Here is a 144,179-nt window from a genome sequence, read left to right as displayed (position 1 = left end):
ATTGGCTACAGTAGAAGAATCTTGGACTTTTCTATAGACTAAAAGAACTTTTCTGTGCATAGTTAACACTAACTGTATTTCTAATTAAGTCATATATTATCTTTTGTCCATGTGATCTGGCTTATGTTGGCCTTACTAAATGAGCCATAATGTTGTGCTTGGCAGAACACAAAATCAGCATTTTTACCAAGAAGTTACAAACACCTCTGGTGGCTGACTGTGTAGAGCACAAGCATACTTTTGCAGATCTTTATTGGACAAATTCTCTTCATTGCGGGGATATGGTTTCTTTTTTAAATTACCATTATCAGCAATGGATATTTTTTCTAGATACCATCTCACTTAAGGGTTTACATTCAGACAACTTCCAACAAGGCATTGATCTGTGCAGTCTGGGTAAACAAGCATCAGGGTAACTTGCCTGATGCGGTGGTTACTACCCTTAACTATTAAGCCTTATGTTTCACCTTTGATGCAACTCCAACATTACTCTCATCAATGGCAGGGGGTGGCAGGAAATTCATATCAAACAGTTACCAACAAGGGCCCTGAACTTGGTGGTCAGTGAAACGATAAATAATGGGAAAATAAGTGTGGGAGCTTGCTGGGCAGACTGGATGGACCGTTTTCTCTTTTTCTGCCGTCATTTCTATGTTTCTATGTTAAATGAATGCATTGACTGGAATACACTTAGATAAACTTGATGATTTTAAGTAAAGAAGCATATCCCTTAGTGTTATTGCAATGCATTTACATTGGTGGGGCATTTAAAAAAATGTATTTGATTGTCTAATCAGCTTTTTTCACATTTTAAGATTTTGTTATTTGCAGAGGAATCACCAGAGTTATGGCACTGAGTTAAAAGAGTCTGTTCACTTCAGTTCTTTAGACCCAGAACGATTGAACTGTTGCGGTTCTGGCTGCGAGCGCCGCGACCAGACCCTTACCTCCGTGTTCCTGGACCTGTTCCCGCTTTCATTGGCCTAGTTCCTGGCCTGTTCGGCGGCGTCCCTGTGAGGGCCGCGCCGCCGGGAAGCCTTCCATGGAGGCCCTGTCTCTAGGCGCGCACGCGCGCCACTTGGGCGCTTTTCTAGGCCATTTCCCGCCACTGGTGACTCCGCCCAATTCCTGACGTCAGATGCCGCGGCCTTGATAAGCTGGCCGGGGCCACCCAGTCTTTGCCTTGCAATGGGCTTACCTACCGGATCCCTGTTGCACTGTGCCCCGGAGCGACCTGCCTTGCTATTCGCTCCGTTCCTGCTACAGTACCTGCCTGGTTCCTGTTTACCTGCTACAGTACCTGCCTGGTTCCAGAACCCGAGCCCCGTTACAGTACTGAACTACTGTCCTAGTCTGGTTCCAGTTCCCAGTCCTGATCCACCACCACCTAAGTCCCAGCGGCCGGGCCCCTACGGGCTCCTCCCGGGGGAGTACCAGCTTCCAGGGTGAAGAGCACCTTTATGTCCAGCCTGAACATCTGCCTCCCGGCCTGCCAGTTACTAGAGACATTGCCCATCTTTTCCCAGTCTCCTGCAGGTTGGCCCAAGGGTCCACTAAACTGAGACTCCCGTAACATAAACAGTTCAACTAAATTAAGTGAGATATCAGAGACTACAGTACAGACCCTAGACATTCCCCTGATGCAGAACCTCAAAACCCAAATTTATGTTGGGACATTAATATGTGAAGATAAGTAAAGTTGTCATGCTAATTAAAATTTGAAAGCTAATATGTATATGTAGAAGAGTCACTTAGTGGTTTTGCAAATTAAAGCAACTTTCACTTAAAAAAACTTTTTCCAAAAAATGGACCAATGATTATAACTGCTACGATCCAAACACGCAAAATTTAAAGTGCCTGGATCTGGCTTATGAATGTCCTTTTATAACACAAAACAAGTTTGGTATGATTAGTAAGGTGTTTTTATCTGCCATCATGTTCTCTGTTTCTATGGTTTTTAGCCATAGAAATGACTTTGAATATTGCCCTCTAATAGTATAAATTGATGTGAAAACTGTCAACAGAAGCCTTGGAATTAATAGCTGTACGTGAATATTTTAGTGAATTTGGCAAGAATAAGCAATGAACATTGACAACAGGACATTAAAATCAATGTTCATTGAATATAACAGCAAGTAAATTTCTTTTTCATATCACAGAGCAAATAAAAACAATCCAGTAATGATTTTAAAACTGCAGTGAGGTCATCAGACGTAGCCAGCAGATTGCAAGAAGCTGCCAGAAGGAACAGAGCCGTTGCTTCATCAAATATTTGCAGTTTAGACTGAAGCAATGACCTGTTTGACATGGAAAGCATTTTTCTTGAAGATCAGGAAATAAAGACATATGATGGCATATCCCAGTCCATAAAAACAGTCAAAGAACTTGTTGCCAGCACAAATGTTGAGGAAGTGTAAAGAGAACTATCAATTGAATTGGAGGAAATGAAATTCTTAATGGAACGATTTGGTGAGTTTGTCGAGCACAGTTCACTGCACTCAGAGAGACATCTAAATATTTGAGCACATATCTTGGCATGGTTGAGATATTTAACATTTTAGTAGAGCATAGCATCATGGAAACTTTGACAACCATCTGTCATCACTGTGGAAGATGATTCCCTTTTTCTTAACATTTGACCACTAGAACTATGATTATTATTAGCAATAATTTATCTCATAGATGTGCATATGGTTTCTGAAACTGAACCAGTGGTAAATATCGAATATCAGGCTGGAAATTTTGGCATGAAAAGCTTGGCTGAAACTTTCTGTCATAAGCTTGAATAGATAATAAATCATTCATCAAGAAATGGCGGTGGTATCACTGAAATAAGTGCAAAAATAGAAGCTGTTCTTTGATGGCATCTAAAATATCATATGAATTGTTATATGAACATTGAGTTAGAAGAGTTTTGTAATGTTATCAGCAATGCCACAGCAGATTTATCTGCCAAACACAAGGAGTGGATAATAATGAAAGAGAAGTTCAACAGTTTATGAATCCCATCAAAACCCAATTGATTTATTTTATTTTATTTATTTAAAAAAATGTGTTACCTGCCCTTCCATAGTTCAGAGCAGGGTACAACAAACACTCATAAAATAAAAGCTCATATAGAACCATCGATATGACATCAAAACATACAGCTTCATAACAGATCTTTATAAATGAACTGAAAGAAGTGACTCTTCAAAGTCTATTTGAACAACTTTGTGTCCCTTATAGATCTTAGTTCAGCTAGTAAGGAGTTCCATAGGGTAGGACCTGCAGTTGAGAAAGTGCATTCATGAGTCTCATCCAGGTGTGCATATTTGATATACACTTAGAGGAAGAAAGACATTGTCATATTTATTGTAGCATCCCTCAAAGTTTGTTTAAATATGCTACATATCCAGCAAGTTAAGTATCAATTGCAATTCATTTCTGATGCAATATTTGAAAAATCAAACAAAGACCCTCTTATCTGTCAAACAAATTTGAACACATTCAAGAGCATGATAGCTGCTGTTGCAAACGTGGACCCTTGGGCCAAGACGAGGTTTTGCTACCTGCAGGGAGGAGCTCTGAAGGTCCTCGTCATTAGTAGACTGACCTGGCTGAAGCCCAACAGGAACTTCACTAATACCAGCCCATATTCCCCGCAGGTTGAGCCCTTTAGGTGTCGGGGCTGGCTGGACTTAGGTGTGGGCTTCTGGATGGGGAAGATCCGATGAAGGCTAGAGGCCAGCAAGAAGAGCCGTCAGTTCAAGTCAAGGTTGACTAGGTGGCAGGCGGAGTCAAAGACATGACAGAAGTAGGGGCAGGTGGCAAGAAGCAGAGTCAGAGACAGGGGCAAGTGGCAGATGAGCAAAGTCCAGAAGAGGTCGAGGTCAGGTAAGAGTCAATCCAGAAAGAAGGCGAAGTCAAGAGCAATCCAAGGTCCAAGCCAAAGAGACGATTCAAGGGAGCAAAGGGCAGGAGAGACGAGAGGGAGCGACAGCAAAGAAACAAGAACCAGGAGTCAGGAACCAAGAACAAGTAACCAACTACTCATAGGGAGTGTGACCTGTTGCTGAGGTGTCTAGGGCTGGACTGGGCTGGCCTTAAATAGGAAGGCCCAATGACATCAGCGGAGGGTGTCACGAAGGATTTCCTGCCACGAGCCCTTTAAATACAGTCGATTCACACGCATGGGCGACTAGGGACACTCGCTCAGCCGAACGGCGCCCTAGCCCTTGCGGCGGCCTGCCACATCTTGGATCTTGTGGCTGTCTTGGCAACTACGGTCCTCCCTCTGCCCAGTGTCCGAGGTAAGAGTGGCTGTTTGTGGGGCAAGCCTGCAGCCAGCTGAGTGCAACAGTAGTCCCTTTAGGGATGTGCATTCATTTTGAACGAATGCGCAATCCGCAACATATAGGTCCCTATTCGTTGCATTCATGGGGTTCTGAAACGTATGGTAAACCCCCATGAATGCAACATATCACTAACAAATAAAACCCCTACCCTCCTGACCCCCCCAAGACTTGCCAAAAGTCCCTGGTGGTCCAGTGGGGGTCCTGGAGTGATCTCCTGCACTCGGGCCGTCGGCTGCCGGTATTCAAAATGGCACCGATAGCCTTTGCCCTTATTATGTCACAGGGGCTACCGGTGCCATTGGTCGGCCCCTGTCATATGGTAGGAGCACAAGATGGCACCAGCCATCCATTGCTTCCACCATGTGACAGGGGCCGACCAATGGCACCGGTAGCCCCTGTGACATAGTAAGGGCAAAGGCTATCGGCGCCATTTTGAATACCGGCAGCCAATGGCCTGAGTGCAGGAGAATGCTCCAGGACCCCCGCTGGACCACCAGGGACTTTTTTTCCAAGTCTTGGGAGGGTCAGGAGGTTGGTGGGTTGAGGTTAATTAAATTTAAAAGGTTGGGATGGGTTTTTTTTTTTATTTTAATGGGAAACAAATACCATACATAACTAAAGAACGAATCGGGGTCCCCCAAAAACGGATGTAACGGATTTGGGTCCTGACAAATACGAATACCGAATCGAATGTATCCGTCCCTGCTGCACATCTCTAACTCCCTCCTCTAAGCCCTTCCGCAGGGGGCCGGGGTTTCTTGAGATGGGATGCTTGGAATGCATTTAAGAGGTTCTTGTCCATGATCTCTGAGGCAGGTTCCCAAGTATTCTCCTCTGGGCTGTACCCCTCCCAGGAGATTAAGTATTCCCACCTCTTATTTTGTCATTGAACATCCAGGACTTCCCTTACTTGGTAAACCAGGCCCTCCTCAGTGGATACTTCCAGGGGCTCTGGAACCCTCCAGGTTGGCCATGACAGAACTAAGGGCTTGAGGAGAGAAACGTGAAATACATTATGGATCTTCAATGAAGTGAGTAGACATAATTGATAGATAATGGCCCTATTTGCTGGACAATAGGAAAAGGCCCAATGTAATGAGGTGCGAGTCTCATGGAAGGTACCTTGAGATGGATATGGGGGATTCTTAACCAGACCTTGTCTCCAGGCTTGAACTGTGGGGCAGGTCACCAGTGGATGTCTGCTGCCCTCTTTGCTCTTAGGGTGGCCCTCCGGATCATTGCCTCTGTTCGAGCCCACAGCTCCTGAAGTTTATACACTGTTAATTGAGCCGCTGGAGAAGAGACAGACAATGAAAGCAGTAGCAGAGAGACCAGTTTTCTCCCGTATACAATCAGAAATGGAGAGGATCATGTGGTGGTGTTAATATGAGAATTATGGGAAAACTCCGCCCAAGGCAGAAGGGTAGTCCAGTTGTCCAAGCGTTCATTGACAAATGCTCTCAGGAAGGTTCTAAGTGTGCAGTTTGACCATTCTTCCTGACATAAGAACATAAGATAAGATATGCTATACTGGGTCAGACCAAGTGTCCATCTAGTCTAGTATCCTGTTTCCAACAGTGGCCAGACCAAGTCACAAGTACCTGGCAAGTACCTAAACATTAAATAAATCACAAGCTGCTATTGCTTATTAATTACTATAATAGCAGTTTATGGATTTTTCCTCTAGGAGCTTATCCAAACCTTTTTTAAACCCAGTTACACAAACTGCTGTAACCACATCCTCTGAAAATGAATTCCAGAGCTTAATTATGCGCTGAGTGACAAAGAATTTTCTTCAATTCATTTTAAATAAGCTACTTGCTAACTTCATGGAGGGCCCCCTAATCCTTCTGAGAGAGTAAATAACCAATTTACATTAATCTATTCAAGTTCTTTCATAATTTTGTAGACTTCTATAATATCCCGGCTCAGTCGTCTCTTCTCCAAACTGAACAGCCCTAACTTCCTTAACTTTACCTCATAGGGCAGCCATTCCATTAACTTATCATTTTGGTCGCCCTTCTCTGCACTTTCTCCAGTGCAACTATATCTTTTTTGAGATGCGGCGACCAGAATTGTACACAGTATTCAAGATGTGGTCTCACCATGGAGCGATACAGAGGCATTATAACATCCATCATTTTATTTGCCATTCCCTTCTTACTAATTGCTAAATTTCTGTTTGCTTTTTTGATTGACACAGCACATTGAGCCGACGATTTCATTGTATTATCCACTTTGACGCCTAGATCTCTTTCCTAGGTCTTAACTCCTAAGATAGAACCTAACATTGTATAAGTACAGGAAGGGTTATTTTTCCCTATATGCATCACTTTGTACTTGTCCACATTAAATTTCATCTGCTATATGGAAGCCCACTCTTCCAGTCTCGCAAGGTCATCTTGCAATCCATCACAATCCGCTTGAGATTTAATTACTCTGCATAATTTAGTGTCATCCGCAAATTTGATCACCTCGCTCGTCATACCCCTCTCCAGATCATTTATAAATATATTAAAAAGCACCGCTCCAAGTACAGATCCCTGAGGCACTCCACTGTTCACCTTTTTCCAGTGTGAAAATGGATCATTTAATCCTACTCTCTGTTTCCTGTCTTTTAAACAACCTGCAATCCACAAAAGGACATCGCCTCATATCCCATGACTTTTTAGTTTTCTTAGAAGCCTCTATTGTGGGACTTTGTCGAATGCCTTCTGAAAATTCAAATATACCACATGTACTGGTTCACCTTTGTCCACATGTTTATTCACTCCTTCAAAAAAATGTAAGTGATTTGTGAGGCAAGACTTCCCTTGGGTAAATCCATGTTGTCTGTGTCCCATCAAACCATGTCTATCCAAATATTTTATGATTTCATTCTTTATAACAGTTTTCACGATTTTTCCCGGCACTGAAATCAAGCTCACCGGTCTATAATTTCCCAGATCACCCCGGATTTCTTTTTAAATATAGGGGTTACATTGGCTGTCTTCCAATCTTCAGGTACATTGGATGATTTTAATGATAGGTTACAAATTAATTAAAATATGTCTGATATTTCATTTTTTAGTTCTATCAGAACCCTGGGGTGTATACCATCCAGTCCAGGTGAATTACTACTCTTCAGTTTGTCAATCAAGCCTACTACATCTTCCAGGTTCACCGTGATTTGGTTCAGTTGATCTGAATCATCACCCATGAAAACCTTCTCTAGAATGGGTATCTCTCCAACATCCTCTTCAGTAAACACCGAAGCAAAAAAATCATTTAATATTTCCATGATGACCTTATCTTCTCTAAGTGCTCCTTTAACCCCTTGATCATCCAACAGTCCAACTGACTCCTTCACAGGCTTTGGGGTAGATTTTATAACATGCTTGCATGGCCTACATGTGCGCGTGCTACCTGCCACATGCACATGTACGCCCAATTTTATAACATGCGTGCATTTTTCAATGATTTTTTTAACCCAAAAATATTTTTTGAAAAACATTTTCATGCTATATCCATATTGAACAAGATTGTAGCTTACTTATTTGAAACTTCTCATATTAAAACTTCCAAAATGTGAGATGAAACAAACCTAAATATATTCAAACTTGTAATCAAATTTGAAAACGTATATATCTTCTTTGACAGTTGAAATTCCAAATTGGCAACCTTCAAGAAATGACTTGAAAACTGGACACACTTTAATCTGCTTCAATCGCCCATTGATCTGCTTCAAACACCCGATGCTGACAGCGTTTCACCCACCCAGGGCTGCATCAGGAAAACAGTCCAGATAACACAATGCATAGAATCAAACTTTCTAAGATGCGAAGTATATGTTACAGCGGAAATTGCCCGCAGCCAGCCGAGCGCAACAGCTTCTAGGTGTGTGCACTAGGCATGTGCATTAGTTTCAATACTGAAAAATGAAATGAATAGGGGCTAATTTGTTTCTTTCTGGGGACCCTGAAACAAATTAAGAGGGTCCCTTGTTTTAAATGAATCTTATTCATTTCATTTGTTTGAAACATAATGATTTCTATAATCCATTATAGTCAATGGACTCATAGAAATCATAAGAAAGCAACAGGTGCATGTGTACAGTTACAAATTGATTCAGTGTAGAGAAAACATTCATCAGAGAAAAGGAGGATGTACATGTTGTCAAGAAGTTGAGAGGAATGACGTATCACAGAGAAGCAATTTGCCAGTCTGACCTATTGCTGTGGTCGGGGTACAGTGACGCTGATCATGAAGACTTAGCATGTCAGAGATTTGCTCTGCAGTGCTTCTCAAGACATTGTCTGTGTGAAAGCATAGCTCTGAGCTCTCTCTGAGTTCCCTGCTGCAGCATATTTTATAGTCTCACTGTGCCAGCAGCAGTCAGTCACACAAGAGAGGAAGGCAGTGAGGGCGCTGCGTCACAATATCTGTGACCCATAGCAGATTGCTGCTGCTTCACTTGCAGTTGCTGTTCTGTTTTTCCTTTCTGGTGATTGACGCCTTAGGTACATTTTAGATTGGTCATTTATTCTCTGTTTTCCTGGCAGCAGGCACAGTGTGGGCAGTGGGCACTAGGCAGTGGGCATTAGTGAACAGTGAGAGCAGGGCAAAAAGTGCAGCATAACAGGTTGTGTTGTGAAGCCTGTCTGTGTCAGAGAAGTAGTGCAGAGCAGTGTGACACTCACTGCAGCAGTTTCTATGTGTTCTCCACTCAACAGAGTGATACTGGCGCAGGCTGGGCATTACACTACCACTGCAAAATATTAAATCATTGTTGCAGTCTTCATATCCCCAATGACATAAAAACAATCATGTCAGGCATAGGGAAAGGTAGAGCAGATGAAGAAATGTAAATATGTCCAAAATTTGCCAGGTTGGCACTGGCACTGGCACTGACAGCAAGAACCCAAAGCATAGAGTTGCACTTAAACTGAAGAGGGATTTCTTCTGGGCTACTAAAGCAACAGGAGCCAGCTCTATGCCAAAGAAACTGGCATATGGAGCTGATGATGTGCCACTGCAGAGTGCAGTTGACAGTCGGTGTGTTTCTAATCTGTTTTCAACAAGAGGAAAAAGTGAAGGCAGATGATACAGTGAAAGCCATATTTTCCTCCACTGATACTTCACTTTCAATGCATATCCAGCATGGCTCTCTGCTTCTACAGCAGGGGAGAAGAAAAAAAAAAAAAAAAACCAACAAGAGCTGTACAACATAGTCTAGGTAAAACAAATAAGCATGGGTGTAGCTTGCTTATCGCGGCGGTTACTGCCCCTACTACCCCTAACTAATCAAGCTAGATATTTCACTTGCATGCAGCTCCATCACTGCTCTCTACATTAATGGTGGGGGTGGAAGGGGAATAGAACAAGGAGCTAAGAGTAACAGATAAGAATGAGAGAAAAAATGTGTGAGGCTTGCTGGGCAGACTGGATGGGCCATTCGGTCTTCTTCTGCCGTCATTTCTATGTTTCTATATGTTTCTATGATTCCATTGAATAGTCATTACTTGGTTTGTCTGAATTAGAAGATATTAAAACTGTACTGGAAGAAAAAAATCTGGGAGACGTATATAATAGTGTGTTAGCATCATCATCCAGTTCATTGATGGGGGAGGCAGGACAAAATGTGGATAGGGCAGCACAGGTAGAGAGTACAGCTAATGCCCCTGGCATTATTCCTCAGAATCCACCTTCTACCTCAGCTCCAGTGCCAGCATCCTCTGCTAAGGATGTAGAGAAGGGATCGTGGAAGACATCCTTGATCTGGAGACATTTCCATTAAGGGATGACCCACGCTTTGCAAAGTGCAAGTACTATGCAAAGGACATAAGTCGTGAAAAACAAATGGGGTACTTAGCTAACACTGGCATGCATTATTACCGACAGAAGCAGCACTCCTTAGTACTGGCACCTGGGGAGGGTGGAAGTGGTAGTAGTAGCTTGGGGACTGCTTCTTCCAGTCAGGAGAAAGTGGCAGAAAAGAGGAACAATGTTCCTCAAGGTGATCCCATGCCCTCGATCCCTTCCAGCAGTCAGGTGATAGGCCAGCAGCCCCCCTGCTAAGCATCAGAAGTGACAACCTATGATGGATTGGGTGGGTTTCAATAGCAATGTCTAGGGGCAGGAGACAAGCAGCAGCCAAAGTTATGACAAGAAGCATTGCTGAAATGATTGCCCTTGATAGCCAGTGCCTGCAGCTAGTAGAGAATGAGGGCTTTCTGTGTTGCACAAAGCTGGCATTCCCACATTATAAAGTCTCCTCCAGGACTACCTTTAGTAGAGCAGACATCCCCAGTCTGTACAGTGTCGTAGTTGCATCCAGATGCTGGCTAAGGCAGATCTAGATGCTGGCTAAGACAGAGGGGAGTAGCATGCATTTCATCACTGACATCTGGACCTCAATGAACGCTATGCATTTCTATTTCTCTCTGACTGCACACTAGTGGGATCTGACCAAAGCAGGTAGGGATGTGCAGCAGGGTCAGATTCATCTGATTTGGTATTCGAATTCGTCAGGACCCAAATCCATTGCATCCATTTTCGGGGGACCCCGATTTGTCCATTAGTTACATATGGTATTCGTTTCCCATTAAAGTTGAAAAACCCCCCATCCCAACCCTTTAAATTTAATTAACTACAACCCCCCCCCCCCACCCTCCTGACCCCCCCAAGACTGCTCCTACCATGTGATAGGGGTCAACCAATGGCACCGGTAGCCCCTGTGATATAGTAAGGGCAAAGGCTATTGGCGCCATTTTGAATACTGGCAGCCGAGGGCCCGAGTGCAGGAGAATGCTCCAGGACCCCTGCTGGACCACCAGGGACTTTTGGCAAGTCTTGGGGGGGATGGGGGGGTCAGGAGGGTGGAGATTTTATTTGTTAATGATACGTTACATTCGTGGGGTTTCACCATACTTTTCGGGACCCCATGAATGCAACGAATAGGGACCTATACATTGCGGATTGCGCATTCGTTCAAAACGAATGCACATCCCTAGAAGCAGGAGCAGGCAGCAGCTCTAGCAAGGATGAAGGAACAGAGTGTCAGTGGGCTTTGCTGCACACTCAGTCAATGGATAAGTCCCATACCTCTGCAAATATTATATCAGCCATAAGACAGATGCTGGACGATTGGCAGCTTGACATGAACGCTAGAAATTCAATTGCTGGTTTCTTTTTGACAGATAATGACACTAATATTGTAAAGGATCTACAAGATGGGGACTTAGAAGGAATCTGATGTTTTACATGCAACTGGTTGTTAAGGATGCCATAGGACTGAGGTCTACAAGCTATCAGAATGAATTCTTGGCAGAGCCTTTAGATAAGTGCATGAAATTTGCAGGGCACTTCCATAAAAGTGTAAAGGCAGGGCAGCTTCTCCGGGAAAAGCAAGAAGGAATCAATCACCTCATTAAAGATACTGGCACCCGTTAAAGCTGGAGAAGTTAGTGGAGCAGCAGATACCCATTCATATTCTGTTTCTGGAGATAGGGATAGGTATGAATTGTCCCCTGGGGCATAATGATTGGGCAGTGATGAGGGAGCTGGTAGATATCCTGAAGCCCTTCAAGGATGCCACAGAGGACATGAGTTTTGGAGGTGACACTTTGGCTAATGGAAAAGTTACAGGGTTACCAGCAGGATATCAGAATGAAAACAGAGGTGTTGCAGTTTGTGAATTGCTTGCAGCATCAGGTACAGGAGAGGCTGATATTTCTGCTGGAAAACAACATATAAAAGTTTGCTATACTGCTTGATCCTTGGGTGAAAAGGAATGTTGCCCTGGAGTCTGAGTGTTTCACACAAATGAAGCAGATACTCAAATGGTTGGTATGCCAGGAGGAACACCAAAGTCATGGGCAGAGTAAGGATGTAGCACAAGAGGGAACAATGGCCATGTCAGAGAGTAGTGTAAGCAGGAGCAGCATCCAGACAGCACATCCTACCCCACCACAATATGCCACATTGCCCCCAAAGAAACATCTTTCCTAACACAGGCTAGAGTGAAAGCAGCTGACTGGAAAGGATCTCTGCTCCCCCAAACAAAGGAGAGCGCTGTGCAAAGGTTTGTGACTCACTATCTAATAGAGGTCATACAGTGCTTGCATATTGGGCATATAAGTCCTCAGTCTGGCCAGACCTAGCCAAAGTGGAATAGTGGTATTTATCCTGCCCATCAACCAGTGTCCCCAGGAGATATAGAAAGCCCTCATTGCTCCAGGTTGTCATCACAATTAATGGAAATGCTGGTATTTTTAAAATGCAATCTCGCTTTGCTTGGATTTCCAGAATTCTCATGTGAGTGGCAAGATGATTAAGAACACCTTGAAGGCTTTGTTGGCCTCTGTCTGCCACTAGCACCTGCCATGACCCTCACATACTAACCTAGGGCTCTTATTGATTTTACCGCTCTTCTTGTCTGCCATATTCCTAGTGCCAGCATAAAGGACCTGCTGCCTGTTGTCTCTCTGCCATACCCCTAGTATCAGCATAGAGGACTTGCTGCTTCATATCTCTCTGCCATCTCTCTAGTATCTCACACAAATGAAGCAGATGCTGGAATGGTTGGTGTGCCCAGAGGAACAGCAGAGACATGGTGTTGAATGGCACCCTTGCTCAACTTGATTGCTGGTGAAGATTCTGACATGTTACTACAAAGCAGGCAGTGCAATATGGAAATGCAAATATAACCTTTACTGCTGAAGAAGGAAACCTTTCTGAAACACTGCAATGTCAGGTTGAAGTTAAGGGTTGCACTGAGGAAAGCTAATTCATTTCATTCTGGAGGTCCTGAAAAAAATCAGGGATCCCCCAAATGTAATGAACCTTATTTGTTCATTTCATTTTAAACAAATGCATCGGGCATAGGCCACGGTCAAATGAAATGAATTAGCCTTACTCATCATGTTTTGTACTTTCGTTTTAAAGGAATGCACATCCGTAGTCTACAGTCCATTGCTAAATCATTGTCAATTTATGATTGAATTTTTCAGATAGACATTGTTTTTGATGGATACGATAACAATTTGTCAATCAAGAAGGGTGAAAGGCTTAAAACAGCAAGTGCTATTCCTTTCATTGAGTTGAGAATCACTTTTCTATCTGTTCTACTGCCAATTCAGTAGAACCATTGCATCTCCTCTAACCAGTACCACAACAAATCTCAGCTAAAAAAAATTCCTGTGCAAAATGTAGCTTTGCAATGTGCAGTGTTTCATCCAATCACACTTGTCACTTGTGCTAAGTGGTGAATGGTTAGAACCTACAATATTTTAAAGAAAATCTCTTTAGTATGCTGAGATCAGTTTTCTAGTGGCCCCCTCCAGTGAAAGAAGTTAAATGTATGAGTGTTTTAGCCTTCTCCTTTTTCAATCCACCCTTATGGAAATCACGCTCTACAAAGATTTCTCTAACTAAAGATTATTTACTATTTAGGCATCTAGTAAACACAAGGTTATTTTGTCAAGGCTTTCAGAATCAGTTCTTGAATGTTGATTTTTATTTTATCTTTGATTGAGATTTGCTACATTTTTAACTGCTCCCTGAGTTATTTTAGTGTTCTTAAATAGAAATGCTTACAGTTGATTTTATGTCACAGAGTTTGAGTTATATTATAGTTTTAAAATATTGTTAGGTTTTGACTATGTTTTACATTTTTGCTGCTTATTGTTTTTATACTATTTTCTGGATTGTTGTATCTTGATTTGGGCACCTTGGTGAAAAGGTGTATCACAAATTAAGTTGTTATTTTATGTTAATTTATGTTATTTTCAGCTTGTACAACTGACAGCTGGGATATATCCTTCACATCAAAGACAGCAACAAGCAGGAATATTGAGTGGGCTCATTGGTCCTTATCTGCTAGTATCTACAATGTTATTATATGGTTGGCTAACCTTCTCTGACTCATGGGCTTCTGGTCTGTCAAAACCAACTCCATGAATAGCAATATATGATGGCAGTGTGCAAATCCGAAGCTCCAGATACCAACCCTCTGCAGTCAGGATTCTCTCCATGTAAGTTCTGCCCCCTTTACTAAAGCTAAATGTTTTAATGCCAATTCTCCATTCTATAGACAGGAACAGAGACGCTGTCATGTGACTTCCAGGGCTCCCATTGTCAGAGGTTCTGAATATTGCTTCCACCGCAAACTCTGCCAGCCTGAGAAGCAAGATTTAGGATCTCACAGTGAAGACAGGTCTTCTTGCACAATGGCAGCGCTACCACTGAGCCCTTGGGGCAACACAATAGAATTAGCATCTCTAATTTCATCAAATTAGAAAATGTTAAATGCGAATTCTCTGATGATGATTAATGTATTATACTAAAATCTGTAAAAACATGCTATTACAGTATAATCAAGGAACATATGATTCAGCATGCTAAAGCAGATATACATATAGCACATACACTTCTTTATATGTTTTCCACTATGCAGTCCAATTCATTAAATATGTGCTTCATCTATAAATTCCTAATGAAAAATTTTCACAGTGGCATGAACATGTGAAGTGATTCAAGAATTCTTGAATTCAACCCCATGTGCTGTTTGTAAAATTGACTTCCCACCTAATCCAAATCCGTATCTGTTGATCTGATTTGACAATACAGAGCTCTCTAGGAGACTGATTGGCTTTGCAGAAATAGTGCCATGGAAAGCTTTAAAGGTCTTCTATTACAGTATGTAGCAAGAACAGCACAATTATCTCAGATACTTTCCCTGATCATTTTTATTTTGTCAGAACAGGACAAAAAAAATAGACATTCCTAAGCTTTTTCATTTGATACAAAGCATTAATTTTAAAGTAATATCCAATCATTAAACCTGCAAACATCAACTTTTGCACCTATAGTTCTTTGTCTTCTCTCCCACTCTCTTTTTCCTGCTCTCCTTTTCAGGTTCAGACAAAAAAAAGAAATCCATTCCGTTATCCATTCCGAAGAATCTTGGCATGAAAGGACATATTTGCAGATAAATAAATTGGTGTTATTGTATCATTATGCTAGCGTGGCATTTTATATCCATTTTATCTAGACCTTTAAAAATTGAATTGAATAAATAAATACATTTTAAAAAGGTGATATCATCAATAATTTGAATTACCTTTCCTCAAACATAGCTCTACTACTGCATTCGGTAACTTTGCTGAGAAATGATTGGCTTCAGCTGGATGAAGCTAGTGTGAGGAAAAGATGAATCTGGTCTAAGATGAGACAGAGGTCGAATCAAAGGGGGCAACAGGACTCTGGAGAGTCCTGACTGATCCTGTCCCAAGTTCTAACACCACATCCCCTTTCTTTATAGAAAAAAAATCCAAAATCAATAAGGCCTCAGTGTGAACTTATCTTTATCTTGCTAGGCTGTTTACTCTTCTCAGGAATAACTGAAATTTTGCACTCCGTTAGAGATGGCTAACCTCTGGTCAGAGGAGGGAGCACCTCGTATGCTAAATCTTCATTTCAACCACTTGAAATATCTCTCTGGCTAGAGTAGAAGCAGGCAATTACTGGAAAAAGCAAGATGGGCTGCTCCCCAAATTGACAGAACTATTAACAAAGATTTTTTAGATTTTTCACATGTATGTGTCTTCCACAAAGTAATGAAAGTGCAAGGGAATCTCTCTTCATGCAGCTGTCAACACAACCTAATGTTAACTATTTTTATCTGCAGTGAGACAGGCATTCAACTAAATCTCCCTATGCCCAGGAATAACAAGTCTAATCCACATAAATCTTTGAATTCTGCAGCTCTGAGTGATGCCTATTTCAAAATTCTCTTCAGTTCAGTCTGGACATTCGAGAAGTTTTTTCTCTGGACCTGTGCTAGACTGGATTCAGATCGTTTCTTGTCTGTTATTACAGGCCTATCAGGATCAGTTCCAGAACATAGGGGGCACGATTTATTAATCTGGTTTTCTCCCATTCTTTGTACATGTGAAAATGTATGATAAATCAAGTCCAGGGATGTACCTATCCTTCAATTTTCTGCCTCCTTTGATATCACTAAGGTTGCCTTATCTTTCAGCAAGCCTTTATATTGCAAGACCTGCTAGCGGAAGGGCACTCACTTGCTTCTTCCTGCTCTCTGGCTCTTTGTTTAACCCACAGTACCATGAAGGAAGATATTGTCTCTCCAGGGAAGGGGAGAGATTAAAGCTCTGTCTACTGTACTGGAGGGGGAGGTTACTGTGTGTGGAACAAGTGATGAGAATGCTGCCAGGAGAAGGGATGGGTTCATGGACGTGCATGCTAGGGTAGAGGTGTTTGCAGTGGGGATGAAAGAGCTGAGTTGTAGCATTGAGAGTGTTGTCTGTTAAAGGGATTTTTCCCTCCTCATCTCCTTGTCATAAGGTAGACAGTATAAATCACACATTTACAGTAATTTGACAGAGGCTATGATGTGAAGGCTTCTGCTATGAGCCCTGGAGCTGGACTGAGGCCACCACTCCTTTCACATAGACGACCTTTACAAATTCCTTCCAGCCTGAGCTGGATTTGACCCAAGTACCTCGAGATTAAAGGCTGGGACAATTCTCTTGAGTCATCTAGCTCCCACACTACCACCACTGCTGTCTGTCAGGATTATGGAAATACCATGTGAAGTTTTGCTGTTCCTCAGTCTGAAGCAATGTAAGACGTGCAGGTAGCACAACAGAAACATAGCGTGAACATGCTAGATAGCAAAATACAAAGAACATGTTAGCAACGTGTCAAGACAGGTCATGGACAAGGAAGCCCAAATACACCTCAAGAGCTTTTGCCATCATGTTCCACAGGTGTATCATCTTTTAGCTTTGCACAGCAGTAATTAAAGTGTATGGAAGGGGCTATAATAGATTGAGCAGTAACAGTAAATCAACTATATTGAAGGGGCTTAGCTAGGTTGTTAGGCAAAGTACACAGCAGATGCACTCAACATTTTAATTATTTTAAGTATTTTTAACTATGTGTGCGCATTTTTGTTCTCTTATATTTTAGTTTTATTTTAGCTGATGTGTGTTATGATATTGATTGTACATTATTTTCAGCAATTCTTAATCGGGAAGAATGATTCAGAATTGTCTTTTAAATGAATAAATCAATAACATTCACATGTGTCAAGAAATGGCTCTTTTGGCACTTTTTAATTTCAGATATATTTTAAGGTACATTTTGAATAAACACAAAAATCCCAAATGATTAATTTTTAGCTTTCATTTTTCAAATTCAAAAAGATGTTTTCTCTCTTTTTTTGCACAGTCTCAAAAACATGCAATCCCCATGTGGTTTTTTTTTTTTATGTCCTCAGCCATGTAAAAGGAAAAAAAAAACTTCCCCACCCCCAAACCTACAGAGTTAGATGGTCCACTAAAGAATTCACTTGTGAATTGCTCTGCTCGACTCAAAAATCTGAGGCTCAGGCCTGCGCTGAGCTTAAACCATGTAAAATGTCTGAATTTAGGGGACATGAAACTGTTGCCGTGGATTCCTTTATCCATCGGCAAATGGAAAGCAAAGCAGCACCAAGCAAGTTACTTTCGATGTTTCTTCTAATGAGAGATCCAGTGGTGATGAAGCTACAGGCAGTTTTTTGGGCATGGATTCAGACTATCGGCAAGATCGTCACCCAGGGAGGAACACGAGCAGGGGTTACCCTGAGCAGGCTCCGGACACCCTCCGGAGCTTTTCATCGGCTTTTATGCTAACTAGAGCGTGGACATTTGGAGTGAATTCAGTGAAAGCTGTCAGACCGACCCACTGCAGATTTCAGGGAAGGAGAGTTTTTATTTTATACTAGCGGTTCCCGGCCACGCGATGCAGTGGCAGAGTCAGGTTCTTTACCCTCCCTCCCCCTTCCCCTTGCTCATTTACCTCAGTCACTCATCCTCCTCCCCCTTGGTCACTCACCCCGCCCCCCTTCCCTCCCCTGTCCCCACTCCAACTCTCTCCCCTCACACTCACCTCTCCCCTCATTCTCCCTCCCCTCACTGTCACCTCCCCCGCCTACTGCCTACCCTTCAGATCAGAAAACCTTTGTCTTTCTATTTCTGTGGGAACCCCCCAGCCCCCCCCAAAAAGACCCCCAATCCCAACCCTTTAAATCAAATAATAACCCCCCACCCTCCTGCCCCCTCCCAAGACCTGGGAAATTAAAATTGTTGGTGCTACATGTGGTCTGGCCCTGGGCGTCTGTGCGCGTTATGTAGCCAAATAGGGGAGTGCCTAACCAAATTTGCACTTCCAAATTTGTTTTGTGGTCTGGGGAGGGCTATTTTGGTGCGTTCCCGAGATCGTGCAAGTTTAGTGTATGTATTTGTGTGTGAACTTCCCCCTTCCCCCAAAAAACAACCCAATGAGAAAAGTTCTCTTAAACTAACCACCCCACACTCTCCTGCCCCCCCCAACCCTGCGAAAAACAGTAGCCCCCCCGCCCCCCCCCCCCAGAGTTGCTGAATGAATGAAACCTGCCCCCCCCTCGTGACCCCTCCCCAAGATGTTCGCAATAAATTCATTACCACCCCCCACCCTCCAGACCCCCCAAGACCTGATAAAAATATCAGTCGGTGGAGCGGGCGTTCAGGAGCGGTCCGGGAGCGATGTATTGGCGTTGGTCCGTCGGCTGCGAGCACTGAAACGGGTTCCGACGGCCCTTTGCCCTTACTATGTCAGTGGGGTGGAGCAATGGCAGTGGTAGGTCCTCTGACATAGTAAGGGCAAAGGTCCGCCGGCTGCCAGTCCTGAAAATGGCGCCGAGGGGCCCTCGCCCTTACTATGTCACATGGGCTACTGCCGCCATTGGTGTCCCCGAGTGGCATAGTAAGGGAAAGGGCCATCGGCGCCATGTTGATTGCTGGCAGCCGACGGCCGTAGTGCAGGAGATGTGTCCCGGACCGGTCCTGGCCCCCAGCTGGAGCCTCCCAGACTTCTGTCAGGTTTTGTGTGTGTTGTGAGGGCCTGGGAAGTAAATAAATTTGGCATGTGTGTGGGGGGTGTGAGGAGGGTGGTGGGTGTATTTTATCTGTAAAGGAAATAGTTATCTTCCGGCGAAAAAAGTGCACGAATGTGTTAAAATGGAAGTGAAACGTGGACCTGGACTGGCAAAATGATTAGTGTAGCGTGTGTTAGTGTAAGGTGTAACAGATGGCACTTCCGTCCAGCAGATGTCGCTGTTTTTACCTGTCACAGGTGTGACATATCTGTACTTTACCTGTCACAGGTGTGACATATCTGTAATGTAAGTAAAGAAGAACCTTCCTGTATGCGAAATGAAGGTTGTGTCCAAATTTGAAAGCAATCGGTTCAGTGGTTTCTGAGATTAGCGATTTTGTCCAAACTATTTAACATTTTTATTTATGTAGATTTATTTATTTACAGGTTCTTATATACCGCCCATATCGGAGCTCCGCGCTGGGTGGTTTACAGTATCATAACACAACAAGCAGTGCACAAAAAAACAGCAACAGATTAGCAAAACATAGGACACGTGCTTATCTAATTTTTATTGTTATTAATGTATTTTATATTGTTTTACAGATCAATTTTTCTTTTCTTATGTTTGTGAACCATTGTGACGGCCTGTGCTATATGATGGTATAAAAAAAAGCATATAAATAAATAAAATAAACATAATGCAAAAGGCAGCATACAATAAACAAAAAACAAGAAAGCTCAGCAATCATGTAAATTTGGTATAATTTCTTCAGACCTCTTTAATAAATGCAAGATTGAAAAGGGTTCTTTTATACACAATCTACTTCTGTGTCATAAACTGTAGTCGTTTTGGGAGAATGTTTTATCTATAATTCATAAAATAATAAATATGTCCTTCTTTCGTTGTTCAGTTCCTCTATTTTTTTTCTCTGTCACCAAGGGATATTTGAAGTTTATTTATGTGGCATTGTTAATGGCTTTTTTTTGTTTTGTTTTTTTAAATTTTGGATCCAGACTGAATCACTTTCTATTTCACTTTGACTTCAGCTTATGGGAGAATGGTTATATATAGAGAGATTAGATATTTTATGTATGCAACAACCTGTGGCTCAAGATTATATACAAGCATGGGTGAGCTTTTATAATCTCTTGTCAATCACTGTAAAAGATAATTTAAAACTGCTAGGATCTACTACTCATTGGTGTTAATCCAATGCACTGCTGGTCAATTTGTGTGTATGTTAAAACTCCTTTGAGAGACATTGCATATTGTTACTTATATTGGTTTCATGTATTCTGTCTGACCCAGTATGGCAATTCTTATCGTCTTATGACTTTCCATTCTCACTAGATTTAAAAAACCAGGCAAAATATTTCACATTCCTGTTCTTTTAGTTTTTACTATTAACTAACCTATTCTTTTTGCTCATTATACTCTGCTAAACGTCGGTTAAAGATTGGCTAGGAATTTTTACACTTTTACACTTTCAAAATTATGTTATAAATTATTTATCAATACTTGAAGTTAGCAAGTAGGACATTTAAAGCAAATAGGAGAAAATTATTTTTTACTCAAAGCACCATTAAACTCTGGAATTCATTGCTGGAGAATGTGGTTAAGGCAATTAGTGTAGCTGGGTTTCAAAAAGGTTTCTGGAGGAGAAGTTCATAAACTGTTATAAACCAGGTGGACTTGAGGAAAGCCACTATTTATTGCTAAGCATTACCAATATGGAATCCATTTACTGTTTGGATTCTTGTCAGGTACTTGCGCCCTGGATTGGCCACTGTTGGAGACAGGATACTGGGCATGATGTACCCTTGGTCTGACCCAGTATGGCAATTCTTATCGTCTTATGAATTTCCATTCTCACTAAAATTATTCGTTCCTAGATTTAAAAAAACAAAAACCAGGCAAAATATTTCACATTCCTGTTCTTTTAGTTTTTACTATTAACTAACCTATTCTTTTCTTCTAGTCACTCAAACATTTTTTTAAAAATTGTCCTTGAAGTCTTAGTCAGAAACATTTCACACTCATTCATAGAAGTGTTTCAATAAGCATTCCCACATATTTAAATATCGATGAGGTGTTCTCAGTCATTGGACAGAGCAAAGGTACTGTGCTTCTGCTCTCCTCTTCTCACAACTGTTGTTTCTAAACTGTTTTCCTGCCCCTTTACAGTAAAAAAACACTGCTCTCCATGACATCACTATGAAAAATAGTTCTTGACCAGCTTTGGAATCCCTTTTAATATCTTTAAGATCAGTAGCTCAACGCTGAACCAGATGACAGGCAGGACAGAAGAAACATGTCGGGCAACAGCAGATAGCAGCAGTAGCAAGCAACCAAGATCCCAAGTCATCCAAATAGGGGACAGGAGGCGAATTCTATGCTTTTATTCTGGGGCCAAAATGGCTCAGTATAACCAGAAGAGAGGCAGGGCATCAGAAGCAGTGTGGGTATTATAGCAAGAATGACAAATGCAACAACAATGACCACAGCTTCGTGTGTCCAGTAAGCCATTGAATCTGCATCCATGACTTTGATGGACTCTCCAAGATACTGCATGACTGCAATTTGTGCAAGGTTCCTCTTTGCTGACTGGAGAATATTGGCCTCAGTTGCCAACTGCTGAAGCTAGGTCCTGTAGCAGAAAAGGCCATTGTGTGATGGCTGTGGGCAGGGGTGGCAGATAAAAGTTGATTTACTAAGATTCAACTTAAATCTATAACTCAGAAGTCAATCAGCTATCGCACCAAACCTCTGTTCAATCCCTACAAATCAGTTACTCTATTTTGCTTAATTGGGCAGAAAATCTGGATGTCATCAGCAAAGAAATGGACATTCAGTCCCAAAACCCACAGAATCTTTCATAGTGGGGTTATTTAGATGTTAAACAAATACGGGGAAAGGTTGAAACCCTTTATAAACCTATACCATATCCCTACTGAATTATCTCTTCTTCCAAAGTATACAGTCTGTGTCAAGAGCTGAGGACAGTCTTGGCCTTGGCCTTCATGGCCTTTTATTTTGCCTGAGATTGAGAACATGTAGAGTATGATGAGGGTTAATGCCCTGGCACCTCACCACTTAGGAGATGAATCTGTGTGCGGACCAAACTAGGAGAATTGAACCTCCCTTTTTAAAAAATAAATAATGCACCTAAAACAGAAACTGAAAAAAATGGGATGTGTTCATACCCTTGCACTGATGGCAGAGCTCCATGGAGCCAGAAACAGATAAATAATGCAGCCACCACCGGATTCTCCATATTTTGCAAGTTAAAGTGGCAGTCTAAGGCCTAAGGCAATGCAGATTTACAAGACCTTTGATCCTTGTTTTCCCTGTATTCTTCAATACCTTTCAATTGCTAAAAGGTTGAAGGCAGACAATTTTGTTGATTGGGGTAGCTGTAGGGGTCCTTCAGTTACTTTGGGCTGCAATACTGGTCCTGTATATAGCTACAGCATAGCTTGTATTAAGTTGTGATTTGAAGTGAATTTAGAACCTGGCAAAAGTCACGCTTGTAATAAAATAGATAGGCAACAGATTTCTTGTAAAAGTGAACTAAAGACAAGGGAATAAGGGAAGCAACATTTTTTTTTTAAATTTAACTCATGCCTTTTTATTGTTAGTGCAAGGCAAGCTACAATTAAGTATTTCCCTGCTTCAGGGGGTTTACAATCTACATTTGTACCTGAAAAAGTAGAGGATGAAGTGACGCGCTCAAGGTTACAAAGCGGGTCAACAGGATTTGAAATCTGACTTCTCCAGTTCTTTGCCTGCTGCTATAAGCACTTCGGTTACTACTCCATAAACAGCCATGGGTGTCATGTACTAAAGAGGAAAGTTTTAGTAGCGCTCCTAAATATTATCTCAAAACTTTTACTCAGGTTCAACCAGTTTAGTGATTTGCATCCATAAACTTACAAGACCTTTGTTTAAAATAAGCCTTTCCAGACCCCAACTGAATCTCAATTCCACGACAACCATAGTCAGACATTCCGAGAACATTGAAAATAATTGCTCTTTCTGTTAAATTCCTTTTAGCCTTTCCTTCTTCACCCAGTTTTGAACATCCTTGTTTTATTGTAACGTCATAGTTTCTCTTCACCAGTTACTGTTTTATTTTATTTTCATTTTACACCCCCTGTTAAATGTAAACCAGCCTGATGTGATTCCTATCTTGAATGCCGGTATAGAAAAACACTAAATAAATAAATAAATAGATAAATAAATAAATAAATACATACATATTTATCTGTTTCTTCACAGCCTTTTGCCTTTAGAAAAGTCATTCCTTGAAAAATGAGCACAGAATTGTGGCTGCCATGTAGGTCCATGTGGATATGTAGAATTAAGAGTCAAGAAACAAGTTGCAGGTGCGATTCAAGATTTTAACTTTAATCTTGAAGGCTGCTAACGGCCTTGCCCCTTGTTGTTGCACTGCCATATTGAAAATTTGTTGCCCAATCCGAGCTGTTTGCTTTTCTTCTAAGAACTTGCTTTATGTTCTTTCACTTAAGTAAATTCGTTTTGGCAAGTCCAGGGAACGTATCTTTCGAAGTGCAGTTCTTGATCTAGGACTATGTGGAAAGAAAGTTTGCTGACTCCAACATACTGATTGAAGGAGGGCCCCAAAGGCTATAATAGTTTGAAAGAGGAGCTGTTGAGGATCATTTTTGCTCACTTCAGGAGTACAGTCCTTTGTATACCTCTTGTTTACTTGCAGGGCAGCTTCTGTATATGATGGGAAGTTTGCTCTCACATTCAGACCGATGCAATAACGGCTTGCAAAACGGGCACTCTTGATTGAGCACCCGCTCCCTTAATGTGCACCGATCCACCTCTCCGGGGCACCCAATGCAAAATGCAAATGGGCTACCACGGTAAAAAGGAGAGGTGGCTGGCAGCTGGATAGGAAAATGGATGTTCAAGTGAGCATCCCTTTTTCTAACCTGACCACTATCACCCTTTTTTTTTCTTTAAATTTTTTTTTTCGGGACATTCTAATTTTTTAGTTCCTCCTACTTAATATCGCCATCGTGCGAAGGTAATAGCGCTCATCACATACAAATGCATGTTGAAGTGGCTATTATCTATTCCCCCTGATGCAAAAAAAATGAAATGTGTGCCCGCCACGCTCATTTTTACTCGCCAAAATTAATGCCTGCCCCAAGCAGACGTTAATTATGGAGGAGCCCAAAAAGTGTACAGTATTTTCTGCTTTTCTGTATACTTTTTGGGCATGCTAATCTCCTTTTTGCATCAGGGGTTATGGTTGAGTCGTGCACTGCAACCAGCACATGGTATTGCATCGGCCTGATTGTGTGACTCTATTGTGATGGTGTAGCAGGAGGTAGGGAGATGAAAGATTGCACCAACACTATTGCAGAGCTATGGGAGTGGGTAGAGGTGAGGTTCTGCAGTTTCTTTTCAGGAGTAGAGCAGCAGGTGAGAAGAGAGGGAAGGTCAGGGTCTCATAATGTGACCAGCAGATCTTACTCATACTGCATTGCTATAAATGGAACATGCATAAGGTCTTGCAGTAAACTCAGAAGGACCTCAAAAGCACTTTGAGGAAAAATACAGGAAAATCATCTTCCAGTGCAAAGTGGAGCATTTGAAAGAGAAGAAAAAGTGCAGCTCCTTTTTCAAGATCATTCCTAACAGATCTGCGAGACAAGAATAGAGTTCTCACGGGCAAGAAATTGGATGTCATGAATATTATTACAACTCCTACAGGGACTCTCTTCCCCCAAGCATTCCAATACAGTCCAGGCTGAGAGGTTCCTGGAGGGAATCACCAAGGCCATCCTACAGGTGGAATGCGGGAGTTGATTGGCCCAGACTTGCTGGAGATTTATGAAGCAATGGCAGAAGTAGATAGCATGCCATGGATCTTAAGAAAGGGACTATTCATGCTCTTGCAAAGAGATATGTCCTAAAACACTGTCATACCTCATCTCTCCTCTCAATATGCCCTACAGGATCCTGGCAATGGTAATGTCAGGTTGAGGACTTCCCTGTAGATTACAGGTCAACTCCAGTTTAGAGTATAAGCAGGGATAGAGTCAGAGGTATTTAAACAGAATCAGAAGAGCAACCTGACTTACATTTCTGCAGGCTATGACTATATATCATAGGGATAATGCAAACACAGTCAAAAGGTGAGTCTGGCTCAGTTAATCTAGTTATATCTGTAATCCCCCTTCACAGAGCGGCACCTTCAGGCACTGCAGGGCTGGAAAAAAACAGATCGCAGCCCTGGGATCAGGGTTCAATATGTGGAGAATTACAAAGCTATCAGGCCCAGGGGGAATCACACACCAAAAATAGCAGTCCATACCAATACTGTATTCCAAAACATGAGAAAATAAATTATTCAGAGTCCCAGAATACAAGTTAAAAAAGATTGAACTATTTGCTTTTTTTTTTTCTAACAGCACAAAGACAGTAGACAGCTTTGACGGCGAGGGGGTAGTGGTGGGGAAGAGGGATTTGATTCAGATGACATCCAATACGGGCCCTGACTTTTATCATCTGGGGTACTGATACGCAGACAAAAAGGAAAAAGCATAGGACTGCTTCAACGGCCAAATCCATAAGCAATGCACATCAAGCAGCACCGTCTGAATTTTGAAGAAGGCTCATCACCCAGTAAAAGAGAAACATGGGCATAAACTACACAGCATGGCAGACACTACCATAAAAGAGATACAGCTTCTTAATCAGTTGACCAAAATTCACAGTGGTTATTCATTCTTCTCTCAAGCAGCTTGAGCCACCAGTTAGCAGAATTTTACAAAAATTCCCCTCAGGACCTTATCCTTGCTTAAGGCCCAAAATGACAGGCAGTGAAATTTTTCATCTTCCTCTTTTTCAATACTGCAGCAGATTTATCCAGAACAAGGAATGACGTCCCGGGATTATGAGACAGTTCCCTCCAATGATCTGTTCACTGTGCCAGGTAGATTCAGTAGATCTCTCTAGCAGATTAAGAAAGCCCCAAAGACATGTAACACATTGTTGAGCTTACTACCCGTGGGTGGTTCACTCACCCCAAAGCTGCGCTGCCCTGGCCGAGTCTGTGCTGGGCTGTCTCTTGCGAACCGAGCTGCCATCATTGCTGCCATTTCTCCGCGGCAGGAGAGATACTGCCACTCCTGATGTCGGCTGGATGGCGCCTCCTCCATCCATGCGGAGGGGGAACGCCACCATCGCTAACATGCTTCTTCACAGCCTGGGACGTCAACTTCTTCCTTGCTGCTGGTGTCTTCTTAGGTGCGCATGCGCACCTCTCTTTGCAATTTAAAGGGAACGTGATGGGAAATGCTCCATGGCCCTTTTTGATGATGTCATGCCTGCAGCCCTATTAAAGGGCTTCTCTTCCAGTCCCTGGTTGCCTTTGCAGTGGAACACTAGTGCCATCAATGTCTTCTGTTCTTTGTTCCCCGTGTTCCTGGTCTCTTGTTCTTGTTCCTGGTTTGGTGTTCCTGTCTTCATTACCTGAGGTCTAAGTCTGGTGTTCCTGTTTTTGTCTTCTGAGTTCTTCAGTCTGCAGCCTGAGTCCTCGGCAGGTTCTAGTCTTCGGAGCCCTCATCCTTGCTTTTAAAATCTGAGTTGCTGAGTCTTGTTCCTGAGTTCCTGGTTCCAGAGTTCCTGTTACTAGTCTTCGGAGAGCTTATTCCAGTCAGAGGAAACCTTGTGTTCAGTCTTCACTTGGTCTCTTGTTTTGTCTGAATTCCTTGTTTTCAGCTGGTTCCAAGTCCTGAGTCTGTGCCGCCATTGACATGGCCAGCTACCAGCCCATGGGCTGTGTAGGGAGCGCTACATCGCAGGGCTCTCCCTGAGCTTCGTCTTGTCAAGAGTTTACAGATTTTTCAACCTTGATTTATCTACATCTCAGAGTCTAGTGCAAGCCTTCATCATGCCATGTCTTATGTCCTCAGCCTTTGTCCGTCCTGATGCACAAGCCGTTCCTAAGCGACAGGTCTGAAAGAGCTATTGAGTAGTCAGAGATCTACACCAGAGACCAGCATTGCATTGCTGGGTCTCACTCCTGTGCGTGTAGGGTCAGTGGAGGATCCAGTGTTCCAAGTCTGCAAGTGTTCCAATTCTCCAAGCTTCTGTCTAGCCTGTGCTCGGTTGCACTTGTCTACTCATGGTGCGTACCTTGGCGCCTTGCCCTGGGGTTGTGCCTTGGCCCAAGGGCTCATGCTCACATCCGCTCCTGGGCATCATCCGCGCTCACAACAAACATGGGGGATGCTTTCCCTGAGCTCCATACAATACATCTTACTCTCACCAAATTCTTCTCAAAATCCTAATAACTCCTCCCAACTGATGTGGAAGATTCATATATTCCCTTCCTTAAACCCATCCCCTTTGGGGGAAGAGTCTAACTATCCATCACTCATTTACTCACACCTCCCTGTGCCTCCCATTACTGGAAAGTTCTATCAATAGCACATAGTCTATTGGCCTAATAGGGGCCATATATCAATTTTCTATGTACTTGACACAGACAAATTTTACAATCTTTTAAACAAGACTTCCACAATACTCTTTTACTTACAGGAACTGATATCTAGGAATGAGCACTCATGGGGTTCTCCATGTTAAGTGAGAACATAAGAACATGCCATACTGGGTCAGACCAAGGGTCCATCAAGCCCAGCATCCTGTTTTTAACAGTGGCCAATCCAGGCCATAAGAACCTGGCAAGTACCTGGCTGAAATGGCTCAACTCATTTCAGCCCTCAGGTTGCCAGAACACTATAGTGTTCCCAGAAATCTCTTTTGAATCCCTGAGGGCTTATAGGATCTGCAGGAGTAGGGCCATGTATCAGACTAACAGATATCTAAGCCTGCTTCTAATTAAGCTACACTGTGTTTCTATATGCAAGGCACCAGCCTCTAACTGGGCATACCCTAGCTTGAGACCTCCCAGAATACAACCTAGTATACAAAAGACTGCTATAGTCATGAGCCTGGACCAAGAGAAGATATGTACCATATATCCCTTGGCTTCATGAACAAGGTGCTTTATGGGTTCAGGATAGCAGAGTTGTTCTGTAGATATGTCAAGGTGATGTATGCTGTCATTTTTAGTTGTGTAATGGATAATGGCTAGAAACAGATTTCTTACTAATACTATTATCTCTATAGTACTACTTAAATCAATTACAAAGTTTTAACTTTAATACATACCACCATCCACTCTAACAACTTTGGCTGGTAGGTGTAGCACTACAACCATACAAGCCACAGAGATCATTAAGATCTCAAAACAAAGGATATCTAGCGGTGCAGAATATCCATCTAACTAAAATAAGATACCGTTTTTTCTCCATAGCAGGCCCTATTCTATGGAACTCTCTACCGGAGTCTCTACATCTGACTCCAGAAACAAAGAATTTAAAATGTGAACTAAAAACGGTTAATTAAAAATGCCTATAACCTGACTTAGAACTATCTGCACTCAGAGCAAGTTCCTACAAGAACAATTTCATTAAGAACATATCACCTTATAATCCTCCATCTTTTACTAGAACATCCCTTTAGATCCATATCACCCCTGATTACATAAGCCAATGTATGTGCCGTTCTGCAATATCTATGTTATTTATTCACATTAAGTCAATGCACATGGCGATCTATAATATGGATGTCATGTTGTAAACCGTTGTAATCTTCATTTGGAACGATGGTATATCAAATAGCTAGATAAATAAACATGTACAGAACTGACTATCAGATCAAGGGTCAGACTAGGTCTGATTAGGGGTCTTACCTCTTCTGTTCGTGTTGTAGAACTGTTTTCAGAAAACATCTGTTGGCATACAGGAATCAAAGAGGTCACAGCCTTAGCTACTAAAGGAAGAGAGCAAGTGAAGTGCATGCTCTAAGTGGATGATGTCATCATCTTCTGCATAGACCAGGTCTTGGTGAGGATGCCATTAGATGTATGTAAAGACATTTGGAAGATATTCAGGATCAAGAGTGAACTGCAGTAAGTTGGAGATTTATGCTGTTTGGTGAGTGGGATCCAACTTCTATCTCATTCCCCTTCTCCATTAGGACTAGCCTGATCAATTAAGCTTTCTTTATGCTACAGTTTGCAATGCAGGCATGCAGCTGCCAGAGCCATGAGCAGGGCACTCTTTTTCATTTGGAATTCCAAGAAAGATCATGAAATGTACAGTTATATTCAAGAAGCCGCTAAAAGAAAGGGATAAAAAGAGTCCTTGATGTAGCTACCATGCTTTGAAGCTTCTTTGTTGGTAACTGCATTAGAATAACCCTGAAAGGGTTAATTGGGATATCTCATGTCTCAGTTCTTCCTCTTCCCAATCTGGAAAAAATTGAGCTGGGACATGTGGCAGAATTTATTTTCCTATAATTGGACTGCACCCCTGTACTTCAAGGAAGTAGAGCTCATTGAGAAGGCATTGAGATTAAAACATGTCATGCTAGCTCTAGGATACTAGAGATGTGAATCGGAACCGGAATCGGTTCGGATTCCAGTTCTGATTCACATGTGGGTTTTTTTCCATCGGGCCCGATCACGGTTTTCTTTATCAGCTGCGCCCGAGCTGATAAACAAAAAACCCACCCCGACCCTTTAAAACTAATCCCTTTGCTTCCCCCACCCTCCCGACCCCCCAGTGGTCCAGTGGAGGTCCTGGGAGTGATCTCCCGCTCTCGGGCCATCGGCTGCCACTAATAAAAATGGCGCCGATGGCCTTTGCCCTTACCATGTGACAGGGTATCCGCGCCATTTTTAAAGATGGCACCGGCCATCCAGTGCTCCCTCCATATGATAGGGGCCAGCCAATGGCATGGATACCCTGTCACATGGTAAGGGCAAAGGGCCATCGGCGCCATTTTGATTAGTGGCAGCCGACGGCCCGGGAGCGGGAGATCACTCCCGGGACCCCCACTGGACCACCAGGTACCTGTAAAATGTTTTTTGGGGGGTCGGGAGGGTGGGGGAAGCAAAGGGATTCGTTTTAAAGGGTTGGGATGGGTTTAGGGGTTATTTTTGTGTGCTGTTTTTCCCGCCCTCCCCAAAACGATAAGAGAACCCCCACAATCAATATCGTGGGGTTTTCCTATTATTTCGGGGGAGCCCCTGATTTCTGACGATTTTGAAAATATCGATGATATTTTCAATCGTCCGAAGCCCGATTCACATCCCTATAGGATACCAAGAAACATCTACAAACTGATCTATGCAAAGTACACTATGGAATCTGTCAGTAACCTACTGGAAGCCATATGTATTAGGGATGTGAATCGTTTTTTGACGATTTAAAATATCGTCAGATATATTTTAAATCATCAAAAATCGTTAGAGGCGCGATACAATAGGAATTCCCCCGATTTATCGTCAAAAATCGTAAATCGGGGGAGGGGGGAGGGGAAGGGGGAGGGCGGAAAAACCGGCACACTAAAACAACCCTAAAACCCACCCCGACCCTTTAAAATAAATCCCCCACCCTCCCGAACCCCCCCAAAATGTTTTAAATTACCTGGGGTCCAGTGGGGGGGTCCCGGTGTGATCTTCTACTCTCGGGCCACGGCTGCTTTAATAGAAATGGCGCCGGCGCCATTTTGGTTCCTGTCCCCCGACGTCATGAGCGCTGGAGATCGCTCCCGGACCCCCGCTGGACCCCCAGGGACTTTTGGCCAGCTTGGGGGGGGCCTCCTGACCCCCACAAGACTTGCCAAAAGTCCAGCGGGGGTCCAGGAGCGACCTCCTGCACTCGTTGCCGTATTGCAAAATGGCGCCGGCCGTATGGCCGTATTGCAAAATGGCGCCGGCTGTCATATTGATCCTTGTAATATTTCAACTTTTTAAATCAATGAAGTTTCTGCTGCTTGTTTTCCTGTTCCACAGTAGCACAGCTGCAACTGTTGTAGGGAGACTGGGAGTATCCCAGAAGATTCCAGAGACTTATGCTGGGTAGGTTGGCTTTGGTTTCTTTCAGCTGCACACCCTCCGAATAGAATTTATAGTGCAGCTTTATATTTATACTTTTAAAAACTGATTGACTCCCAAGCTCCACCACATCCCATCAGCTGAGCCTGGGGTATTGCTGAGACAAATATATAGCTCTTCATTATTGCAGGTCTAACTGTGAGAACATTCCCTCTAGCTGAGTCAAACAGAATGCATGTGTTTTCTGTGACTGCTGCGGTATTTGCAAAGTGAACCAGCTCTGACCTCACAGTTCCTTTAGTAAACAGAGCCGCTAGTAGCTTATGAAAAGTAAATGAGCAAAGTAGCACTTGCTCTTTGACAAATGATCTTGAGTAGCGGTGGAGAGAACATATATCTTCTGTGCACAACAGGTCAACTGATACTTCTTACATTCACAGATTTTCACATTAACAGATTTGTGTAAAGTATTGCACTGTTTTATTGACTATGGTTTACTTTGGTATATGGAAAAATTACTTAAAAAAAACCTTTACTTTGGTTTTGGTATTATGTTGTACCTGCCAGTCCACTAGACAGCTATTCATTTTAGAAGATGACTATTTGACATGACTATAGTATGGTGATGCATAAATGCATTGTAACCCCACTGTATATGAGTATCAGGCAAAAGATGGATACTAAGGTGTAATTTTCAAAAGCATTTCCAAGCTTAAAACTGGATTTTACACGTATAAATGCACTTTACATGTGTAAGTGGGCTTGTGAAAATTGCTACAATATATCCCATTGAATCATCAACAGATTTTACCTGTGTAAGTGCACTTTTAGGTGCACAAATGGGCTTTTGAAAATTGCTACAATAGTATGTTACATTTACATGTGTAACTCCTTTAAAATTACCTCCTAAGTGGAAAGAAACAATTGCATGATACAAGTTACATATTAGGGATCTAAAAAACTCAAATTATATATTATTAGAAATGTAGCCCTACCAGAGGGGTAGTCTAGACTCCCTCTGAGAATAGACTTCTGAGGGGAGAATGCTCATTTTATAGGCAGTTAACAGTACATCCAACACCCTTTACCTGTGAGCCAATGAAAACACCAAAGTAAAACTGCAGCTTGTACTAGTTTAAGAACCAGGGCTACAGTAAAATAAACTTGCTTACCTGTAATAAGTGTTGTCTGCAGACAACAGAACAAATCAAATCAGCCATACACAAGGATAACATTCTCCAATAGTGTCAAGATGGAAAAGCTCTTGCAGAGCTCAGAAAGCAGAGTTGCTTAACTATAACAGTTGTTCTCAGAGAACAGCAGAGGTCAGTACTCACACATGGGTGACATCATCCAATGGAACCCAGCCCAGAAAACATGCCAAGGTTTCTAGAACTTTGGCCGTGCCTCATTGAGCATGCCCATACATGTCCACACGGGTGCCTTTTAATCTTGTATTTTAGCAGAAAAAAAACACAGAAACCAACTTCATAGGGAGATGGGCGGGTTTCATTAGGATTTACAACCTGCTGTCTTCTTAGAACACCTGTTCCAGGTAAGTAACTTCTTTCTCCAAGAACAAACAGGATAACAGTCCTCACATGTGGGGAATCCCTAGCTATGGGCTGTGCCCAATGAAAAAAGAGAGAAACCAATAAGAAGCATCAATAAGCATCAATAGGCACAACAATATTTAGTGGCAATAAGCTTTTTTTTTCCCCATTATATACTTAAACTATGAGATGCAGCCTGGAACAAAAATAATGGACCCTAGGAGGGAAAGGAATTGAGTTCTATACCACAAACAAATTCCACAAGACAGATTGACCAAAACTACTGTTGCGTTGGTCATCCCTGTCCAAGCAATTGTGAGATGTGAATGTGTAGAAAACTCCACATTGCAGCCATGCAGAAAGAACTCCACATTGCAGGTGAGACACGGACACTGACCTTGACATGGTCACCAAATTCAAGCCCACCTGGGCATAACAGAAGATGCAATCTGCTAGCCAATTAGATAAATTCTGTTTGGCAATGGCTATCCCTAAGTTGCTGGTATCAAAAGAAACAAAAAGTTAGATGGGGCTTCAGTCAGCTTAAGGTAGAAGGCCAAGGCTCTCTTGCATTCCAAACCATTCAGTACTTGTTCATCTTGGTGGACGTATGGTCTGGGAAAGAATGTTGAAAAGATGATTAACAGGTTAAGATGGAATTCTAACACTACTTTAGGCAAGAAAATTGGATAGGTGAGTAAGAGCACCCTATCATGAAAAAACTTGGCATAAGGTAGATAAGTTACTAGAGCCTGAAGCTTACCGACTCTGCACACTGAAGTGACTGCCACCGAAAATATGACCTTCCAAGTCAGATACTTCAGGTCATATGAGTACATTGGCTCAAAAGGAGTTTTCATCAGCTAGGCAGAAACAAGTAGAGGTCCCAAGACAGAGCAGGTCTGATGGAAAGCTTCAGATGAAGCAGGCCCCACATAAACTCGACAACTAAAGACTATACAAAGATGAGTTTACCTTCTACATGGCACCAATTGCTCACAAGTGTACTCTGAGTTGGTCTTTTGAACATAATCAAGCAGTTTTTGTGTGGAGCAGGGAAAGGATTGATGTGAATCTGCTGTGATCTCCATGAGGAGATAGCAATCTGTTGTCAAAGATCTGTAGAGAAAGCTGGGAGTTAGCAATCTGTCAGAAAGCTCTGTTGTTAAAGCTGGTATTAGCAATCTGTAGTTATTTAGAATAGTTGTAGGTGGATCCTTGGACCAGTGGCAGGTGACCACGCCCTTGGGGGAAATCCCGAGAGGGACCACTGGTCAGGCTTAGTGTAGAAGACAGACACACACTAGTTCTTTTATTAGACAATATGGTCAACCACCAGAGGTGACAGTAGTGAGCTGGAAACGCCCAGCTGGGCTGTAGTCCCTCAGGTATTGGAACAGCGATCCCAGGGTGGCTGAGCTGTAGAGAAACTAAGACAGTGAATAGGCAGTATATGCAGAGCTCTGGAACAAGTCCTTGATGGTAACACTCACACAATAGTCTCTTAAAGCAGCCCAGGAGTTGGAATGCATTAGGCCCTCGAGGAACAAGTACCTGGTTCCAGGGAACACTCTGAGAGATAGATACAACTCACTGATGTTAATCAACAAAGACTTCTTAGAAGCAATATATCAAACCACCAAAGGTTGCAGTAGTGAGCTGGAAGCACCCGGCTGAGCTGTAGTCCCTCAGGTATTGGAACAGCAATCCCAGGGTAGCTGAGCTGTAGAGAAACAAAGACAGTGAGTAGGCAGTATATGCAGAGTTCTGGAACAAGTCCTTAATGGTAACACTCACACAATAGTCTCTTAAGGCAGCCCAGGAGATGGTATACATTAGGCCCTTGAGGAGCGAGTACCTATACCCAGGGAAAGCTCCGAGAGATAGATGGAAACTCACAATGTTGTAAGCAGCGATGACTTCTTAGAAGAAGTGGTATTCAGGAGCAAGTCCGGGACATGGACCCTCGAAGAGCGAGTACCGGTTCCGGACTGTGACCTGCAAAGAAAAAGAGAGAGCGAGGCCCCAGAGGAGCGGGTACCTCTAGTGAAGTCTGAGGAGGTAGAGTAGCTAGGGTTGCAGAGAGCGAATCCCATCCGCAGCAACCAGGAGGAAGCTAGGTAACCAATCCCTTGCTAACTCGTCTTGTTAGCGAAAACTGAGACCTTAAATATCTGGAGCTGGTGACGTCATCTCAGGGGGATGCCCCTGAGGTTCGTGCCAACACTAGTACATCAGTCGGGCCGCGCGCGCGTGCCCTTAGGCATCTGGTCAACGTGGCGGCTTGCAGCGTCAAGTTGGTCCGGGAACGTCAGAGGAGGACAGCCTGGAGACACTGCAGCAGCTAGTCTTCCATCAACCCCGAAGGGAGTCACCAACGAGGTAAGGTGGGAGGAGCAGAGACGTCGGACAGCGACGGACACAACAGTACCCCCCTTCAAAGGGTGATCTCCTCTTCGGTACCAGGTTCAAGTTTGAAAGATGCGCGAGATGGAGTCGACGAAGCATCACTTATCCATGATAATGGTCTGAGGCTCCCAAGTAAGTACTTTGGGGCCGAACCCTTCCCATCTTAGAAAGTATTCAAAAATCTTGCCTCTGTTATGAACATCCAGTATCTTGATTTTGATCTCAAGTCTTCTTCTGCATAGATGACAGGTGGATCTTGAAATTTTGAAGACAATTCGCTGAGTATGAGCGGTTTCAGATGAAACGTAGAATGCGTTATGGAAATTGACTTTGTAGTAGCTTCAGACAGCAGGTGACTATGCCAAAACGATGAAGGACTGGGAATGGACCCATGGAGCGAGGAACAATCCAAAAGGAGAGTAGATGAATCAGAGGTGCTTGGTTGACAACCAGACCTTGTCTCCTGGCTTGAAGACTGAAGCCTGCGCAAGGAGCACATAGTAGTACTTCTTAGCATGGTCACTCGCTTAAATGAGCATGTCCTTGATCTGAAGCCACAGTCTATGGAATTCATCAGCAGTGGTTAAGCTGCTGGGGACGTCACTGAAACTTCAGTGGAAGTGGCGATGTTGAGAACGTCCAAAAACCACTTCAAAGATGACAGTCCAGTACATATAGCTGGATGAGAATTGATGATATTGCCAGCGGATACGGACTGGGTAGTTACCAAGAGTATCTTCTTCAGGTCTTAATATGTGCTGTGGCTCATCATGCACATCCTCCAAATGGAAAAGAGCATAACAGAGATACTCTAAGGTATAGGATCCGTGAATACGGTTTGATGTTGTGCGCCTTCGAGCCACGGTGAACGTTGAAGGCTTATGAATATCAGCAGCAATGGAAAGGGCTGCTGGGGACGTCACAGTGTTCTTCAATAGAAGTGGCGGTGTTGAGAAACGTCCAAAGCCCACTTCAAGTTGGCGAGAGGACTCTTCAGATATTCCACTAGAGATTGAGGAGTAAAGTTGCCTCCTTTCCCTGAGTCCACCAGGGCAGGAGTCTGAACTGAACCCGGTCTGCAGGTCAAAGAGACTGGGAGAGAATGCGGAAGAGAAGACGCGGTAAGGCCCAAGAACAGTCCTCCTGCAGGACTTAGGCCCGTCCGTTTCCCGGACGAATAGTGCATGTAGAGACATCATGGCCAGGCTGACTGCAATACATGCAGAGGCCACGCTTCTTCTGAAATCTTCTCTCTTTAGAAGTCAAATGTCCATGACCAAGTTGCATCAGTTCATCTTTATCAGTAGCAGAAATTACTGGAACCTTTTGAGGTGCAGGTATAGAGTTAGCCTGATTCAACCCAGATAACATCCTGGGCCAGAGTTCTTCACCTTGTCCCGGAGCCGGTGATCGATCCGAGTAGCCAAGGCTACTAATTCGTCCAGCGAGTCAGGTGTTTCACGAGCAGCCAGCTCATCTTTTAAACGGGTATCCAGGCCTCTACAAAAGAGAGTCTTCAGACATTTGGGGTCCCAGCAAAGTTCTGCCACAAGAGTTTTAAATTCTATGGCAAATTCAGCCAATGATCTGTTGCCTTGCTTCAAATCCACCAAAGCAAAACCGGCTACAGAATTTCAAGCAGGGTCATCAAAAACGGATTTAAATAAGTCCATAAATCCTTCTATGTCCTGCAGAAAAGGGTCCTTGTGCTCCCACAAAGTAGATGCCCAAGACAAGGCTCTACCATCCAAGTAAGAAAGGATGTAGGTAGTCTTGGAGAGAGCAGTAGGAAATAAAGATGGTTGTAAGGTAAAGTGCATGCAGCAATGGTTTAAAAAGCCCCGAGTCTTCTGTATTTCTCCAGAGAAGCGGATCAGAGCTGCCAGTGGTACAGCAGTCTTTAAAGTTACCTCCTGTAACTGACTTTCATGGTTAGAACTTTCTGTGTGTGTAGCTGATGAAAAGCTGAAGCAACAAGCGTCCTGTTCCGCAATGCGCTGAGCCAGGCCCGGTATAGCCTGCAAAGCATTGAGTTGTGCTGGATCCATGTAGTTACCCAAACTCTGGAGTCAAGCTGAAACCCAGGAGTCAAGCCGGATCCTTGAAGTTAAGCGGAACCCAGGATGCAAGCCGGATCCATGGAGTTAACCGGAAACTTGGACACAAGCCGGATCCATGTAGTTAGCCGGAACCTTGGACACAAGCTGGTTCTATGGAGTTAGCAATCTGATGTGAATCTGCTGTGATCTCCATGAGGAGATAGCAATCTGTTGTCAAAGCTCTGTAGAGAAAGCTGGGAGTTAGCAATCTGTCAGAAAGCTCTGTTAAAGCTGGTATTAGCAATCTGTAGTTATTTAGAATAGTTGTGGGTGGATCCTTGGACCAGTGGCAGGTGACCATGCCCTTGGGGGAAATCCTGAGAGGAACCACTGGTCAGGCTTAGTGTAGAAGATAGACACACACTAGTTCTTTTATTAGACAATATGGTAAACCACCAGAGGTGGCAGTAGTGAGCTGGAAGCGCCCGGCTGGGCTGTAGTCCCTCAGGTATTGGAACAGTGATCCCAGGGTGGCTGAGCTGTAGAGAAACAAAGACAGTGAGTAGGCAGTATATGCAGAGTTCTGGAACAAGTCCTTGATGGTAACACTCACACAATAGTCTCTTAAAGCAGCCCAGGAGTTGGAATGCATTAGGCCCTCAAGAAGCGAGTACCTGGTTCCAGGGAATGCTCTGAGAGATAGATACAACTCACTGATGTTAAGCAACAGACTTCTTAGAAGCAATATATCAAACCACCAAAGGTGGCAGTAGTGAGTTGGAAGCGCCCAGCTGGGCTGTAGTCCCTCAGGTATTGGAACAGCGATCCCAGGGTGGCTGAGCTGTAGAGAAACTAAGACAGTGAGTAGGCAGTATATGCAGAGTTCTGGAACAAGTCCTTAATGGTAACACTCACACAATAGTCTCTTAAGGCAGCCCAGGAGATGGTATACATTAGGCCCTGAGGAGCGAGTACCTTTACCCAGGGAAAGCTCCGAGAGATAGATGGAAACTCACAATGTTGTAAGCAGCGATGACTTCTTAGCAGAAGTGGTATCCAGGAGCAAGTCCGGGACGTGGGCCCTTGAGGAGCGAGTACCAGTTCCGGACTGCGACCTGCAAAGAAAAAGAGAGAGTGAGGCCCCGGAGGAGCGGGTACCTCTAGTGAAGTCCGAGGAGGCAGAGTAGCTAGGGTTGCGGAGAGCGAATCCCATCCGCAGCAACCAGGAGGAAGCTAGGTAACCAATCCCTTGCTAACTCGTCTTGTTAGCGAAAACTGAGACCTGAAATATCTGGAGCTAGTGATGTCATCTCAGGGGGACGCCCCTGAGGTTCGCACCAACACTGGTACATCAGTCGGGCCGCGTGCACGCGCCCCTTAGGCATCTGGTAAACATGGTGGCTTGCAGCATCGAGCCGGTCCGGGAACACCGGAGGAGGATGGCCTGGAGACGCCGCAGCAGCTAGCCTTCCATCAACCCTGAAGGGAGTCGCTAACGAGGTAAGGTGGGCGGAGCAGAGACGTTGGACAGCGACGGACACAACAAGGATCTAGGATTTTATGCTCACATTATAAAGCATACCTCCTCCACTTAAATCCATAGGATCTAAAGAACTCGAGATACATCTTCAGATACATCAAGGTTGCCGGCTAACCTCTCAACATCTAGGTGGTTCTAGGAAATTATATAATAGAACTTCTCCCAGGCAAACAAAGGCCCTTTGTGCAAAGCCCCTCTACATGAGCTCTCTAGCTCAGGTTGGACGCATCTGTTGTAAAGACAATTTGTGTCTGAGAATTTTGGAAGGGATACCCCTGACCAGATTGGAATTGTCCCACCACCAGGACAGAAAGTCCTTGAGCAATTGTATGACATGGATGCTATCTCATAAATCCTGAATAACCTGCAGCCATTGTAACATGAGGGTCCATTGGGCTTTTCTAATATAAAGGCGTGCCAAGAGTTAATGTGGAATTAATGCCATGAGGTCCAACAGTCTCAACATGTCCCATGCTGATGTCTGCTGATTCATCCGGATTCATTCAGCTGTGGACATATGGGTGATAGTCCATTATTGTGGAAGGAAGGCTTTTACCTGAGTCATGTCTAGCAGAACTCTGATAAACTCCAATTGAGGTAATGGGCTTAGATGAGACTTGGGGTAGTTGACAATGGGTTCTAGTAAATCTAGCACCTAGATGGTTATGCACATTGATTCTGCTGCTCGCGCCTGAGAAATGCTCTTGACTAGCCAATCATCCAGACAGGGAAACATATGAACCCCCAGCTTGTGCAGGTACACTGCCACCATGGCAAGGCATTAGGTGGGGTTGACGTTAGCCAATGACAGCACATGATACTGGAGATGATGGTCTCCCATGACAAATCTGACATATTTCCTATGAACAAGGACTATCTCTGTATGGGTGTAAGCATCTTTTAGATCAAGAGAGCATAGCCAGTTCCCTTTTTGTAGAAAGAGAATTAAGGTGCCTATTTAAATCCCTCTTGAACTTTCCTCCCTTTATAAACTTATTCAAAACCCTTAGGTGTACAATGGGAGGGAGTGCCCCTGTTTTCTTTGGAATTAGGAAGTACATGGAGTAGAATCCCCGCCCCCTTTCTCGGTGGAAAAGGTTTGACCACATTGGCCTGGAAGAGGGAGAAGAGCTCCTTTTGTAGCAGCTCCTGATGAAGTGAGTGACCCCAGTTGGGAGTCTGGTGGCCGATTTGGCAGAATCCCAATAGATTTAATCTGTACCTTCTGCCGATGCTGAGGACCCATGCATCTGAAGTTATATTGGGCCACCAGTTTACGTAAAACCGCAGCCTACCTCTGACAGAAATGCCATCCTTCTTGGGTACTTATATACTGTATATTCTCTGAACCAGGTGGTGACTGGGTTTCTGTCTGGGGCTTAGCGGCCCATTGTTACTGCACAAAGGGACATAGGGCCTATTGATGGTGGGACCGAGTGGGCTACAGATAGCATCTCCTTGGTCAGAGGAAATGATTCCTCTATGCGACCACTTTCTTTACCCTATCTCCAAAAAGATTCTCTCCTGTGCACAACCCATCAGCCAATTGTTCCTGGACTTCTGAATGGAGATTTGGGACTGAGGCCCGCAGCGAGGCGGGCACCAGTCCCCACAGCAGAGACTGTCAATGCTATCTAAAAACAAAGGGGTACCGACGGTAGTGATGGGGGCATCGACTGCACGAGGGTACCGAGGAAATCAAAGGACCTGAACTCGACAGGGGCCCTGGTGGCAATGGAAACCATGGAAGTCCCTGTCCCACTAGCGCTAATAACCAGGCAGAGTGTCACAGAGGGACACTTGCAGGCTATGTGTGGCTAACTGAAACATAGGGAAAGGGAAGGCCGCAGTCAGTTGGCAGGCCAGGGAGGTGACAGGACCCGACCAAAAAAACAGGGCATAGTACTCACCGAGTGTCGAATAAACGTACGCAAAGGGAGACCCGTGCAGGGAAAAGTGTTTGTGAAGTAAAAGTTTAAGTGTTTCTGTGAAAAAATGTTATAATTTCTCACAGAGCTCCTAACCGCTATGCTTACTGCAGAGTGGAAAAAAGAAGACTGAGGGAGACACCTGTGGTTCACAGGGATAATTGCAGGCTGAGCATGCTCAGTGCACTCAGTTTGCCAGTGTCAGTCAAAGCTTTGTAGAAACTTTGACAGAAAAGTTTTCCGTACAGGGCTCCATCCTGTGATGTCACCCATATGTGAGGACTACCATCCTGCTTGTCCTGTGAAAACCAGGTTTACACATGTAAATATTTTTGAAAATCAGGTCCTAACTTTGTTAAAATGGGGGAATATCTCAAGGAGTTGTTAACAGGCTGGGAAAATCTAGGGGAAGTAGAATAACAATGAGCAATACTAAAAGAAGATATGATAAGGGTTATTAACCTTTTTCTTCAGAAAGTAAAGGAAAGGTTTTCTAAAGAAGTCGCTATAAAGGTAAGGGAGGAAAGGTTAGAGTTCATCAACTATGAGATCACAAAAAGAGGAAGACAGGTGACAATATCTGGAAAAGCTGACAGAAGCTGGAAAAGTAGTCAGGAATGCAAAAATTCAAATGGAAGAAAAAATAGCAAATATAGTAAAACAGGGCAAGGAATCCCATTGTGCGCAAGGACACAAGTAGTTACGTACACATTTCTTGGTCAGGCCCTGACATGCCCATGCCCCACCCACACTCCACCCCTTTTTTGGATCTTTTCACTTATGCACGCAGCGGGAGATATGCGCGTCCATGAGTGGTTTATAAAATCCGCTCGGTGCACTCCGGCCCAACTTATGCGCGTATCTCCCAGTTTTAGTGCATGGAGGGCTTTTAAAAATTCACCTTTTAGGCTGCAAAAACCAAAGGAAGAAATACAGTATGGGGTGAAATTGTTAGCTCAAAAGAGTGAGATCTGGGGGTGATCATATCTGATGATCTTATGGTGGCCAAACAACTGGATAAAGCAACAGCAAAAGCCAAAAAGATGCTTGGCTACCTAGTGAAAGAAATAGAAAAAGGAAGGTGATATTGCCCCTGTATAGATCCCTGGTGAGACCTCATTAGGAATATTGTGTACAATTCTTGAGACCTCACCTTCCAAGGATATTATCCAGTTGGAGTCGGTCCAGAGGATGGATACTACAATGGTCAATTGTCTTCTTTTTAAAGCATATGTGATAGACTCAAAGGCAAGATAGGAGAGATATGAAGGAGACATTCAAATATCAAGAGTTTCCATGCACAGCTGAACCTCTTTACACAAAAGGAGGTTCATGTTCAAAATCTTGAGAGGTCTAGAACGGGTAGATGTGAATCGGTTATTTACTCTTTCAGGTAATAGAAAGACTAGGGGGCACTCCATGAAGTTAGCATGGGGCACATTTAAAACTAATCGGAGAAAGTTCTTTTTTACTCAACGCACAATTAAACTCTGGAATTTGTTGCCAGAGGATGTGGTTAGTGCAGTTAGTATAGCTGTGTTTAAAAAAGGATTGGATAAGTTCTTGGAGGAGAAGTCCATTACCTGCTATTAATTAAGTTGACTTAGAAAATAGCCAATGCTATTACTAGCAATGGTAACATGGAATAGACTTAGTTTTTGGGTACTTGCCAGGTTCTTATGGCCTGGATTGGCCACTGTTGGAAACAGGATGCTGGGCTTGATGGACCCTTGGTTTGACCCAGTATGGCATGTTCTTATGTTCTTAGAATGAGCGGTCATGGGATGAGGGTGAAGGAGGGGGGGGGGGGGGTAGAATCAGCAGTAATCTTAAGAAATATTTCTTTACAAAGAGGGAAGTTGATGCATGAAATGACCTCCCAAAGGAGGTGATGGCAACAAAAATGGTATTTGAATTTAATAAAGCATGGGATAAATACAGCACATCTCCTCATTCCCAAGAAATCTTGGTGGTCAAGACCAATCCTGAATTTAAGAAGCTTGAACAAGAATATACCCTGGGAGCAATTCAAATGAATTCCCTCCACATAATCCTTCCCTTCATTCAGAATGGGAGTGGATCTGTGTTCTAGCACTAAAGAAGGCTTATGTTCACATCCCCATCCACCCCTCCAATTGGCAATACCTACATTTTGTAGTAGCTTGTTCTCATATAATTGCGATGGAGAAGGTACAGAGAAGGGCTACCAAAATGATAAAGGGAATGGAACAGCTCCCCTATGAGGAAAGACTAAAGAGGTTAGGACTTTTCAGCTTGGAGAAGAGACGGCTGAGGGGGGATATGATAGAGATGTTTAAAATCATTAGAGGTCTAGAACGGGTAGATGTGAATCGGTTATTTACTCTTTCGGATAATAGAAAGACTAGGGGGCACTCCATGAAGTTAGCATGTGGCACATTTAAAACTAATCGGAGAAAGTTCTTTTTCACTCAACGCACAATTAAACTCTGCAATTTGTTGCCAGAGGATGTGGTTAGTGCAATTAGTATAGCTGTGTTTAAAAAAGGATTGGATAAGTTCTTGGAGGAGAAGTCCATTACCTGCTATTAATTAAGTTGACTTAGATAATAACCACCACTATTACTAGCAACGGTAGCATGTAATAGACTTAGTTCTTGGGTACTTGCCAGGCTCTTATGGCCTAGATTGGCCACTTTTGGAAACAGGATGCTGGGCTTGATGGACCCTTGGTCTGACCCAGTATGACATGTTCTTATGTTCTTATGCGGTCAGTGCTTTCAGGAAATTCAGCGAATCCCTTGCCCTAAGCTACTTTTTGTTCTCATTTACCTGTGTGGCCATTGGCCAATAGCAAAGACAGCCTGCAGCAGCTTTGGACCCTGATTGCAGCAGCTATGGGGCCAATAAGAAAGAGAAGAGCTGCAGAGCAGGGGACTGCCTCATTGTGGTGGGGCCAATCCTGGAGGTAGGAAGCAGCCCAAGTCTACTATTGTGTGCAGTCAGAGCATTGCAGGAAGAAACACAGCAAGGGGAGGAAGGCAGGACCTTGCTTCAGCTTGAAATAAGGTCCCACCTTCTACCCCGTGCAAAACGCTGCAGCAGATGCATCGGGACCTGGCAGTGCCGGACCTTAAGAAAGCTGCGATGCCTACACCCATGCGGAGCAGAGGGGGAAGAGGCTGCTGTTCCTGCGAGTGAAGTGAGGCAGGCAGGCAAGAGCAACATTAGTTGCTCTCTGTTAGGATTCCTGGTGTATGAGTCTGAACTGCTGAAGGTTAGTGACAGTCACAATGTCTACCGAGTCTGGGGCTTGGGGAGGGGTTCAGGGCCTGATTCAGAGGTACTGCAGGGGACTCAGGGAAGGAAAGGAGATTGAGGCTCACCATTCACTCAGCTTGAAAGTCACTGACAGCTGGGGATTGGGAGGGGAGAGGTGGAAAGGATTCAACTGCTGGGGACTATGGGGGGGGGGGGGGGAGAGGGGAGAGAGGGACTCAATTGCTTGGGACTGAGGGGGTGAAGGACTTGACTGCGGGAGACGAGGGTTAGGGACTCGCCTCCTGGGGACCGAGGGGAGAAGGGGCGAGGGACTTGACTGCTGGGGCCTGGGAAGGGATGAGCTGCAGTTGCTGTGGGCTCTGCTTCTCTGAGAATGAAAGTGGGAAGAATTTTCATTTTCAGTCATTTTTGGGAAATGTGCATCTCTGAATATTTCTATTATGTACAGTACAGTAAAATGCATTGGTTTTTATTTCTCCGGCATTACACTACTGGCAGAGTCTGGCCAGTGTTCTATTTCCAATACATGGTCAGTTCTGGATTTGGTTAGGGTCTGGCTGTGTTCTGCATGTAGGAGCAGGCTGAGGTATTCTGCTAGCAGGTAGTTTCTGTGTCAGAATCAATAGCAGACATCTTGTTCTGTTTTCCAAGCTTCACTTCCTAGTATAAGGGCGTATTATGTTCTAGAGCAGTGAGGATGTGAGCCTGCCAGAGAGCGCTTGTATGTGAGGGAGCACGCCTGTGAGCCTTAAAGTGCTCAGTTGTGTGAGAATTAACATTAGAGAGAGAGTGTGTGTGTGTGTGTGTGTTTATACGTTTATGGTATCTCTATTCTGTATTCGGTGAGGGTCTGTGTTTTGCATGACCAAGGTGAGGTATTTTGCTAGCTTATAGTTTCTGTATACTGATCTAGAGTAGCCTTGCTTGTTTTGTTTTCCTAAGAGGAGGTGTATTGGTGATTTAGGGCCTGGTGTAATATTTTCATGGTTGCCTTTTTCTTAGGTAGGATTGACTGCTGGCAGTTAGTGCTGTTTGGATACAAGAGGCATACTATATTGTTAGTGTAATTCAGTTTACTCATGGCTTTCTGAGGGCCAAGACCACACACAGCACCTATTACAATAGGCCTAAGACCATATAGATTCCAAGTGTCTTTTTATACTTTTTTTTTTTACAAGGTTTTCTCATTGACACAATACCAGTGCCTGTAAATATAATATACATGTTGTGATATTTTTAGCTCAGAAGGCAGTACTATGAATGTCATTTTTTCATATAAACTCTGTTCTTAGGAAAGGGCAAAGGAGGAGCTGGAGAAGGGGAGGATTGAGGATGATATTGGGAAGAGGGGAGGAAAGGACCTAGAGTTTTTTTGTGTGTGGGATTAAGAATTATAACATAAATGAAATAAAAGAAAGCTAAATAAGTATTTTGGGTTGCTTCTTGCATTTGCAAACCCTTATAATACTGAGTCTTTCCAGATTTATACCACAGACACACTACCAGCAAAATTTCAGTTTGGCCTTCAGTCTCGCTTCTTGGGACACTAAATATCACTCTTCGGGATGAAGGGGCAGGGATGGGGGTAGTGGGGACAGGGAAAGTTAGGCGATTATATCAGGAAGGGAAGGTGGGAAAAGTTAGGCAATTATGGCAGAGGAGGGGGGAGGAAAAATAATATGATTAGGCTAGGGAGAGGGTGAGGATGTTGTGCATTTACTGAATCCCTTGCTTAGAATGGCAGCGCACGCCACTGTTATCATCACTACAAAGTGATTCCCTTTGGCCTCAGTTGTAGGATGTCATCACTAAATTCCTAGCTGAAGTAGCAGCAGGCCTCTGCCAGCAGAGCATCTAGGTCTTCCCTTGACTGATAAATAGCTTGCGACAGCAAATGCCCAAGAAGGAGTTTTAACGTCCCTGGAGAAATCAATAAGTCTTGTACAGTTGTTGGGCTTCCTTGTGAATTGAGAAACACTCAGATTCCAACCCAAAACATTTTATTGAGATATGGATAGATTCTCTGCAGGATAGAACTTTCCTTCCTTCAGATCGAGCACAACCTCCCCAGGCATTGGTTTACAGAATATTGAACACAGAACAATAAACTGCCAGCAAAGTAGGGGTTGTTCTTGGTTACATGGCAGCAGGAATCAACATAGTATTGCTGACTCCCCTGCAGCCTGCACATGTGTCACCGATAGTGGGGCCTTCAGTTGCAATAAGACTAGCTTACTCAGCCTCTAACAACCAACGCAGAGATTTCAAAAGAAATGAAGCAAGAATAGAGTTGAGGGCTGGATATGTTCATTTTACAGGAAGGAGGACCACTGCATCAAGCTCAAGTAACCTTAGTTACTTAGATGCCTCCACAAAAGGGTTGAGGCCCCCTCCCCACCCGAGCTCATGGTCATTCCTGGCGAAAATTTCAAATCAAGTTCCTTGAGTTGAGGGTAATAAGGTACACTTGCCTCCTTCAAGGGAAGGACGTTCTCATCTAGACAATCAAGTAGCTTTGTTCTATATAAACAAAGAAGCACACGATCTTGGATGCTGTGCCAAGAAGAGGTAAAAAGATGGGAGAGGGTATGCAGTCATTAAGCTGTACTGCAAGCAATCTACCTTCCTTGAAGCTCGCATGTTGGCAAATCGCCTCAGCAATATCTTTCATCGACACAAATGCTCCCTTCAGCAATCGCTGGGAAATTTCCAGCAAATTAACTTATGTATGTCAGAATAAAACAGAAAGGTTTTGCTCATTTCTTTCAGCAAACTTTGATCCACTCAGGACACCTTTCTGCTAGACTGGAATACAGTTCTCATAGATGCTTTTCCACTGAATCTGCTGGACAAAGTACGAAGGACCAGGCCTATCTGATCCTTATAGCTTCAGCATGGCTTAAAAAAGTCTGATTTGCTTATCTAGTACAGCTCTCCAGTCATCTTCAGATACCTCTTCGATCAGACCCATGCTTGTTAACTCAAGAGGGACGTCTATTTCATCCAAATCTTCCCTTTCTCAACTTGACAGCCTGGATGTTGGAGTTAGTGCTAAAAGGAAAAAACACAACTTATCCTTACCTAAAGCATAGAAGATAGTGTCCACCAGCAAACTTAACTAAGATAGCTTATGGTTTCAAATGGAAAAGATTTTCCATATGTTGTCAACACAATTTGGCTCCATTCACATGGTGATCCAAAACAGTTATTAAATTATCTGCTCTCATCTTCTGAATCTGGCCATAGGCTTACCCTGTTTGAAGATCTCCACTCATCCATTAGCGTCAAAATTTATGAAAGGCTTGTGAACATATCAAGGCAGCTGTTGTAAAACTTCACGTTCTATGAGATCTAAATGCAATCCTGGCACAACTGATAAAGCCGCCCTTTGAACCACTGGCAACAGCTTCATTCAAATTTCTAACACAGAAAGTAATAGTGCTGGGAGTTGTAACCTTAACTTCAGGCTTTAGTTCATTCTCTGCCTTATATGCAATTTTTGTTTTCACAATACAGTGGTCCTTTGCACCCACCTCAAGTTTATGCCAAAAGGCTGTGCCATTATTCCATATTACTCAAGCCATTGTGCTACCTCCATTCTTCCCGAAGCCCTTCATACCTTGGCCTATAAACAGGTCTTGGCTTACTACAAGGGAAGTTAGAGCCATGGTTGCATCAGTGGCTCATCTGCAAATTGGGTGGCATCTGCAAAGCTGCAATGTAGTCATCAGTACATATCTTTACATTCCCATTACGGCCTGGACACTATCTCAAAAAAACAGCTAGCAAAGTCAGACAAGCAGTTTTGCATAGCCTGTTCACTAGAAGACTACTCTCCTTAGGGCCCAGGTTGCTTATTTATTTAAGTTTTTTAAGTTTTTTTATATACCAACATTCAGGACGATAGTCCCATCATGCTGGTTCACAAGAAACAGGGGTGTAATAATAATAAAAAAAAAACTTTACAATTTGAACAATAGTGCAGAAAAAGCAGTTACATATAACAAGGAAATCAATAACTTGGAGTGAGAAGGAAAATGAAGATCAGATAATTATATATAAGTATAGATAGCATTGAATAAATAACATTTATTAACGTTATTACTAGCGAAGCGTGTTGATTGATGGGAGATTAAATAATGTTGGAGTTAGGAAATGCCTGCGTGAACAGCCACGTCTTGAGTTTTTTCTTGAATGTTGAGATGCTGGGTTCCATTCTAAGATCCGGGGGAATGGAGTTCCATAAAGTTGGACCGGCTGTGGAGAATGCCCGATCTCTAAGCGTGATGTGTCTGGTAGTTTTGGCTGGAGGTACTTGAAGTGAACCTTTGTAAGCATCTCTTGTCGGTCTTGTAGAGTGGTGTAATCGGAGGGGGATATGGAGATCGATTGGAGCTAATTGATGGATGTTTTTGAAAATGGTGAGAATGGCCTTGTAGATTATTCTGAAGTGTATGGGCAGCCAATGAAGGTCCATCAGGATAGGGGTTATGTGTTCTCTTCTCCTGGTGTATTATTATTCCGTAAATGGTCCCCTGCAAACCTCAGCTTGGGACTTCGCACCTGTCATGGCTAATTCAAACCTGCTTATCAATGGAAAAAGAAAGTTTACCATAAAACGGTATTTTCTGAGACAGCAGGATAAATTAGCCATACTGAACACCTGCCCACATCTTTGGAGAATCTACTACTTAGTTAGATTTAGCTCTAAAATATACTGGGGGGAAATGGGCTCACAAAGCAACACTGAAGTGAAAATTCCCACCTCTGCCCACTAGAGCAAAAGCTCTGCTGACTAGGAAAGGCAGTGGCACTGGATGATATCACCCACATGCTTATGACGATTGAACCTGTTACCTATGGAAATCACCATTTATGGTAAGCAGAGATACTTTCTCTCCCTTTTTAGAAGAGGGGGAATAATGCCTGAATAGAGACTTTGCTGCATCAGGACATTTAAAGGCAGCCTCACTTCATGCTGATTTAGGAAAGCACCTGCTCTTTTGTGTGCCGTTGGCTTGAGAAGTTTAATTTTTTTAGCTTCTACCTTCTGCATTTGCTGATGCTGGGCAACATTTGGGCACAGACAGGTCAGTTAGGTACATCATGTAAAGTGTTTACACAACAAGCCCTTTGCATGTTGGACTGATAAGCACATCTTGTAGAAGAACAGCCCACATTTTTTGAAGTTTTAGTTGTTGTGTGCCATAATGAAGAGAGATGAAGCTAGGCCAACTCAAATTTTGGAAATTTAAAGAAACAAAAACATTTGGAGTAGACTTAACATGAAAAAGGCCAGTTTTTACCCCCTTGCATGCTGGAACTTATTCTGCTTTCTCTATTCCATTGGCTATGGAAAGCAAGACCCTGCCTGCAGAGTAGTAAAACCAGGATTAGTCAACTTGTCCTGAAAAGCTGGAGCCAGTTGGGAAGCCCATCGTCCTGGAACTCTTGCATGGTTCTCAGTCTCCTAAGACTAGCAACGTAGTTTCAGCAACCGTTAAAACTTGGCAAGAGTTGTGTGCTACCAGGAAAGGAGAAAAAGCTTTTCTGGTGACAGCAGTAGTAGCAGGCCGCTCGAGGAGGGCAGAGAGTGTATACCTGGGGAAGAGTTAAGGAACCACCTTTAGGACTGTTGGGAGCCACATCTGACTCCCAGACCTGCACCTCAGCAAGAGGGTGGGGACACCCAGGTGGACTGGGCGGAGCCGGGGAAGTGGCCTGGTGAGGGGGCTGGACAGGAACAGGAAGAAGGAGTACTAAAGGCCAAGGGAGACATGGAGGATAGTCCAGAACCAGGGCCTATATCGATGGAGGTGGGAGAGGACTTGTGGAAACCCTGGATTGCCAAACAGGTTAGAGTCTGAAGAGGAAACTGCTGGTGGGTGGATGTAGTTGTAGTTGGGCAAGGCACAGTATTTAAGCGTCCCTCTACAAGCTATGGTGGGTGGTGGCAGTAAGGGTTTGCTTTCCCTCGAACCAAGCCCACAGGCACTTGGATTCAGTGTTTAAATCAGAAGCAGGAGCCATGGACTAATCACTTGGTGGCTCGCTTTATGAACTACTGCTTGGCTGCTATAGAAAATGCCAGGCTGAATTTCAGAAGGGCCTGTCAGGGATGGACAGGTGGCAGGGAAGCGAGGTATTTACTTCCAGTTGTTGAGCTCTCTGCAGGATTAAAAGCACCCGCTTGAGCAATGACTGAGTTCTGAAGTGGTGACACTACATAGAAGAGTTCTGCAGAGGAGAATTAGCCTACAAAGCATCAGCTGTGTTGGAACACAGGGGAGAAGGGATGACAATACATTAATAATGATATGGTGTGTTTTGCTCCTATATGAATATCCTAAACTTTATTCTAGCAAGTAAAGTAAGGTATTTTTCATAGAACTCAAAACAATTTCAATTCTATTTGGTTTATTTCCAATTCATTTTTGGAAGATCTACTGAGCCCAGCATTCTGTCATCCACAGTAGTCAGTCTGTGTCACGAGCACCCGGCCAATACCATAAGTAGATTCATTTCCTGTTTCTCACTCCCAGGTCTAGCAATAGCTTTTAGTCTACTTGACTAATAATGGTTTATGGACTAGTTGCCTTGACCACATCCTCTAGCCTGATAGTGAACAGAGTGAAAAAGTAAAGTACTTTCTATTTCAGGAGTGGCCAACTCTGGTCCACAAGAGCCAAACAGGTCTGCTTTCAAGATCTCATGCATATTCATCGTGGATATTTGCATATAATGGAGGGAGGCCATGCAAATATGCCTATTGATTGTGGACAACCTGAAAACCAGATCGCTTTGTGGCTCTTGCTTTGGCCATCCCTGCACTATTTGCTTTAAATCTTCTGGTCGAGTCCCATGCTTTAGTATTAAGGTAAATAACCATCCTTATTTACCTGTTCCACCCACTCATGATTTTATAAACTTCTACCATATCTCCTTCTCAACTCTTTTGCAAGCTGAAGCACCTTAATTACATCAATAAATGAAAAGCCAAGGATTTGTTTTTTTATACAAAAATTTTAGTAATTAACTTAATACATACAAAAAAAACAGTCTGAATTGCTTTGAATACCATAACTGACATCTTCAATAGATAAATGCACTTCAAAGGACACCCGAATTGGTCTAATGGGAGTTCTTTACATAAAACTCTGCTAGTAAGTGTCAGATTTTAGAGTCCCCTTACACAAGTGTTTGGCCTTTAGTGTAATGGCAATTGTCGCTGCAAGAGGTAGTGTAGGGGCGTTAGTGTGGTGTACCACTCTCCATTGAGAGGGAGATGTATTAAAACTCTTGCACCCCTCTGACATAGGGAGAATTAAGAATCAGGCTTAGCACAGAAGTGAGGGAGGTCTGTCTCCGCCTAGAACACTTGGCAATTATGTCCCTCCACTGGGGCCTGATAGTTTGGGCAATGTGATGCCTGAAAGGAGAGAAAAGTTCCAGAGCCCGGGAGGGATAAAAGCTTGGGTCTCCAGAAGAGAAGTGTTGTATGAAGAAACTGCAGTGGACCCCCAGAAAGAAGGTAGATCTTCAGAGCCATGGTGCCGCAAAGAGGATTGTCTTGAGAGGTTCCAGAGAAAAAGCAACCTGCTCCAGGAAAATCTCCAGGAGTACTGACTAAATCCAGCAGCCAGAGACTCCACTAAGACGAGAGTGGAGAACTGAATAACTACAGAGCCAAAAGGTGTTGGATGGGCCCCAGGAAGGTACCTTCCCTAAGAGCTGACCTCTTTGGAGATGTGTACTGTAAACTGGGAGCAGGCAAACAAAGTTCACCAGTCCACGAAAACTTAATTTGAACAGCTTTTGAATGAAAAGTGAACTTTTACGACTAGACTGGTGTACAGAAGAGTCCTGGAGAATACAACCTTATGGGCTTGAAAAGACTCCTCCCCCCACCCCCTGTGCGGAAATTGCAAGTGGTCATGGGCCCTTGCATAATCCATGGCCTTCTGTGCCCAAGAACTGACCAGGACAGGAGGTAGACCTGGTACAGATGTTGATATTAAAGGACACCAAAATTTTAGGCTTTGTTCCTTACATTTAAGAATTGTCACTTTTGCATGACACTGCAAAGAGTTTAGAATTTTGATGTAGCTGAGGGTGAGTTTGTTCTCGACTTCTAGTTCTGGTGTAGCATGATTGTATTCATGTATGCAAGGTTCACTTAGTACTTTGCTGACACAAAAGAACACCTAAAGGTGGTGAATGTGACCATCTAGCAAGCAGTTTGCACATATGGCCTGTATCTCTTGTTTTAGTGTACAGTCGGGTACAGTCATTGGTTACCTCTTCAGAACTTTTCAAGAATATTTGCTTAAAAACCCCCCACAAAAACAAAAACTTTGTGAGACTTATCTTAAAATTGTCCTAAGAAAGGTCTCTCATGAGCCAACATTGGCTCGGTGTTTTAAGTAGATCTTCATCAGGGACACAAAAGAAACCATTAGCGTCAGCTTTAATGACCACTGAAACAGTCGAAAAGTATTCTAAGTACTTTCTGCTATATAGAGGAATGCTAATACTACACAGTGCACAGAAGGAAATATTCAAGCCCTGACCACTTACGGTTTGGTATTAATTCTTGCATGCCAGAGTGACAATTCTCTCTGTAATGACTTCCTCTAGGGAATGCCAGCAAAACTTACTGGGTTTTAAATGCTGCGAAAGGCATAAAAAATCCCTTATCCAATCAGCTCCTCTGATGCAACACATGACAGTCTCATGAGAATCCAAACTGACCATCAGCTGTAGATGCAGCAAGATTTACAAAGTCACATCAACTGCTTATAGGCATTTAAAAAACTATATTCAATATGCATGTAATAACAGTGGAAAATCATTGAAAAAGAAATTAAAAATTTGTGAACACAATGCCAAATAAATGTTATAAGCAATCAAAGCGTGCCAAGCAATCTTTTCATTTAAGCCCAATGGGGAAACAGTGTCCCATGAGAAAATCCAATACTGTTCTTATTCTAGTATCACCTTCCCACATAGGTAGCTTAATTGTTTCCAATATAGTCCAGTGCAATTGTGAGAAGCAGTGTGGGACTATTGGTGCCTGTATCTTAGTGTTAACACAGCTTTGGTGCTCATTCTAACCCAATCAGGGCAGCTGGAACATCCCACATAGATCAGGTTACAGGGACACAATACACCATGTTCCTTCTGTTACAGGCTGTATGATTTTAATTGAGTCATTAGTTCAGTAACAGAATGCTATCAGGCCTTTCCAGTATATGCCAAGGAGTACACATCACACCTTCCACAGCAAAAGAGACTAGGCACTTATTGCATATAAGCAATTTACATGGCTAAGAAAATCTCACTGCATCTATAACTGATGGTCAGTTTAGATTCTCAACCACAAATAGTATACTGGTTATTTATTACAAACACTCAATGAAAAAAAGCCTAAACCATATTTCTTTCATTGAGTGTTTGTAATAACCAGTAAACTATTTGTGGTTGATTTTTTGGTCTTTTGATCCCAGTTTACTGGAATTCAATCTTTTTGGGCAATTTCTGCAGTTTGGATTCTCACAAGACTTGTGTTGCATCATCAATGCAGGATCTCTCATGCCAATTGCAGCATTTAAAACCCAGTAGGTTTTGCCTGCCTTCTCAAGCAGAAGCTTTTGCAGAGAAAGAACTGACACTCTTGAGTGCATGATTTGTTAATAGTAGACAGTGTGTATTCAGGGCTTGAATATTTCCTTCGGTGCATTTTAACAACCAAATATTCTAAAAAAGTATTCAAAGCTGACACTAACTTTTTTTGTGTCTCTGATGCAGTAGTACTCTAAACCCAGAGCTAGTGTTAGCACACAAGATAGGTTTAAGATCAGTCTCACTAAGTTTTCATTTGCTTTAAAAAAAATTATTGAATTCTGAAGCAGTGACCAATGATTATACCAAAATATGCAATCTGTGCTTGCTATATGATCACATTCCCCATCTTTAGATGTGTTTTGTGTTAGTGAAGTACTAAGTGAATCTTGCATACAGGAGTGTTTTCACTTTTGGGATCTCATTTCATGATTGCAAACAGCTTATCATTTTACCAACCCTATCAATGTCCTTTTACATGATTCTTTTATTAACAGAAGACAGATTGGTATTTATAGGACAACCTTATTTATTTAGTATAATACTGCTGTCAAATGTATTAATAAATAGTCAGTGTTTCCTCTATATCACTATCAGTTAGCATACTAACACTATGCCAGAGGCAGTAGTTTCAGTACAGCAAATCTAAAAGCTTACTGAAAAATGGACAATGCTATACCATGAGCACTATCTCCCTCTTGGGTGCTTGTCACAAATCTGAGAAGGTATGCAGCAGAATTCAGATTAAGAATCAGAGGGGTATTATGCAAAAGTTTGCCTATGGGCCCTGGAACTGAATTAAGGATCAACAATTTCTTTTATGTAGATTACCTTCTTACATCTTTACCAGAATAAGTTGAATTTGAAGCAGTGATCTGGAGGTAAGGTCTGAGGATGTGGTGAAATTATTTTCTAACACTTTCACTGCTCTTATAGCTTAATTTAGCACAGTGTTTTTCCATTTGGAATTCTATTTTCTACTCATGTCAAAAAAGGAGCATTACAAAAGCATTAAGTATGAGGCAGGGAAATGTACATTTAAGAGCATGTAGATTTCATTCCCCACGACTGATAGTTTAGCAATACAGAGGTGCTCTCCATGAATGATTGTCCTGGCACATTTTAACTAATTATATACAAACTAACAAGAGTAAAAATACTATCCATAAGAGAAGAGACTTCATGGAAATGCTCCAAGTAACCTGTGTACTCACGGTCATGTTCTTTGGCAACTGGATTGCATCCAAATGTACTGCTTGAACAACTGATATAGTAACACTTAGGAAGCAATATACACAAAACTTCATGCCTTAATAGGTAGAAAATAGTTCTAATGGACTTTAGCTGAAGGAAATGAAGTTGACAGCAAAACATTTTAAGGGTGGGGGAGAGAAGGGGTATAAAACCCTACAAAAAGTTGCAGCTTTATGTTTACAATTAGCATAGGCAATCCTATAGTTTGCATTGTTTGAGTCCAAGTGGATCGAACACAAGCTAACTCTTATCAAGGCAATGCAAGAACCGGAGCAATGTAATTCTATTACATTTAGAACCATTTTACCAATTTTCTTGGTTTTATCCAATTTTCACAGTGTTACCAAGATTGTCACCTGCTTTTAATCACAGACTTTCAACAAATAGCCTCTGCCAAGGCAGCTTTTATGCATCAGCAGACAAGATTGCAACTTGTGTATCATTTGTCTACACTGCTTGTGTAATTTGTTCTTGTGACTTCAGCTGATACCCATCTTTTGACAGTAAGGTTTGCTTATGGAGATATTACTATTTCACAAACTGTTTATGCCGCTAATGCAGTCAATACAGTGGCAGAATACAAAAATACAAAGACCTTAGTGGCAGGAAGAGGAAGGGAGAAAGTCAGATTGAGCAGACCTGACAGCACAATGGGGTGGCCAAGTATTCCTCAACTGCCAACATCTTTTCTTTTGAGAAAAACAGTCTGCTCCACCAACACTAAAATGTTCATTTTCTGGGGTACATCCTTTCCAAGATACTGTTTTCATACTTCAAAAAGGCAGTCAATAGAAAGATACTGGCGCAGGAAATCAGTTTGCCTTAAAGTGTTGAGGATTACATGGAAGGTGGCGTGACTGGAGTCCATGTAGATAACAGGCGGGTGTGCACCGAGGCGTCGTACTGACTGTCAGAAATGTCAGGGGTTCCACTGTCATAAAGTGGCGATCCTGAGGAAGGTGTGGGTAGAGAGTGGGGAAGGGATGGATAGTGTGCTGCAGAACCGCGCAGGAACTGAGTGCCTAGTCCATTTGACATCGCTCCTGCTTGAGACACTGGGGTGATGGTGCTGTTACTTACAGACCACAAGCTGGGATACTGGCTGCAACAGAAGAAAAACAAAATACTGTTAGCAAACCCGACTGACAGCTGTACTTTGTCATAGCATTAGTTTAGTTTATTTCATTCTTAATATACTGCCTTTTTTGCATTAATGAAAGTAGTTTACAGTAGATTAAGCCTTTAAAGTACAAAATAGTAATACAATAAAGTATTAAGAGAAAATCATATCTACAACAGCAACATTAATGATACACTCAAATTTAGAATAAGACGTAAACCATAAGGTTGTCATAAAAACAAAAATTAGACATTTAACCTATGGAAGGTAATATTCACTAGATTACATCATTTGTGTTACACCCCTATAGATCATTTGCTATTATCAAACTATCACAATGACTGGGACCAGATTTGAAAATGTGTGCCTGGTGCTTTCCAGTCTAATCTTTGCAAATAGAAGCAGACTATAGGAATATATACTGCGTATGATTTGTCCAAGACTACCAGATTGCACTTAATTACTGTAAAATTTTCTGAATACCCGAAAAAAGTTTAGTACAAGGCAGCATAGTTCAGCAATATTAAACTTCTGCAACGTATTTCACAGTGGCTTGTCAAATGCCAACTAGGCACTAAAAGTACTTACAGTATGAGAAGAGCCCATGTACAGATACATTACATTGTGCTCTCTTGCATGTTTTATTCCTCAGATGAATATGGACCTTCAGTAAACATTCCAATATAGATTTAGCACCAACAAGTTTACATAATAGTTTGTAAATACAGTCACTTAAAGATGTCTATCACCATATTGCAGTGAAGTTTCAGCACACATGACATTGTTAGAGGAGAGAAAGGTTAACCAATACTTTTAAACATCCTCTTAAAGTATCAGGCGACAAACTATGTCAATCTTGTTTTCATGCTTAATGCAACTGCAGAAAGCATGGACTCTCTGGGAGAGAATGAACCTGCAAATTCTATGCTCAAACAAGGTGATTAACCTAACCCACACTACTGAATTTTGTTTATTCCAAAATGTATTTTTTTAATTTTATATTCTACCTTTTGGCACTTCAAAGCAGATTACATTCAGGGCTTGTAATCTAAATTTGTACCTGACACAACGGAGAGTAAAGTGACTTGCCCAGGGTCACAAGGAGCAGCAGGGGATTTGAATCCTGATTGCCCTAGTTCATAGTCCACTACTCTAACCACTAAGCTACTCCATTCCTTTTGATTTTTATTTAAACTGATCTATATTTTTGGTACAGATGTCTCGCCTGTGCTCTTCATCGAACCCCAAAAGGTTGAATTAATGACAGTTTCATTGCATGACAGGAGAAGTTTTCCTACCAGTTGGAGTTTCTCATGAGCAGGCTAAACAATGGATTGTTCTCTGGCCATACAGGAGCTCTCATAGCTGACAGCCCAGCATTACTCTAACTTCTCAGCTTGGAAAGAATCTGAAATTCAGGCTAAACACTATAAAATGAACCTAAACTAGATAAACAAGAAATCTAGATTCAACCCAAAATATCCCAGATCAACAGGATGGAGACAGTACAGAGGATAACTAAAATTGTCCATGATCTTCCTTATAAACCACTGAGTGACAAAGATCTGAACCAGCAACAAATTATGGCCCATGAGCCACATTTGGCCTGCAGAGCAAATATTTCTTGCCTGCCAAATTTTTGCCCTTGACCAAATCAGTCCACAGAATTATTTTTTTTTTTTTTTTGCTCACTTGCAATGATGCTAAACACTTCAATGCTGGTGGGAATCCCAACCCCCACCGGCACAGGAAGTCCTGTTTGGAGGCATGGGCAAAGGCACAGAGAGGACAGCTGCAACTTCTGGAGGGATCACTAAGCCCTGCCAGCAGAGGACATTTGTCCTGCCAATGGTGCCGAGAAGGCTGCAATGCCGATGGGATCCTCATTACCAGACAGAAGTTGTCCTCTTAGTGAGGTGAGGGAAAGGAGGGAAGAAGGGTGAGAGGAAGGTGTGGAGAGTGGGAGGGAAAGGGGAGATAGAGAAGGACAGTATCTGACTTTAAGAATGCATGGGACAAGCTGAAGATATCTAAGAGCGGCAGGGTCTGTAAAGCTGAGCAGTTTGGAGATGAGCAGAATAGAGAGAAACTTGGCAGACAGGCTATACAGTCCATATTTCTATGTGGCTTTACCAAAGCATTTTAGAACGCCATTTGGAAGGACTCACTAGCTTGCTACCACCCATGAGACCACTACTTCCCTGAGGGCATTCAACAAGACTTTATCCAAACAGTAATGCCTGGCAAGTGAACACAGATGGCCAGATAGCCTTACGCATCTCAAATGGTGTAGCAAAAGCCCTCTGCCCGAGATACGGCCATGGCCCTCATGAAATTTAGTCTTTACTAGTTCAGGGAGAGAGGAAGACATTTTTGTTCCAAACGTTGCCTCCGTATATCATGTGAACTAAACACAAAGCAACTGCAGCACTATTTTAGCCTCATGGGGCAAAATGCTCACGAACCCTTCTTGTAGAAAATATCAAACACAAACAAATCATCCTTCCTATAATGTTATCAGTGCTATCTTTCTGAAAAATAGGCACTGGTACTCGCTTGCAGGATGCATGATTGAGGGACCACAGGGCAAATCAAGCAGGCGGAGGAAAAAGATGCCAGCAAGAACCGCTTGAAAAAAAAAAAAAAAAGGCCCGAGTGTTATGTCTTTGTTCAAAGATGACTTAAGGACTTTTAATACTGTAAGTTCCAGCATGGAAGGCTTAAGCTAATATTAAAATTCCTGATGGCAATGTTAAATTTAATTTTTTAATTAAATTTATTTTTTAAAGAGCCTGCACTTTTTGGACCATGACTAGTGCCAATTATGGTATTAATTTTGTGTACTAATATCCTATCCTATTTCAGAATAGGATACACACACACCCATTATATTGTCAGATCTCTGACAATATAAGACCAAGGCGCACACACATGTGTGGAACAGATTTCCACTAAGCAAGAAATGCATACATGGAGAGTATTTATACAGCCATTGGGGGGCAAAGGCATACATGAACTACCAGTGAACCAGATCCCTCTATATCCAAAGTCCAGGTGAAGAGAGAAGTAGGTGGTGGTGATAGCAGCTGGCTCAGTTACCTTGGCCACGGCATGTGGCTGCCAGAGCTCCACACTCAAAGCGAGTCACATCTAGTTCCCTGTGAATACAGTTGCACTCAGCCTGGGCAGAAGACAGAGGTTGGAAGAAGAGGAGTTCAAGAGGGGAGAAGCTAGGAGGTGCTGTATACAATTTGCACAATGTCCGGCATACTGTCCATTACCATTCGCCAAGGCTCATGCTGTAACTAGAAAGAGGCATGATTGACATCACCTCTCAATGTAAATACTCCCTTAAAGTCATTAAATTATGGAGATGAGATTCTGGAAACCTGTCATTACTTTCATACAGGAGTCCCATTTTTGAAAATTGAGAGTTTAATCTCACTTCTAAATTTAGCCTCCAGAACCTCCATAAGAAGAAGAACATAAGAAAATGCCATACTGGGTCAGACCAAGGGTCCATCAAGCCCAGCATCCTGTTTCCAACAGTGGCCAATCCAGGCCATAAGAACCTGGCAAGTACCCAAAAACTACCGGTAAGTCTATTCCATGTTACCGTTGCTAGTAATAGCAGTGGCTATTTTCTAAGTCAACTTAATTAAGTTGACCTCCTGGATCTTTATACACCGTGACAGCTAGCTCCCAGTACTCTTAAGTCTTAATCTAGGTGACATGTGATGTTTGCTACCTTTGCACCTTGCTGATAAGTTACCAAATGATTCTCACACTCAGCCACTCAGTTACCTACATTCCTAATGATTGAATCACCAACTACATTGGCTGTCCAAACCCTTGCCTCCTGGACACATGCCCCTAGAGACACCATGCATGAAGATAAAGCATCGCTTGGACAGAGTCCTAGCTATAAGGGCATTTCCTGCCACACCAAAGCAAAGACAGGTGATCTGGCTCCTCCAAAGCAACACAAGAGGTGCTAGACTGGTTGGGACCATTCCGCTAGGTCCACTCTATATACCTGCCTCAGCAACTCCAGGACAGCCACTCTGGCCTCCAGAAATTGGACTCACTATGAGCACCAGGAGCTCTGTACTGGGTACACACATACTTCTCAGTTAATTACACATGGCACTCTGGGAAAACTGATAGAGACAGTCCAGCAGTGAGATGGGACTATTTTAATTTTGTTGAGCTGCTAAAGTTAATAGCTAAGGAGTGGATATGTCAATTTAAGGGTTTTTTTAAATTAAGTCTTAGGCTTCAATAGTCTTAAATTTAAGGTTTTTAAAATGTGGTTACTAAGCGACTACTTATGTTATTTGTGAATGAGCAAAAGGACTAAAATTAATCGATCACTAAAATCAGGGTTATCTTGAAGATTTTCCTCCTAATAGAGGTAAACAAAAAGTGACTAGGAAGGGTAAGAATCAAACTATTCATTAGGTGCCCAGAAACCTATATTTTAAATCTTGCAGATCACGTGACCTTTGCAAATTCAACAAATATGTGCAAATACTAACCTTTACTAGCTCACATAATTGTGTTATGGGAAAACAGACTTTGGATTAATGCTAACACTTGCAGTCAAATACTAACCTTAAAAACCTTCACACAACATAGCCAGTTTAACCCTCTTAAGAAATTCAAGACTTATGCACTTCTTCAGTAAATCCAAAAATCTTACCAATAGCACATGAAGTTTCTGCAGTCAACATTCCCTCTGCCTTCTCAGAGGACAAGCAGGATGGATAGTAGTCCTCACACATGGGTGAATCCCTAGCTACAGGTTGCTCCCCAACAGAAAAGAGGACCGACAGACACCTAACCAGATGCCAATGGGCACAACACTGGTATTATTGATACCAGAGGGGAGAGACAACCTGAACCCAAACAACGAGCCCTAGGTTGGGAGAGTTGGGTTCTATACCTCAAACAGATTCCGGAGGACAGACTGGCCGAACTTACTATCATGTCAGCCTTCCCTATCTAGACAGTAGTGGGATGTGAATGTGGGGCAAGAACTTCACATCACAGCCTTGCAGATCTCTTCCATGGGAACTGCTTGCAAGTGGGCCAATGCTGCCAAGGCTCTGACAGAATGAGCCTTGACATGACCTCCAAGATGTAGTCCCGCCTGGGCATAACAGAAGGAAATGCAATCTGCTGGCCAATTGGATATAGTCTGTTTGGAAATGGCAACACCCAACCTATTCCTATCAAAAGAAATACGTTGGGTGGACTGTCTATGGGCTTCTGTCCGCTCCAGGTAGAAGGGTAAGGTTCGCTTGCAATCCAAACTGTGCAGTGCTCATTCACCATGGTAATGGGGCCTGAGAAAGAAAATTAGCAGGACGATTGACTGGTTAAGATGGAAATCAGTCACCACCTTAGGCAGGAACTTAGGGTGCCTACACAAGACCACCCTGTCATGATAACCTGGAGCTTCCAGGTCAGGTACACTTCAGGTCACAGGTATGCAGCGACTCAAAAGCTTTCATCAGCTGAGCCAATACCACGCTAAAGGTCCCAAGACAGTGGGAGGCTTTAAGGGAGGCTTCAGCTGAAGCAGGCCCTGCATGAAATTTACAACTATAGGCTGTACAGAGCTGGGTATACCAGCTACACCGTGGTGATATGCGCCAATTGCACTAAGATGAACTCTAATGGAGTTAGTTTTTAAGCCAGCCTCCAAAAGGTTTAGAAGGTATTCAAGCAGTTTTTGTGTGGAGCAGGAGAATGGATCTAGGGCCTTCTGCTCACAGCACATGGAAAACCTCTACTTCAGTCCGTAGGACTTTCTAGTGGAAGGCTTTCTGGAAGCCACCAGGGCCCAAGAAACATCCTCAGAAAGATCAAGAGGTTGCAGGATTAACCTCTCAACATCCAGGTTGTTAACAGGGCCTGGAGGTTGGGATGCCACAGCCGGCCCTGATCTTGCATGATGAGATCTGGGGAAGTTCTCAGACTGATCGGTTTCTGAATGGAGCGGAAAAACAGACCTTTCTCAGCCAATGAGGGGCAATGAAACAGTCATTAATTCAAACCTTTGGAGTTCTATAAAGAGTATAGTCCCTCTATCCTTGTGAAGCTTCAAGAGAGTCTTTGCCCCAGTGAGAATTGGAGGATATGCATATAGAAGACCCCTGCCCCAATGATGGGCAAGGGTGTCTGAGGCTGATTTGCCATCTGACTTGGACAGGGAGCAGAATCAAGGCACCTTATGGTTGTAGAGGAACGTGAACAGATCTACATCTGGGCTCCCCCAGAGGTGGAAAATCCGATTCGCTACTGTTGGTCCAGGAACCACTCGAGGAGTCTGAAGAATTGTCTCATGTAGAGCTGGTAGGCAGCGATGTGAGCAATAAGCATGGCGCCTTGAACACCTTCCTCCCAAGAACATCTAACGCTCTGTGGTCCTTATCCAGGACAGCAGGAGAGTGGGTCTGAGAGTGCTTGGCCCTCAATGGCAGATTCGACCACCACTGATTGGTGGGGCAGCTAATGCTTATCAAATCTGGCAGCCTTTTGGATTCGGTAAACCCTGTCCACCTTCTTATACATGGGAGGCACCGTGAGGGGGTGTTCCCAAATCCTCAGCAGCAACTCTAAGGATCTTGTGTACCGATCTCCTTAGGAAGCTCCACAAACTGAAGAACCTCAAACACTGTGCCTGGTGTCTTCTTCAGTCAAAAGCTGGAATGGGATAGCCTCAGCCATCACCTTGATAAACCCTGCAAAGGTCAAATCTTCAGGTGGGAACTTTCAGAATCCTTGAGGATTCCATCTGATCATGCCTCCAAGGGCCTAGGAACCCTCATCTTCACTGAATACCACAGGGGATGGGGCCCTAGGTGCTCGGACAACATCCAGAGATGCAGGCACTGATGGAACTGGAGACTACCAGCCTAGGTGTCTCCGCTGGCCTCAGTGGAGCTTCCTCGGAGGAGCTGGCAACAGCCACCGTATCAGTATGGAGAGGCCTCTGTCCTGCCGGGCACTGGTGCCATCTCGGGAACTGATGGCAGCTGGGTTGGTAAGGCACAGACAAGCACATGGAGTTTCTCCAGCAGCAGTATGAGCACAGGTGGCACTGGCTCTGGTTCCAGACCAAAGCCCTGCAGTGCCCGCTCCACTGCTAGCTAGACCTGATGCTCCAGCTCCTCATCAAATGTTGCCAATGCCAACCCTGACTAGGAGGAATGGGGTGGCCAGATCTTCCTTGGACCTGTGAGGGAGAATGGTGGATCAGAGACTGGCACCAGGACTGGTGGAAACCTTTGTGGACATCGATGGAGGTTTGGTGCTCCTCACAATGGGGTTGCTTTGGGAGCATTGCGGCAAAAGCCTGTGCATCAACTGTGAATGGTGTTTATGCTTCTTGGTCTTCCTACGATACTCAACCCAGTCTTTCCCTGGTACTGATATAGAGGACAACTAACCTGACATCCTCGGCCTGGAGGAGATAAATGGTCTGTTTCCGGCACCCCTATCCACCGGCCACCTCAACGGACCCGCCGATATCGATTGTGTGGTGGCCATGGGTGCAGCTCCAAGATCCTCCAATGCCTTGAACTTCTTCGATCTGAAGAGGTTGTCCATCTTAAGTCTAAGCAGACATCCCTTCGGGGTCATCTAGGTGCACAAGAGGCAACCCCAGATGTCATTCAATGCACCCAGGCAGAGGATGCAAACCTCATGAGGATCAGTGATAGACATGATCATCGGGCACTGGTTGCATCTATGGAAGCCAGATGTAGTCATTTTGGGGTGAAACAAATGGGAAAAATATCGCATGATGGTGGCAGGCAGCAATGGAAGCCAGGCCCCGAGGCACCACCACCATGAGGGGAACTGACCATGATAGGAAACTTACCCACATGCCAAAAACCCTGACTGGGAACACTCTGGGGAGGCACAGAGGGACCCGGTGACAGACTTTCGAAGAGAGATAGCCAAATGTTTTAGAGCTCAATCCAACCGCGATGCTTTTTGCCTCATGGAAAACATTTTTGTTTTTTTGCTAACAGCTCTGCGAAAAAAAAAAAAAAGACTGACGAGGGACCTCACGTGAACGCATGGTAAAGGGCATGCTGGGCATGCTCAGTGTGCCTAGTCAAAGTTTCTACAAACTTTGTCATACGTTTTACACATCAGGCTCCATTTGACCATCCTGTTTGATCTCTGAGAAATTATGACAGCTCTGCTGGATGACCTTTTCAATGCTTTTTAGAGTTGGGAGTAGTTCAAAGACTGAGACAGGTAGATGTGGTTCTTTCTAAAAGAGTGAGAAGGTTGGGTACTATAGCTGTTTTAATCTGATCTTTGTAGTGAGCAAATTAATGAAATAGCTGCAGTTTCTGGAATACAACTGATTACAAGATTTGAGGCAGCATGGTTTTACCAGCGGTAGGGTTTGTCTGACAAATATGATCAATTTGTTTCACTGAGTGACCAGAGAATTGGATCAGGAGAGTATTGGATGTAGCATACTTTATTCCATTAAGGCTTTGGCATGGTTCTGCATAGACAACTTATAAAGTGATAAAGTGAACACCCTTGGTGTAGGCCTTAAAGTGATAGTTACAAACTTGAGTTAACTATTTACCACTAGTGGTGTGTTGCAGGGATCAGTCCTTTGATCATTTCTTTTAACATAAGTGATAGTGCTGAGAGGACTATCAGGAATGAAAATATGCAACAGGTAGACAGCCAGGAAGTTATTCAAAACACGAGGAATACAGCAAAAAAAGCAATTAAAACTTGAGGAATGGTCTAATCTGGCAGCTAAGTTTTAAAGTTTAACAGTCATACATTTGGGCTACAAAAACAAAAAGGGAGCATTATGGTATAGGAGGATGACATCCTATGTATGAATCAAGAGCAGAATCTGGAGCTGATCCTATCTGATTATCTCAAGGTGGCCAAACAGGTGGATAAGACAACAGCAAAAGCCAGAAATGTGCTTGAGTGCACAGGGATAAGAATGGTTAACAGAGAAAAAAGGGAGATATTGCCCTTGTAGAAGTCACTGGTGAGACCCAGTGGAGGTATTTGAGACAAACAATATCTGAATTTAAGAAACATGGAATCTAAGGGAGTGATGGGAATTATAAAACTAAATTGGATTGGGCAGATGGACAGAGTAGATGGGCCATACGATCATTCTGCCATCATGTTTCTAGGAGTAATCTAAGGAAATTTGTTTAGAGGCTGATGGATATATAGAACAGCTTCCCAATGGAGGTGGAGGACAGTATCTAAAGTCAATAAAGCATGGGAAAAGTACAGGAGTATCTGAGGGATAGGTATGGACTGTAGAGCTGAGAAGTTATGAAAGGGAAGATTAGAAGGCCATATAGTCTTTCTGCTATCATATTTGTATTTTTCTATTTGCAGTCAGTCTAAGAAAAATTATTAAACTAATGGCAACATACTAGTAAAGCTCATAGCTTTTTCTACTTTCTCAATGCCCTGCTTTAATGCTAGTTGGGTCTGTATTCTTCCAGTACAGCCACAAGCTTTGGGGTTACAAAACTGTCGACACTAATGCACCCCCTTCCTGAGCTGACAGCAGTCGGCAACTGCCATGTTGCAAGATTATCCCAATTCTGGGCCCAAGCTCTAGACATCCACAAACTAGAGTCACATCTATTCTGACATTGGCTTGAAACACTAGCCGTAATATATTGTGACAAACTAATTTGAACCAACATGGGGAAAGGCTGATGTATGTTTTATTGTACACCCCCTATTATTACTACACATTTTCAGAACAGCCTGCTGTCAACTACCAATGGCCCTTCTGCTCCCCACTCCTTCTGCAGTCAGGCAGGTACCAAAAATTACTAGTCTCTAGACTCAGCCAGGTCTATGAAAATTCGGCCATTGACTTCAGCCCTGAAATTTAGTGTTCCCTGAACAGAAAACCTAATTATAGACCTCTGAAAAATGTAGCTATATGCGTAAGCTGAAGAGAACTGATGGGCTAACCAAACTATTTGCTACATGTTAAGGCAAAACCTAAACCCAGCACCTTGTATCAAAGAGTGCTTTTCTGTTGGGAGACAGAACAAATCTGAGGCAGTGAACTGAAAGCAGGCCATTTATGCTGCAAGAGCACCTGTGCTTGAGAAGGATTTGTTGCCATCTGACCAGTGAATCTATAGAATATGCAAGACACATTTTACTCCCTAGTCTTAAAAATGTTAAGGATGTGCATGCTTTTCACTTATACATACCTGGAGTTGGTAGGTGTGCCAGAGTTGTGGCTCATGGGTAGCATGCTGCTGTGGGTGGGCACCTGGAGACTGGACCAGTTGTCATGCGTCTGAAGCATGGACAAACAGGCAGAGGAATTATCCGAGTAGCTTGCTGCAAAATGTGCACATTGAGAGTGCAGTAAAATAAATGTTTCAACAATTTAGCAATAAACCATCGCTGCTGCCAAATAAATTATGTTAAAGTACTATTTTTTAAAAATGTTATAATACTGAATTTTAACAATGGGCTTGTTGCATATGTATTCATACACAAATTTGTTGCAAGTCAGCATTACCAGAAACCATAACCCAGTCGGCAGTTAGAAGACAGTCTAAGATATCCCTTTTAAATCAATTAAAGCATTTTAAAGTTTCTCAAAATTATTCCGCCTCTTAAAAATAAGCCCAAATTGACAGATGTAATTATGAAGCACTGAAAAGGAAGATGGAGTCCACTTAAGCCAAACTACACAAAAAGCTGGAGTAACTTCTGGGGATGAGTTTTTCTAGAAGCAAGTGTGGCCCAAAATGTAAAGTAAAGTACTCATCTTAATTCTACAAATCTGTCAACAGCAATAAGGTGTAACAGAGAGTAAGGAAGCCAAAATCTGAAAATGGATAACTGAAGATTACAATTTAGTATAGAGGCTTTAACAGGGATCCAACATGTTAAAAATTAACAAATTTGGCAAGGCTACTCAGGAAGTGAAATTACTTCCCATAGTACCCTTGACAGAAGGCATGGGGGCAACCTGCACTGCACAACAGTTACTACATTAAGGGAATAAAAATAGATTAAAAGAATAAAGCTTGCTGGGCAGACTGGATGGACCACTTGGGTCGTTTCTGCAGTCATTTATTATGTTACAAATAGGGCTTTCTGCAGTTGTATAAAATGACTAAATATCAATGACTTGCATTTGATTATAGTTTTTTTTTTAGTTCAATTTTAAATATCTCCTCACGACAAGAGGAGCAAAGTTGAATAAAGTTCCCACTCGGTTTTTGACAAATGAAAAGTCAAACAGATTCAGATCAAATGTCAAGCATTAAAATATTTTAATACCACTACTTGTTGATATAGACAAAGGAAGATGGGGAAAAAAAATTCAGGTAGCCCAACACAAATTTTCATTTGCCTCCTCTACGTCTCCCCAGACTAACTCATTATCCAGAAAGTCCTGGCTTGATCAATCTTGGAAAAAATATCTAGCAGAGAGAAGAAACTGCAGGATACAAAAATAGTTCCTTCAAACTATACAAAATTATTCCATACAGAACCCAACATCTGCCTGTTCTAAATACTTCCTGCCAGATCTGGGAAAATATTGATCTCTGGCTTGTCATACATAAGCCGCTCTTTAAAGAAATTTTGACTCTAAAGAGACAAATCATAAACATAGGATTTATAGCAGAATCAGGGTTAAAGGGAAATTCCCATGGCCAGCACCCATGAATTTGAGATGCAAAACTTTAGACTAGCATGCATACAGAGTCATTTGTATGCAAAATTTGTATTCATCCTTCCCCCTTACCTCCCCACGCCCAGCTCTTTCCATACACCCTCGTTCTACCTCCCCCTGCAATGCTTTATGCAAACTGGGCCAGACTCCCAAGTCAACCCTACAGGCACAAGTTCTGCTAGCAGCCATCAGTGGGCCACAGCTCAGCAGGATGGAGTGGGGCAGGTGGAAAGAGTAGTGGCTTCATGAACACCCCCCCCCCCCCCCCACTCTGCATCCTCTTGTGGCCGGCTACCAGGTTGCTGGTTTCCTATGATTCGGGAACGCAGTGGGGAAGACAGGAAATCCTGCCTCAGGCGCCATCTTTGGCAGCCTTTGCCATGGAATCACAGGAAACTTGGTTTTGATTGGCGCTACAAGATCCCACTTCTTTAAAACTCTTCTGAAGGGCCTTAGTTTATTCATTTAAACAAGGATCACTCATTTAAAGAAACCGCTTTAGACAACTCTGGCAGAGAAAAAGTGCTGAATTTCCCAATAACATTTCTAACTTGCTCAAAACCTTACTCCTTGAGTGCCCCCAAACACTGATGTGCCTAGTCCATTCAAGTGCCTTGTCAACCATGCAGAGGAGCCAGTTAGGTAAAGATGACCACTTTGAAGCCAATATTCAGTAGGCTGTTTAACGGACAAGTTATCTAGCTAAAGTCAGCCAAATAACTTGTCCTGTATATTCAAGGGTATGTTTATTCCACTAAATATACTGGACTAAACTTATCCGGATATGTGTAGCCAGATAACTAAGAAGCCTAACTGGCTATGTTCGAAGATAGTTATTTTGTTGTTTGGGTTTTTTTTGTTATCTGGTCTTGCATGGCTAAATAACTTGTTACTTATCCGGATATCTTCATGTGGCCCAATTTGCAACCTTGTACAGAAAGTTTAAAATAGGCCCTGTCTGGCTGTATATCCCCTACCCCAATATGCTGGGACCAACTGCCCCCATCCCCCGCGACCTTTCCCTGGTTCTCACTAATATAAAGTGATGCTGCCACTAAGCCCTTCCCTGCCAGTTGTAAATATGCTCAGCATCCCCCCCAGCTTCTGCCATAGACAGCTCAGGAAGCCTAAGCTACCCAGTTTGCACTTCCAGTGGGAGAGGTCCGGACCTTACTAGCACGAGAAGCATAAACCGAGGGTCACACTGCCAGTATAGTCTATGGCAGAGGGCTGCCCTGAAGATCACAGGGAGCAGTTACATTCAGAGCCCGCTCCTGACAGATTTTCAGTATTTGGGGATGCAGCACTGAGAATATTTAGATTGAGAAGGTGGGGGAGGGCCCAGCAGCAGCAGCCATACTTTATATTAATGAGAGAACCAGGGAATGGGGAGGGTGGAAAACAGCAGACCAACATATTTTTATAAAATGTAAAAAAGGGGATGGAGGTAGATGGTACGCAGCCTGACAGGGCCTCTTTTAAACTTTGTGGGCAAGGTGCTTTTTTTTCTTTTGACAGCACTACTTATCTGGATATCTTTTGAAGGGCGGATAACTTCAGATCTGCTCTGAAGCAGGTCTAAATTTAACTGGCTAATTTACAGGCCTATCCTGTAAAGTGCGGCCGCGTTACCCTGCTCCTAAGCCGCTTTACTCACGTTCCGGCCGCGTTAGCCCTTCCTGCGATCCCGAATTCCCTTTACCTACTCCTACTCCTACCGCGTCCTAAATTCCCCGGGCAACCCCCTTCCGCCCGCGGCATGTATATTGCATGCAAATGAGCGAATTAGCTCGATATTGCATGCAACGAGCCAATTAGCTATTCCCTAGCATCCCGTAACCCGCGCCCCCGACTATCGCTAGTTTTCCTTGCCGTTTTGTCGCGCGTTTAACCTGCAAAACTTACCGCCTACCCTGACCCCTGCGTAGAGGCAGGGGTAAGGGTAGATGGCAAGCTTTCCCCAGCCCCCGCTCACCTGCCCCGGCCGCGATCATGGGTGTCCGGTCTCCGTGGCAGCCCCAGTCCTTTCCCCTGCTACCGAAGGCCAAAAAAAAAGCGAAAAAACGTTGCAGCTCCCCTCCGATGTCCGGACTGGGGGCTGCCACGGAGACTGGCAACGGCAAAGCGACTTTTCGGTTTTTTTTTTGCTTCGCCGCTGTCAGTGTCCCCCCCTGCCTCTCGGAGCAGGGCGCGAAAAGCAGCCTTGCTCCGGGAGGAGGGGGGACACTGACAGTGCAGAAGCAACGGCGAAGACAGCGCAGAAGCAAACGGCGAAGCGACTTTTTCCGGTTTTTTTTTGCTTAGCATTCATCACCGCTGTCAGTGTCCCCCCTCCTCTCGGAGCAGGGAAGCGAAAAGCAAAGACTTGGCTCCGGGAGGAGGGGGGACACTGACATCCGGCAGGAGAGGCCAAACGGCGAAGACAGCGCAGAAGCTTATGCGCTGTCCTGTCAGTGTGCCCTGCCTCCTCTCGGAGCAAGGCTGCTTTTTGCGCCCTGCTCGCGAGAGGAGGGGGGCACACTGACAGCGGCGAAGCAACTTACTTTCTGAAGCCATCATCAGGAACACATGCGATCGTAGCTCCTCCCGACGAAGACAAAGATGGCCTGCACGGGGAAGCGTACAATTGGCCACTCAAGACATGACGTCGTGACGTCACGTCTTCAGCGCCAATTGCACGCTTTCCCCGTGCAGGCAGCCATCTTCGTCGGGAGGAGCTACGATCGCATGTGTTCCTGATGATGGCTTCAGAAAAGTAAGTTGCTTCGCCGTTGCTTCGCCGCTGTCAGTGTGCCCCCCTCTCGGAGCAGGGCGCAAAAAGCAGCCTTGCTCCGAGAGGAAGGGCACACTGACAGTGGCGAAGCAAAAAAAAAAGAAAAGTCGCTTCGCCGTTGCTTCTGCGCTGTCTTCGCCGTTGCTTCTGCGCTGTCAGTGTCCCCCCTCCCCCGGAGCAAGGCTGCTTTTCGCGCCCTGCTCCGAGAGGAGGGGGGACACTGACAGCGGTGAAGCAAAAAAAAAAAACGAAAAGTCGCTTCGCCATTCCTTCTGCGCTATCTTCGCCGTTGCTTCTGCGCTGTCAGTGTCCCCCCCCTCCTCCGGAGCAAGGCTGCTTTTCGCGCCCTCCGAGAGGAGGGGGGACACTGACAGCGGCGAAGCAAAAAAAACCAAAAGCAAGAGTAAGTCGCTTCGCCGCTTCCCCCTCCCGGAGCAAGGCTGCTTTTCGCGCCTGCTCCGGAGAAGGGAAGAGTGAAGCGCGAAGCGACTTACTTTTTGCTTTTGGTTTTTTTCGCTTCCTGGTATCTGTCATTTCAAATGACATTTGAAATGACAGATACCAGCGTGGCGTGAAGCGTTAGGCCCGCGCACCCAGGATACTGTATAGGCGCTCTAATCCCAGTAAAATGGGTTGCGCGGGCCTAACGCTTCACGGGCACTTATTAGCTGCGGCATGCCATTTGCATGCAATTAGAGTTCAGGATCGAGCGGTAGGTGAGCTGCACTGTGCGGGGCGTAAACCGCGGGTGCCGTAGGCACTAACGCAGCTCTTCCTACCGCTCGGTACTGGATAGACCTGTTAGCACAAGATAAATATCTGAAGATAAAGGTAAGTTAGCCAGAAAGCTAGACCCTTCCCTGGAACCCCCGCCAAGATGCCTCTTAGCTGGATAGATTCTAACCAAATAAGTGGCTAAATATCTTATGCATGCCAGTTAGCTTGATTACTTGTGATTCTGTCTAAATGGCTTTTGAATATTGACATCTGACCTTATAGTGCTATGTAGCAAGAAAGCAAAGAGAAAGCTAGGAGGAATTTGATATGGCTAGTTTCAGAGTTGAATATATACCTAACAAAACCAAACTCTAATATCTAAAGTTATTCTGCATTCTTAAAGAAAAATTAGCATAGACCAATAGACATTCATCCATGCATCACTCAAATTCTAACACTTCTTTCAGTGCCCTTTTATGAATACCAAGGCCAGGGGGAATCTTTGAGGATGCTACACCTAAGTAGAAAGCAAGCTTTAACTCTGTTTTCAGGCCCTTCAAAGCAGATTACATTCAGGTACTTTAGGTATTTTACTTTGCTCTGCTAATTGTGATTTCATAAGGACCCTGAAGTCTTAGAACGATACAGGGGAAGATTGCATAACAGTATCAGCAACGTGGAGACAAAATTCTAAAGTGGCAACATTCATATTAAGGAAATACAAAGAAGTGTCCCAAGATAATATGTAGAACAATCTTAGGGCAATACTCTTAAAGCTATTAGCTTTGCAAGTCAGCTAAACTCAGATATATTTTCTAATGAGCATTAGTAAATAAGCCCCACTGAGTTTATTACAAGCAACCCATTCAGTGCAATTTTAACAAGATTTAGTAAGTGAATGCCTTACTACAGGCATATGTATGTTAATCCTTACTCTTACCGTGTATCTTACGTGCTCAAGCACTGTTCCCACTAAGCTATGCACACAGCAATACCACCTTGATAGGATGAATACTTACTGGGAGAATTGTTTTCTGTTAGAATATGGATTAGGATAGGGGGCAGAGCGGTGATTCCTCAGTGATGATATCTGTCACAGCTGTGGGGAGATGAAAGTGGAAGAGGGGGCTCCAAACTGAGGGTGGGGAGTAGGAGGGCAAAAGTGATCCAGTTCCAGGAATAAGCCAGCTACCTACTGAAGGAACAAAATTCAGTAAGGATACAGATGCTCTGCAGAAATGTTAAATTATGAAGATTTCATAATCTGTAAAAAGCCTGAAATAGACTAAAGGCTGGGACTACTGTTAAGCTAACACCAGAAGTAAATACTGAGATTTGTAATTAAGTCATCAAAATTTAACTTTCACCAAAAAAGGAATTGCAGTAGTTTAGCCCTTAAGTCAGCATGCCCCATTTTTATAGAGTTTTCAGAAACAATAAAAGTTTAATAGGGCCTTCTCAGAATGAAAATGGAGTATTGCATATTCCAGATGGTCTACAAACAGACCAGTTTTACAGTGTACTTAATACAGAAGAGCTTATACATTATGCTGGCCCAATAAAGCAAGCTTACTTGTAACGAGTGTTCTCTGAAGGCAATTCAGGCACATAAGTGGGTCACGACCACAAAGCAAAATGACATGTATTTCAGAACTTTCTGGAAAGATCTAGAGACCTTCACTGTATGTGTGAAGTTCCAGCATTGCCATGATACCACTGCTCCCATTCAGTTCTGATAACTGGGGAACAGCTTTTCCAAAGACAGGAGGGATAGTTTGTGACTAACTGCTGATCTTCAAAACAAAACAACTTTTACAGGTAAGTCACTTTGCTTTCTAGAAAGACAAGCAGTTCACCCAAGTCACATAAGCAAGATTCCTTAAGGGTTATTCTCAGATACAGAAGCAATGAGCAGCATTCACATCACGGAGTATCCACTTAAGGAGGTAGAAACCTGGCTGGTATCTGGATGGGAAGCTAAGGTATATCAAATAACTGGCAGGAGAAAATGATTCAGTCAAGCAGGCCAAATTCACAAATGTGAATCCCAGACCGAACCGTTAACTGCATATGATAAAAACAATTAGCAAAAAAGGGGGAACAGCCAAAATTACAGGCAGCAAACCTTTTGCTGGGTAAACATCTTTCTGGGTTTTTTTCCACAATTTTCGTAACATGAAAGAAGCCAAAATATGGACCCTTGGGGTCATGGAAGTGGACTCTAGCCTTCAAAAACAATGCAGAACAGAGTTGAAACATCCTGCCTGAAGCCCTGTAGTGAGATGTGAACATGTAGACTGAACTCCAAGCTACAGCCTTCAAATATCCTCAGTGGAGGTATATTTTAGTCAGATAACTCACTATGGCCCCCTAAGGTCAGGCCTGCCAGGACATAGCTGCAATTAGAAATGTTAGTTTGCCACAACAATCCCAAGTTTATTTGGGTCAAAAGAAACAAAAAAAATAAGTTAAGTGGACATTCTGTGTTTCAGTCCACTCTCATGTAGAAGACAGTTTTTGCAGCCCAAACAGTGGCTTGCTGACCTTTATGGAGATGTGGTGTCAAAATGTTAGAAAAAAAGATTGAGACCTAGATTCATCATTTTGCTATAAATTTCACATGCATGGTGCCCGTGAAAAAAAAAAAAAAAAAAAGACTTTAAGGCTCTCATATTAGCCAACTATTTATACCACTGTAGGAGGGTCAACTAGTAACGTGAGGTGATGTTTTGGTGGTGGTCTTGGTTTTGGGGGGCAGTTTTACATGCACAATCAGAGGTATGAACAGTACAGTACACATCAGTGAAGATTTGATGTGATTTGGAGTGAAGAAAGGTACACAAAGATGAGATGTGTACATTGTACTTTCATCCTAGTTTGATAGCAACTAGGTTGAGAGTACACTGTACACATCTCGTATTTGTGTATCTTTCCTCACTCCACGTCACATCAAATCTTCACTGATGTGTACTGTGTTCGTACCTCTGACTGCACATAAAATTTCCCCCCCTCCCCCAAACCCTAGAGCACCTCACCTCACATTACTAGTTGACTCTCCTACAGTGGTATAAAAAGTTGACTTATATTTGTGCCACCCCAGAAGCTCTCTCTCGAAATGGGATTTGATATATTTATCACAAATCCCGTTTCGGGCATATCGCACAGCATTATGCCAGGAAACAAGGTGTAGTTATTTATGGCATTAAAATGTGCGATAACGTGTATTATGCTATCGCATGCAATGTTAAACACCCCTCATTTTCATAAACTCTACCTAAACTCTTCCCTTTTGACTAAATTTTCAAAATTTGCATAACCATCTCACAATGGGCCAGATTTTCAAAGGGGTATGCGCGTAAGATATGCGCGTTACCCCCGAAAACCTGCCCGAAGTTCCCCTTGCGCGCGCCAAGCCTATGTTGAGTAGGCTCGGCGGCGCGTGCAAGCCCCGGGACGCGCGTAAGTCCTGGGGCTTTCCTGGGGGGCGTGTCGCGGCGGCGCGTCATCTGGGGGCGGGGCCAAGGCCTCCGAAACAGCTACCGGGCCAGGGAATCACGCAGCCGGCGCGCACGAGTTATGCCTGCTTCGAGCAGGCATAACTTCTGGAATAAATGTAGGGGGGGAGTTTAGATAGGGCTGGGGGGGTGGGTTAGGTGGGGGGAGGCGGAGGGAATGGAGGCAGGCTGCGCGGCTCAGCGCGTGCAGGCTGCCAATTTTGGGCAGCCTTGCGTGCACCAACCCTGGATTTTAATGGATACACGCGTATCTATTAAAATCCTGCATACTCTTGTTTGCGCCTGGTGTGCGAACAAAAGTACGCGTGCGCGTAACTTTGTAAAATCTACCCCAAAGCGTTTATCATGGGCGTTATCGCGGGCACTAGGGCCCTAACACCCGCAATAACACCTTAGCGCGATTTGATGAATAACCCTGTTAGATATTTTCTAACACATTATGCAAGAACTTGGGATGTACCAATCCAACTTTTTGTGATGAAGTTTTGTCACTAGGACCTGAAGTGCTACCAAATAGTCAACCTATGATGAATTTGACCATAAGGATTCAGAAGCTCAAATAAGGGTTTAATAAGCTGGGAGAGAACCAATTTTATGTCCCATGCTACTGCAGGAAGCTTGGTGGTGGGGGGGGGAGGGGTTGAATTGAAGCGAGCTGTACATAAATCTGACTGCAGGCTGTACAGAAATAGTATATCCTATATATTAGGATCACTGCAAGTGCACATATCACCAACAGACTTCAAAGGGGCGTGGGATAAACACTGTGGATCCATCAAGTCTACAGGGCGTGAATAAAGAGGAGGCAGCAAACACTGCACGGAGCGGCAGTAGCCACAGAGGCATTCACGGAGCGGGATGCCAGTGGTTGGAGTTCCACCTTCACGGAGTGGAAGGATGGAGGGCTGCCATCTCCAAAAAAACAAAAACAAAAAAAACAAACAAAAAAAAACAGAGATGGATAAGAGTATGGGGCAGGGGTGTGGCCTGCTTGTTACAGCAGTTGCTACCCCTAATTGAGCTGGATGTTCACTTGGATGCAGATACGGCGCTGCTCTCTACATTGGTGATGGGGTGGAGGGAAATTAGGGCTGGAGGGTACTGGAAGCCAATAGTAACAGGTGGGAGAGAGAAAAAGGGAAATAAAAAAAATGGATAAAGTGCATAGCTTGCTGGGCAGACTGGATGGGCCGTTTGGTCTTCTTCTGCCGTCATTTCTATGTTTCTAAGTTAGATATTCAAGTAGTTTGTGTGGGACAAGAGAATGGTACAAGAGCAAGGTCCTAGATCCAGGCTACAAACCTCCATTTAAAGCCATAAGAATTCAGACTCCTTTCTAAACAAAAGGAGTTTATGACATCTCAGCACCTAGGCTGTGAGGGTCAGACTGAATACTGATCAACAATCAGGGTTGGCCAACATCCCAACTTGATTGGTTTCTTTAGGAATAGGTCCCATGGGAGCAGATACCAGATCTGCCTTGGCCAAAAAGCAGCTATGAATATCTGTTCAATTTAAGTAAAGATTTTTGACCGGAGGAATGAGAATATGTACTGAAGACCTTACCCCCCCCAAAAAAAAAAGAATCTCCCATGTGAAAGGCCGGTGCATCCCAATAGGCAAAATAGGCGGTTGCCTAGGGTGCCAGGCATTAAGGGGTGGCAAAGAGTAACCATGTGGGGCTGCAAATGGAGCCAATCCCACTCACGGCCAAGAGTAGAGAATCAGCAGGCCATGAGCAGCACCTATCCTGCATACGACTGAGAAAAGCAGACACTCAGCAGGCCACGTGGCCAAGAGAAGCAGAGTCTCGTGGACTATGAGTGGAGTCTGTGTGTGTGTGTGAGAGGGATTGTGTGTGTATGAGAGAGCAATGGTGTTAGTGACAGAGGGAGGGAGCCTGCCTGGGTAAGGATTTGTGTGAATTTGACAAAGAACCTAAGTGTATAAGAGAGGGAGCCTGTCTGAGTAAATGTCAGAGCCAGGGCCTGGACTTGGGGGAGGGGAGGGCGCAAGGCAGAAATCTTGCCTAGGGCACCTAATATCCTTGCACTGGCCCTGGCCGTGTGTCTGCTTTTTCATCTCCTGGAGCAGGAAACTCATGTTCTTGTTATTACAGACATTTCAGATGTGTCCCACTCAGTCCTGTTCACTATATCCTAGTTCAGCAACCACATGCAAGGGTCCAGACTTTAATATCACAGGAGGTTTTCTTGCCAGGTATGTGGCTTAGCGTGAGCAATGGCTCAGTTCTACCCCTTTACAGACTAACAAGGGGATGGAATCTGTTCTTTCAGACCTCTGGGTATTTGGACAAGGACAGTTTTCTTGCCCACCTAATTTTTTGGAAGCATTTAGCATGTTTAGAAGTGCCTGCAATTCCATAAAGATTGGATCATCTCGCCAAGAGAAAATACTGTTTCCCATATACAAGTTTGACTATACAGTGTTTTGCATTTTTTCATATGCAAACATGCTACAAGTGCGACATGAACCATGGAAGCCACAAACCTCAGTCACAACAGATGCCAGTTCAGTGGGTGCTTAAATGCCCCCCCGTATTGAGCGGACTCATCCACTGTGACCAGGGATGGTCAAATTTGGGGAGTCTAGCACCACCATTCATGTTGAAGTTGGCTCCTATGACTGTATTGTAAGGAAGAGAAAATGTGTCCAGAGTTGTTTTTAGCAGAGTCCAGGTCAAATGGGATTTGGGGTAGTTTGACAAACCCTAGTGATTGCAGCACCTAAATGATGCTCCATATGGATTCATTTGTTCCTTTTTGAGATGTACTCTTGTCCAGTCAAATGTCAAATAGGGAAACACATGAGCTCCTGCTTTGCACAGAAATGTCAACATATTTTATAACCATTTTTGGATCTGCTGCTAGACCCAAGATAGCACATGATACTGGAGGTGCTATTTCCCAGTACAAATCTGAGATACTTCCTGCAAGCTGGATGTACCCTGCATGCATGCCTCCTGTACGATTATGGAAAAAAAAAAAGTTTTCCTTGCTCTGAAAGGCAATTACAATACCAAGCATAATCTTGGATTTTAAGGATTATGAAAAAATTCCTGAAAAAAAAAAAAGTATATGGTATGAAATCCATAATTATTGGACATAGAGAGGATGGGGGAACTATAGTATAAAATCCACAGTGTGTGTGTGTTTGGGGGGGGGGATGATGGCAATCTAGAGGGCCTCCCAATGATATAATCTGTAATTGTTCGTTTTTCAAAAGGACCTAATTGTCTCAGGTTACAAAAGGCCAACCGTTTATGAAAAATCTCAGACTCCTTCCTACAGAGAGGTCATCTGCACTGAGCCTGAAAACCAACTATCCCTTTTTGGCTGGGTGGCTTTGTGGTTGACTGCTTCTCTGTTGGCAAGGGCTGGGATGTTGCTTTTGCATAAAAAAACGGCTTATGAGGCAGTCCACTGCAGAACCTCCGATGTGGGTGGTTTGAGTTTGAAACATGCTGTAGTCTCACGATGAGCCGTCTGTCCTTCTCTCCAAAGCAGTTACCCTCACCGCACAGCACATCCATGAGCCTTTCCTGCACATTTTCCTTGATGCCTATAAACCATAAGAATAGGTAATGCCATGCTGGGTCAGGCCAAGAGCCATCAAAGTCCAGCATCCGTCCAGCTGTGGCCAATCTGGGTTACAAGTACCCAGCAGATCCCAGAAAGGAGTTCTATTCATAGTTCCCACTGCCAGAAATCACCATGGCTTTCCCTTGTCTACCTAGCTCATGTTTATGGTCTTCCAGAACTTGTTCAAATCTTAAAACCTGCCAAATTAGGTGCCTAGAGCACATCTGGCAACAGATTCCACAGCTTGATTGTGCAGAAAGGGGAAAAAGTACTATGACATTTTAAATCTGCTGGTTACATTTGATGAATGCACCCCCTTGTTTTAATATTTGAAAGAGTAATCAGTCATTTGTTTCTCCACACTCATGATTTTATAAGCTTGTCTTAGCTGTCTTCCAAGCACCAAAGAACACACGTATCTTATAAAATCCGGGTTCGGCGCGCGCAAGGGGGTGCACATTTGTGCACCTTGCTCGGGCAGAGCCCTGCGCACACTGCCCGTTCCCTCAGAGGCCGTTCCGAAATCTTGGAAAGAGCCTAGGAATTCGACTAATTTCTCCCTCAAAGCCAAGTAGAATTCGTCAGCCTATTGGAGAATGGTTAGGAGTGCCAGAAGCACTTGGGCTGTATGACCTGTACAGGCCGAAGGAAAGTTCCCTCCGAGGCCGTGCCAAAATCGAAGCGGCCTCGGAGGGAACTTTCCTTCGGCCTCCCCCCACCCCCCTACCTTTATCGCAAAAGTTACGCCTGCCTGGGGCCGCCGCGCAATTCCCCGGGCTGGGAGCGAATGCGGAGGCCTCGCCCACGAAATGCCCCCGGGCCGGAACCACGCCCATGGCCATGCCCCCGGAACACCCCTGAATGTTGCGCCGCTGCGACACCCCCCCCCCCCCCCACAGGAAAGCCCCAGGACTTACGCGTGTCCCGGGGCATGCTCAGGGGGGTTTGAAAGGGTTACGCGCATAACGTATGCGCGTAACCCTTTTAAAATCTACCCCATTGTGCCATAGGTTCTTGTCTGGAGCTCTGAAGACAAACTTTAGCATGGAAGGCTGAGGTCACCTCCAGGCTCAATTTAGGAGAGTGCCAAATTTTCTGCACTTTTATGCTCTTGGAGCCAAAATAGTGGCCTGATGCTTTAGAGCTCCTGCTCAACAAGTTTCTGGTTTCACACTCTAGCATCCAGAGCCCTCATATTTTGCTCCTGAGGCCCATTCTCATGTGCTGCCAAAGAGGTCAACAGCCCAGTCTTTGCACCAGACAAATGTGGCTTCATGGTCTATACTGAGCCTTAAGTGCAGCTACATGCAAACTGGATTTGTTTTTGATAAAATAGGTGACGTCCAAACTGCTTAAGGGTGACATTTATGTGTAGATATTGTATCCTGAAGTGTTGTAGTCTTTCCCTAAACACTATGGGGCCAGATTTAAAAGTCCTTCGTGCGAACATCCAGAGGATTTATGCGCGTGTGCGGAGGGGGTTTACATGCACCAGGCCAATTTTATAAAGGCCCCGGCGACGCGTACCCCCCCCATGCTGTGCCGGGGATCGCGCGCCGGCAGTTGGCCAGCGTGCGCAACTTACTTCAGCCCCAGGCTGAAGTTAGTCTTGAAATAAAAAAAAAAAGAAGAGAAAGGTAAGGGGGAAGGGCAGGGAGGTAGGGGAAGGTGGGGTGGGGGGATAGGAAAGTTCCCTCCGAGGCTGCTCCGATTTCAGAGCGGCTTGGAGGGAAAGGGAGAAGGGCAGCGAGGCTCGGTGCGCGCAAGGTGCACAATGTGCACCCCCTTGTGTGCGCGAACTCCGATTTTATAACATGTGAGCGCATGTTATAAAATCAGGCGTACATGTGTGTGCACCAGGTAGCGCGCACACATGTGCGACCCGTATGCAGGTTTAAAAATGTACCCCATAGCAACTTTATAATAGTCTGATTAACATCTTCCATTTGCACTTAGGGCAGAACATTAAGCCACTGTGACATTGATTGCAAAAAAAAAAAGGTCAGGTTAGATAACCAAAAAACCTGAATAAAATGATTGATACAGCCTATGAACCTGCAACAATGAAAGAAAAGATCCATGCTGGCAGAACAAAGAATTAAACAAAACCTATGACAAGGCTTTCTTTTTGAAGAGAAGCAGTGCATACATCAGGGCTGCTAAGCTCATGTGTGCCAACGCCAGCAGATGAAAACAGAGGGGAAAAGGGCTGTAGCATTGTGATATCTCCTGTGCATGTACGATAAAGATCTTTACGTCTTGCTGGAAAGCTAGTACAGATGTCAGTTTGACAGTCACGTGACCCACTTGTAGGACCTCAATGAACTGCTTGCCTTCAGAGGAAAATCACAACATATAAAGAACAGTTGCAGAAAATAAAAAACTTACATTGTGAATAAGCAGACTGTTGATCTACTTCATCCATCATGTCCTTGTGATCACTTCTGCCAAATAAACCATGTTTGTTAAGTAACACATGCTCCCACAGGGTAGTGTTCCACTGCAGACTTGACGCTTCATAAGACAAATTGTGTTATGTACATCTCTTCCTTGGGACAGATGGTCTATCTTAAGTTCTTGTTGTGAATAAATGGCAAGTCCTTATGCCCTGTTCCAAGCCACTAAAAGCCCCCTGGTCGATAAGCTATTCTTAATCAGGGGAGAAAATCTAAAAAAAACCTATCACCCCAGGGGTAGCCCAATCCACACCAGTCTTCTTCACCTGGCCTAAACAAGGCTTCAGTCAGAATGGAATACTTGCCTACCATGTGCTGAGACAGAATACTGGTAGGCTAAGTACGGCACAGGTCCCCATAAAGGGTCATGTCAAGCCATTTGTCTCCATTTGCTGGCTAGGAAGCATAACACATGCATTTAGCCTAGTTTGGCTGGATGAGAAGGAAAGGCTGGGTCTAGCATGAATCATTTACTATAAATGCTTTACAATCATGCACAGAATGGAGGCCACAGTCAGGTCGGAAAACCAGTCTGTCATCTATCATCTAGACTTAGAGATTCAGAGGAAGGTGAAAATGCATTGCAGAAGCAAGGTCAGTTTGGCAATTTCCTCTTGCCACCATACTGCAATTGTATTTGCCACCTGTATCCATACCACCCCCTACAGCTGGAGACCACCCTTTTACCCATGAGAAACTTTCACCAAAGGGATGCAGACACCTGAACAGACTGCCAGCAGAGGTACAGAGCCAACAATAGCAAAATACAAACATGCATAGGACAAATAGAGGAGACGTTAGTGATAGGGAGATGGTAATAGGGAGTAACGACAGATTAAATTGTGGCAGGACAGTAAGCAGGCAAAACTGAGCAAACTAGGAAGGTCAAAAGGTCCTTATCTGCAGATCTTTTATTACCTTATGAAATATTTGGAATGGTAATTTAAGTTACTATTTCAGCTCAAGAATCCTTTTGTTGATTCTGGGATAGACACCCTGTAAGGATCCCTTCCTATGTTTATACAGCATAGTTGTCCCCATCCAGTCAGTTTTCCTAAAGTCAATAGCCCCATCTGGACAATCTAGCATATATAGAGAGACCTTAATTTATGGTTCATTTATTTTCCTGGTAAAATCAGTGTTTATTCAATACAAACATGAGAACAATTAATGGAAAAATATTGGCGTTTTTAATGGACTGAAGCCAGGACAGTAAAAGTTAAGCAGATTAGAATCCTAGAGACACTTCCCCAAACTATGAAGAAAGCCATACAACTTTAAAATTAAAGAGCCTGCTGACTGAATAACCTAATCCCAACATCCTCAATTCTTCCTACTTTTCCCCTCTCCCTAGCATTTCTCCTCCCCGCCTCACCTGGTTTTATCTTATCTTCCTTCTCTCCCTCCCCCCCCCCCAGCATCTTCTTTTCATCACACCTCAGTGTCCCCTTCTCTTCTCCCATCCTCTCAGGACAGTTTCCTCTGCCCATCCTCTCATCAGCTCCAGTGGCAGCTTTGGGCTTCCTTCCCAACACCAACTCTGGGAATCCTGCCAACACAACCTTAATATTTACTCTGGCCTTCCTTCCAGTTTTGGTGATAGATCCAAGTCTCCCTCTGCCACCGTGGGAATGTGCTTGTGGCTGCACCACACGTGCATGCTGCTCCAGCACTTCACCTCCATGCCCCACTGTTTGTCTTCTAGGGGAGAAGTTGCTGGAAAGAATCATGGGCCTACGGTTTTGTTTTTGAAATTCAGATGAAATTACAGTTTAAACCAATGTGTACCTTTACAAGCGCCTGGTAGTTTCAGGGAAAAATCAGTTTAAAACTAAAAACTGATGGCCTGATCCTACACAAGCCTTTTGTCCCCTTTTGCAAATCTGGCTCTTTTTGTAAGTGCCGAAAACACATATTCCAAAGTGAGCTGACAAAGACCTTACACAGAATCCATATTACCGAATTTTTCATTCCATAAGACACACTTTTTTTCCCCAAAAGTGTGGGGGGGGGGGAAATGTCTGTGCGTCTTATGGAGCGAATGTAGCATCACAGACCTCACGAAACCTCTCACTCAGCAGTTAGCCCAGTTAGGGCATTAAAAATAAAAGAGCTCACCATTTCGCCACAAATCGGCTCCGTTTTCGGGCGGGGGACAGGCACGCAGCGTGGCTTACCGTGATTGACAAGTCAGTATGGCATGCCGTGCTGTGTGCCCGTCCCCCGCCTGAAACGGAGCCGGTTTGCGGCGAAACGGTGAGCTTTTTAGTTTAATGCCCGGTTTGGTATGCCGTGCTGTGCGCCTGTCCCCCACCTGAAAACGGAGCCAATTTGCGACGAAATGGTGAGTTTTCTATTTTAATGCCTGAACCGGGCTAACCGCCAAGGGAGAGGTTTCACCACCGCTGGAAGGCAGCTGCTAACGTGGCATTTCAGATCCTGCCTCCCCCCCCCTCTCCCCAGCGGAAGCGCTACAGAGCGCAGGAGCCAGAGCAAGCAGGTGCAGGCATCCTGCCGAAGGAGGGACAAAAGGCAAAGAGCAGCACAAGAGCCTGGAGCCACTGCTGGTAAGGTGGGGGGAATGCTGCTACGTTGTGGATGAGGGGTGAGAGAGAGGGAAATTCTTGGCAGGGGAGAGAGGGATTTGCATACAGAGGGGAGGTAGAGACGGAGATGCTGCTGAGTGGGTGGATTGGAGAAGGGGATTGGGTGAGAGCCATAAAGTGTTCTTTCAGTTCTACAATAAATTTGCTTATTAAAATATTAATCTGCTTAATATTTTTTTTTACTGTCCTGACTTCTGTGCACCAAAATATACAGGTATTTTGATATTTACTGGTACCTGGAAAAATGAGTACGGTAATACGGTATTTCCCAACTGATTTTTCTCATTTTTGAGAGAAAATCCAGGAAAACAAAAATAAAAAACAAGGCCCCTAAAATTGATCTAAGAAAATCCATTTTTCAGTAGCATTCTGTAAATCACACCAAGGCTGGCTGTACATTTCCCATCCGTAGAAGGCACGACTGTGTGCCTCACAACACCTCGGATATGCAATGATAGGAAAGCAGCATCGATCCAGCCATGTTGGCAAACTGGAAGTTTGTTGACCAACCTGACACCTGTCGGGAAATTCTGCAGGGACGATGGTTTGGCTATGGCAGTATTATGTGGACCTATAATACACAATAAGAATGATGAGGGAGGACCATCTTAGATTTTTAATATTCATTTTTTGTCTTTGACTCCTCCCTGAGGCATTTTTGCTTTTGAGAGGTGGCAGCGTTTCTGTAGAATAGACTTTCCTTTTTAGTCCCAAATCTCGCCCTTCTCCCAGCACGTCCCGCAGCTACGCCCAGACACTGCTGTCCCCTCTGTGCTGTCTTAGAACCCAGTGGGAAAGAAGCAACTGCGTGTTGGAGGGAGTGGTGCGCTATTGGAAGGATCGGTGGGCGGGTGCAGGCTTTCCTTTAGCTGCCCCACGTGCCTGCTCCAGCCTCTACCTGCTTGCCGTGCATGAGTGCATTTCCCTCCTGCAGACTGACAGTTCTTTCATTACTGTATTTTCTTGCAGAAAAATACCACAGTCTCGTGCTACAGACAAAGATGTCAAAGCAGAAAAGGCTAACATATAAAATTCCTTTTAAACTGGAGGTAGTAAAATATGCTAAGGAACATGGAAACAGAGCAGCGAAGAAACATTTTGGGCCACCTCCAACTGAAAAAATAAGGGAGTGGAGGAAACAGGGGGATTAGCTGCAAAAAGCAGATAAAAGTAAGTACGCTTTTCGTGGGCATGCTGCAAAGTGGCCACAGCTAGACGTGGACATGAAAGAATGGATCACACATCACAGGAATAATGGCTTCTCAGTCTCTGCAAAAATGATAATATATGAAGCCAAACGCGTTGCTATGCACACCAAAACTAGAATTGCGCAAAAAATGCCAAAAGAATATGAATCAAAGATTGTGTCTTTTCACAAATTTGTGATTGATGCTAAGAAAAATGATTTGAAATTGGCCAAATTGGGAATATGGATGAAGTCCCGCTAACCTTTGATGTGCCATCTAACAGGACTGTTGATCTGAAAGGTGCCAAAACCATAACCGTGAAAACCTCAGGACATGAGAAAACCCATTACACGGTTGTGATGTCCTTATATGCAGATGGCACCAAACTGCCACCGATGTTAATTTTCAAAAGGAAAAACATGCCAAAAGAAGCGATCCCACAAGGAGTTGTTGCGCATGTTCATGAGAAAGGATGGATGGACGAAAATGGAAAGAGAGTATGGGTTGAAAAAGTGTGGTCCAAGCATCCCGGAGGGGTTCTGAAAAAACCTGCCCTATTGGTGCTTGACCAGTTTAGAGCACATATTAGCGAAACCACAAAAAAGCGCTTTAAAGAAGACGTGAAGACTCATCTAGCTGTAATTCCTGGGGGGGTCTTACCAGCCAGTTGCAACCTCTCGACGTTTCCATCAACAAACCGTTTAAAGTCTTGATGAGAGAAGAGTGGAACAAATGGATGGCTGCTAGTAATCATGATCTGACACCTACTGGACAAATGAAGAGGCCCACTGTCACTCAAGTTTGTGAATGGATGAAAACATCATGGCAGTCAGTGAAGGATGAAACCGTTGTACGGTCATTCAAAAGATGTGGCATTAGCAATGCCTTAGATGGCACTGAAGATGATATGATATATGAAGATAGCAAAGAAAGTGATTCCAGTGATTGTGAGCAACTGAGCTTCATAAATTCTGACACTAGTGATGAGTTCTTGGGGTTCCCAGACAACTAGAAGTACTTTAACGTTCAAGTCTCTCATTTACCAATGACAGTGATGATGGCTGTTAATACTGCTGTTCACTTTACATTGTTGAAATAATATTTTATTAAATATTTTAGCACACCATTTGGTTCAGAATATTTTTTTTTCTTATTTTCCTCCTCTAAATCCTAGGTGAGTCTTATGGTCAGGTGCATCTTATAGTGTGAAAAATACGGTATATTGACCTGCTGATAGTTCACTAGTCAGCCACTCAGTATTTCAAAAGGCCACTTGCAACTTGATCTGCACCCATGCAGATCAAAGGCTACAGAAAAAGCCGCCAATCTCATTTCTTCATATTAACGCGACCATATATCCCCAGTTTAGTAGGACATATTGCTCGCTCCTAAACCCAGGCAGATTCCTCTCAACAGCAAAATTCCTTATCTTTCCTAGTTTCTCTTCAGTCTAGTTACCAGGTTCTAATACAAATCCTGTTGATTACAGAAACTACATAGGCCCATCCCCAATCCTGCCTGGGTCATACCATATGTTTTGTAGGTTTCCTCCATCAAATAAGAATTCTAACGAGATACATTTCTTTAATATCAGCTTTTCATGCTACTAATGCTTTCAGTAGCAAACTCCTTCACAAGTTCACATACTTCAAGGGTTTTAAAAACTACACTGGACACAATTCTTAGGACACAGACAGTTTCAGCCCCCCAAAAAAAGATCAAAAATGCAAACAACTTCATTCTCTTTAGCTAACCCACTGTACACATGAAAATAGGAAATTAGAGGGAAAGAACTTGCCATATATCAGGCCGATTCAGTAAAAGTTGCGCACAGCCACTCTCCTGTGTGCGCAATTCAGTATTTAAATGAGGGCCCACGGTAAAAAGAGGTGCTAGGGACACTAGCGCGTCCCTAGCACCTCTTTTTTGATAGGAGCGGTGGCTGTCAGCGAGTTTGATAGCCGACGCTCAATTTTGCCGGCATCTGTTCTCAAACCTGACAGCCACAGGTTCGGAAACCGGACGCTGGCAAAATTGAGCGTCCGGTTTCAACCCGCGAGCTGATTTAAATTTTTTTTTTTTTTTAAATCTTACTTTTTACTGCTTTTCTGTACACTTTCCCGGTGCCGGCAGAAATTAACGCCTACTTTTGGGTTGGTGCTAATTTCTGAAAGTAAAATGTGCGGCTTGGCTGAACATTTTACTTAGTGAATCGCGTGGGAATAACTAATAGGCCCATCAACATGCATTTGCATGTTGTGGGCGCTATTTGTTTCGGGGGGGTGGGGGGGGTGGACGCATATTTTTGACGCGCTATTACCCCTTACTGAATAAGGGGTAAAGCTAGCGCGTCAAACGCGTGTCCAAACGCAGGTTAACTGTATCGGCTGTATGAAAGGGAAGTCAAAAAAGTAACAGATGCTATAAAACCCAAATGCTCAAAAGTTTAAACACATGTTTTTAAGCAAGTAGGGATTTATGATGTGCACATTCACTCTTCTGGAAAAGAGCTAGTGAGAAATATGGGCAAGCCACACGTGAAAACAAAAATACCATGCTAAGTCAGTCCAACAGTCCAGCAATCTCAGACAGTGGCCAATCTAGGCCACTTGACAGACTACATTCTTTGGCAACATTCTGTCGCATAATTGCGCAATAACTGTTTTAATTCTACAAGTTAGGACTAGGACAGTTCCCAAACCTATCCTGGAGGACCCCCAGCCATCTGCATGCACTGCCTCCATAGCATGCAAACTCATATGCATATTCATTGTTGATATCCTGAGAACCCGACTGGCTGGGGGTCCCCCCAGGATACGTGTGGGAACCTCTGGACTAGAAGATTATGAAGCTATTTGAAATAACTTGTTAACTAGCTTCACACCAATCAGGATTTTATGAAAGCACCATATCTTCCTCTCCAAGCTGAAAAGCCTTAACCTGCTTAGCCATTCTTCAGAAGGGAGCTGTTCCATATGCTCACTTGTGTGGCTCTTCTCTGTACTTAGTTCTACTTAATCTTTGATATGGGGCAATATTCAAGCTGTGGCTACACCATGAGCATAAAGAGGCATTGTTAGGAACATAAAGAGTAATTTTTTTACTTGATGCCAGAGCTGTTCTTGGCCCCATGTTTCAGAGGTCCCAATGTGTATGCTGTATTTATTTAAAATTATTTATATACCATTTTTATACTCAGTAGTAGTCAGAACGGTTTACATAATTAAATAACATGCATAATAAAAGGCCTAAGACAAAACATAAAAAGTAAATAAAAATTTTTTTAAATAAAGATCAAGACTCAAACTATCAAATCGGGGGGGGGGGGGATGCAGGGAGAGAAGAAAATCAAAATGTTAAGGGTAGTTAGAATGGTGGGAGTTAGATATCAATTAGGTGTGTTTAAGTGGTGGTACATGCATTAAATGCATTCCTTAACAGGAAGGTTTAAGTTCTTTTTAATCTCCTTCAGGTTTGAGAGTTGTCTCAAATTTTCAGGGATAGCATTCCAAAGTTGGGGGCCACCAATAGAAGGCATGTCTTCTTGTAATGTCTAATCTGGAAACTTTGATTATGGGTACTTGTAGCAAATTTTTATGCGTAGACCTCCATTTGCAAAGTTGTGTACTTAACCAGGATGATGTATCATTATATATGAGATTAGGAATAGTTGTAAGAATTTTGTATTTTATTCTGTAATCGATGGGTAACCAGTGTAGCTTATATAGAACAGGGGTGATGGGATCTCTGTGGGATTTGCCAGATAGAATCCGAGCTGCTGCATTTTGTACTAATTGTAGTGGGTGAATCACATTATCGTGTAGACCAAATAGCGCGTTACAATAATCAAGGCCGCTAAAAATTAAAGATTGTAAAGTTGTTCTAAAGTCATCTGGGTATAATAGATGGCATAAGCGCTTCAACATGTGAAGTTTAACGAAAGTTGTTTTGGTTTTTTTTACAGTCATAGAAATGTGGTGTGTCATTCATAGGCTGGAATCTACAATTACTTCTAGATTGAGCTTTTGAAATGATTGGTATCAGCGTACCATCTAGATCAAGTTGTGATGGGGGGCCACAAGCAGAGTGGGGGATTGAAGACAGATGAATGATTTCAGTCTTAGCAGTACTGAGTTTTAAACAATTATGAGAGAGCCAGCTTTTGATAGTATTAATGTATGGGCATACGATAGCAAGAGTACTGGACCATGACAAAGAATATGGAATGAAACTGAACATCATCCGTGTAAATTTTAAATTGTATTCCTAAATTGTTTAGCATATAGCACAAGGGTAATAAATGTTGGAGAGTGGCAGATAAGGTTGAGCCTTGCAGAACACCCAAAGATATTGTGTAGTGATCAGAAGAATTACAGCCAATGTTTGATTGGTTTCATTTATTTCTAACAAATCGAACCTATTAAAAACAGTACCAGTTATACCGATGGTATTTAATCTTGAGAGTAAAATTGAGTGATCTAGAGTATCGAATGCGGCACAGATGTCAAGGAGGATCAATATGTAATCTATATTGGCATCAAAGCCTTTAAATATTGTATCAAATGATGAAAGTAATAAGGTCTCAGTGATGTGTCCTTTTCTAAACCCATGTTGATTTGGGTGGAGGAGATCATTGTCATTCAAATAATTTTTAAGTTGATGAAGTACTATTGATTCAGACATTTTGGCCAGTGTAGATAGATGCAATGGGGCGCAAATTATTGAAATTTGTGATCTCCTCGTTTTTCTTTTTTGGTATCGTTTGTTTGAAGGAGCTGGGGCATTCACCAGAACCAAGCGATTGATTTACCAGGTTTGCGAGAAAATCACTTATCAAGTCTGCCGAAGTTTTTAGATATTGACCGTGACAGGGATCAAACGGTGGTGATGAGATTTTTATCTTGTGATGAGCTCTGTCCCTGTTGTCACTTGTTTTGTGAGCATTAGCAGGCCAAGAGTTGTGGCAGCACTGAATACTAGACAGACACATGCTGTTCAGCATCTGGGTTCCCTGCCTCCACTAACCTACTGGAGGAGAACCTGCTCTGACATAATAGCCCTGGGCCCTTCACTCTCCACCCCCCCCCCCCCCCCACACAGGTCAGTCCTTACTCCTGCAGACTGAGTTGAAGATTTTGGTGTATTGGTCTACAATGACTCCAAGCTCTTCTCCTAAATAGCAAGTCATAACGTGGAATCCATTATGTTCTTAATAGGGATTTTACTTCCTTGTGTGCCTAATCTTATTTGTCTACATTTTATCTGATATTCAGTTTCTCAGTCTGCGTATGTTTTAGCTACTTTGAATAATTGTAAGAACATAAGAAATTGCCATGCTGGGTCAGACCAAGGGTCCATCAAGCCCAGCATCCTGTTTCCAACAGAGGCCAAACCAGGCCACAAGAACCTGGCAATTACCCAAACACTAAGAAGATCCCATGCTACTAATGCAATTAATAGCAGTGGCTATTCCCTAAGGGGGTAATTTTCAAAAGGAGTTACATGCGTAAATGTAGCTACTATTGTAGCAATTTTCAAAAGCCATTTACTCAAGTAAAGTGCACTTATGTGAGTAAATTCTATAGACAAGTCAATGGCATATATTGTAGCAATTTTCAAAAACCCACTTACTCAAGTAAAGTGAATTTACTCCAGTAAACCTGGTTTTTACTCTAGTAAATGCTTTTTAAAATCAGGCCCTTAGTAAACTTGAATAGCTGTTAATGGACTTCTCCTCCAAGAACTTATCCAAACCTTTTATGAGCCCAGCTACACTAACTGCACTAACCACATCCTCTGGCAACAAATTCCAGAGCTTTATTGTGCATTGACTGAAAAAGAATTTTCTTCGATTAGTCTTAAATGTGCTACTTGCTAACTTCATGGAATGCCCCCTAGTCCTATGTGTGATGGTAAATGGAACTCTCTGAAGAGAGAGCGGTTTTAAACGGTGTACCGCAAGGATCGGTGTTGGGACCGGTCCTGTTCAATATCTTTGTGAGCGACATTGCAGATGGGATAGAAGGTAAGGTTTGTCTTTTTGCGGATGACACTAAGATCTGCAACAGAGTGGACACACCGGAAGGAGTGGAGAGAATGAGACGGGATTTAAGGAAGCTGGAAGAGTGGTCGAAGATATGGTAGCTGAGATTCAATGCCAAGAAGTGCAGAGTCATGCATATGGGGAGTGGAAATCCGAATGAACTGTATTCGATGGGGGAGAAAGGCTGATGTGCATGGAGCAGGAGAGAGACCTTGGGGTGATAGTGTCTAATGATCTGAAATCAGCAAAACAATGTGACAAGGTGATAGCTAAAGCCAGAAGAATGCTGGGCTGCATGAGAGAGGAATATTGAGAAAGAAAAGGGAAGTGATTATCCCCTTGTACAGGTCCTTGGTGAGGCCTCACCTGGAGTACTGTGTTCAGTTCTGGAGACTGTATCTCCAAAGAGACAGAGACAAGATGGAGGCGGTCCAGAGAAGGGCGACCAAAAATGTGGAGGGTCTTCAAATGACTTATGAGGAGATATTGAAGAATCTAAATATGTACACCCTGGAGGGCGACGTTGAAGGTCGGATAAAGCCCTTGGCGAGGTTCTCAGCAATGTATTCAGACATTGCTTTGGTTTCAGGTTGTGATAGTGGATACACCCTGCCTCGGGGTGGAGTTGCCCCAGACACCAGTTCGATGGCGCAATTGAAAGGACGAGGTTGGGGAAAAAATTCTGCTTTTTCCTTAGAAAATACGTCCGTGTAGTCCGCATAATGACTGGGAGTGTGAGCCAAGGGAATGTGCTGGACTGGTAGAGACTTGATACAAGATTTGACGCAGTGAGGACTCCATTGGGTAATTTGCAAATCGCTCCATTGGATCACTGGAGAGTGCTGCTGGAGCCAGGGTAGGCCAAGGACCACCGGATGAACTGAATTCTCCAGAACCAAAAATGAGATCTCCTCAAAATGTAGGATCCCGGTCTGCATGATCAGTGGTACAGTCTCGGTAGAAATGTGGCCAGGCAGGCAGGTACCTTGTATGGAAGTAATCCGTAAAGGAGGCTCCCGGGATTGTGTGGCCAGGCGGAGCTGATGTACAAGATTGGCAGCGATGAAGTTCCCTCCTGCCCCAGAGTCAATGAATGCCTGAGTCTTGAAAGACCCTCCGGGATATCTGAGGGTTATAGAAACGGTACATAGAGGAGCAGCATTCAAACAACCTAGGAGACACTCCTCCCTTACTCCTAGGCATGGGAGTTTCCCGCTCGCTCTTTGCACTGAGTGAGGAAGTGACCTTTGCCCCCGCAGTACAGGCACAAACCCATACTACGGCGGCGCCGCCTTTCTTCAGGTGTCAGGGATGCTCTTCCCAGCTGCATGGGCTCCTCGGATGTGGCTTCTGTGGACGTGCTAGCCCCCCGTGGGCCCGGTGGGAATGGGCGAGGAGAGGTTGGAGCCAGCGGAACTAAACGGCGGAGAGGACGCCCCTCTTTGGCCCTCTGCTGAAGGCGGCGATCGATGCGGCCAGCCAGTTCGATGAGAGCATTGAGGTCCTCCGGAAGGTCTCGAGCCGCCAATTCGTCTTTTATCCTTGCAGCAAGTCCCTCTAAGAAGATTCCACGGAGGGCGTCGTCCCGCCATCCGACCTCCAGTGCGAGGGTACGGAACTCCAAAGCATAATCGGCCAGGGGCCGAATTCCCTGCCTGAGTTGGAGCAATTCGGAGGTTGCGGAGGTCGGGCGAGCTGGTTCAAAGGCTGCCTTGAAATCAGCTACGAAGACATTCAAGTCGTTCAGAGCCGGGTCGTTCTTCTCCCAAATAGGAGATGCCCAGTTCAGAGCCCGACCGTCCAGCAGTGAGAAGATGTAGGCCACCTTGACGGCGTCCGAGGGGAACTGGTTGGGCAGGAGAGTGAACCTTACGAAGCATTGGTTCAGAAAGCCTCTGCAAGCCTTGGAATCTCCCGCGTACCGTGCTGGCGCAGGGAGTTGCGTAAGAGTGTGAAGGGTCACCACCGGAGCCGGAACCGAGTCCGGTGCTGGTGCTGGCGGACCAACATCCATCCGAGCGGCCAGTTGCTCCACAGTGACAGCCAGGTTGTCCAAGACCTGTTGCTGCTGTACTAGCCGTTGAGCCAGTCCGGGAATGGCTTGAAGGCTAGCGAGGTCTGCCGGATCCATGGCCTTGCAAACTGTTGTAAATCCAGAAGTGGATCCTTGGGCCGACCGTTGATGAAAGACGGTCAGGAGGCAGTTCAGGTCAGCAGGCAGACAGGTAGACTGGCAGGCAGGCAGGAAGGCTGGCAGGCAAGCAGGTAAGCAGCTTTCTTGGTAACTGTGTTGCAAGGCAAGGAAACCTAGGAGACGCCAGGTTTAAATCCCCCCAGCATCTGATGTCACAGAAGGAGGTGACGTCATAGGAGGCGTGTCACAACAGATAGTAGGATTAAATGGGCAATTTTCTCAGTGGAAGGGAGTGGGCAGTGGAGTGCCTCAGGGATCTGTATTGGGACCCTTACTTTTCAATATATTTATAAATGATCTGGAAAAATACGACGAGTGAGGTAATCAAATTTGCAGATGATACAAAATTGTTCAGAGTAGTTAAATCACAAGCAGATTGTGATAAATTGCAGGAAGACCTTGTGAGACTGGAAAATTGGGCATCCAAATGGCAGATGAAATTTAATGTGGATAAGTGCAAGGTGATGCATATAGGGAAAAATAACCCATGCTATAGTAACACAATGTTAGGTTCCATATTAGGTGCTACCACCCAAGGAAGAGATCTAGGTGTCATAGTGGATAACACATTGAAATCGTCGGTTCAGTGTGCTGCGGCAGTCAAAAAAGCAAACAGAATGTTGGGAATTATTAGAAAGGGAATGGTGAATAAAACGGAAAATGTCATAATGCCTCTGTATCGCTCCATGGTGAGACCGCACCTTGAATACTGTGTACAATTCTGGTCGCCGCATCTCAAAAAAGATATAATTGCGATGGAGAAGGTACAGAGAAGGGTGACCAAAATGATGAAGGGGATGGAACAGCTCCTCTTTGAGGAAAGACTAAAGAGGTTAGGACTTTTCAGCTTGGAGAAGGGACAGCTGAGGGGGGATATGATAGAAGTGTTTAAAATCATGTGAGGTCTAGAATGGGTAGATGTGAATCTGTTATTTACTCTTTCAGATAATAGAAAGACTAGGAGGCACTCCATGAAGTTAGCATGTGGCACGTTTAAAACTAATTGGCGGGGGGACAAGCGAAGGAGAGAGGAGTTGGCCGTTCGCTTGCTGAGGCCTCCCAGGTGCCGGGAACCCAGTATTGACATCCCTCCGGTGAGAACAGCTGAGTCGCGGCGAGTGACGTCAGCTGGGCGGGACTACCTCCTATAAGACCGGGGGTAGAGCAGAGCCTCGTCGGGGACAAGCGAAGGAGAGAGGAGTTGGCCGTTCGCTTGCTGAGGCCTCCCAGGTGCCGGGAACCCAGTATTGACATCCCTCCGGTGAGAACAGCTGAGTCGCGGCGAGTGACGTCAGCTGGGCGGGACTACCTCCTATAAGACCGGGGGTAGAGCAGAGCCTCGTCGGGGACAAGCGAAGGAGAGAGGAGTTGGCCGTTCGCTTGCTGAGGCCTCCCAGGTGCCGGGAACCCAGAATTGACATCCCTCCGGTGAGAACAGCTGAGTCGCGGCGAGTGACATCAGCTGGGCGGGACTACCTCCTATAAGACCGGGGGTAGGGCGGTGCCCCGCTGCCGCCGGTGTGTCGCCTAAGCCGCGCGTGCCGAAGGCGCGCGCGGCTTGGTCCGGCTTAGTCCGGCTTAGTCCGGGGGAGTCCGGGGTCCGGGGCATATTTCTTTTTGTTTACCTCATGGGAAGAAAAAGGAAAGCGAAAGTCGCAACTTCGTCTCCGGTGCCTTTTCATCGCACTGGCCCGATGGACCATCACGTGACAAGACGGATGGAAACGCCAACTGAGGACAGTGTGGAAGCTGTATCCCTGGCTTCCTTAAGTCCTGGCGAAGGACAGAGATCTCCACCGCAACCGAATTCAGAACTGGTAGGAGCAGTTCATGAGGATTCATGCTTGACAACACAAGCAGTAATCTCACGAACTGAAAACAATGATTATGTTATAAATTCCGTAGAAATTAAGCTCCCAGTTGAAATTGAAAGTAATATTAGTCCTAACGAAATATCTGACAATATTACACTATTAGATCTAGGGCGGATGATATCGAGATTGGATGGTAACATAATGAAAATGAATAAGTCATTGTCAACAGTGATTAATAGAAATATTGTGGTAATTGAGGAACAAGGGAGGAAAATATCTAAGTGTGAGAAAGAAGTAGATACCTTGACATCAGAAATGCAATTAATTCAGAATACTGAAAGTGTATTTATTAAAGATAGTTTAGTAATGCATAAAGAGATTGAGCATGTTGAAAATCTATATAGATTGAAAAACCTTAGGATACTGAATTTTCCCCAAACTCGTTTGTTATCACCTTATGAGATGTTTAAAAAATATCTGAAAGAAATTTTATTATATGGGGATGAGGAAATACCAAAGGTGTCTAAAATGTATTACTTTCCAAAGAAAGTGGTAAAAAAATATGGTAGAACAGAGGAATGAAGAAGCTACTTCCCACAGTATAGGTATATCAACTTTCCTAGAAGAATCACTAGATGTGATTACAAACAGGGCAACCCTTTTTATTTCATTATTGGCTGAACAGGACAAAGACATATTATTTAGAAATTTTTTTAGAAGTAAAGATATATTATTTTGTGGGCAGAAAGTCCAAATATTCCCTGATGTGGCACGAGCCACAGAGGCCAGGAGGAAGTATTTCCTTTCTTTGAAAAGTCGTGTGCTCGCACTTGGGGCAACCTTCTTTTTAAAGTTTCCATGTATTTGTTACGTGACCTATCAAGGGAAGAAATTTGGATTCACTGACCCTACTCATTTGGAAACTTTTTTGATTGATAAAAATCCAATCCAGCTATCAGAGAACGATGTCCAGGAAAAATGAAATAAACTCCCTCTCCCTAGAATGATATTGTCCTAAGAATGCCCAGTCATGGGCATAACTTAGGATCTAGCCTACGAGACCAACTGGTTCATTCTGACTCATCGCCCCCACAGGTGAATCATAATTTGGGGAGACATCAATCCTGTGGAAAATGCTCTGTATGCAATGTAATGATGGACACTGCACAGGTATTATTACAAAATCCATCATTAACTATTACATTACGACAAGACACCAATTGTACATCTATGGGTGTCGTGTATATTATTATTTGCCCGTGCCAAATGATATATGTGGGGAAAACTATACGACAACTGAGAGTGAGACTGATCGAACATCGTTCCAGTATAAACACGCAACAAATAAGTGCTCCTTTAGTCCCGCATTGTTTAGCCAAACAACATAAATTTGAAGAATTAAGAGTATGTGTAATACAGCAAATTTTGCCTCATTGGCGCGGAGGCGATCTTAATAAGAAATTAATGCAGGCAGAGCAAAAATGGATTAATTTCCTTGATACACTACAACCTAATGGACTGAATGGGGAACAGGAATTAAATGTTTTCCTTTGAGTTGTGGTTCACAGCTGATCGTACAATGACGTCATCTCTGCTTTTTGATTGACTGCCCTTGTTTGATTTTGATAGGCTGACATTCTCTATTTAAGCGTTCACCACGCGTTCAAGCGGTTGCTGTTTCCTGCATTTCCGGAAGCCAGTTGAGACGGTGTTTGTCCAAAATGAAGGTTTGGCAGTGCTCACGAGTTTAAGTTAAGTAACTAGGAACAAGCTATATAATTACACATATTTAAAGAACATGTACCGTATTTTTCGCTCCATAAGACGCACTTTTTTTCCCCCAAAGGTGGGGGGAAAATGTATGTGCGTCTTATGGAGCGAATATAAAAAAAAAACCAAACAAAAATCTAACAAACACCCCCCCCCCTCCCGACTCCCCCAAGACCTGCCGACTTAATTTCCTACAACCCCCCCCCCCAAGACCTGACAAATTAATTTCCTGCAACCCCCCACCCTCCTGACCCCCCCAAGACCTGCCAAACGTCCCTGGTGGTCCAGCGGGGGTCCGGGAATGATCTCCTGGGCGTGGGCTGTCGGCTGCCAGTAAACAAAATGGGTCCGACGGCCCTATGCCCTCACTATGTCACTGAGACCGATCGCTGCTATTGGTCGGTCTCAGTGACATAGTGAGGGCATAGGGCCGTCGGCTGCCAGTAAACAAAATGGCGCCGACGGCCCTATGCCCTCACTATGTCACTGAGACCGACCAATAGCAGCGGTCGGTCTCAGTGACATAGTGAGGGCATAGGGCCGTCGGCGCCATTTTGTTTACTGGCAGCCGACGGCTCACGCCCAGGAGATCGTTCCCGGACCGCTCCTGGACCCCCGCTGGACCACCAGGGACGTTTGGCAGGTCTTGGGGGGGGTCAGGAGGGTGGGGGGTTGCAGGAAATTAATTCGGCAGGTCTTGGGGGGGTCAGGAGGGTGGGGGGTTGCAGGAAATTAATTCGGCAGGTCTTGGGGGGGTCAGGGGGTGGAGGTTGTTAATTTAAAGGGTTGGGATGGGGGGGGGTTTGGGGGTTCCCACAGAAAGAAAAATGTTCTGATCTGGGGAGTGGACCGAAATGGCCCTCCCCAGACCCGAAAACAAAATGGGGAGAAAAAAAAAAACTATGCACTCCCCTAATTTGCTCCATAAGACGCCCAGACGCAGAGCCGGTTTAGCACAATTTTTTTTTTTTTTAATTTTCCCCCTCTGAATCCTAGGTGCGTCTTATGGTCAGGTGCGTCTTATGGAGCGAAAAATACGGTATGTATGTTTTACTATAGGTTGTTTCCGGGCAATAATGAGAAGCAACAATTCTGAAAAATGAGACCGCTGCTAAAATGTTGAGCGGAACAAGGTTGGGTAGGCTCCCGATGAAATAAATTCGACGGGAGACACCATACTTGGACAAGCAAGATTTTTTATAAGCTCCTTGTATAGAATTTCAACGGGAGACATTGGAAGTAAATAATGTCACGCTCCTGATGAAGCAGTAGCGAAACATCGGCCGGGTGTCGAGGTTATTTAACAAATATTCTTGTCCTTTGTTCATTGAAAATTACATTCTTTGGCTTTGAAAATAATAATTTCTCTGGACTGAGTCAAGTGAAACAATGAAATAATTGTGTCTTTGAATTGAGATAACTGGATACAATTGCTCTGGACTTAAAAAATATTTTTTAAGCAACATTTATATAAAAAATTATTTAAAACAAAAATTATTGAAAAAATTGAAAAAAATCTAATTGAAAAAGGCCGACTGTACATGACGAGAAGTCCGGACAACCCCTGTTAAATTATTCAAGGGGTGTCGTCAGGCTTGCTGATACAGTCAGTCTTATTCCATAAAAATGTTTTGAGCACAATTTTGTGATAAAAATTTTTTATCTTTTTCCTTGGTTTTTTGATGTTGAATTTGCTTCATACATGGTATTCTTGTTTTCCCCCATGTTATGGGAATGTGATATAAATAATGGAAATATGGTTTGTAATTATTTGAGAGATGGTTGACGATTTGTACCACATTTTTCTTGTATTTTCATGGTTAACTACTGAAGAAAATAATAAAGTTTAAATTATAAAAAAAAAACTAATTGGCGAAAGTTCATTTTCACTCACACAAATAAGCTCTGGAATTTGTTGCCAGAGGATGTGGTTAGTGCAGTTAGTATAGCTGTGTTTAAAAAAGGATTGGATAAGTTCTTGGCGAGAAGTGCATTACCTGCTATTAATTAAGTTTACGTAGAAAATAGCCACTGCTATTACTAGCAACAGTAACATGGAATAGACTTAATTTTTGGGTACTTGCCAGGTTCTTATGGCCTGGATTGGCCACTGTTTGAAACAGGATTGCTGGGCTTGATGGACCCTTGGTCTGACCCAGTTCTTAATGTGGAAGGCTAAATATTTCTTGTGAAGCACCCCTGTGTGGATTAGGATAGGTGTGGTGACATGGGTGACTCGACCCGGTAAGGGCTCGCCCTGGATGAATGACATCACCAGCGGGACCGGGGAGCGATGAAGCGGAAGTCGGAGCTGTTCCACCAAATTCTTCATAATGAAGTTTCCCCCGGCTCCTGAGTCCACCAGGGCCAAGGTTTGGAAGTCGAGGGATTCCATTTCCAAAGTAACTGGTAATGTTAATGGAGGAGCGGGTGAGTAAAGGCCTAGGAAGAGTCTTCCTTCAGAACCTAGGCCTGGAAGTTTCCCGGATGCACTGGGCAGGATGCCAAGAGATGCCTGGCACCGCCGCAGTAGAGCCAGAGATCACCTTGCTGACGTCTAAGGTGTTCGAGGGGATAGTTGTCTCGGCCCAGTTGCATGGGTTCTTCTGTTGCGATTCCCGGAGAGCTTGGATCATTCTTTGAGGATGGTGAATGCCGGGGACGTCTGAAGACACCGGACGCTTTCCTTGAGAACTGGACCTCCCAGGAATGTTCTTGGAGGCATCTATCGATGCGCCCGGTCAAGTCAATGAGGGTGTCCAGGGACTCCGGTATCTTGCGGGTTGCAAGTTCGTCCTTAATTTTAGGGCTCAGCCCTTCCAGAAAGATGGCCCTCAAACAACTGGCATCCCAGTGGAGTTCAAAGGACAAAGTTCGGGACTCAATCACAAATTCAGCTAGAGTCCTGGAACCTTGGCGCAAGTGTAGAAGAGTCGTCCCCAAGACCGCCTGCCGAGTGGGGTTTTTGAAGACGGTACAAAAGAGAGCCAGGAACTCGCTCAGGTTCCGCAAAACAGGGTCGCTGCACTCCCACAAGGGAGATGCCCAGGCTAGGGCCTTTCCATCGAGGAGAGACAGGATGTAGGTTGTCTTGATGTCCTCAGGAAACAGGGTTGGCTGTAAACAGAAATGCATACTGCACTAGTTAATAAAGCCCCTACAGGACTGTGGGTCCCCTGCAAAGCGGGGAGGAGCAGGAAGAGGAATCACTGGGCAAGCACCAGATGTCGGAGGTGAGGCATTGGTGGTGAGACGGGGTTCATGGGAACGGCAGAGTCCAAATGCTGACTTGGGCTTCCTACCGCTGAGGTGAGAGACTCCAGGGCCTTCTGTTCCAGAATTCGTTGAGCTAGGCCCGGAATGGCTTGGAGAGCAGAAGCCTCTACCGGGACCATGGACTTGGCAAACTTATGTTGACGGAGGAGAATGTGGACCCCTTGCCCAAGGAGGAGTTGGCACTACCTGTGAGGGTAAACCCCCACAGGTCCCCACCATCGGGAGGCGAGGCTGAACTGATGCAGGGACCGGCTGGAGCTTCGCCAAAACCAACCCTGTTCACCGCAGGTTGAGCCCTTGGATGCGTGGGCCCGGCTGGTCTTAGGTGGACCCCTGTGATGATGGTGGAATCACAGCTGGAAGCAGTGATAATTATCAGCCCAAGGTCAGAAGCCAGAGAGTCACCGAAGCCAGTCCGAGGTCAGAAGCCAGAAGGGTCACCGAAGCCAGTCTGAGGTCAGAAGCCAGAAGTTCCTTCTGAAGGAACTGGATGTTGGGAACCGGAGCAGGACCAGGACTCGGAAGGCTGGAAGGGAACTCAGAAGGCAGGAATAGGACTCAAAGCAAAGAAGACCTCACCGAAGCAAGCAGACTCCTAGTCGCCAGAACTAGGAGAAGCCTGCTTATAAACCCAGAGAGTCCTGACGTCAGCCTAAGGGCTTGGCTGGTATTTCCCACCGCGGCCCCTTTAAGAGGCGGGGCTCCGTCGCACGTGCGCAAGCTAGGAGAGGCCAGGAGGAGTCAGGATCGGCGGCATGGGGAGCAACGGCATCGGCTGCCGCACAGAGCCCAGCGAAGAGCAGAGAACGTGGACCGTGGGTAAGGGAAGGCACTGGTGGCCCGGTCGTGCCAGCGGCCCTAACATTTGTCACCTCACTCTTTGCTCCCTTTAACTTCATGATCTGGAACACACTGGTCCTAGCTCAAATACCCCGGAGCATTTTACTATTCACCTACCTCCACTGGGAAACTTTACCATTTGGTCCTGTCCTGCTTCCCATCTTAACCAGTTACTAATCCCACCACAGGAGACTGGTCATGGGATCGGAGGCAATTTTCTGAGAAGTCAGACTTCTGGATTTTCCGAAGATATTTCCCATTTATATGGACCAGTTCACCCTCATTCACATACTTCTTTAAACTTTCAAAGAAATCTAGTAGATTAGTAAAACAACTTCCTTTTGCCAAAAACCATGCTGGTTCTCTCAGTGATTGGTAACCATTTTGGCCAGCACAAACATCAGGCTCCCTGGTGTGTGGCTTCAACAAGCTCATCTGAATCCAATTTTTATCAAGGTTATATTGACTCCCCTCTAATCCTAAAGTATGGTGGCAGATTAAGGTGCAGATTAATATGAAATTGCAGACCTGTTTGACAATGTTTGATTGCCTATTTATGTTCCTTCAGAACTCGTGTGAATACCATCTGATTCTGGTTATTTTCCAAAATGTAGTCTATTTGCTCTAGCACATCTTCCAAATTTAGCAATTTGCTTCAGGTCCTCCAAAATCTACAATTAACAGTTTATGTAGACATCACCCCAACATCCTGACAAAATACTATTCATGGCATTTTGAGCTACAGAACTTTTACTGGAAGATTTTAAATATCTGCAGTACCTCTGCTTCTAGGTCATTGCTTTCATCCCAAATTTTTTCACACAATGCAATACTTCGACAAAGCTATGGTCAAAATAGATGAAGTATTGTTAACTCTATGAGCAAGAGAGTAATATTCAGTGTTAAAACTATTCGGAGTATGGGACAGGTAAAGGGGAGTGTAACTGTTTCAATATTGGCAGTCTGCCAATGAGTTTGCATAAAAAAGGAGCTGGCACAAATTTCAAGCCTTATTCTAATGCTTGCAGCTTTATTTCCTGGACAGAATTTGGTATTACTCACTTGCTTACAGTAGATTCATGTGGCACAAGCTTTCCTAAATCCAGTACATAAGAGCCCCAAGTCTTGTTTTCAGGATAATTAAAATCTGCAGATGAAGCTAGCTTTTCAGATGCAAAACATGTCATGAAAATTCATTTCAGATCAACTGTAAAAAACCAGATTGAGGGTTCTTGAGAACCTGATTTGGAAACTACTACCCTGGAGGAAATTAAGGTAGTAATAGTTTCCATGCCAGTTCAATCTACAGCCCCTAAGGCTGATCACTAAACCCATGATGTGGGCTCCTATGAGAACTTATTTTGAGACTAAATGCCTTTCAGTTAGGTCACTAAATAGTTCAGATGGCAAGGATTTTTATCCCCAGGTAAGGTGAAAGTCTAGATATGAAAGTTGCAATCAGCAGTCCCAGTTTTATAGTACACATACAGCAACTTTGTCAAGGTTACCTTAGGTTTGCTAAAAACATTGCCAATGTAACAAGCTGTGTTCAGTGTGTGCCCAACTGCAAGTTAAACATGTACATTGTGTGCCAACTTCACTGCCCAACGTAGCACAGACTGCTGTGGACAGAAGTGTGAACGCTGTACAGGATAGCACTCATGCAAATCCCATGTTAAATGATGGCATTCACCATTATCCACCTCCCCCCGCCACCCAACAAAAATTAAGCCAATGCACCTTAGTGCTGAAAACTTCAGTTCTAGTCAAAAGTCCAAACTCCAGTCTATGGGCAGAAGCTGGAGTTCTGGTGCCAGGATCTGTGGTCAGAATTTATGGAGAGAAAACATGCTTTCTACACATAAAGTGATTTATGTGCACAAAAAAGTGCTGAAAACTATGCAGAATGCAAAGCATGTTCTCTGCATAAAACAGGTGGCTTTTCCTCTGCTCTTATTGTAGTGAAAGACCTTGCACTTTCCTCCCACTCCTGAGTTAGTATGCTCAGCCTATGCAGAAGGTTAAGTGCACATTTTAACTTGTATTTGCATGCTTTCATATTTAACACATTTGCTTACTGCATTGAGTGTTCATGTGGGTTACAGTTTTAAATTGAGAATTTACTTACCTGATAATTTCATTTTCCTTAGTGCAGACAGATGGACTCAGGACCATTGGTTATGCTCCCCTGCCAGCAGATGGAGATGGAGCAAGCTGACATCACAGTATATACACTCCTGCAGTGACCCAGCCTTTCAGTATTCTCCTCAAAAGTATCCGTGGACAGACTAGCAAAAAATGTTAAGTCAACCATAACTGTACTCAAACACTGACTCAAGTAAGAACAGAGGCACCCCAATCTAGGGACTGAATGAACACTTACCAGTAATCCCTTGGGACCCATAATCCCTTAAGGACTATTGTCAATCATTCAACAGCTGAGGGCAGGAAGCTGAGTCCATCTGTTTACACTAAGGAAAATGAAATTCAGGTAAGTAATGTCTCCGTTTCCTAGCGTGTAGACAGATGGACTCGGGACCAGTAGGATGTACCAAAGCTACTCTCAAGCAGGGCAAGAGGCTGCCCGTGGTCCAGTCAACACTGCACGTGCAGGGGCTGCGTCCTCCCGGACTTGCACATCCAGACGATAAAACCTGGAAAAGGTGTGAAAGGAGGACCACGTCGCAGCTTGAAAGATATCGATGGGAGATAAACTAACCTCTGTCCATGACACTGCCTGAGTCCTAGTGGAATCAGCCTGAACCTAAGTAGGCAACGGCTTCTCAGCATCCACATATATGGCCATGATCACCTCTTTAATCCAGTGAGCTATATTAACCCACGAAACTGGTTCTCCCTGCTTCCTTCCACCATGAAGGCCAAACAGGCGATCCAACTTTCGAAGAGGTTCAGAAATCTCCAGACACTGCACTACAAGTCTTTTGACATCTAAGGAATGCAAGAGGCAATACTCCTCTGTGTCCTGGATCTTATTCAGGGACAGCAAAGAAATGGACTGATTCAAATGAAATTAGAGACCACCCTAGGCAAGAAGGATGGAACAATAAGCAACTGTATCGCCCATGGAGTCATCTGAAGGAACAGCTCCTGGCAAGACAAGGCCTGCAGCTCGAAAATGTGATGCGCAGAACATACAGCCAATAGGAACACTGTCTTCAAGGTTAATAACTGCAAGGAAAGGGTGCGCAATGGCCAAAACGTAGGACCCGCTAAAAAATCCATCACCAAGTTAAGACTCTACAAAGGAACCGGCAACTGCACTTGAGGTCCAGAACTGGACAAAAGGAACCTTCCTTCTTGGGCACAAACTAGATGGAATAGTGTCCTATATTTTCCTGAGACATAGGCACAGGAACCACAGCCCTCAGCCAGAGGAGCTGTAGAAGCACATAGACTCCACTGCCTGCTTCTTCTATGGGGAGTGGCAAAGAGACACCATGAATATGTCCCAAGGAATGCCATGAAATTCCAGTGCCTTCCAGGACCCATTGATACAATGTGATCTCAACCCACCTTTGATAAAAGATAGGGGGATACCTATCTTCCCCTCCTGAAGGTGGGTCAGCAAACCTTCATTGGAAGTTCGGGGCGGTCTTCCACCCGAACCTGCTCCTCTCTGGGAACAAAAGGACTGAGACCTACCAAAAGGCAGAGTCCTCTAAAAGGCCGGGTTTCTGTAGCAATGAAAACACTTGGAGCCTCTGAGACAATCTCTCACAGAAAAGGGGTGCTGCAATTGCTTCTTATCCTCTGGCAACTGGGAAACTGTTGATTGTAACTTTGACTTATTCCTACCTATTGTTATCTATCGTTTACTTGAATTGTTACTCCAGTTATACCCTTGTTAAATGTAAACCGATCCGATATGGTTATTTACTATGAAGGTCGGTATAAAAAACTGTTAAATAAATTAAATAAATAAATAAATAAATAAACAAACTGGAGATTCGCCCCACTTACTGGCCAGCTTTTCCAATTCGCTCCCAAACAAGAGTGAGCCTTTAAAGGGCATTTTAGTGAGATTAGCTCTGGAGGCTGCATCAGCTGACCAATTCCACAACCATAGCTGACATCTTGCTACAACCACCGAAGCCATACCTCTGGCCAAGGTATGGACCAAATCACAGCCTGCGCCTGCCAAAAAGGCAGCAGTGGGTAACATAACTGCTCTGGAATTCACCCCCAAATCCACCTCCTGAGAGAGAAGCAGGCAAGAAAGTGCCACAAGAGCGCAACAGGAAGCAATTTGTAAGGTCACTGCCACTGCGTCAAAGGCCTGTTTAAGAATCGATTCAAGCCGCCTAACATGCACATCCTTCAAGGCCACTCCTCCCTCCACAGGGGATAGTTGTCTGCTTAGAGTTGGTGCAGACAAGCGCATCTACTCTGGGAAAACACAAACTCTCTCACTGCTAGATCCAGAGGGTATACGCCTTCCAATGCCAGACCCCCTTTGAAACTTGCCTCAGGGCATCTCATTGAAGATCAATTTTTGAATGGCATCCATAACAGGAAACAAGCAAGAGGCTTTACGCAAGGAAACAGAACCTGCCCCAGACATTCCCAGCATCTTCAATGTCTGGGAAATTAGGGCTGGAAGTTCATCTCTATGAAAGAACCATAACAGTTCCATATGGCTCCAAACCAGGAGGAATTTCCCCATCTTCCAAGGAATCAGGACCTGCCTCATCATCCATGCCATTTGGGTCCCCATCAGGGATACCCACTGTAAGCGTGCCACGGCGCTTAACTGTAGGATTGGAAGAGGGAGGGGTCACCAGCTGAGGGTCCGACCTGACAGGAAAGGGCAAAGTGGAGGACTGTACCTGAACAAAGGCCTATAAACCCTGAAAAAGCTGCACTCAAGAAAAAGCAGCTGGGACCAGACCAAACCCCGAAGGAGCCAGTCAAGGAAGTACCAAGGTCTGGTGCACTTCCAGCCAAAGCCGCACCAGGCAATCAGAATGGGAGGATGCAGGCTTAGCAAAATCTGAGGAACTCAACTCTCCCTGAGCACCTGAACAGCGTTGACATGTTTGAAGACAGGTCAGGCTGAGAAGCCCTAATATGACAGGCAAAGAGAAAGATGCTCAGGCTTTTTGTTTACTGGTGTCATGAGCGCCTGTAATTGTGCATTCAAATGACTTGCACTTAAAGCTGTGTGCACAAATTTCAGGCATCCCTGAAGTAAGTGCGACCAAGTGCATGCCAACTAATGCATCTAGCTAGGGCAGATTACCATGCTCAAGTTATGCGCCCAAAGTCGCACCTAGTGCAGTGCACACAATGTGTGCAGCGCCGACACATTGTGCACACAGACGGCCTTTCAGAAGGCTCTACCTTTTGTTAGGTCTCAGTCCTTTTGTTCCCGACAGCCAAAGAGGGCAGTAAGATGCACAGGAGTGCGTGAAAATGCCACTGCGGCCTACCGCTTGGTGCACAGAGAAAAGTCTGAATGCGGGGCCTAGTCCACCCGCCAGGTGCCCAGGTCCCTTAACTCCAATGGAAGCAGGAATTATGTTGGTTCGGCACGCTTAACACAGAGACCAAAGGAAGGCATAAAACCCCCTGTCTCTAAATTCCTTTTTTTCTTAAAACTTACCAGAGCTCGACGCTTACCGGCTGGGTACAGAGATGGTCTCTGGCTGAAAGGGGAGAGGGCAATTGCCATTACTGCTGCGCTCGACCCCCTGCACCTGCTGCCTTTCAGCCATACAAGCAGCTAAGTCCACGGGGGAAACTGGCTACCAGACCAAGGCACACCTCTGATGGACCATGGAAATCACCTCAGGAATTTTTCAACTGGGGAAGGGACTGTTAGGTATCACCACAGAAGAGCAGGGCTTTCATTTCTCAATTTAAAATTCTCCTTCCAAAAATCACAGCAATCCCCATAGGGAGATGCATGTCCACCATCTGCTGGAGATAGAGAATACTGGCAGGCTGGAGTTACTGCAGGAGTATATATACTGTGACATCAGCTTGCTCCATCTGCTGGCAGGGGAGTATAACCCACTGATCCTGAGTCCATCTGTCTACATGCTAGGAAAAATTCTGTGCACCACACATCTTATTACATCAGGCCTAACGACAGCAAAGATTCTAAGAACATAAGAAATTGCCATGCTGGGTCATACCAAGGGTCCATCAAGCCCAGCATCCTGTTTCCAACAGAGGCCAAAACCAGGCCACAAGAACCTGGCAATTACCCAAACACTAAGAAGATCCCATGCTATTGATGCACAATAGAAAAGCTATTCTATCAAAAGCATGGCAGGACAGCTTAAAAGGAGGAAGTCTTTTGTAGGGTATGTTTACAGGTATGAAGAGGATGCATAGCAGAAAAGATACAGGCAGGCAAGACCATGAACACAAGGAGAATTTTAAGCACAACTCCCAGCAAAAATCCCATCTGTGAAAAGACAGCACTATAAATATTCCAATAGGCTTAAGAAACCCGATAGACTTATTAGTGAGGTGCAGATGGGAAAACTAAGATGGACTGCCAAACATTCTACTAAATTAAAAAGCAAAATCTCACAGAACACTCAAAACAAGGGTACCATAAGTTAGAAAGAAAAATGCTATCTTTTCACAGTGTACCTGGCTACACTGCTTACCCCCTCACCCAAACTGACTAAGCTTCGCTCCACCAATGAAAGGGCCTTCTCCCTAGCAGGCCCTTCCCTCTGGAATAGGCTACCAGCCTCACTCCGCCAAGAAACTTGTCCAAAAATATTCAGGCAAAACCTTAAGACATGGCTCTTCAAGCATTCTTACACCTAACATGCTCGCTCTACTGCTACCCCTCACACCGATCACCCTTGACCACTGCATGACACCCTGCCTTTCCCTCTTCACCCCTCTGTCAGAATACCTGTTCCATTGCTTTCTCCTCAACAAGGTTTATATCTTTGCCATTTCTTCGCTACAAAGTTACAATATATCCTTCTAACATCAGCAGCCTATGATAATGTATTCTGTCCTAACTCCCTTGCGAGCTAACAGCTGTATATATTCTCCCTATCCCCTGTTCCATACTTCCTCCTCCCTACCCCTCCTCCACCCCGCCTATCTCCCTCTCCTCCTAGCCCCTCCCTCTCCCTTGCACCCCTTAAATTTCTTTCAGTTCTATTGTTTACTAAGATTATATTCCCCTTCAATTCTGTGTTCCCTGTAAAGCCTGTTGCCAATTTTGGTACCTGTAAACCGATGAGATGTTCCCAACGTTCGTCGGTATATAAAAGCTGTTAAATAAATAAGTCATTCTGCATGCAGTACAACACTGGAGAAAAAAGGAACAAAAATGCATTTCCTCCTGCCAAAGAATGAGCTGGGCAAACTCTGTATATTCCTGGGAGAAATAGCTATAGCAATATTGTATCCCTAGACTATAAACACGGATACCTACCTGTTAACAGGATCTGAGGACAGCAGTTCAGTCACACAAATAGGTCCTGTGACCATACTGCAACAGTTATAGAAAGCGCTGGAAGAGGCCTAAATGCCTTCATCACTCATGCACTGGCATTTGGGCTGTTATGGGCCCACAGTTTCTATTAACAGTTATGTCTGGGGTGAAAATCCCTCCAAGGAGTAAGGGTTTGTGTGACTTAAGTATGCTCTGAAGATTGCAGTTATTACAGGTAACATCACTTTCTCTGAAGCCAAGCAGATTCACCAAGCCAGAACTGGATTCTGTAGCCAAAGATAGTATTCAACAGGGAAACTGATGCTAAAGGGCAGAATTCTTGTTGGAAAAAACCCTTTTCCTATTTTACATGCGTTTTATAAAGAGATAAGATGGGTCCTAGTGGGAATAGAATTGGGACTCCAACCATGAAAGAGGCTATGGAGAACAAAATACAAACCCTACTACTATTCTGCTAGAAGGCTGTGTCAAGACAGGAATGGGATGGGAATACGTAAACTGAACTACATGCTGTAGCCTTGCAAATCAATGGGCGTGGATTTTTGTACAGGCAACCAACAAACATTATGGCTTTGATGAATTTCTCCAATATCTAATGATGCATTTTAATCACAACACACCCAGACCTATTTTGTCACACAAGTTGCTTTAGTGCACTCCAGTTAGAAGGCAACAGTTCTTGCAATAAGGGGACTTTATATGGAAATGGGACCTAGGGAAAAAATATTGGAAGGACAATTAACGTCTGCCAACACCACCTTAGGCAGGAACCAGATATGCATGCAGCATACTACCCTCTTATGATATCTATATGGTGGATAAGTCAATTCATTCAATGAATGTGAACCAAATTTAAGTTTGATATTTATAACCTGCCTTTTAGGATGGAAACCCGTTCAAGATGGATAAAAAGTAACCACTGTTAGGCGAGTATATACAACTGTATGATATTTAGGACTTCTGATTTTATGTTAACCAAAGAACTGATAAAAACACCAATGCAAAAAGTAAACAGTGGAAAAACCCAGATTGCCCCCTCCTTAGCTGCACAAGAGTGGAGGATACAAGGCAGGAAAGTCTTCAGTACAAAAACAAATGTATTTAATTCAACCAGAAAAAAAAAAGTACCAGTAATAGTATCCTGTGAGGTGAAAACACCAGCACTAATTTTTTTTTGCTTCTCAAAGAACTCCTAATTAGCTGGAACACACACCTAAGAATAGAAATCTTAATGATTTGTTACACTGGAATACAGTTTGCTTACAATCAAAGATATAATGTGAATATGAGCAGCAGATTTGATATGGTATATTGTCATGCCTAAACACCTACAAGGCTTATGCATGTCCTACATACCCACAGGGCCAGATTTAGAGAAAACGGTGCCCAATGTGAAAAGCACCCCTACCCCACTGGCAACTGACAGCCACCAAGTCTTTGGCCATGGCAGGATCCACTGCAGTCAGGCTGGGTTTCAGGGATTTCTTTAAGGCCTTTAGATCTAGGATTGGATAGTAAATTCTAGTCTGGGCACCAGAAAATATCCACCATTATCTTTGTGGGCCAGAACTGATGGCTCTAGCCTGCAAAATGGAGATTTCTGTATTGAGTGGCTCCTGGTGATAGGTGAACTTTAACACTCTCTTCTAGGCAGGTGATTTAGAAGCAAGATGTGATCTATGACTTACTATATAGAGGACCTAGCTTACAACAGGTCAATAGTTAATGAAAAACTTCAGCTTCACCGTACAGGAAGGTCCTCTGGAGTACAGGCCACAACTATCTGCTCTGGTTTCAGTCAAAGCCATCCCTAACTTTGACCAGGTGGCTGTAAGGGTCTTAAAACTCCTCTGGTTATGATTGCAAGGCCAAGAACCCTATTGTCTAGGGTGAGTTGGACCCAAGAAGCATATCTTAGGAAACAAAACTACTTCTTACTTGGATCGCTATGGAACCTCAGAGGTGTGAAGATTTGGAAGCAATAGTGAATAGTTTTTAATCATATTTTTATGTAAACTAAGGTAAATTGTCCAACTGTCTAATATATTATGTATGTTTTAAATTGGAAGCTGCGGTTTTATAAATTTTTTACATAAAATAATCTGAAGCACACTATGGTAGTCCTTCATAAAGCTACACAGCTTCCTTGACTATCCCCAAAGATTTACCACTATAAAGCATATTAGTAAGACTTTCCTACATCTCTTCCCTGAAACAACTATGATAAGCTGCAATCAATAGCCATTGTAGAGGTTTTTGATACCATCCCAGAAATAAAGATCTCTCTCTGCACAGATTTCTCACTCAGTCTCCAATAAGTGATTGGATTCTGAAATTTCAAGACTGGGTGTAATCCTAGACCCCTTCCAGGACTATGCAAGCTCTACATTCAACCTGTAGGTAACGACCCTAGGGAGCTCTTTGGGGTTGTGCAAAATATGACTGGGCTGGTAAAGCCTCCCTTCCCATGGTTTGGGAAGTTGATTTTATGGATTTTTTTTTGTTTTAAAACAAAAAAGAAAAGCCAATATTTCCATGACCATTAGTCCCAGCTTGGTATGCTGAGTTGCCCAAACATTTTAATACAAAATGGTCCTGCTTGGAGGCAGCATCTGTATCTGAAATCGTTAGGGTAATTTCTACTGTAAATTCTTCCTTTTGCCCACTAAAATGCCTGTGATGTCACTTTATTGAAAATTCTGAAGGATGACATTGGCAAATTTTGTGAATTTCCGAGGATGTTCGAGGGCACGGCCCTTAAAGAGAAGAGGGCTTGACATAAGGACCTTAAACTATTACTCAATTTCATCTTTGTCCTTTTGCTAAGATCTTAGATTCTCTAGTGTTGCAACAATTGAATGACTGCAAGATCAGTTTTTGGACCATTCCCAACTTGGTTTTAGAAAGTTGCTTGGTATAAAGACTCTGTTGCTCGCTGGTATTTAGAAGAGGATATGAGGCGGTCTAATTTGTGCTGTTTTGCTCGATCTCTGCCACATTTGATAAACTAGACCAGTGGTTCTCAACCCACTCCTTGGGACACACCTAGCCAATCAGGTTTTCAGGATATTCGCAATGAATATGCATGAGGTAGATTTGTATGCAGAATCCATTGGATGCAAATCCATTGCGAATATCCTGAAAACCCGACTGGCTCAGTGTGCTCCGAGGATTGGGTTGAGAGCTCTTACCCATTTTGGGGACTGTGTTGCTTTGGTTTAAGTCATACTTGTTACACCTGTCAGTCGCAGATGGCTGCGACCTCTCATGCTCACCTCCTTTTTCCCTGCATCATCAATCCTAGAAAGAATGGCAGCCTCCGCCAACTAATGCCGACCTCCCCAGGACAGCATGGGTGCTGCCGACCGCCATCTTGTCTCCGGAATCACCTAAGGCGCGCACACATGTGCAAAGGCCTCCTTTGTACATGTTATGGCGGGAACCTCGGGGGCGTCCCCTCCCGATGATGTCAACTCGCTGCTATACTTAAGCTGACTGGCCCTCTGCTACTATGAGTTAGCAAGGAGTTCACTCATTGCTGAATCTGCTCCATTCTTGGACTTCCAGTTCCAGATTCCTCTCGTGGCATGTGGACACTCTGGGTACCTGCTCTTCGGGGGCCTTTCCACGTTCCTGGCTATCCACTCCTCGAAGGGCCTTCCAGCCTTGGACTACTTCCTGACCCGCTTCTTGGGTCACTCTCCTGGAACTACCACTTTTGAGTACCTTCTACAGACTTCGATACTAGCCTTACTGAAGCTTCTCTGCGGTGTACCCCGTGCCCTGGGCCACTACTGTTCCTCTTCAGTACAAGTTGTTCCAGTATACCCTGTGCTGCAGGGTATTGCCATACCAGCTACAAGATCCACTTCCAGGTTCCTGCACCTCAGACTATACCATCATCATTATCTTCAGTACAGTCATCCTCAGAGTACCCTGCTCTGTGGGGCACTACAGGATCTGCACTTCTGAGGTAATCTCTACTCATCTGAAGGGACTTCCTGGTGTACCCCGCTCTGTGGGCCACTACCAGAGCTTCACCCTGGGTAAACCCAACTGCTCAGAACTGTACTTATTTGCATCTCCTGCTCCTCGGACTCTGCTTTTCCTTCCTTCCTTCATTTATTTATTTAGAATTTTTATATACCGACATTGATACAAATATCAAATCAAATCGGTTTCCATTATAACAAAACAGTCATGGCTAAGGTGTTACATTAAACAAGGCGTCTGAACAATAGAACGTAAATATTAAATAGTAATAAATGTAACATCGAACAGCGTAAATAGGCGTAACAAAATAATAAATGTCATAATACAACTGAGAATTCAATGTCATAATACAACTGAGTATTCATAATACAGTCTCTATCATACAGTTGTGTCCTACGCCACTGAGACCGCGCCTACTGACGGTAAGGCCCACAGGGCTCCTCCCTGTGGGCAGAGACATCTCTCATCTCGGCCCAGGGTTCACATCCTTACAAAAACATAACTTGTATGGGTGACTACACCACGGATAGCTAGTAACTGTTCTTCCTTTCAATCAGTGTATACTAGGGTCCCTCAGGGTTCATTGCAATCTGCACTGTTATTTTGACATCTATATGGCACCAATTTGTAGGCTTTTAGCCGGGCTGTAAAGTTTATGCCAATATACAGTTTTATATTCATGTTCAACCTTCTTGGAATGACACATCTAAATTGGTAGCTTTATGTTCACCCACTGCAAGGCAGTGGCTAACAAGCTTGTACATGAATCTTCGAAAAATAGAATTGTTTTGCAGTGCCCTAACTCCTGCATTATTCCTACATCTCCATCTGGAAAGTGTATAGTGGCCAATTGTCCCTCAGTCAAAGCATCTGTGCTAACCTATTCCAAACTTGTCAGTAGATTAAATCAGTTAGGATCAGGGTTGTTTTTTTTTTTTATTTCAAGTACTTTGCAGCTTGATGCCTTTATTGCACTATGTACCTTTGCCCAAGTTAACACATATTGCTAAGACCAGAGAGCTTTCTTGGTGGCTGCTCTGACCTTCTGGAAAATTGCTGGAAAACTTGCATCCGACATTTTGCTCCACAACTTAAGGCTTTGCTAAAGACTGCTTTGTGATTCTGTTGGTTCTCTTGTAGTATTTGTGTTTAAGAATGATTTTGTCAATATGTTTATAAGCGAAATGTACTACATTTTATTCTTTGTTTTATTATGCATGTTTGTATGTTACCTACAACCTTGCCACTAGGTAGCTTCTAAATGCTAAATAAAGATAAAGATAGATCTGTTAAGGTGCTGTGAAAGGGTCTAGGGTTTGAGAATCACATACAAGGGCATTGAGGTAGGAGTTCTTGGCTTGTTAAGGATTTAACTACTATGCTGGTGTAGCAACAGATTAGTCAACTTCATGCAAACATTTTGTCTACATCTTGCATTTTGGATTTCATTACTCATCTTTCCAAACCCATATTCAAGGTGAATTACAATTCAGGAAGAGTAGTAGGTCCCTGCCCCAGGAATGGATTTACAATCTAAGTAGCTGCCTGGGACAATGGAGGGCAAAGTGACTTGTTCAGTCACAAACTACGTCAATGGGAGAAACAATGAACCTGCTTCCTTAGCCTACTATTCTAACCACTAGGTAAGGGGTTCTCAACTCAGGACACAGCTAGCTAGCTGGGTTTTCAGGAGGCCCACAATATAGATTTGCATACAATGAAAGCATATCTCATGCATATTCATTTTGGATATCCTGAAAACCTAAGTGTGCCCTGAGGCCTCAGTTGAGAACCACTGCTCTAGGCCACTTCCATACCATCTTGAAAGAGTGTATAGGCACTGCAATTAACTATTGAGGTCCTAGAGGCCAAGAGGTGTCCTGGGCTCATACTTAATGTGCAAATTGAAAAAAGAAACAGCCTTAACCCTCATAATGAAAATCTGAAAGGGCATGTCTTTAAGGAAAGACTTAGGGTCTGATATTCAATACCACTTAACCAGATAACTATCTGGATATATTCAGTGGTGCAGTCACAACAAATATCCTGGACAAGGTAGCCAAATAAGTTAATTCAGCAAACTTGTTGCTGGATAAATCCTGAATATGGAACGCTTATTCCCTAGAAAGCAAGCAAAGTGAAGGCAAAAACTACTGAAAGCTTAATACAAAAAAGTCTTGCCAATTGTCAGTTAAGATTGGTCTTTATTGCTTTTGCATAAATAGCCTATAAGCATGCCTCCAAATCCAACATGTGCTATTCTGACCAAGGCATAATTCACCACACAAGACTACTTGAAAGCATGCAAGGCAAAACACCAAGATTTTCTAAGTCCTGGATTAGTCCATTATAGGTGTGCTCCTTGGTTGAACACTGGCACACAAGGAACTTATCGATGCAGGTTCAATGGAAACGGAGAACTCACGAATTTGATGTCCAACCTGTTTTGCACGATATGAAAGCTCAATAAATAGCCAAGTTGAGCTTTCATTGGAGCCTTGGACCTAATGTAATTGGGACCAGTGATGTCAAACTAATGCAAGTATGGTTGCTGTGAACTGCAGGACAATTCAACCAACTTGAATCTGAGGGAGCTGCCCTACTAGCACTTATCTGTTTAAAAATACTTGCAGACCAGTTCATAATTTGAACAGATGTTTCTCTTGCATTTCTGGATCGTTATCTCCTTTAGAACTTCAGTTACATAGGCAAGACTTCAAGTCCTGCTGTTGAGGCAGAGTGAGAGAATGCCTTTTTGAAAGAAAAAAAAAAGACTCCTTAATTAGGAGTGGAAATCAAGCAAAGCATTCTGCAAACATTTTCCTGTAAGAAGTTTAAAGTCTTAGCCTTAAGTTCTAGGGTACGAAGAATGAGCCTTGGCTTCTTGATCCTTTTCAGGGAAGATTCAACCATGGATTTGTCTTGAATTTGGAAGGCTACTAAACATTGTGTCTACCCTCTTCCCAACAGAAGTACAGTGAGCAGGGTTTCCCACATCCTATAGAAGCTAATGGATGTTAAAGTTTGTGGGTTTTGTAGACCCTTGGCCCAAGGTGAGAATTGTTACCACCTGTGGGGAGGAGCCCCACAGGTCCATACTGTCGGGAGGCGAGGTCCAGTACCTGAGCTAGGGTCCAGGTGCTCTGGGAGAGAATCTGTGGGGAGATCCCAAGGAGCAGGGTGAGAGACACAGCAATGAGGGACCCCACAGAAAGCAAGTCAGGCTGGAGAGCAGTACCCAGGCAGAGACCTCCAAGAGTGTGGCGCTAGGCAAGCCCAAGGAGCGGATAGCGCGAGGCAGGGAGCGCAGGTGGTGTACTGCAGAGGCAACCCCGAGGGGCGGAGCTGCGTAGCGAGGAAGGTACTGATGCGATGACGTAGGCTAACCCGTGGAGTGGGGAAGCCAGAGTCGGGTCTCCAGGTAATGACGTAGACAACCCCCGAGGAGCGGGGGAGTGCCGGCAATCGCCGGTGCTTGAATGTAGGCACTGCCCCAAGGAGCGGGGAAGCACAGAGTCTCTGGTATAGAACATAGGCGCTACCCCGAGGAGCGGGGAAGCACAGAGATAGATCTCCCAAGTGGTGAGAGCGTTCCCAGAGGCAAGCCCGAGGAGCGGGAAGCCGGCGGGTAGGACTCCTGGAAGGTGCAAGGCTAGCCCGAGGAGCAGGGGAAGCCAGGAGACCGGGTCTCCGGAGAGAGAGCACGCAGGCCCCCAATGAGCGGGTACCTGAGCCAGGGTCCAGAGTCCAAGAAGGGTCCGAGACAGTCACCATAGGTCTGAGAAGACAGGAACTAGAAGAGTAGCGATGGAACGCGTTGCCAAGTCGGCTAGAAGGGGGAGAAGGTGGTGCTCAAGAACCCTGAACAAATGATGTCATTCAGGGATGCCCCTGAGGTTCCCGCCGTAGCAACTTCAAAAGAGGGCCTGGTGGCATGCGCACTCGTGCCTAGAAGGCCCAGAGTTGGCATGGGTGGCGGCGGTGTCCCGGCCGCCACGAGGAACCATGAGATATGCGGTGGTAAAGGCTAGCCCCCGCCGCGAGCAGGCCCAGAGAGGGAAGCAGGGCAGTACAAGACGTGAGTAGATGTGGTCGCAGCCATCTGCGACAGACTGTCATAAAAATGGAACAGCACTGCTAGCAACTCCTTAGGTACACTAAAATATTTGAGGAAGCCAAAGTATCCTGGGGTTACCTACCTCTAGTGAATTGGCTTCCACTTAAAAAGCTGGAAATGTTAAATCCACAAGCTATGACTAAATCTACACCTGAGGAAAAGGGATCTGAAGGCAGGTCTGGCAACTGTTCCTTTTCTGTATCAGAATTCTATGGTTTATAAGACAGATCACAGGATTCCTCAGAGTCAGGGAAGACATTTTGAAAGAGCATGGGACCCTACAGTTATACCCATAAATGGTTAAAGAGAAGAATGTTTTCCCTTAGGGACGATTCATGCTGAGCAGCAGGAAAGGTTTCCCCAAACTGAAGCTTGACAGCAATGACCATGCTGGCAGCATGAAAGTTGAGTCACATGGTAAAATGTTGGTTCCAAGCCACTTGACTCCATAGCAAGTCTCAGGGACTGGCTCTCAGCACCAAAATCTTTGCTAATGTGCTTCATGCTCACATTTACACATCAATAGCACAAGTTTGCTTACCGTTTCCGTAGATAGCAAGATGAATTAGCCATGCTGTCATGAGAGCTGTCTTCAGGTCCCGGGAGGCAGAGCTTAAGAACATGCCATACTGGGTCAGACCAAGGGTCCATCAAGCCCAGCATCCTGTTTCCAACAGTGGCCAATCCAAGCCATAAGAACCTGGCAAGTGCCCAAAAACTAAGTCTATTCCATGTTACTGTTGCTAGTAATAGCGGTGGTTATTATCTAAGTCAACTTAATTAATAGCAGGTAATGGACTTCTCCTCCAAGAACTTATCCAATCCTTTCTTAAACATAGCTATACTAACTGCACTAACCACATCCCCTGGCAACATATTCCAGAGTTTAATTGTGCGTTGAGTGAAAAAGAACTTTCTCCGATTAGTTTTAAATGTGCCACATGCTAACTTCATGGAGTGCCCCCTAGTCTTTCTATTATCCGAAAGAGTAAAAAAAGATTCACATCTACCCGTTCTAGACCTCTCATGATTTTCAACAGCTCTATCATATCCCCCCTCAGCCGTCTCTTCTCCAAGCTGAAAAGTCCTTTCCTCATAGGGGAGCTGTTCCATTCCCTTTATCATTTTGGTAGTCCTTCTCCATCGCAATTATCTCTTTTTTGAGATGCGGCGACCAGAATTGTACACAATATTCAAGGTGCGGTCTCACCATGGAGTGATACAGAGGCATTATGACATTTTCCGTTTTATTCACCATTCCCTTTCTAATAATTCCCAACATTCTGTTTGCTTTCTTGACTGCCGCAGCACACTGAACCGATGATTTCAATGTGTTATCCACTATGACACCTAGATCTCTTTCTTGGGTAGTAGCACCTAACATGGAACCTAACATTGTGTAACTACAGCATGGGTTATTTTTCTCTATATGCATCACCTTGAACTTGTCCACAGTAAATTTCATCTGCCATTTAGATGCCCAATTTTCCAGCCTCACAAGGTCTTCCTGCAATTTATCACAATCTACTTGTGATTTAACTACTCTGAACAATTTTGTATCATCTGCAAATTTGATTACCTCACTAGTCGTATTTCTTTCCAGATAATTTATAAATATATTGAAAAGTAAGGGTCCCAGTACAGATCCCTGAGGCACTCCACTGCCCACTCCCTTCCACTGAGAAAATTGTCCATTTAATCCTACTCTGTTTCCTGTCTTTTAGCCAGTTTGTAATCCACAAAAGGACATCGCCACCTATCCCATGACGTTTTACTTTTCCTAGAAGCCTCTCATGGGGAACTTTGTCAAACGCCTTCTGAAAATCCAAATATACTACATCTACCGGTTCACCTTTATCCACATGTTTATTAACTCCTTCAAAAAAGTGAAGCAGATTTGTGAGGCAAGTCTTGCCTTGGGTAAAGCCATGCTGACTTTGTTTTTGCCCTCTGCGGCTGCGTGTGGGTTCCCGCGCAGGAAAGTAACAGATTCTCCTCAGTCTGTAATTAAGCTGTATTATGTTAGAATTGAAAGTCGACTAACCAGGAAGGAGGGTGGCTCAGCATGGCTAATTCATCCTGCTATCTACAGAAACACAGTTTACGGTAAGCAAACTTGCTTTTTCCCTTCGATAGCAGGGCTGAATTAGCCATGCTGTCATGGGAGTCCCAAGCTCTCGATCATGCTCTGTTAGTAGCTTGTTGGCTATGCATGATCTGAATATGGTGGTTGTCGACCTAGTTCTGTCGTTAACGATGAGAGGACTGCTCTGCCCAGTTTGGCGTCCTCACTTGACTGTTGGTCTAGACAGTAATGGGATGTGAAAGTATGTAATGAGGACCACGTAGCTGCCTTGCAAATGTCCACAGGTTGAACATGACGTAGATGTGCAATTGAGGTAGCCACAGCTCTTACTTGGTGAGCTTTTGGATGAGAAGTTAGCGTAAGTTTCGCTTTCTGTAGCAGAATTGAATACATTGGGTTATCCAGCTGGATATAGTCCTTTTAGTTACCGGAGGACCCGGGGAATTTGGATTGAAAGATAAAAACAATCGTGAAGCACGGGTATCCGATCATGTTCTCTCCTTATAATAGGCAAGAGCTCTCTTGCAGTCCAATGTGTGAAGTAAGCGTTCCCTAGCATTGTGATGCGGTTTGGGAAAGTATGTGGGCAGTTCTATTGACTGGTTCAAGTGGAACTGTGACACTACCTTTGGAGAAAGGCTGGATGTGTGCGGAGTACTGCTTTGTGGTGATAAAATTGCAGATACGGAGGGTAATGAACTAAGACTTATAAGCTCACTAACTCTGCGAGCTGATGTTACTGCCACCAGGAATACTACCTTCCATGTGAGGTATTTTATGTGAGAGGAGTCCATAGGTTCGAAGGGAGAATGCATGAGCTGCTCCAAAACTGTGTTGAAGTTCCATGGCACTGGCGGTTTAGCGACTGGAGGTCTAACATTCCAACCCCATCTATGCCTCACCCTGCCTACTCTTTTGCAGAATTTATAAGCATTAGTAATGATACTGTTATCAACATTCTATCAAAATCAAAACCCTCAAATAGCCCCTTCAACCCTTGCTCTGGATACCTACTCAGAGATATCAAAGATCACATTGTTCCATCAATCACCAAAATAGTTAATGCCTCCCTATCCCAAGGACCCTTCCCAAACTCCCTCAAAAAAACATCAGTTCTACCCATCCCAAAAAAGAAAAACCACGATTCCTCAGATCTGACAAATTACCGACCAATTGCTACACTTCCTTCCATAGCCAAAATAACAGAATCTGTTGTTCTGCATCAAATCTCTGACTACATTGAAAATAACAATCTCCTACATAATAACCAACATGGCTTTAGAAAATCTCATAGTACAGAATCCCTGCTCATCTCATCATTTGATTGTATTATCAGAGGATTTGACTCCAACACCAACTACATTTTAGTATTAATTGATATTTCCGCGGCATTTGACACTCTAAACCACAACATATTGCTATCCAACTTATCCCAGATAGGCATTTCAGGATCAGTGTTAAAATGGTTCTCCACATTCATTTCAAATTGACCGCAACGAATCACAATTGGAAAATCAAAATCAGATTGGTACACCACCAAAACAGGTGAACCGCAAGGTTCATCATTATCTGCTCTTTTATTTAACATCTACCTCTTACCACTGTGCCGCCTTCTAGATGGGCTTAAATTTTAAAATTTACGCAGACGATATCCAATTTACGATACCATTTTCCGATTCATGGTCCAACACCTTCTCCTTACTACACATCTACTTAAAGACAATAAAAACACAGGCTAAAACTAAATGCATCAAAAACAGAACTAATATACTTATCAACCATACCAGACTCAGATCATCAACCTCCACATACATTTGTTTTTGAAAATCAGAATATACCCATAACACTACACAAAAAACCTAGGCATGATTAGATTCCAAATTATCTATGACTAATAACATATCAGAAATAGTCAAAAAATCTTTTTTCAAATTATATATGCTCAAAAAAAATCAAACCTCTATTACTACCAGCTGACTTTTGTTCAATTACACAAGCCTTAATACTGACAAAACTTGATTATTGCAATTCCTTATACCTAGGCTTCCCTTTGTCAACAATACACCCACTGCAGCTTGTTCAGAATGCTACAGCAAGAACCATCTTCAACTTACCAACATCAGAACACATAACACCTATACTGCAACAACTACATTGGCTTCCAATCACACACCGTATTACCTATAAAATTTTATCCATTATCCACAATCTGCTCTACAACACAAACTCTGTTTGACTTTGTTCTGTATTATGTATATATAAACCATCCAGACAGCTCCGTTCTATGGACAAGTGTATCTTAGAAATTCCTTCAGTCAAATCAGTAAGCTTAGCTTTAACCCGAAAACGTGCATTTTCAGTGGCAGGTCCAATTCAGTGGAACGCTTTACCTGAACATATAAGATTGACAGCAAATCACAAAGACTTCAAGAAAAAACTGAAAACTTACCTGTTTAATAAAGCGTTCAACATCCAGTAATTTCAGCTAAACTAGATATACTTACCGCACCTGAAGAACTCAAAGTGTATCTAAATGTTGTTTGTCCTGATTTTATGAATGTAATATTGTAAACCACCTAGACAGGCAGATACCTGCCTTATTCATGCGGTATATAAGAATTTTAAATAAATAAATAATATGAGCAAGTCCTTTAAGGAAACGAGATAGTAAAGGGTGCATGGAAATCGATTGACCGCTAAGCGGTCTGTGGTATGCCGCTATGGAACTAAGATGCACCCTAATCGATGACGTCGCTAACCCCGATGCATAGAGGGTATAGAGATAATCCAAGAGCAATTCCGGTGAACAGTCTATAGGTGAAATATCCCAATTTGGCTTCAGAAAACATTTTAATACCGAATCCCTACTCCTCTCCCTAGCCGACTACCTCCTCAGAGGTCTGGGCCAAGGCCACAGCTACCTCCTTGCCCTCCTTGACATTTCGGCGGCTTTTGATACCATCAGCCACCACCGCCTCCTGACACGGCTAGAAAGCATCGGCATCTCAGGAATAGCTCTCGCCTGGTTCAAATCCTATCTTTCAAACAGAAAGTTCTCTGTCAAAATTGGAAACAACCTCTCTGCTTCACACCCTTTACAACAAGGAGTCCCGCAAGGCTCATCTCTTTCCTCAACCCTCTTCAATATTTATATCACCCCCCTCTGCCAGCTCCTCACTGACCTTAAACTCAAATTCTATCTCTATGCTGATGATGTTCAGATCATCATTCCCATTCATAGCTCTATATCTGACGCCCTGGAGCACTGGGAAAATTGCCTTGCAGCCATCAACTCCCTCCTCACCAACCTCCAGCTTGCCCTCAACGCAAACAAAACGGAACTCCTCCACATCTCCTCGCAACCGCCTGACCTCATACCTAATGACCCTAAACTTAACCTCCTCTCAGGTCAACCAGCTGTTAGGGACCTCGGAGTTCTCCTTGATCCCAACCTTAGCATGAAACCACAAATCAAATCTATCCTCAAAGCAGGCTTCTTCAAACTCAACGTTCTTAAGAAACTCCGACCCCTGCTGTACACCCAAGATCTCCGCACAGTGATCCAAGCCACCCTTACCTCCAAACTGGACTATTGTAATGCCCTCCTCCTAGGGCTCCCCTTATCTTCAATAAAACCCCTTCAACTTTTGCAAAACGCCACTGCAAGGCTCATTACCAACACACGCATACACGAACATATTACCCCTGTCCTCAAGGATCTACATTGGCTTCCCATCCTTTTCCGTATACACTACAAGACCCTGACCATAGTACACAAATCTATCCACACACACAACTCCAACTGGCTTGACCTCCCTTTCACTGCGCCCCTGTCCTCCCGAGCCACCAGATCTGCCAACAAAGGTAATCTACATGTACCGTCCTTGAAGGCAGCTCATCTCTCATCCACCCGTGACCGCTCCATATCCATTGCCGGCCCCGCCCTCTGGAACTCCCTACCCGTCCACTTGCGCCTTGAACCCTGCGCCATCAAATTCAAAAAGAAACTAAAAACATTCCTGTTCAACCAAGCCTACACAGAATAGACCCTCCCTTCCCTCTATTGCTCATACCCCCTAGGTGACCGCCCTTTTCCTTATATTAAGGAATCTAATCACAATGTACATTGTTGTCTTCTTGTTATGACCTCTTGTTGATTTCTTGTTGTTTAATCTATTTTCCCTACTGCTCTAGGTTAACCCCCTGCCCAGTTCGCCTCCCCTGTTGAAATGTACTTCTAAATCTTTTGTTAATATGTGAACCGGTATGATGTCCCCACTAATACCGGTATATAAAAGTTTCTAAATAAATAAATAAATAAATAAATATCCTTGGACGTGCACCAGGATGAGTAACTTTTCCATTTAAAACTAATTTTCTGGTTGATGGTTTTCTGGACTCTAATATTACATCCTGTGTTGCAACTGAGATTCCTTGTTCTGATAAAAGGAACCGTTCAATCTCCAAGCTGTTAAATGAAGGAACGAATGAAGAGGGTGGAGGAGCATTCCCTCTTGCTGTATGAGAAGATCTGGTCGGTCCGGCAAGGTAATCGGGTCCTCGATCGAGAGTTGCAAAAGGTAGCTGTACCATGGTTGTCTGGGCCAAGCTGGAGCTACAAGTATGAGTTGAGCTGAGTCCGCAATACATTGCTGTATTGTCCTTGTGATGAGAGGAATGGGAGGAAAAGCATACATCAAGTCCTCTGTCCAATTTATCAAAAAAGCGTCTTGTGCTATTTTTTTTTGGCTGGGCCATATTGAGCAGAAGCATGGAACTTGCATGTCTGCTTCCGTGGCAAATAGATCCATGGTTCGGACCTCCCATATATTGAATATGCTCTGAGCTACTTCCTGATTGAGCGACCACTCGTGGGGGTGGAATATTCAGCTCAGTCTGTCTGCCCTGGTGTTCATCACTCCGGGAAGGTAAGTTGCCTGTAGTTGAATCGAATGTTGATGTGCGGGTTGGAATATCTGAAGAGTTTCCTTGCAGAGGGACCATGAACCAGACCCTCCTTGTTTGTTTATGTAATACATGGCTACTTGATTGTCCGTGTAGATCAGTCGCCGACCCCTTAGGTGATTTTGAAACGTTTTCAGAGCAAGTTGGATTGCTCTGAGCTCTAGTAAGTTTATTTGTAAGTTCTGTTCTTGTGGAGACCACAGTCCTTGCATTTCCAAGAGGTCCAGATGCACTCCTCAACCTTTGCGAGAGGCATCTGTGGTGAGGACTGCATTGTGTGGGGGAAGACTAAACATTCCCTTGGAGAGAATGGAATTGTTAAGCCACCAATTGACATCCTTCGTCATCTCGGAGGTGAGGAAGAGACATGTTAATGGTTGCAAATGTTGCTTCCATTGCCGTTTTAGTCCCCATTGCAGTCGATGCATGTGTAATCTGGTATTGGGAACAGTAAATATGGTCGCCACCATATGACCCAAAATTCTGAGTATTTGTCGTGCCATCGGCCTGTGCATAGTTTTCAGGTCGTGAAGAAGCTTTTGCATCTCTTGCTTTCTGTCTTCCGGAAGGAATGCTCTGCAACGAATAGTGTCCAACCGCACTTCTATGAATTGTAGAATCTGTGTCGAAGTCAACATTGACTTCTGAAAATGTATTACTAGGTCCAACTTGTCCAAGCAGTCGATTACCTGATGAAACAGGAGTCGAGGCTACTATAAGCCAGTCGTCCAGGTATGGAGAGATTTGCATGCCCTTCTTTCTGAGATATGCCACCACCACCATGCATTTGGTGAAAACTCTCGGGGCTGCCGATAGGCTGAAAGGAAGAACCTTGTATTGATATTCCTGCTTCTTTTACTGGAAGCACAGGTATCTCCACGAAGATGGATGGATAGGAATGTGTGTGTAGGCATCCTTCAAATCTATTGAGCACATCCAGTCATTTCATTGAAGGAGTGGCAGGATTGATTTGAGGGATACCATCTTGAACTTTTCTTTGCTGAGATATTTGTTGAGCTCGCGAAGATCTAAGATCGAGTGATTGCCATCGAATTTCTTTGGAATGAGAAAATATGGAGTGTAAGTGTAAAAAGAGCCCCTGTTGTGGGCTCTTTTTGAAATATGACGGATCGCTCCCTGTTTGAGCGAGACGATCTCTTGTTAGAATTGGGGGATGAGACATTTTTATTGTCTGCTCCGAAGGGTGAGGCAGTAAGGGAGTAGTTATGAACTGCAATTGGTAACCTCTTTGTACAATGTCCAGGACCCAGCAATCTGATGTTATCTCTGTCCATGCCTGAAAACGAGCTGTGATTCTTCCTGGGGGTGCTTGATGGGGAGGTAGCAGCACAAAACTTAAAAAGATTGTGAAGATTTTGCTTTTGACTGTTGAGATTGCGGGCGTTGAGCTCTTTGTTTTCCCCATCTGTTCAACTGTTGCTGTTGAGGGCGCTGGTACGGTTGGTAATTAGTGGCCCTATATGATTGATAAGATCTGTATGGTCGGCGTGGGTATTGGAGCCGACGTGAGGGTTTGAAATTGTGCCTTGAGGCTAGTATTGAGATGGACCGGTAAGAGACTTAACAGCAACCGCCTGATCTTTTAAATTTTGTTACAGTTTCTTGAAAATGTTTGCCGAAAAGGCTGTCATCCATGCATGGGAGATTAGCTAGTTTCTCATGAAGATCTTCCCGTATGGAGCTGGCTCTGGCTGCGATCGCCGTAGCTGAGGCCCGCGATGTTGTCTCGAATCCTTCGTAAATGGAACGAAGTAAATGCCTGGTATACTCCTCCATGTCCTGAAGAGGGCATGGTACAGAGTCTGCTGCGGACACCAGCATACCCTTGGTTGCTTGGATGCAATCATAAAGGTATTACACCAAATAGATTTGGTGGTGCTGTACTCTACCAGTGAGCATGGCGTTCTGATATACCTTTTTTGCAAAGTCATCTAAGCACTTATTTTCGTGACCAGGTGGGGCAGATGCATGTAATTTGGACTTCTTAGCCCGTTGCATCGCTGACTCTACCACGATAGATGTGTGTGGTAGTTGTGGTGTCAAACAAGATATTTTCTGTATTTTGTGTTTGAGATCTATTTTTCTGGCCACCGCTGGTATGGAAAAGGGGTTTCCCCAGACTTCTCCCACACTTTGTCAAGTACTGCCTGTGGAGGAAGGGAGATTGATTCGTTTGGAGTGTCAAATTTAGGAGACCCAAAGTCCCCGCTCTGGGATCAGGGATTTTTTTGGGTCTCTAAATGTAGAATTGCTCCCATCTTGTCCAAAAACATGGGGTAAGATAGGTGGCGAGTACAGCTCCTGAGGTTGATCCAGCAGTCAGATGGAAAACCCGTAGAGGAAGACAGTGAGGAAGATTGTGAGTCTGTGTCCCGTGGTGAATCGGGTATGTCGACAGGTATAGGAGAGTGACGTGAAACAGGAGACCTTGAGGGGGTCAGAGATGATTCTTTTGTAGGCTGTGGGGATTCTGGAGAAGTGGCTAGTGACTCAGATGGCATTGAGAAAGCTGTCTGTAGGGTATCAAAAAATCCTGATAGCCCTTGAGACAGTTGAAAAAAGGCTTCCCTTGTCGGTGGTGGCATGGCCGGGCGACTAGGAGGGAGTATTGGTTCCTGCGAGGGTATTATGTCTGCCTGCTGGTGAGATGGACTCTTGTCTCTTTTTGCTACCGTATCTCGTTTCTCTAGAGAGATTGGTTGCTGGCGGTGTGCTGAATGTGAATGAGATCTTATGTACTGTCAGATTGACTCCGAGAAGATGTAGGCAAGGTTGGCAAATGTATCACTTCCGCCTCCGAAGACGAGCTGGATGTATCAGTTCGTCTTGCTCCCGATGAAATAAGCCTCTGTGCATAAAAGGGACGAGCCTGTATATTAACTATAGGCTCCATTGAATCTTTGTGTTTATGGGAAACGTGAGCCTGTCTTCGTTTAGAACTTGGTTCTGATGATAACAATGGACTCTGTAGAGTAGTAAGGCCCCCTTGCGTTGGTGAAGATACCCTAAGCGTTGTATGTTTCCTTTTATGAGTCGAGTGTTTTGGCTGCGGCATCGAAAGAGTCTACCTAGGTGTCCGGTGTACATCCTCCGCCATACCTTGCGTCTGTTTCAACATCGAATGAGTCTGTCGACGCAAGATGCGTCAACGTGGCAGCTGCATGCATCGATCTCAGCTCCCACGTCGATCCCAACTCTTTCTGTGTCGAATGCATAGTTATAGACGCTTCGTGCAGCAGCTTCAAGACACTATGCTTCATCTTCGATTTGTGCATCGGAGTCAAGGATCTTGGCTTCGGCGCCGAGTGCATCTGCTCTTCTTGTGTTAGTATCGATACTCCCGACGCTGCTTTGGCAGCATTTGAATTTGAAGGTTACGGCGCAAGTATGGGGGGTTAATTTGTCTCTGCTCTGTGCCGAGGGGCTTGGATGTACGTCTCTGCCCTGTCCTGAGATTTTAGAGCAGGTTTCCTCTACCTCCCTCATGGACCTCACCTTTTCTCCAGGCCTGGAGATTCTGGGTTCCACCGAGGCCGCTCTCTTTGTCGATGGGGCCTGTTTTTTTGCTGTCCCGGCAAGGAATGTGTTTGATGGGGGGGGGGGGGGGGGGCGTAAGAGCCCTCTTTTCACGACTTTAGATCTTGAATCTTCTGGGCCCCTTGCCACTGGGCCCTCGGTGGCATCCTTCCGCAGTGTGGGCAGTTGCTTTGCTTATGCTCCGGACCTAGGCACCTGTAGCATAAATCAAGTCCATCTGTAATGGACATGATTTTGCCACATATATAGGGTTTGAACCCTGGTTGCCTGCTCTGTTTTTCAGACATCATCTTCTTTAGAGAAAAATCTTCTGAGGAGAAAAGAAGTTCCCTGTGCGATCCCGCACGTGGAAAAAACAGACGAGGAGAATCTATTACTTTCCTGCGCGGGAACCCACGCGCAGCCGAAAAGGGCAAAAACTCTAACCTCTGCTTGGGGAAGCTCCGCCTCCTGGGACCTGAAGACAGCTCTCATGACAGCATGGCTAATTCAGCCCTGCTATCGACGGGAAAAGATCCGTCTAGCCTCTGCTCAAAAGTTGGAGAGGCCAAAAATGGAGGAGTCACTGCAAATGAGGATATAAGAACATAAGATATGCCATACTCAGTCAGACCAAGAGTCCATCAAATCCAGTATTCTGTTTCCGACAGTGGCCAGTCCAAGTTTCAAGTACCTGGGAAGTACCCAAGCATTAAACAGATCCCATGGCACTAATCCTGGCAACAAGCAGTGGCTATTCTCTATTAATAGCAGTTTATGGACTTCTCCAGGAACTTATCCAAACCTTTTTTAAACCCAGCTTCCTTAACCACATCCTCTGGCAATGAATTGTAGAGTGTATTTGTGCTTTGAGTGAAAAAATTGTTTTAAATGTGCTACTTGCAAACTTCATGGATTACCCCTAGTCCTTGTATTACCCGAAAGAATAAATAACCATTTCACATTTGCCCATTTAAATCTTCATTTTTTAGACCTCTATCATATCCCCCCTCAGCCATCTTCTCCAAGATGAACAGCCCTAACCTCTTTATCCTTTCCTCATCGGGGAGCTTTCCATGCCCTTTATCATTGTGGTCATCCTTCCCCGTTCTCTCAGGTGCAACTATGTGTTTGAGATTTGTACATAGGATTCAAGGTGTACATAGGATTCAAGGTGCAGTCTAACCATTGAGCAATACAGAGGCATTATGACATCCTCCTGTGTAATCAAGGGGGGATATATAGATAAATTGTGGCTATGTCACTGGTTGAGAAGTTGAGCTTATTTCTGGATAAAAAAAATATTATGAATGGACAAGACTAAAGTAGCCATCGCCCTGCAGGGACAAGCAGCAAAAGAAACCATGCTGATACTTGAGTGCCTTTCCAAAATGGCCATGTTTTTGTGCCCAAACTCAATTCCTAGGATTCTGTCATTAAGTAGAAAGGACATGTTTTCTGCTTAAGCCTTTCCTTAAATTTTGGCTCAGAGTAAGCTAAACAATTCAACAAGTTGGTCAGAGCAGCTCATGGATACTTCAATCCAGATGCCTTTGGTGCTGATGACAGAGCATCAGGATTTTACACCGAAGACGGATCAACCGTAATCTTCAGGAGTTAATTGTTCTTGGTGATATCTTTGTAAGTGTTGCAGTTAGGGACATCATAGTATAAGCCCAGCATATACCACCCTTAAAATCAATCTCAAAAATCTTCTAAGGCATCACTTGAAGTCATTGGCCTGCTGTGCCACTGAAGGATACAGTCATGGAAAAAAATTGAAAAAAATGAAGCTCAGAGATTATCAGAGAAGGCCTTACTGGAAAAGGACAACATTCAGAACCACAGAACTTTCAAAAATTAAAAAAAAAAAATGCCTGCAGCACCAAAACTTTTTAACTACAGAGAATAAGGAGCAAGCAGGGGACACCCCCCCCCCCCCCCAACAGTGGCAAGTAAATCACAAAAAAGTACTTGTGAAAGAAAAATGTGCCCAATCAAGTCCATGGACAAAATAAAGACTGAAGAGGCTCCATGCAGTGCCAACAGGAAGATGTCCTGTGCATATCAGAAAGCCTTTCACGCTTTCCCTATAGCTTTAAAAGACATGCCATGTATGTCAGCACTATCAGATGCCATCCACTCGGGAGGCTGACTAATAACCTGCTTGTCTATGGAGGGATGTTTTGTATTTTTTGTTTAACTACTAAAGCACTCATCACTTTGGACAGATCATATGCCAATAATTACCAAATCTGAAAAAAAAAAAAAGAAAAGTATTGACAAGTCTGAAACCAGAGACAGCTGTAGAAAAAAAAGTGTTCAGCATGGAGTAGTAGTGGTTGAAAAGACAAGCAAGCTGTGGAGTTTAAGAAGCTGAAGGAATAAGACCAGTCAGAAGGACATTACAAAGGTCCAGTCTACACAAATTTGTAGTATAGTGTGGCTAGAATCGAGACATTGTACAAGTTTAATAGTCTGTAATTGGAAGTTGAGAACAGGGTGGAGCTCTGAAAAAGGTGCTAGGGAATAGTCAATAAGAATGTCAAAGCCTTTTCTGGAAAGTGGAAAGATTGAGGGTATTAAAGTAATGAATCTAGAAAGAAGGGCATACATGGTTAGAGGTTAAACTAGATGACCAGGAGTTAGCATCTAACGAGTTTATCCATGTGGCCACTGCAGGCATGTTTAGAGCATCAAGGAAAACAAAGGTAGACATGCATATCAAAAACAGTGATAGTACTGGAAAGCGAAGTGAATTCAATAGTATACATAGAGAACAAAAGATAACAGAACAGAGCCTTGGGAGAAGAGGGTCCCATACTTGGGTACGGTCAGAGGGAAAATCAGGGGTAAGACCACCACTTTAACACCCCATGGCACCATTAAGATGTCAGCCTGCAGAGATTCTAGTGTAGTTCCTGCAAGACTTAATTGTTCTATACAGCCTTTGTCTTACCTCTCTTTTGCATCAAGGAAAGCCTTTGCAAATGGGTTGTATTTAATTTTAAGAGCTGTGATCTACAAAAAAGCAAACTTAATTCACTAGAAGTTATTTACAGGCACCTACACCATGCGTCCACATTAATCAAACACTGTTTTGCACTGGAATCAACATTTAAAAAGTTCTCCTATAATTTTAATACACTAATTTACAAAGAAAGAAACCCATAAAATAATGGTTACTTCATGTCAGTACACAAATTCCAAGAGCTAAAGATTTCTGCCTTGGTATGGAGTGTAGAATGCTTTTAATAGTTTCAGATAAGGGGTTCTGGAAATTTTTTTACTGTATGAAACTTGTTTAAATGCAATTTTCAGCCTTTGAAAGGGCAAACTGATCTAAAATTTGTTTTTGTATTACTCAGGAAATATTGTTATTCTGTTGAGTTGATATCAAACAAATAAATTTCCATAATTTTAGTTTTATATAAAAAATTACTCATGGCATGTATACTTATAAGGCCACTATAATTTCAATTCTTCAACCAATCTTAAAAGATTAACCAAAAAAAGCAAGACACCATCTCTACAATTAGGTACTAACTGTGCTCACTAATATATAGCAGTAGTTCTCAACCCAGTCCTCGGGACACACCTAATCTGTCAGATTTTCAAAATATCCACAATATATGCATGAGACAGGAGATTTGCCAACAGGCACGCTAGGCTTGTGCCTAGGGTTACAAACATCTGTAGACAGTGGGCTGGCTGAAGATTTATTGCCACCCATCTGCTCTGAATCTAACTCTGAAAACAACCCTCTGCTTCCTGTTCCAGCTCCCCCAAGCCCACTCTACTCCCAAGCAGCATGCAGAAGACAGGAAGGGAGGTCGATCAGACAGTAGTGCAAAGAAAAAGCTGTTCTCCCATCCAGTCCCTCTTCTGTCATGTACAAAGTGGTGAGAGGCGGGCATGACAGCAGCAATAGTGCCTCAATCAGCCACTGGCTCAAGATGAGATTTACATGCACTGCTTCTACTGTATGCAAATCTCATGCATATATTCACAGTGGATATCCTGAAAACCTGACTAGCTAGGTGGGTCCTGAGGACTGGGTTGAAAATCTGATACAGCGAATCATCCCTCTAAATACGGACATTGAAAAACATGTACAGTATATAGAACCCAAGTGCTTCATCAGCATGAGGTTACCACTTTACATACTGACCAGTGCATGCTTCTACACTAGAAATGGACAGGTCTCAAAGCAACTTCTGTAATATAACAGATTAAGAACCAAGCTATGTTAAAATGGCCGTGACTTTCTGAAGACACATGCACACCATGCATTATGTTTTGTTTTGCCGTTATAAGCCCAGGCTGGGTTCATGCCCAGTTTCCCCATTTTGCAACCTAGTCCACAACCAGGGCAAATACACAATTTAGTGCATCAACCTCAGTAAGGAGTGGTTAGAAGTATAGAATGTAAATGTTTCAAATTTTAAAAAGTTAAGATGCAAAAGGTCCTGATTTCAGCTTTTTCCCTCCATATAGAGAGAATGGGGGGGGAAGCTTCAGCAATCTGGTTCAAATGTACTTAAGACTTAAAAGCTCTGTACCTCTTCATTCTGGTAAGCAGTTACAGCAATGAACTGCGTCTCCGGGAAGGAATGGCTAGTGATCATGCGCTGAGGTCCTCCAACCCTTACTATGTGGATTCTAGGCTCGTACTTGTGCAAGGAGTTCAACATTATCTGCAATAAAAATCTTTATTTGTATTTAGTTGTATTAAAGTGATCTGTATGTTTAAGATACTCTGGACCTGATTTACTAAGTGTTTTCTCATGGAAAGAAGCCTTAGGAATCAGGATTTTAGTTGGATTTTACACATTTTCCCAGAAGGCTTTTAAAAAAAAAACCCTTTGATTTGAATCTACATAGGCTGATTCTATTTTGCTAATTATGAACCATCAAATTCTGTATGATCACGTGCTGAGAATAAACAAAACAAAGGCTTAAAAAGCATATGTAACAGATACGTTTTTACAATATTAACAAACAAGTTGTAGAAAATAAATCCTATTCACTATCTTCATTTAACTTGTTTCATAATGAACACAATATACCCCACACTTGGTTCAGTCCAAAATCACTGATTTTTATACAAAGTCAACATTGTAAAAAGCATTACTAGTCCAATTTTGTACAAGGAACCTTTAAGCACATTTTAATTTATAGGAATATATGATAAATGGTTTATATTGCATAAGGAAGTTCTATTGAGAATGAAGGAGCCTGGATAAACACCTTTAACACATTACATCAAGAGTTAATGCAAAATTTCCGGCCCCAACCCTGAGCAGTTCAAAAATATTCAAATGGATTTATTTAAACCATGTTAAGCTCTGTGACTTGTGTTACACAATGAGCTAATAACTGAACATCTCTCAAGATAGTTTGTATTTAAGTTTAGCACTTATATATATTTTAAATTTCCAAAATTTAAAAACTTGCTCAATGGTATTATGATCAGTGTAGCATATACCCACAATACATGTTAACTTTACAGCAAAATATCTTAACAGGATAAAACTATAACTCTTAAGCAAAACCCTAACTAAGCCATCCTTGCAAAGCCTTATAAGGAAAACAAACTTACAATAACCCATCATTAGGTAAATTAAAATATGTAATTCTGTTCTACCTAATCTCACTTATGGGCTTTCCTCATGTATATTAACTTCTGCCCAACCAGACTAAGAAAATGAAAACCATCCCCTGATCACCCACTCCCTCTGAGTTATGTTTACCCTCCATGGCTAACGCACAGCCCAATGTGGGCCAAGATCTCCCGGCTTTCCAACTCTCCATCAAGTAGCCCCCAGCACCAGTTAACCTGGAGACCCTTTGGGCCAATTCCCACTCTCAAGTCAAGCAACAGCCCCCTTTGGACCCACCTCAACCCCCCCTTGAGTCAAGCAGAGACCCCTGAGAGGGGGCAGAGTGGCCCCCTCCTGCCCTACTGGCACAGACTGAAAATGGCACCCAATTACCCCCCATGGGCCACCTGCAGTGCAGGAAGTCATCGGGTGCCACTTCATCAATCAGCAGCAGGGCAGAGCACCTCCTCCTCCCCCCACCAGTATCCCCAGTGAAGACCACAGAGGTGGTGAGGCAAGGGGAGAAAAATTGCTCCAAGGGGGGTCCCTTGCTCATGGTGGGAAGGGGAGGGGGTGGCAAAAGAGGAATAGTGCTACCGGTAATACAGCCATATTAGATCTGTTTAAAATTAGGGTTGCTAAAGGCTTGATCTTGTAAAAAAAAAAAAAATTTAAGCATAAAAAAGGGGAACAGTAAATGCCCAGTTTAATATGTTTTAACAGGCTCTTAATACCTATTTTATCTAGATAAATAGGTCCTGAAATGAATCCATATTGTGATTACATTAATTTTACACAGTACCTCCTATGAAGACATCTGTCACTTTAGACTCAATATGCACAAAGGAAATTCTAGTGAAATTTCACGGCAGTGGAGAGATAGATAAAATGCCCCATGCTCAAGTATATAAAAAGAACATTTTGATAAACTATACACTAAGGAGGTCATTTTCAAAAGGACTTCACAGACTTTAGAATGCTTACTTTTGCACATGCAGCTCCTTTGAAAAAGCACTCCATAGAGCAGTTTTCAAAAGGTTTTGTAAGCATAAATGAGTTTTGAAAGATGATATATGCTACGTTTATACAAATAACTTAAAACTTCACTCCTAAAGGAGGTGTGTTTAGAAAGTAAATGCCACATGAGCATTGCTTGTGCTGAGAATAAAGGACAAATGCAGCTAGAAAAGCATGAAAATGCTTTTTCCCCTCCCAAACAGTCTAAGCTCGGCTCCACTAAAGCTCGGGCACTATCCTTAGCGGGGCCTGCCCTATGGAACAAGCTCCCTTCCTCCCTACGTCAAGAATCATGCCCTAAAAAATTTAAACAAAACCTGAAAACCTGCCTCTTCAAACAAGCATACACCTAACAGCACACCTCCCCCACAATCTTATGCCCCCCCCTGACTCTTATAACATACAACTTGTAAAAAGTTATATATTATGCCATATAATTTATAAATCGTTCAGCTTTATGTTTACATTTATTTTAACTTTATGATCTATTATCTCTTTGTTACTTAATTTTATGCATATTGTTCTGTGTTTCACTGTAAAGCTCTTTTTGTTACATTTCGTTCATTGTGAACCGATGAGATGTTCCCAACGTTCGTCGGTATATAAAAACTTCTAAATTAATAAAATTTACACTCACAATGAGCACATTAAAGCACTGAAAAACACTGGCCTCTTGCCCAGGGTTATGTATACTCACCTTGTATAACACATTAGTGTTTTGCTATAAAAGTAAACTACGACCTTCCCTGCCTTCCTCCATTCCCTTTGAACTTGTTTGCAAGTTTAATTTTAGTTTTTCCTTCCATGCAAGATCAAATGTTAAATTATAAGTTATATGCATCTCCTTTCATTTTAATTATTCTCTGTATTACTTTGGCAAAACATGTAAAGTTGTCATGCCAATAACGTCACTAGAATCTGAATACCAGATTTCAGAAACCAAGGAGTAGTGCAAAATAGCAATCAAGTAACACATGAATAGTGTAAAACTACAATTATCAAAACACAATCATAGCTCAATACATAAATCATCCTAAAACCCAATAAAATCCCACTCCCTAATATCACTAGACGTAAGTACTAAGGGGCAATGGGAGGTTTCACATTAAAGTTATTGTATATTGTGTTAGTGATGACTTTATTGTACTCTATTGGGCTGACCCAATAAGACAAGCGTTTAACATGTGCACTTGTAGAGAGCGCCCTTTTACCTAACGTGCGCAGTCACATCTCCTGGGCACCCGATACAATATCTAAATGAGCTGCTGCGGTAAAAAAAGGACACATTAGGAAGAATTGCACATCCCTAGCGCTCAAATGCATTGGGTGCCCAGAATTGCAACAGGCGCTCAGTAGGAGTGCTTCAGGTCCTATAATGCAATGGCTTAATGAAAAAAAAAAAATTGTGGATGCACAATAGCAAGGGGCAAAATCAGCCTGGAGCGTGTCTATTGTGTATATATATTGCATGTCTAGAATATATTTTTTCTCATCAAGCTATTGCTTTATACCATAAGCAGTAGATTTAAGTATCATAACTACACTAAGAGGGAGAAACCACAGAGGACATTTATTTATTTTTTTTATTTCTCCTGAGCCCTTGACTCGCAGATTGACTTAACGCCAGCTCTGGCGCTATCGCGTTAAAAAGTATGGGTGCTGCCACCCAGTGATTTCCTGCATGAGGGTAATAACGAATAGTCTCATCTACATGGATGAGCGGTATAGGCTATATGTTTGTTTGGGCGTGCGTTTTGGATACACTAATCTCCTTAGTGCATCAGATGCTAGTCTAGCGCATCCAAAATGTTCTTAAATCTGTGCCCTAGGCTGGATGCACTTTATTGCAGCGGCCTGTATGAATTTTATTATGCATATTGCTTTTGGTGATTTTTAACTGCAAAGTGATTGATAAATGCTGTTAAAGTTAGAGAAAAAAAATCAAATATAAATGTATGCACCACATTCCTTTTGAGATTTCTATTTTAGAACTGAAGTAGTTTAACAAAGAATGAAGCAAAAGGAGATAGGTTCTTGGCACACTTCCTTATTTCACCCTTAAAGATTGTCCAATACTGTGAGATCCAGAAACAATCCCACATTTCCTCCCTGGAGATCCCAGATCTCACCTGACCTCCTCCATTCAGCTTGTTGGTGAGCTTGACTTTGCTGAAGGATACAGGAGCTTTCATCCAATGGGCTCCAAAATTGGGGGAATCCGGATGGATGTAGACACAGCTGGGGGCCTGTGGCTCGGGTTTGCCTCCTGGCACCCACTCTCCATTCACGTACTTCCAGCGGTGGTTATCGGCGGCCACAAAATCCAGCAAGAAGGAGTACATGGCACTGGGGTCCAGACCAGATACATTCACCTTCAGCACTGGGAACATCCGCCTAAAAAAGAAAGGGAGTTATTTGCAGTTCAATACCACTAGTAGATTCAGCAAGCCATTCACAGCTATTCTGTACTTTTGAGTCGATCCACTCCGGTAACTAAACTGGTCTTTTCCCCGGATCTTCGTTTGATCCTATTTTGCAGGGCTCCTCACTACGGCAGGAACAAGTCAGAGCATAACTTCTTGGCCAAGGAATTGGGGGGGTAGAATTAGATTTCAGAAGTCAAGAAATTAAACTACAGCATTAGGACTATCAGGTCGTTTCCCCATTACATTCAGGTCGATACAGTAAAGTGTGCTCCGTCGGAGCGCACTGTCAGCCTGCTCTGGACGCGTGTTTTCCCTTACCCCTTATTCTGTTATATCGTGGAGAAGGAGCACCCGTTTTACACCGATCTTGCCTTTGTACACTGACAATAATTCTAATTGTACCAGATTACCGATTGCGTTGCGGTAACTCGCTTGGAGCTCTCCGTTGGAAAAATGTGTCCTAAATTAAAAAAAACAAAAAAAACCCGAGAGGAAACAGGCAGCTCCTCGGCCATCAGCACCTGGCGCATCAGACTTGGATGCAGGAAGGTGGCAGTGGTGCAATTTTGACATTTAACCCCCCCCCGTTATCTTTCCTTTTACTCCATCTATAGCCACAATAAATCGCTCCGGAGAAGGGGGTGGTGGCGGGGGAATCACAGGCTGAAAGCCTCCGCGGAAACCTAAATGTGACTTTTCTGTCTTAATTTTGCTTCAAGAAAGAGAAAAACACAAAACAAAACAAGAGGAAGCGCAAGCGGCAGGATTTGCTCCACTGCACTCGCGGGCTGCAATTCTGTCACCCAACTTTTCTGAGCACTTAGGTGGTACCAGCGCCCAATCTCTTAAAGATGCGAGATCAAATCGGCGGCAAGGGGGGGGTCAATGCGGGCCCGTACCTGCCGTTCTTGGTGACGATCATCTCGTTGGTCAGCTCCTTGAAGCGCAGCCACAGCTCGGCCTCCTGCAGGGTGACGCTCAGCTCCCGCTCCGTGGGGTCGCCCTTCTCGCTGCCCGCCTGCAGCTCGTTCTCCACGGCGCTCAGCAGGTGATCCACCCGGCACTGCTGCAGGCTCTTCCCGCCGCCGCCGCCCTCCACGGGGCCGGCGCTCATCCTCCCGCCCAGCCCCGCCCCCCCCCCTTCCTCGCGACACCCTCAACCGCGCGCGCGCGTGCCCCCCCTGCTCAACGGCCCGAAGCGGCCCGCGCGCGTCCCATCCCCAGCCAAAACTACAAGTGTCCTCCTCCGCCGGCCTCCCTCCCTTAAATAGCCCCGGGTTCTCCCTCCTGATGACGTCGCCGGATGAGGGGGGGGGGGGCGCGCTTATTGGCAGAACCAGTGCGCTGATTGGTGGGGGTTCGGGCATATCTGAAAGGCAGAGAGCGGGGCACGAGATAAAAGGGGAATCCTGAAGTTAATTGCCCGACGGATTAAACGGAGACTGTTTCATGCAGATCTTGTGGCAGCTCCTGGTAGTGCTTCTGCAATAACGAAATGGTGTGGCGGGTCCTCCTCTCTATCGCCCCCCACACACCCCCTCCCCGTAACCTGTCTATTCAGGGATATTCATTAGGGACTAACACCTCTGCAGCATTATCATTTCAAATCTCTTTCCAAAAAGAGGAGGCTGGCCAGGAAGAACTGCAGAACTGGGGAGTCTATATGGCTCTCACACATACCTGAAGGTTTCCCATAGAAAGCACTAGAGGAAATCCCATCCTTTCCTCCTCTCAGTTCGGTGTATAACAAGCATGAAAGGTTACAGCTAGTAACATTAAGTCACCAACCATGAACGGTTTTGTTCTTTTTTTTTTATTATTTGTTTTGTTTTAATACAGTCGCAAAAAGTCAAGAGAAAGCAGATGATCCTAAAATGCATTCGCAATTAAGGTGGTTTTTTTTCCATAATGTCTCCTAAATAAGAACCTCTATTCTATTTAGAATGTGATATAAATGTTGCTAATTTTTAAATGTCATCCTTATTGTATAGACTGTACAGTTATTCTTCAGTCTATTATTCACATCTGTCGTCACAGATTACATCCAAATGTTGTACTTGTAGAAAACACATTTAGTCAGTAATGCAATATTGACTTTATTTAAAAATCATGTATTTATTTATTGATAGACAGTAGAAATTATGGGACTTTAAAATGAATAATCCATGACTATCACGTTGTTCGCTTTACAAATGCATAGTTTATTTTGTTTTCTTAAATCGAGAACTAGCCGACCAATCTTTCCTACTCGAGGGGTTAGTCTACACAGTTTAAACAGAAAACAGAGTTAGTGATGTTCTGGTGATATAAAACACCCAGTTTATTTAGCTCTTTAAAATCAAGGCTCAATCCGTAACATTTTTTTTTTTTGTGATTTACAGTATTTTATTTCTGAACATACTGATCTTATGTTCTCTGGTCTGTGGTGTGAGGGGTATTTTATTACTCTTCTGTGAGAATCCCTAGATGGAAGAGCAGAGGTGACAATGAGCAGGAAATCGTTCGGAGGTCTGTCAGCAATAACAATCTCACTAAACAGACGTAAAAAAGGGGGTGGGGAAAGAGTGCAAAAATGTGTAGTTGTGTTTTTTTATTATATATAAAACCAATCCTGATTTTAAAATATTACTCAGTACTTCCATCGAATTTCCTAAAACATTTTTTCATAGTTCTTCTTCAGTGCTTATGTGATTGGATTACATTAATATTTTCCTCAAAATATATTTAGAATTTTAACATGATCCTTGCTAGCTGAGTCTTTGGTTGCTAGAGTATTTTTTGAAAACATATAAAAATGCAATTTGGTCTGACCGGCCAACATTTTAAGAAGCAACATTTTGGAAACTATAGACATTTTCTTCTTTCAAAATTTGCCTTGGATTGTCATTAAATGAAATCATTTTTGTGCCTGATTTTGTGCGAAGATGGCTAAATCTTGGTAAAAACAAACAAACAAACAAAAAAACCCCCAACAAAAAAACTTTTCAAATTCAAACCGATGTGTATTGATGGGCAGGAGGAGAGTGTATTCCTTCATCCGAAACAGCAAAGAACTAGTGCCAAGAGACAGCCATATATTAATTTCATCGCTTCCACAATCACAGCTTTCTCGAGCTTCTCAAAATAGTTATCGGGAATACTGGAAAAAATAATGGCAAGGGATTTGGATGAAGGTGATTGACCTGCAGTTGGATTAAAAGTTGTCTTTGATAAATTACTCAATCACACTATATAGCCTCTTCTCTCTTTTCAGCATAACAATGCTGATGAAAATCTGAGGCGACAGCTAACATTTTATAATATATATCTAGAAAATTCACTTTAGCAACTGCAGACTATATTGGACTTGTGTACTGTACAACTGCGCGTTTTGAGTCTTTTCTGTCTGAATTTATTTTAGCAATCCATAACGGAGAGGAGGGCGAGAGAAAGCCCCTGTGCTTTCGTGTACATTCCCTCCCCCCAAGACTTTTTCTGTACTTGCTCGGCAGCCCCCTCTTCTCTGCTGGTTTCTCTGGTGGGCACAGAATGAGAAATAATCTTTACGGAATCTGGCCTTGAAGAATCCTGTAGATATCCTCGGAGTTAGAAAAAATGTTTACCTTCGGAAAAGTTCATTCCTGATCGGAATTAAAAATACAATCTGAGCCCAAAAAAATATTTTGCTCAGAGAGTTAATTATGTTTATCTGTGTGTATATATCTTCAGTCCCTTTCTCTGTAATGTGTCATGTATTGTGCCATCCTATCGTAATTATGATAAGCTGGGTCTTTCATTGCTAGTAGCAATTTGTGTCCTCTGGTTCTTTACTATTATTTTTTTTTTCGCTTTTCTCCTTTCTCCACCTTAATTGCTCTTTAGTTCTCAGGCCAAAGAACTCCCCACTTTCCCAGTCTTTTCACTGGAAGCTGCAGTGCATGACAGTTTACAGCCAAAAAACTTCCTCCATCCTAACAGCTATAAAGACTTTCCGTTTATAGCAATACTTTGCTTCATGCATGGGTTTAGTAGCCTCCAGCTGTTTCTCCCAGGACCTGTTTGTTCGTCTACCTTACCTATCACCTTTTGTCTGTGGATTTATGTACAGAGAATCGTGCAAGTTCGTGTAACAGTGTGGTTTCAGACATTATCCGATGAAAGATGTGTCAAAGTCCAACATATTTTACCTGAGACCAATACAGGATAAATATTCTCTGACCTGATGAAGACAGGATGACTCTACGAAGCGCTTCGCAGATGAAAAAAAGTTAGCGCCCACAGCTTGTGTGTTGACCCTTAACTCTACATATCCAAATAGGCTAAACTACAATTTCTTATACGACAAGGAGTATAACTGAGGAAGCCTTAAAACTAAGACTTTTAATGATACTAGATATTGCTTATTTCAAGTTTATTTTAACCAGAAGATCATATATAATTTATATTCATGCTAATTATTTCTAGACTCAGATCAAAACAGTTCCTTTCATGTTGTTGTAGAATAAATCCTCCTGTTTTGCAGGAAAAAAAAATATTAGGAAGGTTATGCAGCAGGAGAGATCAGTTTCCCCAGCTGCTTTCTGCCTGTGTAAAACGCTTTGGATAAAAAAGGCATCAGCCCAAAATTGCAACAGTAAACAATAACAGGCAGGAAAAGATCAAACTTAACTGCAATAAAGAACATGCCAGGCAAGCAAATATTACCAAAATAATATATGAATAACCTTTTTGTGCCTTATGAACAGACTGAAACACGTTCAAAGTCTTCCTAAAGTGAGTTTCTCTTAAAATAGATCCTGCTGTCCGAAAGTAGAACCACAGTCAGTGCCGTGCAAAACGCAGAAGAGTGCAATAGTTTTGAGAGGAATACAATTCCTACTTCAGCTATTAAATTTTTTTTAAAACTTTTTTTTTTCACATTTGTGAATTATAAGATAATAGAAAAATTATGCAAAACATTCTAAATAGGTATTTTTTCTGAAAAACAGTGAGAGCTGGTAAAATAATTTTACAATAAAAATGTTTATGTAAAAACCCATATGGTGCTACATATAAAAAAAATACACACGACTTATTGTAAACCAAGAACTTAAAGCTCTTTAACTTTGCCACACTTTTTTACAATTCTGTTTTGCGGAACTAGCACTGGATCCCGACACACAGCGTTCAAATGATGAGTGGAACTAAAACCGTTGAAATAGTTTCTTCTTATCCATATTACATACTTCAAATGACAAGGCTTTTATTTTTAAAATCCACTTTCCAGAAGTATTAGAATGCAAGAAATCATTTTACAAAAAGAATCTTGATTTGAAACGATTTTTTTAAATGTGTTTAATTCTCTTGACAAAAATAAATAACCAACAATATAAAGACAGCTGCGAATTGATGTGACCTATAGACAAGTTGTAGGAGACTAAGAATTCTAATCCCGAATACCAGCATTTTTTTTAAAACACCCAGCTATTTCCCGAACGGATCATTTCAGCTTCTGTGACGTAATCCTCATTTAGGTAAAAAGTCTATGCATAAAAATGTAGCTATTTTTGTTTAGTTTAGACTTCTTCCTATATGCAGACGACTTGCAATTCTACATATCTTTCCACAAAACATTTGAAAAAAATGTGTCAACTCTGTCAACATACATGAAGGCAATACAACAAAAACTTTCTCAACTGAAACTAAGGCTTCACACACACACACACACACACACACACACACAAAGAAATCCTGTGGCTATGAAGAGATACAATAATCAAACTGCCAATAATAGATCTGGGAATTTTTAACATCACCCCTCAGATCAAGTTGGAGACCTAGGAATACAGATCCGTGAAAACTTCACAATGAAAAATCACATAAACAAATTAATGAAAACAGGATACTCCAAGCTGAGAATATTACATTGACTGAAGCCACTACTAACAATTCAGGACTTCCGCACTGTATTACAGACACAGATATTTGCCAACTTAGGTTACTGCGACTTTCTTTTACTAGGCCTACCTGCAGGATTATTAAAACCACTACAGTTACTACAAAATGCCTCTGCTAGACTCTTACTAGGAACAAATACATTTGAACACATCACCCCTTCCTTCATAGCAGTGCACTGGCTTCCTGTACAATCCAGAATTCATTATAAAGTATTGCCTCTAATTTTTAATATTATCAACAAGATGCTTATTAGGAATGTCATTTCAACCGTACACACCGCAGAGAACCCTAAAATCCTAAAACAAAGGACTTCTAAAGGTGTCTACAACATGGAACTCACACCTAACACAAGTAAGAGACTGAATGTTCTCCATAATGGGCGCTAAGTCGTGGAACTCTCTTCCAGAGTCATTATCAGGCCGATACGGTAAAGACAGCGGGCGTGTCAACTGCCCCGGCGTGCGCACAGGCCCCGGCGCATGCCCCGGCGTGCACATGCCCCGGCGCGCATGCCCCGGCGCGCGCACAGGCCACTCGCTGGGGCATGCAATTCTGTATTTAAATTAGGCCTGGCGGTAAAAACGGGCAAAAGGAGGCGCTAGGGACACTTGCGCATCCCTAGCGCCTCCTTTTTGACAGGAGCGGTGGCTGTTAGCGGGTTTGACAGCCGACGCTCAATTTTGCCGGCGTCGGTTCTCGAGCCCGCTGACAGCCATGGGCTCGGAAACCGGACGCCGGCAAAATTGAGCGTCCGTTTTTCGGCCCGACAGCCGCAGGCCAAATTCAAATTTATTTATTTTTTTAACTTTTTTTTACTCTTCGGGACCTCCTACTTAATATCGCCATGATATTAAGTCGGAGGGTGCACAGAAAAAGTTTTTACTGCTTTTCTGTGCACTTTCCCGGTGCCGGAAGAAATTAACACCTACCTTTGGGTCGGCACTAATTTCTGAAAGTAAAATGTGCAGCTTGGCTGCACATTTTACTTTCTGTATCCCGCGCGCATACCTAATAGGGCCATCAACATGCATTTGCATGTTGAGGGCGCTATTAGGTGCCACGGGTTGGACGCGCATTTTCCTTCCCTTACTGAATAAGGGGCAAGGGAAAATGTGCGTCCAAGAGCAGGCTAACAGTGCGCTCCAATGGAGCGCACTGTACTGTATCGGCCTGTATGTTTGATAACAGAAAGAGTTTCAAACCTAAACTGGAAATAAGATTCTTTAGAAATGCATATGATCTAACATAAAACATCAATAAGCTGATAACTGTCAGTACCAGAGATAATCCTAGTAGAATGAGCAATAAGTATAGAACTATGTAAAGTGTAATGTAAGGAGAATTAGATCCGTTATACAATGTTATGTTGACCTAGAAAATGAATGAATATGATCTAGAATTACTTTTTTGATGTTTTGTTGACCTGAAACATGAATGTTTGCAGGTTGTGAAAATTGACCAAGAAGATGAATGAATGCTGATTTCTAAACTGTTGTGATCTTCTTTTGGAATGACCATATATAAAACACCTAAATAAATAAATACATACATACATACATACATACATAAATAAATAGTTTCTTTTTGACGGTGTAAATATTTAACATCAGTGAAAACCTATCACATGCTATAATCCAAGTCATAATACAATTTTTATTCAGCAAGGAAGTGTGAGCCTTGCTCCTCTCTTCATTGCCGAATCTAAGGCACATGTGCTAAATATTTTCTGCTCAATAAGGCAGAGGTTTTATGGCAGGTGGGAAGGGTGGGGATCCCCTGCTTTCACATCTTTTGCCAGGAATGGGAAAGTTATTTCAAATTTAGGAGATCAAAGTAAAAAAGGTAATATGAAATGAAAGAGAATGTGTGAGTCCTACATTACAGGGATATGAGGCAAATGCTACACCGAAGCATGATGTGAACTGCATTACATTACTAGAGAAAGGCATGGAGATGGAAAAAAATGTCATTTTAGAACATCACCCAGGAAAAAACGAAAAGGGTACAAAATGAAAAAAAGTAAATTAGAATGCAGTGACTACTCGATTCGCTAGCATTTGTGGATCCCGATGCCACTACACTGAGTGCGTGCACTGGCTCTATCTGTCCTTGGTGTTATGCATCTAAATCTTTGCATCTGATGGATGGTCTTAAAATCAGAAAGCGGTTTTATTTACAGTAAATGATGATGATTCCAGATGTAACCAGATATTTATACATGCTCAGACTGCTCATTTTGGGGAGGGGAAAGTGGGAGAGAAATTGTCAATTTTTCCTTAAGATTCCCTGCATCATGTTACCTCCCAAATACCCACAATACATTTTTGACCCCTCAAAAATTATCCCTATTTCAGAAGGATAAATCTATCCCCTAGCTGCTTCTAGATTCTCCTGCATCTGTGTCAACATGTAGAAAATAAGTTTATTCATTAAAGTTCATGATATAAATATGATTTTTCCCCTGGCTGCCTTCTTATTTTCTCTAGAATTGTGTTTTTTCTTAGGTCTTTACTACAGTATTGTTGGCTTGGGTCCATTTTCCAATATGAGGACTGGATGAGGAATGAATCACTAATTATTTTTCCTGACTTTCTTATTTCCTTTTATATTAAT

At 43.5% G+C, this 144,179-nt stretch overlaps 1 protein-coding gene across 1 annotated transcript; it reads right to left on the bottom strand.

Moving 5' to 3' along the window:
- Positions 1-55,266: 55,266 nt before the first annotated feature.
- On the bottom strand, positions 55,267-136,764 carry TBXT (T-box transcription factor T). Its single transcript, XM_029596797.1, has 7 exons — positions 136,550-136,764; positions 135,354-135,618; positions 131,167-131,301; positions 129,564-129,625; positions 80,656-80,711; positions 66,177-66,309; positions 55,267-55,902 (listed from the first exon to the last, which is right to left on the bottom strand). The coding sequence occupies exons 1-7, from the start codon at positions 136,762-136,764 to the stop codon at positions 55,638-55,640; spliced, it is 1,131 nt and encodes a 376-aa protein (XP_029452657.1). The 3' UTR covers positions 55,267-55,637.
- Positions 136,765-144,179: the final 7,415 nt, after the last annotated feature.

The sequence above is a fragment of the Rhinatrema bivittatum genome, chromosome 3 (genome assembly GCF_901001135.1).
Source record: "Rhinatrema bivittatum chromosome 3, aRhiBiv1.1, whole genome shotgun sequence".
Taxonomy (NCBI): domain Eukaryota; kingdom Metazoa; phylum Chordata; class Amphibia; order Gymnophiona; family Rhinatrematidae; genus Rhinatrema; species Rhinatrema bivittatum.
Note: the sequence above shows the minus strand (reverse complement) of the source record. Positions and strands in the feature narration are given on the sequence as shown.

Coding starts and splice junctions, on each gene's coding strand:
- TBXT (XM_029596797.1), bottom strand. CDS start 136,764: ATGAGCGCCGGCCCCGTGGAGGGCGGCGGCGGCGGGAAGAGCCTGCAG. Junction 80,712..129,563: donor TTCCTTGATGCAAAAGAGAG/GTAAGACAAAGG, acceptor TTTATTTGGCAG/AAGTGATCACAAGGACATGA. Junction 55,903..66,176: donor GGCACACCTACCAACTCCAG/GTATGTATAAGT, acceptor CTTCTGTTGCAG/CCAGTATCCCAGCTTGTGGT.